The 140000-nt window shown below is 46.4% G+C and overlaps 3 protein-coding genes and 33 non-coding genes across 37 annotated transcripts; 34 read left to right on the top strand and 2 right to left on the bottom strand.

The window, feature by feature from the left end:
• Positions 1–7131: 7131 nt before the first annotated feature.
• Positions 7132–46928, top strand: LOC139402823 (rho GTPase-activating protein 7-like). The gene is made up of 14 exons (XM_071146750.1): positions 7132–7471; positions 17001–17072; positions 19646–19727; positions 25862–25925; positions 28911–30589; positions 32409–32588; positions 36589–36748; positions 38098–38305; positions 39050–39266; positions 39827–39941; positions 42042–42263; positions 42968–43185; positions 43739–43912; positions 44911–46928. The coding sequence occupies exons 1-14, from the start codon at positions 7252–7254 to the stop codon at positions 45008–45010; spliced, it is 3711 nt and encodes a 1236-aa protein (XP_071002851.1). The 5' UTR covers positions 7132–7251; the 3' UTR covers positions 45011–46928.
• A 6761-nt stretch (positions 46929–53689) lies between these two features.
• LOC139402825 (uncharacterized) lies at positions 53690–60285 on the top strand. Of its 2 annotated transcripts, none has more exons than XR_011633273.1 (5): positions 53690–53767; positions 54086–54167; positions 54358–54651; positions 56446–56940; positions 57299–59786. XR_011633273.1 is itself a non-coding variant. In XM_071146753.1 (5 exons), the coding sequence occupies exons 1-5, from the start codon at positions 53696–53698 to the stop codon at positions 57694–57696; spliced, it is 1167 nt and encodes a 388-aa protein (XP_071002854.1). In that variant the 5' UTR covers positions 53692–53695; the 3' UTR covers positions 57697–60285. The 2 variants fall into 2 exon arrangements, 1 of the variants encoding a protein (XP_071002854.1); XM_071146753.1 differs by having other exon boundaries at positions 53692–53767; positions 56620–56940; positions 57299–60285.
• A 1439-nt stretch (positions 60286–61724) lies between these two features.
• trnak-uuu (transfer RNA lysine (anticodon UUU)) lies at positions 61725–61797 on the bottom strand. The gene has a single exon. It is a non-coding gene; the product is annotated as a tRNA-Lys (tRNA).
• A 612-nt stretch (positions 61798–62409) lies between these two features.
• trnat-ugu (transfer RNA threonine (anticodon UGU)) lies at positions 62410–62482 on the bottom strand. Its single transcript has one exon. It is a non-coding gene; the product is annotated as a tRNA-Thr (tRNA).
• Positions 62483–63788: 1306 nt separating this feature from the next.
• Positions 63789–97932, top strand: LOC139402824 (E3 ubiquitin-protein ligase DTX4-like). The gene is made up of 7 exons (XM_071146751.1): positions 63789–64058; positions 65359–65573; positions 80544–81570; positions 93505–93728; positions 95136–95197; positions 95582–95968; positions 96974–97932. The coding sequence occupies exons 1-7, from the start codon at positions 63973–63975 to the stop codon at positions 97193–97195; spliced, it is 2223 nt and encodes a 740-aa protein (XP_071002852.1). The 5' UTR covers positions 63789–63972; the 3' UTR covers positions 97196–97932.
• Positions 97933–114245: 16313 nt separating this feature from the next.
• On the top strand, positions 114246–114317 carry trnae-cuc (transfer RNA glutamic acid (anticodon CUC)). Its single transcript has one exon. It is a non-coding gene; the product is annotated as a tRNA-Glu (tRNA).
• A 983-nt stretch (positions 114318–115300) lies between these two features.
• Positions 115301–115372, top strand: trnae-cuc (transfer RNA glutamic acid (anticodon CUC)). The gene has a single exon. It is a non-coding gene; the product is annotated as a tRNA-Glu (tRNA).
• Positions 115373–116537: 1165 nt separating this feature from the next.
• trnae-cuc (transfer RNA glutamic acid (anticodon CUC)) lies at positions 116538–116609 on the top strand. Its single transcript has one exon. It is a non-coding gene; the product is annotated as a tRNA-Glu (tRNA).
• Positions 116610–116718: 109 nt separating this feature from the next.
• Positions 116719–116790, top strand: trnae-cuc (transfer RNA glutamic acid (anticodon CUC)). The gene has a single exon. It is a non-coding gene; the product is annotated as a tRNA-Glu (tRNA).
• A 983-nt stretch (positions 116791–117773) lies between these two features.
• On the top strand, positions 117774–117845 carry trnae-cuc (transfer RNA glutamic acid (anticodon CUC)). The gene has a single exon. It is a non-coding gene; the product is annotated as a tRNA-Glu (tRNA).
• Positions 117846–118953: 1108 nt separating this feature from the next.
• On the top strand, positions 118954–119025 carry trnae-cuc (transfer RNA glutamic acid (anticodon CUC)). Its single transcript has one exon. It is a non-coding gene; the product is annotated as a tRNA-Glu (tRNA).
• A 109-nt stretch (positions 119026–119134) lies between these two features.
• On the top strand, positions 119135–119206 carry trnae-cuc (transfer RNA glutamic acid (anticodon CUC)). Its single transcript has one exon. It is a non-coding gene; the product is annotated as a tRNA-Glu (tRNA).
• A 996-nt stretch (positions 119207–120202) lies between these two features.
• Positions 120203–120274, top strand: trnae-cuc (transfer RNA glutamic acid (anticodon CUC)). The gene has a single exon. It is a non-coding gene; the product is annotated as a tRNA-Glu (tRNA).
• A 984-nt stretch (positions 120275–121258) lies between these two features.
• trnae-cuc (transfer RNA glutamic acid (anticodon CUC)) lies at positions 121259–121330 on the top strand. The gene has a single exon. It is a non-coding gene; the product is annotated as a tRNA-Glu (tRNA).
• A 109-nt stretch (positions 121331–121439) lies between these two features.
• trnae-cuc (transfer RNA glutamic acid (anticodon CUC)) lies at positions 121440–121511 on the top strand. Its single transcript has one exon. It is a non-coding gene; the product is annotated as a tRNA-Glu (tRNA).
• A 984-nt stretch (positions 121512–122495) lies between these two features.
• trnae-cuc (transfer RNA glutamic acid (anticodon CUC)) lies at positions 122496–122567 on the top strand. The gene has a single exon. It is a non-coding gene; the product is annotated as a tRNA-Glu (tRNA).
• A 186-nt stretch (positions 122568–122753) lies between these two features.
• trnae-cuc (transfer RNA glutamic acid (anticodon CUC)) lies at positions 122754–122825 on the top strand. Its single transcript has one exon. It is a non-coding gene; the product is annotated as a tRNA-Glu (tRNA).
• A 984-nt stretch (positions 122826–123809) lies between these two features.
• Positions 123810–123881, top strand: trnae-cuc (transfer RNA glutamic acid (anticodon CUC)). The gene has a single exon. It is a non-coding gene; the product is annotated as a tRNA-Glu (tRNA).
• A 122-nt stretch (positions 123882–124003) lies between these two features.
• Positions 124004–124075, top strand: trnae-cuc (transfer RNA glutamic acid (anticodon CUC)). Its single transcript has one exon. It is a non-coding gene; the product is annotated as a tRNA-Glu (tRNA).
• Positions 124076–125059: 984 nt separating this feature from the next.
• Positions 125060–125131, top strand: trnae-cuc (transfer RNA glutamic acid (anticodon CUC)). Its single transcript has one exon. It is a non-coding gene; the product is annotated as a tRNA-Glu (tRNA).
• Positions 125132–126356: 1225 nt separating this feature from the next.
• Positions 126357–126428, top strand: trnae-cuc (transfer RNA glutamic acid (anticodon CUC)). The gene has a single exon. It is a non-coding gene; the product is annotated as a tRNA-Glu (tRNA).
• Positions 126429–126537: 109 nt separating this feature from the next.
• trnae-cuc (transfer RNA glutamic acid (anticodon CUC)) lies at positions 126538–126609 on the top strand. The gene has a single exon. It is a non-coding gene; the product is annotated as a tRNA-Glu (tRNA).
• A 984-nt stretch (positions 126610–127593) lies between these two features.
• trnae-cuc (transfer RNA glutamic acid (anticodon CUC)) lies at positions 127594–127665 on the top strand. Its single transcript has one exon. It is a non-coding gene; the product is annotated as a tRNA-Glu (tRNA).
• Positions 127666–127774: 109 nt separating this feature from the next.
• On the top strand, positions 127775–127846 carry trnae-cuc (transfer RNA glutamic acid (anticodon CUC)). Its single transcript has one exon. It is a non-coding gene; the product is annotated as a tRNA-Glu (tRNA).
• A 984-nt stretch (positions 127847–128830) lies between these two features.
• trnae-cuc (transfer RNA glutamic acid (anticodon CUC)) lies at positions 128831–128902 on the top strand. Its single transcript has one exon. It is a non-coding gene; the product is annotated as a tRNA-Glu (tRNA).
• A 109-nt stretch (positions 128903–129011) lies between these two features.
• On the top strand, positions 129012–129083 carry trnae-cuc (transfer RNA glutamic acid (anticodon CUC)). Its single transcript has one exon. It is a non-coding gene; the product is annotated as a tRNA-Glu (tRNA).
• A 984-nt stretch (positions 129084–130067) lies between these two features.
• trnae-cuc (transfer RNA glutamic acid (anticodon CUC)) lies at positions 130068–130139 on the top strand. The gene has a single exon. It is a non-coding gene; the product is annotated as a tRNA-Glu (tRNA).
• A 109-nt stretch (positions 130140–130248) lies between these two features.
• trnae-cuc (transfer RNA glutamic acid (anticodon CUC)) lies at positions 130249–130320 on the top strand. Its single transcript has one exon. It is a non-coding gene; the product is annotated as a tRNA-Glu (tRNA).
• Positions 130321–131304: 984 nt separating this feature from the next.
• Positions 131305–131376, top strand: trnae-cuc (transfer RNA glutamic acid (anticodon CUC)). Its single transcript has one exon. It is a non-coding gene; the product is annotated as a tRNA-Glu (tRNA).
• Positions 131377–131485: 109 nt separating this feature from the next.
• trnae-cuc (transfer RNA glutamic acid (anticodon CUC)) lies at positions 131486–131557 on the top strand. Its single transcript has one exon. It is a non-coding gene; the product is annotated as a tRNA-Glu (tRNA).
• Positions 131558–132541: 984 nt separating this feature from the next.
• trnae-cuc (transfer RNA glutamic acid (anticodon CUC)) lies at positions 132542–132613 on the top strand. The gene has a single exon. It is a non-coding gene; the product is annotated as a tRNA-Glu (tRNA).
• A 109-nt stretch (positions 132614–132722) lies between these two features.
• On the top strand, positions 132723–132794 carry trnae-cuc (transfer RNA glutamic acid (anticodon CUC)). The gene has a single exon. It is a non-coding gene; the product is annotated as a tRNA-Glu (tRNA).
• A 2038-nt stretch (positions 132795–134832) lies between these two features.
• On the top strand, positions 134833–134904 carry trnae-cuc (transfer RNA glutamic acid (anticodon CUC)). Its single transcript has one exon. It is a non-coding gene; the product is annotated as a tRNA-Glu (tRNA).
• A 980-nt stretch (positions 134905–135884) lies between these two features.
• trnae-cuc (transfer RNA glutamic acid (anticodon CUC)) lies at positions 135885–135956 on the top strand. The gene has a single exon. It is a non-coding gene; the product is annotated as a tRNA-Glu (tRNA).
• Positions 135957–137121: 1165 nt separating this feature from the next.
• trnae-cuc (transfer RNA glutamic acid (anticodon CUC)) lies at positions 137122–137193 on the top strand. Its single transcript has one exon. It is a non-coding gene; the product is annotated as a tRNA-Glu (tRNA).
• Positions 137194–137650: 457 nt separating this feature from the next.
• trnae-cuc (transfer RNA glutamic acid (anticodon CUC)) lies at positions 137651–137722 on the top strand. Its single transcript has one exon. It is a non-coding gene; the product is annotated as a tRNA-Glu (tRNA).
• Positions 137723–140000: the final 2278 nt, after the last annotated feature.

Genomic DNA, 140000 nt, shown 5'->3' with positions numbered 1-140000 from the left:
CACCATCATTTTAATCTCCAAGGGCTGTTTTCCCGAACCTAGATTCTAGTCCTGTGTTTCTATAAACCTTCTCAGTAGAATCCCCATTAACAAAGTGTTTTGTTTAGTCCATGACTTGGTTTAAACTGTGACTGTCAAACGAGTCCTTTATGTCCATGTGGTATTTCACACAATACACAGTAGGAGTTTTCCCCTGGTTTCTTATCAGTTTTCTGAGTGTCAGTGATCCCTGAACAGTGAGCCGCACGGGTCTAAAGTTCACCGCTTGAACCTCCCCCGTCATCCACCACGACACTACGGACCTTTCTGTTTTCCTTTTCATCAGGAAGGAATGCGAGGGCAGAAAGAAAAGGACGGGGAGACGTGTGTGAGGCTGCGTGTCGATGCTGGGGAATGTGATGTCCGTGTTCTGAACCGCGAGAGGCCCATTTACCCCACGCCATCACTGCGCATAGCAACGTGACAAAACCTGGAGACATATATGATGTGTGTGTGTGTGTGTGTGTGTGTGTGTGTGTGTGTGTGTGTGTGTGTGTGTGTGTGTGTGTGTGTGTGTGTGTGTGTGTGTGTGTGTGTGTGTATGTGTGTGTGTGTGTGTGTGTGTGTGTGTGTGTGTGTGTTCGTACATGTGTATGTGTGTGTGCATGCTTGTGTGGGTGTATGGACTGTGTAACTAGCAGACTGTTTGCTTTAGCATTTACACATTAGCGCTGTCTAAGAATACCTCCTCTCACCGTTGGGCTGTGCCAGACCAGGGCCACACATGGTACTGCTTTGAGAGGAAAACAGTGTGATTATTTCACTCCTTTTAGATGTCAGTGGAGCACAGAAGAAACGATTTACAGTCAGCAGAACACAAACAGCAGGCGTACAACTGTCTCTAAGGTGCAGTGGAGTCGGCTCCAAATGGGTCATTTGTAACAGATTCAACAGTGAGTATGAAGCTGTAACTAAGTCTAGAACTCGGTGATAAAACATGCCATTGAAACACATAGGTTACGCCCCAAATGACACCCTAGTCCCTATTTAGTGCATTTCTTTTGACCAGAGCCTAAATGGCACCCCCAGGGCTGGTTAAACATAGTGTGCCGTACAGGGAATAGGGTGCCGTTTGGGACGAGGGCATATTTAGGTCAGAAGAGTCATAGGAAAGGGTGGAACTTCATTAGAACGCCATAACTCATGGAGTTCTTTAGTGACAAGTAAATCACGTCCATATTTGAGTGATCTGAACTGTCCTGAGTACAGCCTAAATACAGTCATTTATGCATTAAATAGTCCACAAGGTCACAAGGTGCCAAGAAACAAGCTGGTTCAGCACCTCTTCTGTCTCTGCTTATCCCAGTATATACAGGATAACACACACACGCACACACACACACACACACACACACACACACACACACACACACACACACACACACAGTCCTGGAGTGCCTCTTCAAATTCCCTGTTATATATCTTTTCTCAACAGTTCAGAGATGCTTATCTAGATGCAGGTGTGTGTGTGTGTGTGTGTGTGTGTGTGTGTGTGTGTGTGTGTGTGTGTGTGTGTGTGTGTGTGTGTGTGTGTGTGTGTGTGTGTGTGTGTGTGTGTGTGTGTGTGTGTGTGTGCTTGCGTGTGGTTTACAGTAATCTCTCTTGGACAGATCCATGTGTAAACGGGAAGTGAAATTCCCGAGAATTTTACCTCTGGGTAACCGAGATTATGTTTACAGTAACACAACAAGGTTAGAGCAGGAGGTATCATCACACGGCAACTCCCTAGAGCTCTCTCTGTCTCACACAAACTATTCTTTCACCCCTCTATCTCACAAACTGACTTCTGGTTAAACCTGGCTTTACAAAGGACTTTTAACCAGAGGACTGCTTCTGGTTAAACCTGGCCTTAGGAATGACTATTAACCAGATGATTACTGCTGGCTAAACCTGGCCTTAGGAATGACTATTAACCAGATGATAACTGCTGGCTAAACCTGGCCTTAGGAATGACTATTAACCAGATGATTACTGCTGGCTAAACCTGGCCTTAGGAATGACTATTAACCAGATGATTACTGCTGGCTAAACCTGGCCTTAGGAATGACTATTAACCAGATGATTACTGCTGGCTAAACCTGGCCTTAGGAATGACTATTAACCAGATGATTACTGCTGGCTAAACCTGGCCTTAGAAATTACTATTAACCAGATTATTACTGCTGGCTAAACCTGGCCTTAGGAATGACTATTAACCAGATTATTACTGCTGGCTAAACCTGGCCTTAGAAATGACTATTAACCAGATGATTACTGCTGGCTAAACCTGACATTAGAAATGTGTGTTCAGCAGCTAAGTAGTCAACCTCATCGCTCTCCCTGTGTTGTGATGAGGACAGAGAACAAAGACAGAGGCACTTCCTCACATTGTGTGTGTGTGTGTGTGTGTGTGTGTGTGTGTGTGTGTGTGTGTGTGTGTGTGTGTGTGTGTGTGTGTGTGTGTGTGTGTGTGTGTGTGTGTGTGTGTGTGTGTGTGTGTGTGTGTGTGTGTGTGTGTGTGTGTGTGTGTGTGTGTGTGTGTGTGTGTGTGTGTGTGTGTGCTCTTCTAATCTATGTCTCCAGAGCCAGGACCCTCGGCCCAGGGCCTGTCTATTTCTAGAGGTTCCTGTTTTCACTACAACTGTCAAATCCTCCTTCTGCTCCGATCCATCAGCAACCAGTAACTATCAGAGGGGACATCTGTCAGTGACACACACACACACACACACACAAAAACATCCCATCTGTCTGTATCTCTGAAACCCCTCAACACAAACACACAAACACACACACACAATCTGAAATATGACGTCATTTGAATCCTGGTCAGCATATCTGCATTGTGTGAATTTGGAATAAGGTTAAAGTCAGAAGTGTAAATACACTTAGGTTGGAGTCATTAAAACTCGTTTGTCAACCCCTCCACACATTTCTTGTTAACAAACTATAGTTTTGGCATGACACAAGTCATTTGTCCAACAATTGTTTACAGACAGATTATTTCACTTATAATTCACTGTATCACAATTACACTAAGTTGAATGTGCCTTTAAACAGTTTGGAAAATTCCAGAAAATGATGTCATGGCTTTAGACGCTTCTGATACATCCTTTGAGTCAATTGGAGGTGTACTTGTAGATGTATTTCAAGGCCTACCTTCAAACTCAGCCTCTTTGCTTGACTCCATGGGAAAATCAAAAGAAATCAGCCAAGACCTCCGCAAGTAGACCTCCACAAGTCTGGTTCAACCTTGGGAGCAATTTCCAAACGCCTGAAGGTACCTCGTTCATCTGTAGAAACAATAGTATGCAAGTATAAACACCATGGGACCACGCAGCCGTCATACCGCACAGGAAGGAGATGCGTTCTGTCTCCTAGAGATGAACGTACTTTGGTGCGACAAGTGCAAATCCATCCCAGAACAACAGCAAAGGACCTTGTGAAGATGCTGGAGGAGACAGGTAAAAAGTATCTATATCCACAGTAAAACGAGTCCTATATCGACATAACCTGAAAGGCCACTCAGCAAGGAAGAAGCCACTGCTTCAAAACCGCCATAAAAAGCCAGACTACGGTTTCCAACTGCACATGGGGACAAAGATTGTACTTTTTGAAGAAATGTCCTCTGGTCTGATGAAAGAAAAATAGAACTGTTTGGCCATAATGACCATTGTTATGTTTGGAGGAAAAAGGGGGAGGCTTGCAAGCCGAGGAACACCATCCCAACCGTGAAGCATGGGGGTGGCAGCATCATGTTGTGGGGGGGGTTTGCTGCAGGAGGAACTGATGCACTTCACAAAATAGATGGCATCATGAGGGGAAAAAATTATGTGGATATATTGAAGCAACATCTCAAGACATCAGTCAGGAAGTTAAAGCTTGGTCGCGAATGGGTCTTCCAAATGGACAATGACCCCAAGCATACTTCCAAAGTTGTGGCAAAAAGGCTTAAGGACAACCAAGTCAAGGTATTGGAGTGGCCATCACAAAGCCCTGACCTCATTCCTATAGAAAATATGTGGGCAGAACTGAAAAAGCGTGTGCGAGCAAGGAGGCCTACAAACCTGACTCAATTACACCAGCTCTGTCAGGGGGGATGGGCCAAAATTCACCCAACTTATTGTGGGAAGCATTTGACCCAAGTTAATCAATTTAAAGGCAATGCTACTAAATACTATTTGAGTGTATGAACATTTCTGACCCACTGGGCATGTGATGAAAAAAATTAAAGCTGAAATAAATCATTCTCTCTACAATTATTCTGACATTTCACCTTCGTAAAATGAAGTGGTGATCCTAATTTACCTAAAACAGGGAATATTTACTAGGATTAAATGTCAGGAATTGTGAAATACTGAGTTTAAATGTATCTGGCTAAGGTGTATGTAAACTTCTGACTTCAACTATATTTCTGTCTCTTAAAATGCAGTTAGCTGCTTTATCAGTTACTTCCTCCTTGTTGGTAGACTGATGAGGTGTGTGTGTTTGTGTGTGTGTGCGTGTGTGCGTGCAACTCAATGGAGCCAGCTTTATCAGCTTTATGGAGCCAGCTTTATGGAGCCAGCTTTATGGAGCCAGCTTTATGGAGCCAGCTTTATGGAGCCAGGTCACCCATGATACAAGTCAGTATTCAATGTCCATCCATGTCTGAGGACGCTGGCAACAGAGAGTGATATTAGCTTCAAGTAGGTTTGTGTTTTGGCAGGGCATTGTGGGCTGGGATGGCAGATGGGCATAACGATCTGCCTCTTGTGCCAAAGGTTTCCTATCCCAAACCTGAACCCTTAACTTGACCAATCAGAGTTAAAAACCTCTAAAAGTCTAAGCCATTAGGGATGGGGTACTAAGCTAACATATGGAATTGTTTTAAGATGGTGTTACCATGGATCATTTAGCTATTTGATTTTGAATTTCAGGGCCCCTTTAAGGTATACATTTTTTTAGTACAATTATTTGATAAAATAATGAATTTGGCCTTCACTACTATTGGTGTTCTCATCCCATTAGAGGTTAGAGTTATCTCAGTATTACCTCAGGGTGTTTGTTCTCTTCCCAGTAGAGGTTAGAGGGAGATCATGAGTCACTTATGACTGGCCATTTAGCAGCCCCAGCTATGGTAATCTAACCACACTTGGTTTAAACAGAGGATTTTCCTCGTCATCTCTTTCCCCCTCATTAAACTGGAACGTTACATGAACTCTCTTCCCACATAGAGTGTGATGGGGATGGAAGGCATTTGTCTCTTTCTGCTTTCTCAGGGGACCCACCAACGCCATGCTGGATGTGCGTTACCACGGCAATAACACAGTGTTGTCCGGAGCCAATGACGGAGCTGATGACATGATTTAGTGGGTGGGAGGGCTGAGGTGGTTGGAGAATGTTTTGAGGTCGAGAGAGAGGGGAAAAAAGAGAGAGAGAGAGAGAGAGAGAGAGAGAGAGAGAGAAAAAAATGTGGGTGGAAACTGAGCTGCACTTCCTAACCTCCTGCCAAATGTATGGTCATATTAGAGACACATTTCCCCCATATTACACAGACCCACAAAGAATTTGAAAACAAATCCAATTTTGATAAACTCCCATATCTATTGGGTATAACAACATAGTGTGCCATCACAGCAGCAAGATGTGTGACCTGTTGCCACAAGAAAATGGCAACCAGTGAAGAACAAACACCATTGTAAATACAACTCATATTTATGTTTATTTATTTTCCCTTTTGCACTTTAACAATTTGCACATTATTACAACACTGTATATATTAATATGACATTTCAAATATCTCTATTGTTTTGAAACTTTTGTGAGTTTAATGTTTATTATACATTTTTATTTACTGTTCATTTCACTTGTTTATTATCTACTTCACTTGCTTTGGTAATGTTAACATAATGCCAATAAAGCCCTTGAATTGAGAGAGAGCAAGAGAGCACTACAAAACCTGACGTGTGTTGTGCATGCATGCATGTAGAAATTAGTAGGTTAATGAGCAATGCCCTCCTACAAAAGCCTCTTAAAGTCTGGAAAATATCTGTGAGATGTGAACGTCAACACTCCCCGACGTGGAATGGTGTAGTAATCATAGAGCGACCCTGTCATTTTTGCAATATGCCAATTGTCATGGACCTTTTAGAAACATTCCCGGCTATTCCCTACCTATAAAATACACTATATGACAGAACCAATCCACAATAAGACAACATGTGGTACTTCATGTTAGCATACGATATATATGTCTAAGTAGGTTTGGAGGCGCACAGATTGGATATCCAGTTCGGTGTTACTTGTATTATTGAATGGGGTGGTAAAAGTGTTTGTTTGATCTTTGGAAAGGCCGGTCTCGTGACTTTTGATCATAAACGTGTCGTTGCGGTTCTAACCTGTGCGTGGTGTACGTGCACTGCTCGCCCGACCCCAGGGATGTGTTTGTAGGGGTTGGCCGAAGTAGGCTACCGTATTAGCATACCGCAACGGTTTCTTCTGAATTATTCAACGTTGCCGTCCACAATGGCGCGTCACGCAATTGTCCCGGTTCTGCCATGAATGTATTCTCTAATGATGTGCTAAAGGCCGCCTACTGAATTACAGCTTCTCTTCTGAGCGGCGGCGCAGTTGGGCTGCAGCAAGGCGGAGCGGGAGAGGTACTGAGCACTCTCGCGTTTGAAGCACAGAAAACAGTCAATTCCAACGTTATAAGCAAGCAATGTAACCAAATGTACTCGATTAAAAATAAACTTAAAGTTGGAAGTAAAGTATAGGTCACCAGCACGTGCAAGAGAAAATAGGTATATACGAATGTAAAAAAATGTGTACTTTGTAATATTGACTTCGTTCACACCTGCTGAACTGCGTTCGATTTATGCCACATTTTACGCACAACATGCAAGTGAGAGAAAAAATATACAACGTCCTTATGTGTCAAATCTCACAATATTTCGAGTTTTTTTATACGGTGTTTATACCACCGCTGCGGTACGGTATGTAGCGCTGTAGAGCGGGTCCTCTGTGCTCCGCTCGATAATCATCAGGTGGGCAGGCAGGGTAGCCTAGACCGGAGCGGAGAGGTGGAGCCACGTTTGTCCATTCCTAAAATCTTATTCACACACTAGTTCATTCACATTCGCGCTTGGGTCCCCATAGGAAGTTTCAGTAGGGAAGTCATTTCATAAGCTCGAGGAGGAATTTCATTGCGTCCTGTTCAGCCAAACGACAATATAACCATGGAATTACTGTATTATGTACTGTTCAGCGACCTTTTGGGGCTCATTGTGTCTAGAGTCTGAGTCTGTTTCGTGCGGAGGTTTTGGGTTGAACTACGCTGGAAAGCAGAAAATATGCGAGCTTCGCCCTAACATTGGAGTAAACCTGAGCGGACTCGCCAGCCTGGGCGCAGCGGGAGTATTTGGTTTTATCCCGAGGAAGTCTCCGTGTAGAGAAATAAACATGATTTTAACTCGTAAGTCAATGAATTTGTTTACTCCAATGTTTTACTATTCAGAATGTTTAAATAAATGGGGATTTCCATGCTTTTGAGCAGAGAAAACCTACTTGGAAAATAATGTTTTTGATTGTGATTGATCTGTTCTCACTTTTCCATGATTTGAATTAAATTTGTATTTAACCATTGTAGAAGGGTTTTTTTTTTCTCCTTTTGCAAAGAAAAGTTGTTTGACATTGGTCTCATCGGCTCTGTAAGGAACTCCCCTGTGCTGAAATGAGTGTTGCGCTTAGCTGCAGGCTGTCAGATAAGCAGTCTCTTCCAGTCTCCACTGCTCCTACGCCGACTTCCAAGATAAACGCGCACAGTTTATTCGACCATGGCCTGCGTTCTATTCGCAGGTTTAAACTAGGCAAGTGAGCCATAGTCTGTTGGCCTATATATGTCTGTTCAGACGTTTCAATAGCCTGGTATACGCACACACAGACAACACAGTTTGATTATTCACACTGTTGAATTATACATGTATTTGAGCATAAATTGTGTTGTTTGTTAAATTCGTTGCCGCCTTGGTCTTACAGTGCTTCCAATTTGTTTGCCATGACTACCAAACTCAAGTTCCCTTTGCTTGTCTGCTGACATTTTTTCTAGTGGCGCTTGGGAGAAGAAAGCCTTCTGTGTGATATAAAAAGCGAGCTTGGTGGTAGCGTATTTCGGCTGTGAATGTCTTTTATCTGATTCCTACTGGTCATACTGTATTTCGCGCGTGACTGCTTATCTGTTATACACAAGGGATAGTATGCAGCCCCCCGTGGTCAAATAGTGGCGCACACACAGACCAGCCTCTCAATCTACCCCTCAATTCATAAAAGAAAGATGATATAGTAGAAATTAGTAACAAACAGACCAAAAAGGGAAACTCTCCCACCCTCTATCTGTTCCCTCTCCTTTATATCTCTATCTATCTGTTCCCTCTCCTTTATATCTCTATCTATCTGTTCCCTCTCCTTTATATCTCTATCTATCTGTTCCCTCTCCTTTATATCACTATCTATCTGTTCCCTCTCCTTTATATCACTATCTATCTGTTCCCTCTCCTTTATATCTCTATCCATCTGTTCCCTCTCCTTTATATCTCTATCTATCTGTTCCCTCTCCTTTCTATCTCTATCTATCTGTTCCCTCTCCTTTATATCTCTATCTATCTGTTCCCTCTCCTTTATATCTCTATCTATCTGTTCCCTCTCCTTTATATCTCTATCTGTTCCCTCTCCTTTATATCTCTATCTATCTGTTCCCGCTCCTTTATATCTCTATCTATCTGTTCCCTCTCCTTTCTATCTCTATCTATCTGTTCCCTCTCCTTTCTATCTCTATCTATCTGTTCCCTCTCCTTTATATCTCTATCTATCTGTAATTGGCATGTTGTCAAGTGGGGGTGTTGTGTTTTTAAATGGAGGAATATGAAACAGGCTTAAATCAAACTATTTCTAAGGGCAGGAAGTATGGCAGAGTTTCTGAAGGATTCATTCATTTTATATTGTAAAGTTGCTATCAATTCTATGAAGGAACATAGATATGTCCATGTGTCTCTCTTCAGCCCGTCCTATTTCTGTTCCGACCTTGGTGTGCTTTGTTATTGACGTTCTCATCACAAACTGTTCTGAGATCTGTGTAATGGGTGGCTATGAGTGGGTGACGGGAACACAGGGTGTTATAATATCTGACCATGGGTCAGTTCTAAAGCATATCAGATGTGTTGTATGGGTTGTCTGGGTCTTGTCATCGGATCCTGGACCAGGGCCCTGAGCAAACATAAATCTGTCACCAGAGGTAGAGAGAGACCTCAGAGACCAGGCATTGTGATGATCCATCTGGCCCAGCTGTGTGTGTGTGTGTGTGTGTGTGTGTGTGTGTGTGTGTGTGTGTGTGTGTGTGTGTGTGTGTGTGTGTGTGTGTGTGTGTGTGTGTGTGTGTGTGTGTGTGTGTGTGTGTGTGTGTGTGTGTGTATGCTTGTGTGTGTGTGTGTGTGTGTGTATGCTTGTGTGTGTGTGTGTGTGTGTGTGTATATGCTTGTGTGTGTGTGTGTGTGTTTGTGCGTGTGTGTGTGCGTGTGTGTGTGCATGTTTGGTGTTGGATGACCGGAAAGAATCATGGGGCACCTCCATTAGTTGTGTGTGTGTGTGTCTGAGTTGGTGTGTGTCGTGTGGTATCCTATGGAGCCAGCCAGATGGTGGTACTCTCACTTACCTACCAGCCAGACCTTCTCCCAGATCACCAGATGTCTTCACGCAGGAATGTCAAAACTTGATATCCACAAAGATTCACCACTTTTCCTCTGACTGTAGTTTTTGCTGTAGTATAGTTGTATCAAGATCTGTTGAAATTCGTTATGAATCTGTAGTTCGCTGGCCAATTGAACCCTGTTTACATTCATCATGAACGTCTAACTCCGGCCAATAGCCTGTGAGTCAGAACTGAAACTGCCAGGACATGTATAAACTGCCCTTACAGATGATTCTGTCTGTAACATTGCAGAAGGCCCATTACAGATGATTCTGTCTGTAACATTGCAGGAGGCTCATTACAGATGATTCTGTCTGTAACATTGCAGGAGGCCCATTACAGAAGATTCTGTCTGTAACATTGCAGGAGGCCCATTACAGAGGATTCTGTCTGTAACATTGCAGGAGGCCCATTCAGATGCTTTAAGGTCGTGTTGAATGCACTTCACTAGCATCAGTTGCAGTTGTTCTCTCACTGCCTCTATGGATACAAATAATGACTATATAAAATATACACTGACTGTACAAAACATTTGGAACACCTTCCTAATATTGAGTTGAACCCCCCCTTTGCTCTTAGAAAAGTCTCAATTTGTCGGGCCATGGACTCTACAAGGTGTTGAAAGCGTTCAATAAGGATGCTGGCCCATGTTGACTCCAAGGCTTCCCACAGCTGTGTCAAGTTGTCTGAATGTCCTTTGGGTGGTGGACCATTCTTGGTACATACGAGAAAACTGTTGAGAGTGAACAACCCAGCAGCGCTGCAGTTCTTGACACAAACCGGTGAGCCTGGTACCTACTACCATACCCTGTTCAAAGGCACTTAAATCTTTTGTCTTTCCTATTCCCCCTCTGAATGGCACATGTACACAATCCATGTCTCAATTATCTCACTGGCTTAGAAATCCTTATTTAACCCGTCTCCTCCCCTTCATCTACACTGACTGAAGTGGATTTAATAAGTGACATCAATAAGGGATCATAGGTTTTCACCTGGATTCACCTGGTCAGTCCATGTTCATGGAAAGAGCAGGTGTTCCTGGTGTTTTGTAAACTCAGTGTAGTGAGCTTTTATAGGCCGCAAAGAGTGGAGTAAATACAGTACAAGGAAGTGTCATACTTCACTTGTACCCTCCTTCATAAGCTCTACATAACCCTGTCATAACAACGTCATCACGTCTCACTGTTTATGATGTCATTGTTGTGTCACTGTTATGTCAAGGTTATGACAGTGTTATGTAGCTCGTTTGACATTGGGTGACTGCTGCTTCAGGTTAACACTGCAATTACAAAGCAATTGAACCACTACCGAAGCCTTGATTATATCACCTGTCTCGACCTGCTACTGTGCAGATCCTTGTGAAAGACCCTACCGAAGCCTTGATTATATCACCTGTCTCGACCTGCTACTGTGCAGATCCTTGTGAAAGACCCTACCGAAGCCTTGATTATATCACCAGACCCTACCGAAGCCTTGCTTTGATAAGACTTCTGTAATGGATCACCTGTGGATTTGATTAAGATTCACAGTTGGCGGCCCCACTTAATCACTGATAATCACTGTTATCAGGCCACGGGCATCGACAGTAGCGTCTGCCGTCAACTCTTCCTCTTAACTGCCAGTTTAAATAGCAACCCCCCCAATAACAATTGAATGCCGTGTCTTGACTCTTGACACCACCCCTTTAAATTGTTTACATTGGTGATGAAGTTGTCCTTTGAAATTCATTGGCTAGATTCTAGGTGCTAGTTGACAGCGAATCCCCCTATAAGATCCCAGCTTGCAGGCTCAACCAAGCCTAACTACCTCCTGCTCTGCTCTGCTTTGAAGAGGGAATATTGGCCACCGATTGTGAGAACTTCCTGCTACAGGAAAGGAGGGAATAGGAGGGTGGCTAGCGGAGAGAGAGAGAGAGAGAGAGAGAGAGAGAGAGATAACAGGGCAGGAGGGAGTTGGGAGGGGAAAGGGGAAGAAGGCATGGGGGGGCTGGGTCATTTCAGTGGAGAGCTTGAACAGAGGGTCAAGCCCAGAAGAGTTTAACTTTGGCACATTTCACTGTTCCCTGCACAGAAAAACAACCTTGAAGCAGCAGCATCTGTAATCTCTGTTAGTGTTGGGTCGTCTTGGAGCAGTCTGACTGTCATGCATTTCTCTCTCTCTCTCTCTCTCTCTCTCTCTCTCTCTCTCTCTCTCTCTCTCTCTCTCTCTCTCTCTCTCTCTCTCTTTCTCTCTCTCAATGTAATTCTCTCTCTCTCCCCCCCTCTCTCCCTCTCCCTCTCCCTCTCTCTCTCTCTCTCAATGCAATTCTCTCTCTCTCTCTCCCTCTCTCTCTCTCTCTCTCTTTCTCTCTCTCAATGTAATTCTCTCTCTCCCCCCCTCTCTCCCTCTCCCTCTCCCTCTCTCTCTCTCTCTCTCTCCCTCTCTCTCTCTCTCTCTCTCTCTCTCTCTCTCTCTCTCAATTTAATTCTCTCTCTCTCCCCCTCTCTCCCTCTCCCTCTCTCTCTCTCTCTCTCTCTCTCTCTCTCTCTCTCTCTCTCTCTCTCTCTCTTTCTCTCTCTCTCAATGCAATTCTCTCTCTCTCAATGTAATTATCTCTCTCTCTCTCTCTCCCTCTCTCTCTCTCTCTCTCTCTCTCTCTCTCTCTCTCTCTCTCTCTCTCTCTCTCTCTCTGCCAGTCACAATGTAGGGCTCCATTTAGTGTTTGACATCTCATTCGACCTTTACACCACTCATTGGTTTCTGTGCCACACACACACAAATGATTTAGGCTTTGGCATTATAGCCTCAAGTTCCTGAGGAGGCAGCACTTTGTCTTGTGTCAGTTCCTCTGTTGATGCATGTAGACACAGTATTCTACCCAAAACCAAAGAACACACACACACGCACATCTCCGGCAGGACGGGTGTGTTCTGTCCTCTGTCGTCCACACACACCATCCACCCTGATTCTTTGCCAGGGAACTACATCACTTCCTCTTCCTGCTTGCCTCACAGGAAGTGAACCCAGAGGCGCGACGGTGACCGTAAGCTACCCTGCAACACGGCACGCCTCCTTTTGTTCCCGGCCAGATAACGTGTTCAACACAAACACCCGCTCCAAGTGATTGTGTCCGCCACCACACGGCTAAATATAGGGATAAAGCTATACCAGGGATAATTAAAGGGAAAGGTTGAAAACCAACAGTCCTTTAGGGCCTGTATTCATAAAGACTCTCAGAGTAGGAGTGCTGATCTAGGATCAGGTCGTCCCCCCCCTCGTCGATTTAATCATATTCACTAGGATTCAAAACCGATCCTAGATCAGCACCTACTCTGAGGTGCTTAATGAATATGTATGAGTATTGGCCCTGGGCTGATTAGAGTGGAAGGTTGAAAACCAACAGTACATCTGGGCTTTTAACATTTTACATGACATTTTCACCCAGGTCTTTCTGTACATTTGTTCATTTTATATGATTATTATTTTCCATTACAGTTGAGTCATTTAGCAGACGCCCTCATTCAGAGATACTTACAGGTGCAATTAGGGTTAAGTGCCTTGCTCAAGGGCACATCGGCATCATTTTCACCTCGTCGGCTAGGGGATTCAAACCTCTCGGTTACTGTCCCGACATTCTTAACCACTAGACTGCCTGCCGCCCTTTAGGTCTGTAATTAACAAAAGAGGTGCTGTACTGTACGTGTGAGGGACTTGACCTATGTTTAGCTAATGCTTGGCCGCGGACTTGTTTGGAATGTTGTTTGTTTCCGCTTCTCCTGGAACCCTGCTCCCTCTTACCCACCACAGCCCCTCTGGCCTCACTCTGCCCCAATCACACACCCTCTCCCTCCCCAGCTGGACGGGTGATATGTGATCCCCGGGCACCTGGCTGAATTTGGGCCGCGCCAAAGGGCCACACAGGATGTCTGAGGGACGTCCGTCAGGCTGGAGAGAGGCACAGGCAGACGGACGGATTGAGGGATGGCTGGCTAGGGCAGAGAGGGGAACCACCCGCCAGCTCTCAAATGTCTCTGTAGTGCTAACCACATGCAATGTGTGTGTCTGTCTGTCTGTCTGTCTGTCTGTCTGTCTGTCTCTGTAGCGCTAACCACATGCAATGTGTGTGTCTGTCTGTCTGTCTCTGTAGCACTAACCACATGCAATGTGTGTGTCTGTGTGTCTGTCTGTCTGTCTCTGTAGCACCAACCAATGTGTGTGTGCATGTGTGGGTGTGTATGCATGCGTGCGTGCTTGGGAGTGTTGCCTGAGTGGGAGTATTCTATTCTGTCTACAGGATGGGAGGATTTTATTATTGTGATGGAAGTAGTGTATGTTTGGGAGGAAGACATTGTTTCTATTGTTGCTGGTCACAGTGATGTGTTGGACTAGGCCTAATCACTAGTTACGGTGAAGATTTTAAGGTGTGTGTGTGCATGCGTGCGTACGTGTCTGTCTGTCTGTCTCTCTGTCTCTCTGTCTGTCTGTCTCTCTGTGTGTGTGTGTGTGTGTGTGTGTGTGTGTGTGTGTGTGTGTGTGTGTGTGTGTGTGTGTGTCTGTGTCTCTCCTCACATCCAAACACTGGAAAGGAGTGTAAATGACAAAAGGAAAAGCAGGATTAGAAATAAATAAAGATGTCGTAGTTTGTGTTGACGAACGGAGGTCCAGAACCTTGTTTATTTTTGTTTATGCCAACAGGCGTTGTTGTTTTTTGGACTGCGGTTATGTCACAAAGGCCAGGTGATGTCACTGTGCAAAAGGTCAAGGGTGAGGAAAGAGGGATGGCAGAGGTTAACTGCAATGCATTGTGGGGGTGTCTTTTGCATCTCCTAAAGCCTTTCAGCACAGAAATGCTGTCCCCTACTCCTCCCCTTCCCCTATTGGAGGGCTGGTTGGGTCGAGGCTTCCCAAAAGAAACCATTCAGAAGAGTTTGTGTGTGTATTATGTGTATTATGTGACGGCATTTTGTGACGTTTTTGTTCATTTTAGACTTCGGTGAGGGTTTGTTCAGTTGTTCAGGCGCACGCCATTGATTCTTGAGGCAAGCCGAAGTTAGTAGCCGAAGGCTACGCCCCTTCGTCGGTGATTGGTCTACAGTAGGGATTTTTCAGTGAAGCCGAGAGACGACTCGTTTTCATGCACATGTTTTCATTGAGAAATACTGCACGCCATTGATGCATGTTAGATGTAAAAGTGACTACGGCGTCTCAAAATGGACAGTACTAACACACACACACTCACACACACAGGAAGCCCTAACCTTATGTTTGTCTCTGTATCCAAGAATGCTGCTGTAATTACGCTGAGTTGCCTATGTTCCTTCGAGGTTCACAACCTTCTATAAATACCAGCCCAAATTACAAGCTTCCCAGCTTCGGCCATGTTGGAATTCACTGGGGAATCTAGACTAGTCTTCTGGAACCAAACAAGAGTTGTGAAACACAGTCATTAATGAGTTATTTGGTTATATGACACTCGGGTGGCGGTGCTGCTGTCGTCCCAGGGTGGTTGTAGAGGAGTTCCTGGCCTCTGGGGGGGGGGGGGTTGTTGGTCGTGTCACACCTTTTTACCGGCAGCCTGTCTAGTTATCTAGTGTCTGCCGTCTAGGCTTCTTGTTGGTATGTAAATGCCTCGTAAGACGGAGGGGCTATAGTGTCTCAGCCTGGTCTTAGTCAGCTGCGAGGGCCTCTCTCCCTCTCTCTCTGTCTGACCCACTCTCTTTTTCTCTCTCTTTTTGTTTCTCTCTCTCTCTCTCTCTCTCTCTCTCTCTCTCTCTCTCTCTCTCTGTTTCTCTCTATATCTCTGTTTCTCTCTCTCTTTGTCTCATTTGAGGATCCCCCATAACTCTCCTACCACAGCGGCCCTTTCTGCTGTATAAGTTGTTTCTTTCTACTGTATCTCTTCCTATCTTTCTGTTGGTTTCTCCCTCCAGACTAACTCTCCCCCCTTTGGAAGTAAATGGCCTGTTCCGTTCCAAAGTTAGAACACTAGATCCTGGTTGTAATCTGGGGCTAAATGAGGTGGAACCACCAGCACTACTACGACTCGCATTCTAAAGATGAAACCATCCGCTTTTCTCCAACGGCTGTAATTACTACTCCAATCCTGCTCCGAGACACAAAACACATCCATTAACCTGTAAGAAAAGAAAGGAAGAAAGGAACATTATTCTACAATTGTGATGACTGATTGCATAGATCGCCGATACGACAGCAGCAGATGTTTTGGGGGGGGGGGGTTGCGGTCGCGGGCATTTTACTGAAGGTGTTTTTTTAAAGGGCCGGGGGCCACTGATTCTGTTTCGTGTGTGAGGAACAGTGAGGGGTGTGGCTGCTGGAGACAACATGGTGGAGGGTGGGGCACGGTGACCATTTGGCACGTGGATTATAAAGGGGCTTATTACTGCTAATGGGGAAGTCTGCGTCCTCCAGACACACTATGTCTCCCACCCCGACATCCATCGACGTCACTTAGCGGCTCCCTAGGAAATGTAACATCACAACTCCAAAAACACTGAAGGGTTACAAGACAGGTCTTCTCAAGGAAACGCTGCGACTACGCTAAAGTGACGCGGAAGAAACGTTTCAGCGCGACCCGGTAACACGTACACACACACACACACACACACACTGCGCGTCAGCGGCTGACACGGTTGGTGTCAACTGTGGCTTTGGGGTCTTGGGGAGCATGTGAGAGGGTAGTGACCGGGACTAAGAGGGACAAGAGGTCTGTGTCAGACTGAACTGTGTGGATAGACTTCAGGTCCCATTTTGACCACTGAAAAAACACTTATATATATCAGCAGATACATTTTGACCACTTACAGCCAATCATGCGTCTACTCCAGGTGGTGTTATATATCAGCGGATACATTTTGACCACTTACAGCCAATCATGCGTCTACTCCAGGTGGTGTTATATATCAGCGGATACATTTTGACCACTTACAGCCAATCATGCGTCTACTCCAGGTGGTGTTATATATCAGCGGATACATTTTGACCACTTACAGCCAATCATGCGTCTACTCCAGGTGGTGTTATATATCAGCAGATACATTTTGAGCCGCTGTTAGGAGCTAGTAACACAATCATCTCTCTGCACCCGCGGCAACATCTGCTAAACTGTGTACGCAACCAATAAACTTTGATTTGATCTCTATGATTTGATTTGATTTATAGGACTGAAGTGATGGTTTTGAGTGTGTTTCTGTAGTAAGTGATTTTGACCCAATAAAGGGGATTTTATATCTCAAAGGTCGTCTTTCTGTTCCCTCCCTTGCAGAGATGGAGGCCAAAGAGGCGTGCACCTGGCTCCGGGCTGCCGGTTTCCCACAGTACGCCCAGCTGTACGAAGGTAAGGACCCCTGAGAACCCCTGCGACAGCCGTCCACAGCTGTGCCTGATCTGTCCCTGGCACAAGGGGGTCACAAGCGAATGACCGAGGCGAATGGGAAAAGCTAACATCATCGCTGGCCCGAGCTTTATGACTTGTTGCCAATGTCCCCTTTCCCACAGACCGTGTGAAAATGTCACAGTAACAGTGAAATCCTGGTGGTGGTAGATTTTCTTGGTCACGTGAACTTTAGGAGAGCTGTTTTCTCACCAAACATCTTAAAATTAACGTTACACAGTTCATATCTTGCCATCTGATGAAGTCATGGTTGATTTTAGAGAAGGAGAGAGAGAGAGAGAGAGAGAACCCACCCTTCATTTTCTTCCAGTCTGTCGACTCTTCCGTTTACAGGCTAACTCAATGTGACAGACTGGCATGACCTAAAATGTTAAACCTCAAATGTTAAATTGAGCAAATCTTCTCGCTATGCTAATTTTAATGGACAAACACAAGACAGGCTGTTCTGTTGACGTCCTCTCCAAAGTTGGTATTTTTATTGAGCTATAGCTGAAGTCCAGAACATTCTATAGACTGCAGAGTCCAATGACACGCAAGACTCCTCTCTTCCTGTCCTCGTTCCTTCGATCTCCATGGTCCTACAATCCTTTTATCATTTGAAGTGCTAATTCACCCCTCCCCGCCAAGTTGCCTTGCTTATGCAGAAACACACACACACACACACACACACACACAACCACACACACACACACACACACACACACACACACACACACACACACACACACACACACACACACACACACCACACACACACACAACCACACACACACACACACAACCACACACACAACCACACACACACACACAAAACCACACACACACACACACACACACACACACACACACACACACACACACACACACACACACACACACAAAACCACACACACACACACACACACACAAACACACACACACACACACACACATTCCTGAGGTGCCAGCGGTGTGTTTTTGTTTTGCCTCAGTGAACCTCGATGTTGCAGACACACAAGTGAAACAATTACCAAAACCCTGAAGCCATAAGGTGTCCTCATACGTAACCTAAAGACGTGCCCACACAGCCCACACCATTTGATGTAATCCGAGGGACCTTAAAGCATGATACAACTAGCTTTGTCAACAGTTCCTTAGTCGTTGCCATTGAACCGTGCTGGGTGTTCTATCTACCAAGACACTGGGACGTTCGCCATGTTTTTGGAGAGGTGATTAAGGTTGTGTGTGACAGCCGGCGCACGCACGCACGCACACACACACACACACACACACACACACACACACACACACACACACACACACACACACACAGAGAGAGAGAGAAGCACACACATACAGAGGCGCGCACACACACGATTACAAAGAGAGGTACACACACACCAAACCCTCCATCCGACAGCTTTGTGATGAGCTATGTTGACTCATACCAGGTCACTCTGATGAGGACAGAATACGTGCTGACACACGACACATTCCCCCCAGTCTTTATCCCGGCACATTCTCTGTTCTATTATCTCTGGCTGTAAGGGACTCCTGCCCCACAGCAGATAAGGCAGACAGATAGTACTGTCACAGTACAGCTTGTGGAAGGTGAATAGAAAAGCCGCCGTTTTCTTATCACCGTTGGCCCTTAGGCTTGCGTCCCCCAAAAAATGGCTCCCTACTTTTAACCAGGGCCCGTACGTTTCTGGTTAGAAGTAGTGCACTATAAATGGAATAGGGTGCCAATTGGGAGGCGGACTAGGTAGCTAGGAGGCTAGGAGCTGTAGGATACCCCGACTAGGGTCATCATTGCGTTCTTGCCTCCGTCCAATACATTCCTTTATAATTGATCTGTCTTCTTCTTTCACACGTTTTTACTCACATCTTCACCAGCAGACATCAGGTTCCGTCCCAATTGGCACCCTATTCTATTTATAGTGCACTACTTCTAACCAGAAACGTACGGGCCCTGGTTAAAAGTAGGGCGCCTTTTTCTTAGAGTGAGTTTGAATCCCAGATTTCCCCTTTAATAAAGTGAGTTTCATCAACTTGCCCCTTTAATAGAGTGATATAGAGAAAAGAGAGTGAGATAATCAGAGGACTCCTTTAATGCAGGAGTACCTATTGTCATTCTACTGTCGTCCCCCGCCCACACTCACCCCCCTGCTGCCCAGGTCTGAATGGTACAGCTGTGTTTGTTTGGCCGGCTAAGACACCACTTCCTCTTAGCTTTCATTGTGGTGTGTGTCGGATGTGTGTGGGTTGTGTGTGGGGGGAGGAAAGGATCAGGTGGACATTTGTGAAGACAGTAACCCAATGTCTGACAGAGAGCTACATAGTTTGCAATGGATTGTGTCTGCTTACTGGTGCAATTAAAGACATCAAAAAACTCTCTCTCTCTCTCTCTCTTTATCTCTCTCTCTCTCTCTCTCTCTCTCTCTCTCTCTCTCTCTCTCTCTCTCTCTCTCTCTCTCTCTCTCTCTCTCTCTCTCTCTCTCTCTCTCTCTCTCTTTATCTCTCTCTCTCGGTTTCAGATGGCTTGTTCCCCATTGAGATTGTGTCTGTGACCAGGGACCATGATTTCCTGGACCGTGATGCCATCGAGGCTCTGTGCAGGTGAGACTTCTCCTCCACTTCTCTTTTTCTTCATCTCTCACTTCTCCAGAAGTCAACAACTGAACCTGTAGAGCATTCTTGTAGGTCTCCTCTCTCTTCCCTCCTCTCCTCTCCTCTCTCTTCCCTCCTCTCCTCTCTCTTCCTTCCTCACCTCTCTTCCCTCCTCACCTCTCTATGTCCTCCTCACCTCTCTCTCCCCTCCTCACCTCTCTATGTCCTCCTCACCTCTCTATGTCCTCCTCACCTCTCTATGTCCTCCTCACCTCTCTATATCCTCCTCACCTCTCTATATCCTCCTCACCTCTATATGTCCTCCTCACCTCTCTATGTCCTCCTCACCTCTCTATATCCTCCTCACCTCTCTATGTCCTCCTCACCTCTCTATGTCCTCCTCACCTCTCTATATCCTCCTCACCTCTCTACGTCCTCCTCACCTCTCTATGTCCTCCTCACCTCTCTATATCCTCCTCACCTCTCTATATCCTCCTCACCTCTCTATATCCTCCTCACCTCTCTATGTCCTCCTCACCTCTCTATGTCCTCCTCACCTCTCTATATCCTCCTCACCTCTCTATGTCCTCCTCACCTCTCTATATCCTCCTCACCTCTCTATGTCCTCCTCACCTCTCTATGTCCTCCTCACCTCTCTATATCCTCCTCACCTCTCTATGTCCTCCTCACCTCTCTATATCCTCCTCACCTCTCTATGTCCTCCTCACCTCTCTCTCCCCTCCTCACCTCTCTCTCCCCTCCTCACCTCTCTATGTCCTCCTCACCTCTCTATGTCCTCCTCACCTCTCTATGTCCTCCTCACCTCTCTATGTCCTCCTCACCTCTCTATGTCCTCCTCACCTCTCTATATCCTCCTCATCTAGTCTCTTTCTCAACCTTCACCCACTTTTATGTTCCATTGTCTATTTATTTTTTCTTCTTCTCTAAATCTGTCTATCTGTTCATCTACTCTGCAATAGGGGAAGGCATAGTGAAGATAGCGAAGAAAGTATATCTTCAAAGATGGCATGCTCTGCAGGTTGGGTTTGAGATGAAAGAGGGACGCGATAAGCCTCTCTTTTCTCCCTCGGCCTCTTTCTCTCTATCTCTCTTCTGACTCCCACCTGCTTTCTCTTTCACTCTGCATCCATCGCTTTTGTCTCTCTCTGTACCTCCCTCTCTCCCTCTTTCTCTTTCATTATGCTTCTATCTCTTCAGCTTGTCCATACATCCTCCCTCTCTGTCCTCCCTCTCTGTCCTCCCTCTCTCACCTCCCTCCCTCTCTGTCCTCTCTCTCTGTCCTCCCTCTCTCACCTCCCTCCCTCTCTCTCTCTCTGTCTCTAAGTGATGAGGTATGATACATGTACCGTGGGGGCTGTAAATGTTTACTTCTCTCCAATTAGAGACGTTTTGTACCGTTGTCCTGTTCTCTCCATCTCTCTTGTCTTATCGCTCCACATTCCCTCCCTCGCTCCGTCTCCACGGTCACGCTATGTTCTTGTTGTTGTTTTTAAAGAAAATAAATCTATATCATTCCCTCCTTTCGCCACACCTGGGTGGCTTCTCGGCCCAAGGGGTTGTGGGTAACATTTAAAGGGCTATCTATCATGTTATGTAATGTCATGTCAGTGGTAAAGGTCCTATGGTGTCACTTTCAATAGCGGCGGTGCGTGAAGATGGTGGCCCACATGCACTTACCACAAATGAAACCTTTTCCTTAGTTTGCCCACTGTACACAGCTCTCCGTTCTTTATTGGTTCATTTTTATTTTGTTGTTTCCTTTATTATCATTTATTTGTTTATTTATTTATTATAGCTTTTCATTTTTTATGGTCACTGGCAGAGTATACATTATCCCAATTTGACCTTCAAGGCGCCTGCACTTTGGATAAACTGAAAGATTTGTGCTGATTTGGTGGCACATTGAACCATGTGGCGCGCCGTACTTTAGACAGTCAGTGGAAAGTGCTAAAACAATGACTTGGCCTGTGAATTCTGCCATCTTTATGTTCGCCATTGGAGGATGGGCTAAAAGTATACCATTCTATTGACTCCCTTCCAGCCATTATTATGAGCAGCCCTCCCCTCACCAGCCTCCTCTGTTACTGAACAGTTGACTCCTGGGACCGGGGAAGTAACTTCCATGCATTTAAATACAGTTGTTCAAAGTGCATCTATCAGATTTATCAGGAGTGAGTGGACTTTTCCAGTTGATCTAGGTTACATCCCAAATGGCACCCTATTCCCTGTATAGTGCACTACATTTGACCAGAGTTTGAGTCCTGGTCAAAAGCAGTGCACTAAATAGGGAATAGTGTATTGAAGCAAGGCTTCAGAAGTCATCTCTCCATTCGAGCCTCTCAACCCCTTCCTCAATCCCTCTCTTTCCATCCCTCCCTCTATCCTTCCCTTTCTCAACCCCTTCCTCAATCCCTCTCTCTCCATCCCTCCCTCTATCCTTCCCTTTCTCAACCCCTTCCTCAATCCCTCGCTCTCCATCTCTCCCTCTATCCTTCCCTTTCTCAACCCCTTCCTCAATCCCTCTCTCTCCATCCCTCCCTCTGTCCTTCCCTTTCTCAACCCCTTCCTCAATCCCTCTCTCTCCATCCCTCCCTCTATCCTTCCCTTTCTCAACCCCTTCCTCCCTCCATTGTCACATGATCTGCTTTCAAGGCTCTTCAGAGGGGAGAGCACACACACACACACACACGCACGCACGCACGCACACACACACACACTACGAATACTACTACACCCCACCCCCTCGCCAGGTGTCCAGCGGGATAAGCCCCCCCCCCCCCCCCCCTTTCCCCCTTTGTCGTCTTGTTGTCGCCAATCTAGCTGATTTCTCTCTCTTTTCATTCCTTCTCTTCTTCCCCTCTTATCCCGGCTTATCCTTCAGCGCCTCATTAGCTGCTCACCTCCTCTCTCTCTCTCTCTCTCTCTCTCTCTCACTCTCTCTCTCTTCCCCTCTCTCTCTCTTCCTCTCTCTCTCTCTCTCTCGTCTCTCTCTCTGTCACGTATGCCTCATGGCCAACGTGACATGGTGTGATGAAAGAAACATACAGGAACTCAAATCCTTCTGTTCACCTGATTTAGAATTCCTCACAATCAAATGTAGACCGCATTATCTACCAAGAGAATTCTCTTCGATTATAATCACAGCCGTATATATCCCCCCCCAAGCAGACACATCGATGGCTCTGAACGAACTTTATTTAACTCTTTGCAAACTGGAAACAATTTATCCGGAGGCTGCATTCATTGTAGCTGGGGATTTTAACAAGGCTAATCTGAAAACAAGACTCCCAAAATTTTATCAGCATATCGATTGCGCAACCAGGGGAGGAAAGACCTTGGATCATTGTTACTCTAACTTCCGCGACGCATATAAGGCCCTGCCCCGCCCCCCTTTCGGAAAAGCTGACCACGACTCCATTTTGTTGATCCCTGCCTACAGACAGAAACTAAAACAAGAGGCTCCCACGCTGAGGTCTGTCCAACGCTGGTCCGACCAAGCTGACTCCACACTCCAAGACTGCTTCCATCACGTGGACTGGGAGATGTTTCGTATTGCGTCAGATAACAACATTGACGAATACGCTGATTCGGTGTGCGAGTTCATTAGAACTTGCGTTGAAGATGTCGTTCCCATAGCAACGATTAAAACATTCCCTAACCAGAAACCGTGGATTGATGGCAGCATTCGTGTGAAACTGAAAGCGCGAACCACTGCTTTTAATCAGGGCAAGGTGTCTGGTAACATGACCGAATACAAACAGTGCAGCTATTCCCTCCGCAAGGCTATCAAACAAGCTAAGCGCCAGTACAGAGACAAAGTAGAATCTCAATTCAACGGCTCAGACACAAGAGGCATGTGGCAGGGTCTACAGTCAATCACGGACTACAGGAAGAAATCCAGCCCAGTCACGGACCAGGATGTCTTGCTCCCAGGCAGACTAAATAACTTTTTTGCCCGCTTTGAGGACAATACAGTGCCACTGACACGGCCTGCAACGAAAACATGCGGTCTCTCCTTCACTGCAGCCGAGGTGAGTAAGACATTTAAACGTGTTAACCCTCGCAAGGCTGCAGGCCCAGACGGCATCCCCAGCCGCGCCCTCAGAGCATGCGCAGACCAGCTGGCCGGTGTGTTTACGGACATATTCAATCAATCCCTATACCAGTCTGCTGTTCCCACATGCTTCAAGAGGGCCACCATTGTTCCTGTTCCCAAGAAAGCTAAGGTAACTGAGCTAAACGACTACCGCCCCGTAGCACTCACATCCGTCATCATGAAGTGCTTTGAGAGACTAGTCAAGGACCATATCACCTCCACCCTACCTGACACCCTAGACCCACTCCAATTTGCTTACCGCCCAAATAGGTCCACAGACGATGCAATCTCAACCACACTGCACACTGCCCTAACCCATCTGGACAAGAGGAATACCTATGTGAGAATGCTGTTCATCGACTACAGCTCGGCATTCAACACCATAGTACCCTCCAAGCTCGTCATCAAGCTCGAGACCCTGGGTCTCGACCCCGCCCTGTGCAACTGGGTACTGGACTTCCTGACGGGCCGCCCCCAGGTGGTGAGGGTAGGCAACAACATCTCCTCCCCGCTGATCCTCAACACTGGGGCCCCACAAGGGTGCGTTCTGAGCCCTCTCCTGTACTCCCTGTTCACCCACGACTGCGTGGCCACGCACGCCTCCAACTCAATCATCAAGTTTGCGGACGACACAACAGTGGTAGGCTTGATTACCAACAACGATGAGACGGCCTACAGGGAGGAGGTGAGGGCCCTCGGAGTGTGGTGTCAGGAAAATAACCTCACACTCAACGTCAACAAAACTAAGGAGATGATTGTGGACTTCAGGAAACAGCAGAGGGAACACCCCCCTATCCACATCGATGGAACAGTAGTGGAGAGGGTAGCAAGTTTTAAGTTCCTCGGCATACACATCACAGACAAACTGAATTGGTCCACTCACACAGACAGCATCGTGAAGAAGGCGCAGCAGCGCCTCTTCAACCTCAGGAGGCTGAAGAAATTCGGCTTGTCACCAAAAGCACTCACAAACATCTACAGATGCACAATCGAGAGCATCCTGGCGGGCTGTATCACCGCCTGGTATGGCAACTGCACCGCCCTCAACCGTAAGGCTCTCCAGAGGGTAGTGAGGTCTGCACAACGCATCACCGGGGGCAAACTACCTGCCCTCCAGGACACCTACACCACCCGATGTCACAGGAAGGCCATAAAGATCATCAAGGACATCAACCACCCGAGCCACTGCCTGTTCACCCCGCTATCATCCAGAAGGCGAGGTCAGTACAGGTGCATCAAAGCTGGGACCGAGAGACTGAAAAACAGCTTCTATCTCAAGGCCATCAGACTGTTAAACAGCCACCACTAACACTGACACTGACTCAACTCCAGCCACTTTAATAATGGGAATTGATGGGAAATTACGTAAATATATCACTAGCCACTTTAAACAATGCTACCTTATATAAATGTTACTTACCCTACATTATTCATCTCATATGCATACGTATATACTGTACTCTATATCATCGACGGTATCCTTATGTAATACATTTATCACTAGCCACTTTATACTATACTATGCCACTTTGTTTACATACTCATCTCATTTGTACATACTGTACTCGATACCATCTACTGTATCTTGCCTATGCTGCTCTGTACCATCACTCATTCATATATCCTTATGTACATATTCTTTATCCCCTTACACTGTGTACAAGACAGTAGTTTTGGAATTGTTAGTTAGATTACTTGTTATTACTGCATTGTCGGAACTAGAAGCACAAGCATTTCGCTACACTCGCACTAACATCTGCTAACCATGTGTATGTGACAAATAAAAGTTGATTTGATTTGATTTGATTTCTCTCGCTTCTCTCTCTCACTCTCTTCCTCTCTCTCTCTTCTTCTCTCTCTCTTCATCTCTCTCTCACTCTCTTCCTCTCTCTCTCTCTCTTCCTGTCTTTTCTCTCTCAGGAGTTTGTCTCTGTCAGAGGCTTGTTGTTGGGGCTTTTGCTAGGACTCCTCGAAGTGTGTGTGTGTGTGTTTATGTATCTGATTGTGTATCTGTATCTATTTACAGGAGACTGAACACCCTCAACAAGTGTGCCCTGATGAGACTGGAGATCTCCCCACAGAGAAAGAGAGTAAGTTCATCCCTCCTCTTCCTCTTCCACTCTTTCACACCCAAAAATCCCCTAATTCTTCAGAACTTTTCCAACCCCAGTTGAGTTTTTCCTACCTGTCCTCCAACTCCGACCTCCTTATAGCCTGGGGTGTGAAAGTCTCTCTCTCTCTTCTCTTCTAATGAAAAGGCACCTGTCTTTTTATCAAGCCCTTTATGAAGAGCCCAAAGCAAAAAAAGATAGCTTTTATGTCCAAATGAAGGGCTTGCTGTTCACGCGGCTGGCCCTTCTTCCTCAGCCCTGATCCTGAACACACGCACACACACGCACACACACACATACAGACATACACACACAAACATCACTTCCTCATATCATTGTCCATAAAAGGGAATAGTATGTCGCTGCTTTCTCATTTCTCTCCCCCTGGTTTCATTGGTTAAATTAAAAACAAGCCAGCTATTGGCCATGATCCCCAGAACCTACCGCAAACTAATCCAAACTATCCCAAACTATCCCAAACTAAACCAAATTACCCCAAACTACCCCAAACTAATCCAAACTATCCCAAACTATCCCAAACTAAACCAAATTACCCCAAACTACCCCAAACTAATCCAAACTAAACCAAACTACCCCAAACTACCCCAAACTAACCCAAACTACCCCAAACTAAGCCAAACTAATCTAAACTCATTCCAACTACCCAAAACTAAACCAAACTAATTCAAACTACCCCAAACTCAACCAAACTAATCCAAACTAACCAAAACCACCACAAACTAACCCAAACTAACCAAAACCACCACAAACTAACCCAAACTAACCAAAACCACCACAAACTAACCCAAACTAACCAAAACCACCACAAACTAATCCAAACTCAACCAAACTAACCAAAACCACCCCAAACTAATCCACCAGGACACTAAGAAGTTTTGTTGTTTGTCAAGATCTTCCTCCCATTAACCTCCATTCTGTAATTACCTAAAGTCTTAAACAAGCTAGTTCCTTGAGCCGTGTGTGTGTGTGTGTGTGTGTGTGTGTGTGTGTGTGTGTGTGTGAGTTGGTATCTCGCTGTGTCACCTTTCATCAAGGAGTCAACAGAGAAGGGCCAAAGGAGATACTGGCTCTCTGTTCAGACTGACAGTTGTTAACCTCCCTAGTCAGCATAGAAACGCATAGACTTCCAGCCCTACTCTGTCTATAGAGGGCGGCAGGTATCCTAGTGGTTAAGTCTGAAAGGTTGCTGGGTCAAATCCCCGAGCTGACTAGGTGAAAAATCTGTCCATGTGCCCGTGAGCAAGACCCATAACCCTAATTGCTGCTGTACGTCTCTCTGGATAAGACCGTCTGCTAAAATGTAAGTGTTTACCTCTCCCTCTATTGAAATGTGTTTTCCTCACGTCTCTTCCCCGTAGTTGTTGAAATCAGAGACGCAGCGTTGTTTAGGACGTATCAAAACACCCAACAGGAGTGGCTGAATGCAGGTGAAGATAAGACTGGCCATCTAGGTAGTTCTAGGTATTGACATGGGTGCTATTGAGCTCCAAAGTCAAACTCCCCCACAATGGTCTTCACGATGCCAGTCAGTATATCAGACAGACACAGGAGTGGCTGAATGCAGATGAAGATAAGACTGGCCATCTAGGTAGTTCTAGGTATTGACATGGTTGCTATTGAGCTCCAAAGTCAAACTCCCCCACAATGGTCTTCACGACGCCAGTCAGTATATCAGACAGAAAGAGTTTCTGGCCGCCGCGATCAAAGCTGAAGTAAGAAAGGCCAGTGTGTGTCGTGGTGAGTGGAGAGTGGGGTCATAAAATGAGGACCCGGGGTTTTATTTTATGGACTTTTGTCCCCATCGCTCTCAGCCACCGTGAAGGAGGCGCCTGTGAAGTCTGGAGACTCCCGCGCCCCTCCTCTGCCCCCCGGCTCCCTGGTCCCCTCGGCAGGCAGTTTCACTTTCCTGAATTAGGGGGACAGACTGGCCCTGTGGGGACGATAGGGTAGTTACACATCTGTGGGGGTGAGGGTGGGGGGGTTGCCCTAGCCTGGTCGGCTGGCGTGTGAACTTCTCGGATCGGGGTGGAATTTCCTGGACTCCCCTCGGGACGTATGTGTGTGTGTGTGTGTGTGTGTGTGTGTGTGTGTGTGTGTGTGTGTGTGTGTGTGTGTGTGTGTGTGTGTGTGTGTGTGTGAGAGAGAGAGAGAGAAAGATAGTGAGACTCTGTTGTCGTTTTCACGGTCAGGGATAAGTTCCAACACAATAACAACCATTAACCAGCTGTGTGTGAATCTTATCTCTGTGAAATGTTCCAGCGGTCTGGAGGGAGTTGAGGAATGTTCACAGATCTGCTGTCTGTGAATATCCCTGCTGCTCTCACACAAAGGCCGTGTCCCAAACGGCACCCGTTTCCATATATAGTGCACTACTTTTGACCAGAGTTCTATGGGCCCTGGTCTCAAGCAGTGCACTCTGAGGGAATGGAAGGTCATCTGGACAGAATACAGGGCGGCTCGTTTGACTTCATGGCCATTCACCTTTTAGAAACAGATTTCATGTTAAAACCTTGTTCATGAAACAGAGAAAGAAAATCTTGAAAATATGACGTCTTTTTGATTCAACTGTAATTTCTTTGTGCATTTTTCTTCTCTTCTTATAGTGATAATGTGTCACCAGTCGGCGTTTATTGTCAGGAATCTTAGAGGCAGAACTGGGAGATTTTCACTAGATGGGATATATTGCAAAAATTCATGTTTTCTTTATTTGCTCTTCGGATTAATTTAAGATTAGGGTTATCAGTGTGGTTAAGGTTAAGGTTAGGGTTAGGCATTAGGGTTATCAGTGTGGTTAAGGTTAAGGTTAGGGTTAAGTTTAGGTTTGAGATTTTATTACTTTCTGGCCGTGCCAGCTATTGACCACTCTGCAGAGCTGCCTCCAGAACAAGATTCATGACGAAAAACGCTAACCTGCCCCCTCTGTCTTCTCTCTCTCTACTCCAGAGTGAGGATTCAGACGAGGAAGAGCCATGCGCCATCAGTGGCCTTTGGACCTTCCAGCGGGACAGCAAGCGCTGGTCTCGCCTGGAGGAGCTGGATGTCTTCTTCCTCCCGGGTGGAAACCAACCGCCCTTCCCCCAGGTCCAGAGACCCTCGGCCGGTCAGGGGCAGCTCCGCGAGGGCCTGAGCTCTGAGAGTGTGCTGACGGATCTCAGCGAGCAGCCCGAGGTGGCCTCGCTTCACAGCAGCGGGAGTGTGGGAGAGGGAGGGACAGTCGATGGTGCCACATCTAGCGATGCCACCCCAGCGGCGGGCGCCACCCGCGCCAACTCGATGGCCAGCATGTGCTCCTCCTCGGGCACGGGCGGATCGTGTGGCGCCACCGAGGACTCGCTGTCTGACGGCCATCCGCACTCACCATTGGAGACGACCCAAGGTCACTTCTCCTTCGACGACAAGCCCAGTGGAATTGTGGGAACAGGAGGGATAGAAGGAGGAGGGAGCGAGACTAGAGGAGGGAAGAGCACGCGCTCACGGGCCAAGAGTTTCCTCAAGCGCATGGAGAGCATCAGACTGAGGAGCGCCACTTCCAATAGCAAGAAGAAGAACGGAGGCGGGGGAAGACCTTCCAAACTGGAGATCAGCGGGCCGGTCATCAAAGAAGGACTAGACGACGACAAGCTACGGCGCCTCAATTGCGTTGACATCTCCACCCTCAACCCGACCCAAACCATGACCCTGAACCGTAACAGGAGTGTATCCTACTCCACGCAGACCAGCAGTGGCAGCATGGGGAGCTCCGGAAGCACGGGCAGTAGCCAATCAGAAGCAAGCAGCGGAAGCACCGTTAGCACCCCGAGCCCGGTGACACGAACCCGAAGCCACAGCACCGCGGTGGGAGCCAGTAAGAGAGGTGGGATGTACCTGGAAGGTTTTGACCCGTTAAGCGTGTTCCTACAGCCGCCTGGAGAACAACAACCCTCAGGTTCAACTCAACCCAAAACCAGACAGAAACCACCTCAGCAACAGCCTAGTAACCGGATAGTGGCTGAGCAAAACCAAAGCAAGCGTGGTCGCCTCAACGGAGAGAGGGAGGAGGAAGAGGAGGAAGAAGGCGTGATTTTCTTCTACCTTCCCGAAGGACACAAACCGGGCACATTCCCCAAAGCTCTCGGCGACGGCAAACAACCACCGCAAAGTGGAAATGCCGATCCGCGCTATCTCGGTAGTCGATGCCAAACGCGTTGCGGCTCCACCGGCTCAGCGGACAGCCGCCTGAGTTTCTACGACAACGTGCCCAACGTGGCCTATCAAGGCGAGGAAGACGATGAAGACAATGAAGGGGAGGGGCCAAAGTTGGAGGATGTGCTGGAATGTGTCAACGGCCTGCAGCGATTCGTCAACGCCTGGACGGACAGGGTGGCAGCCGGAGAAGAGGATGACGAAGAGGAAGAAGAAGAGGGGGATTCGGATTCGGCATTGGATTCAGTGTCTCCTTGTCCGTCCTCACCTTTGCAGAACCGGCTGGAGGAGACGGACAACGGGAGCGACCAGGACAGCACGGGCAACCCTCTGGGAGAAGCAGAGAGGGAAGAAGGAGAGGGGGATGAAGGAGAAGGGGAAGAAGCCATGAGGGAGAGGAGGGACTCTGGAGTGGGAGCCTCTCTCACCAGATCTAACAGGTCAGTAATTAATTAATGAATCACCTCTCTGTTAATCAATCTATAGATATCACCAATATTGTTATTGTCCCCATTTGAGAAAATGTCCTGTGTGTTAAGATGAAGGACTGGCGAGCTCAATTCAACATTCTTAAGTGTTTTGGATGAAGGGTTGAGAGAGAGAAAGGGTGAGAGAGAGGGTGAGAAGGAGGGTGTGAGAGAGAGTGGTGGAATGGAGGTGCACAAACAAACATAGAAGAGAGGTACAGAAAGAGAGAGATGGGTAGAGGTACAGAATTAGAAAGAGAGAGATGGGTAGAGGTACAGAAAGAGAGAGATGGGTAGAGGTACAGAAAGAGAGAGATGGGTAGAGGTACAGAAATAGAAAGAGAGAGATGGGTAGAGGTACAGAAAGAGAAAGAGAGAGATGGGTAGAGGTACAGAAATAGAAAGAGAGATATGGGTAGAGGTGCAGAAAGAGAAAGAGAGAGATGGGTAGAGGTACAGAAAGAGAAAGAGAGAGATGGGTAGAGGTACATAAAGAGAAAGAGAGATATGGGTAGAGGTACAGAAATAGAAAGAGAGATATGGGTAGAGGTGCAGAAAGAGAAAGAGAGAGATGGGTAAAGGTACAGAAAGAGAAAGAGAGAGATGGGTAGAGGTACATAAAGAGAAAGGGAGATATGGGTTGGGGTACAGAAAGAGAAAGAGAGAGATGGGTAGAGGTACAGAAAGAGAAAGAGAGAGATGGGTAAAGGTACAGAAAGAGAAAGAGAGAGATGGGTAGAGGTACATAAAGAGAAAGGGAGATATGGGTTGGGGTACAGAAAGAGAAAGAGAGAGATGGGTAAAGGTACAGAAAGAGAAAGAGAGAGATGGGTAGAGGTACAGAAAGAGAAAGAAAGAGATGGGTAGAGGTACAGAAAGAGAAAGAGAGAGATGGGTAAAGGTACAGAAAGAGAAAGAGAGAGATGGGTAGAGGTACAGAAAGAGAAAGAGAGAGATGGGTAAAGGTACAGAAAGAGAAATAAATATGGGTAGAGGTACATACAGAGACAGAAATAAAGTCAGATGGAGGGAGAAACACACAGACAGAGTGGACAAGTTGAGACGACTCTCCCAGCCCTGACCCTTACGTAACCGGCTGTCACGGCGATGAGGTGCAGTGAATAGCTCGGATCTCGGGAATGCCGATCCGTCTCCGCGACGATGCAGCCATTCCCTCAGGAATCCACAGGCAGAATTCCAGAAGGTTTCCGGCGCTCCCATAGCCGCTGACAGCCAGGCGAGACCAGTGCTTCCCAACTCCAGTCCCTGAGTTCCCCCATAAGCACCTGGTTTTGTTGTAGCATCGGACAAACCTGGTTCAACTCATTGTGGGCCTGATGATTAGTTGACGAGATGAATCAGGTGTCTTTGTCCAGGGCCACAATAAAAATGTGTACTTCTACTGGAGGAACGGAGTTGAGATCCTCTGGGCTCGATCAATCCCTGTTATCCCAGTGAGCATCTCTTAACACAGGGGTCATAGGACTCGTCTGGATGGATGTCCTGCTAGTTACCTTGTCAGAGGAGAGGGCTTTATGACCTCTGGTCAAGTTCTGAAAATGATGAAGACGTATCTTCTCCTATATGTCTCTGTGTGTGAATACTTGTGTGTTTTGTTTATTTTTGACTTGTATATTTTACACACATATTTGATATATATTTATATGAAATTCTTTGCAAACATTTGTGCTTTTGTATTTTGAAGTTTGATTGTGCTTCTGATAGCCTGATAGTATTTTTCTGTTTGCTGTGCAATATATTAGGTTAACACATATATTTGTCTCTACCCAAGGCCTCAGAAACTGCGCTGGCCCAGTTTCCAGGCCTCCCACCGGCCCAGTCACTCCTGGGCCCAGCGGCAGATGGGCTGCCAGTCAGTACTGCAGATGAACCTGCTCCAGAAGCTCTGCCTGCTCCAGCTTACAGCCCTCCTGGAGAAACACACCCCCACCAACAAACACGGCTTCAGCTGGTGAGTCGGCGGCGGCCATTTTGATTAGTTAAGGTTCATAAGACTTGGAGTTTGTGGCAAACACATTGGAATTTTTTCTCACACGAGGTCTCACACGAAAACAGCTGAAAATGCAGGCCCCCAAAAATGATATAGAGTGTATGTATAAAAACCCTTGTTAGCCTATAACCTATAGCCTAGCATGCTGCTCCGATAGCGCTAGTTGAAGCCTAGGCCTACAAACAAATAGACAACCACAACAATCATAGGCTCTATTTTTCCTCTAGTTGGAATTCCTCCCACTCTTCTCCCAGAGATAGCAGCCTGTTGGGTCTGAACGTAAGGGGGGTTTCAACATTCTTTTCCCAGGCTAGCTAATTGCTGGTGCACTGGTATACGTTGTCATCTTTTGACGGGGGCAATCACAGAGTTCACACGCACAGGCTGTTAAAATGAAGACCTGGAGGCCGAGTCTGTAGGCCCAGTCCTCGACAATTACCGAAATGACCGAACACCCCCCCCCCCCCCCCCCCTCTCCATCATGCAATTATAGATTATGGCCACTGGTTCGAGATTGTCCAATGTCACTCAGTATCCGCTTTGGTGTCTCGTCCTTCTGGGGATGTCTGTGAGGACTGTTGAGACTGCAGACCAGGGGATGTATTCTTCTATCATTCTCTTACATGGAATTATATCTCTTTTCTCTCTGTCAATCTCCCTTTTCTATTTCTCTATCCCTCACCGTAAGTCTGTCTGTCTGTCTGTCTGTCTGTCTGTCTGTCTGTCTGTCTGTCTCTGTCTCTGTCTCTGTCTCTCTCTACCTCTCTCTCTCTCTCTCTACCTCTCTCTCTCTCTCTCTACCTCTCTCTCTCTCTCTCTACCTCTCTCTCTCTCTCTCTACCTCTCTCTCTCTCTCTCTACCTCTCTCTCTCTACTCTCTCTCTCTCTCTCTACCTCTCTCTCTCTCTCTCTCTACCTCTCTCTCTCTCTCTCTACCTCTCTCTCTCTCTCTCTCTACCTCTCTCTCTCTCTCTCTACCTCTCTCTATCTCTCTCTCTCTACCTCTCTCTCTCTCTCTCTACCTCTCTCTCTCTCTACCTCTCCCTCCTTCCATCTTCTTATCTAACCTAGCTTCATGATCTGGACAAAGCAAATAGCTCGAGCCTCACCTCAAATCTCTGTATAGTGCTGTGCTTGTCTTCACCCCACCCAGCTTCAATGAGTCAGAGAGGTTGGCAGGGGCAGAGAAAGGGTTATGACAGGCTTACGACAGGGTTATGGCAGGCTTATGTCAGGTCTTTTAATCACTGAGACCTTTTGATTTTTGAGCTGGAGGCTTGGCTGCACATACCCAGAATTCCCTTCTGGGATCGTAGCATGTTCCCTTCTCATTTACCAAGCTGTGGTCATTCTTCTGAGAAGCGAGTAGCACACACACACACACTTAAAAGCACACGATACATACACACCCATAAACATGTGTGCTCTTGTAAAAACCATTATACCATCCCGGAGAGCGGTAGAACACCTGACATTCAGACACACACACACACACACACACACAGTGGCATGGTCAGTGTTAGGGGCTTGAGGCACAAACACACAAACACACACACACACACACACACACACACACACACACACACACACACACACACACACACACACACACACACACACACACACACACACACAGTGACATGGTCAGTGTTAGGGGCTTGAGGCACACACACACACACACACACACACACACACACACACACACACACACACACACACACACACAGTGACATGGTCAGTGTTAGGGGCTTGAGGCACAAACACACACACACACACACACACACACACACACACACACAGTGACATGGTCAGTGTTAGGGGCTTGAGGCACAAACACACACACACACACACACAGTGACATGGTCAGTGTTAGGGGCTTGAGGCACAAACACACACACACACACGCACACACACACACACACACACACACACACACACAGTGACATGGTCAGTGTTAGGGGCTTGAGGCACACACACACACACACACACACACACACACACACACACACACACACACACACACACACACACACACACAGTGACATGGTCAGTGTTAGGGGCTTGAGGCACAAACACACACACACACACACACACACACACACACAGTGACATGGTCAGTGTTAGGGGCTTGAGGCACAAACACACACACACACACACACAGTGACATGGTCAGTGTTAGGGGCTTGAGGCACAAACACACACACACACACACACACGCACACACACACACACACACACACACACACACAGTGACATGGTCAGTGTTAGGGGCTTGAGGCACAAACACACACACACACACACACACACACACACACAGTGACATGGTCAGTGTTAGGGGCTTGAGGCACAAACACACACACACACACACACACACACACAGTGACATGGTCAGTGTTAGGGGCTTGAGGCACAAACACACACACACACACACACACACACACAGTGACATGGTCAGTGTTAGGGGCTTGAGGCACAAACACACACACACACACACACACACACACAGTGACATGGTCAGTGTTAGGGGCTTGAGGCACAAACACACACACACACACACACAGTGACATGGTCAGTGTTAGGGGCTTGAGGCACAAACACACACACACACACACACACACAGTGACATGGTCAGTGTTAGGGGCTTGAGGCACAAACACACACACACACACACACACACACACACACACACAGTGACATGGTCAGTGTTAGGGGCTTGAGGCACAAACACAAAGTGCGGATGCGGATGTTTACACCATTACGAACCCCCCCCCCCCCCCCCTTACCCTCTCCTCCCTTCTCCTCCTCCCTCCCGGTTTCTATTGTCTTTGTGTTTATCCTCCCTGTCATAAACTGGGAGAAAGCTAGGCTTCTGCAGAACCCACACAAACCCCCACCGTAGCTAGGTGGTAGCGTGACATGTGCTAATGCTAATGTTAGCGTTGGTGATTCAGCGTAGCAGTAAACTACTGCTCTTTCCATTTGTTTAGTCTTCAACCTTTATTTATTAGGTTTGTCAGTTGGGAACCAATTCTCATTAACAATATCCTGTGGCCTTGTAGGTGCAGGTCTGAAGGACCCTATACTGTCAAATCCTGTCTGATTAAACAGTACAGGCTTATCTAGCTCCAGTCCTGGAGAGCTGTTGTTCCTGCCTCCACAACACTGCAGGTGTATTACTGTTGGGCTGGAATGAAACCCTGCACACACGGCAGGTGTATTACTGTTGGGATGGAATGAAACCCTGCACACACGGCAGGTGTATTACTGTTGGGCTGGAATGAAACCCTGCACACACGGCAGGTGTATTGCTGTTGGGCTGGAATGAAACCCTGCACACATGGCAGGTGTATTACTGTTGGGCTGGAATGAAACCCTGCACACACGGCAGGTGTATTATTGCTGGGTTGGAATGAAACCCTGCACACATGGCAGGTGTATTATTGCTGGGTTGGAATGAAACCCTGCACACATGGCAGGTGTATTACTGTTGGGCTGGAATGAAACCCTGCACACATGGCAGGTGTATTACTGTTGGGCTGGAATGAAACCCTGCACACACGGCAGGTGTATTACTGTTGGGTTGGAATGAAACCCTGCACACAGACACATACACCGAGTAGCCGTCCGTCCAGGACCAGAGTAGCAGAAGCGGTTGGATTGAGTGTTGTAGTTTGCTGTGTGTGGTAGTCATCATGTTGGCTGCTTTCTGTAGTGGACATGCACAATGTTACCGCTGCTTTGTTAGTACAGTGACAGAGGACAGGGACAGAGGTCAAAGTCCAACACCTACTTTACTCCTGTTGCAAAACCATGTGTGTGTGTGTGTGAGTACACTCGTTTGTGTGAGCGTGCGTACGTGTGTCTGTTCTGTGTGCGTGTGTGTAAATGTTCTGTGTGTGTGTGTTGTTATTGGCTATTTTAACCTGTCCCTCTATGTGTGTGTGTTGTGTGTGGGTTGCAGGGCTGTGCCGAAGTTTATGAAGCGGATCAAGGTGCGGGACTACAAAGACCGGAATGTGTTTGGCGTGCCTCTGCTGCTGAACGTCCAGCGTACGGGTCAACCCCTGCCCCAGAGCATTCAACAGGCCATGCGCTATCTACGCAGCCAATGTCTAGACCAGGTACGGTCTGTCTACCTGCCTGCCTGCCTGCCTGTCTGTCTGTCTGTCTGTCTGTCTGTCTGTCTGTCTGTCTGTCTGTCTGTCTGTCTGTCTGTCTCCCCAAGCCCCATTACACAACAAACACACAGACATACACCCCCCCCCCCCCCCCCCCTATCTCATAACACACACACACACACACACACACACACACACACACACACACACACACACACACACACACACACACACACACACACACACACACACACACACACACACACACACACACACACACACACACACACACACACACACACACACACACACACACACACACACACACACACACACACACACACACACACACACACACACCTTTAGTCTCCTGGTTGCATAGTTGTATATTTCCCTGGAAGAATCAGTATTTTTGTCGGAGTTGGAATTTGGGAAAAATGGGCAGTTAAATATTCACAGTGTGTTACACACACACACTCTCTGTGTCAGTTTTGAGGCCTCACATACTGTGTTTGGGAGACAAGAAGGTCCTGAAACACACACACACACACACAGGGAGGCCCTGAAACACACACACAGGGAGGCCTGGGGAGAGTCAAACGTTTCCAGCTGTTTAGTCACCTTTGTCAGTCTGTTTAAGAGAGAGAGAGACAGAGCCAAGGGATTGCTATGGCGACAGAGAGCGCGAGAGAGAGAGGGAGGGATGGAGGAATGGAAGAGAGAATGAGGGATGGCATGCTCTCCTAAACTGGACAACAGGCCTCTGTTTGAAATGGTGAAAGCTCACGGAAAGTATTTAGTCTCCTCAAGCCAGAGCTCTTTTTCCTCCCAGATGGCAGCCATTTTGTAAAACCATTAACTTTAAAAGAACATTGATTAAGTCCAACAGAAAGAACCCTCTCCTCAAGAATTCTAATGGATTTCATGGGCTGTGTCCCAAACCAAATGGCACCCTATTCCCTTTCTAGTCCACTACTTCTGACCAGGGCCTATAGGGAATCAGGTGCCATTTGGGACGTACATCGTCTTAAAAATACACTGAATACCGTTGTGATGTAACCACCGAGCTACACACTGACAATGGGCCCCTTATTCAATCAAAATAGCAAACGATGAGAATGTGGGTTTGAATTGATAACTCATTAGATCTTGATCCAGGTAATAAAAAATGACATCAACAATCTCTCTTTCCCCCTTTTCTCTCCCTCCCCCTCTCTGTCTCCCCCTCTCTGTCTCCCCCTCTCCCCTCCCCCTCTCTGTCTCTATCTCTCTCTCTCTCCCTCCCCCTCTCTGTCTCTATCTCTCTCTCTCTCTCCCTCCCCCTCTCTGTCTCTCTCTCTTTACCCTTCCAGGTGGGTCTCTTCAGGAAGTCGGGGGTTAAATCACGTATTCAGGCGCTCCGTCAGATGAATGAAACGTGCGGTGCCGATGGAGGCGGAGTCAGTTACGAGGGCCAATCAGCTTACGACGTGGCCGACATGCTGAAGCAGTATTTCCGGGACCTTCCAGAGCCGCTACTTACCAGCAAACTGTCTGAGACCTTCCTGCAGATCTACCAATGTAAGAACAGAGAGAGAGACACACACACACACTTAACATTGACAGGTATTAACGCCCATAATAAAGACACACATTCATCTAAGATAATGTGGAGATGGAAGGGGAACACACACAGCCTCACAAAAAGCTGTAGGTGCATGTCTGTCAGCCCGGGAGGGAGGGAGAGAGAGAGAGAGAGGGAGGGAGGGAGGGAGGGAGGGAGGGAGAGAGAGAGAGAGAGAGAGAGGGAGAGAGAGAGAGAGAGATATTGTGGAAAGAGAACAAACAGGAAATATCAGATGCTGTGGTGGTACACACTCTCTCTCTCCTCTGCCACAGCGCTCCATGACTCACTATACATTTTTTTTTTTTTTTTTAGCTAGTTAAAGTTAATTATTGAATATAAATCAATATCATTGACAGTCTGCTGGCATGAAAACTGTACAATGTAATTACAGTAAAACAATGTCAAATGCCCTCTTGGAATCCACCAATCAAGTTTATTAGTTCATTAAAACAAAATATAATTTACTGGTACAATATAGTCATCATACAGCACTACAATAAGAAAAGCAGAAATACAGGAAGTACCTTGCAACCAGCTGTCTGGAATTCATGATAAACCTTGTATGTGAGGCCATTTTCCATTTGGTCAAAATTCAACAAAATAATGTTTTTAAATTGAGCTGAATTGAACTTAATTGAACTGAACCAAACTGAATTGAACTGAACAGAACTGAGTTGAACTGAATGTGATTCCCTCAGACATGCCCAAGGAACTGCGTCTTCAGGCTACGCGAGCGGCCGTGCTGCTGCTGCCAGATGAGAGCCGCGAGGCGCTGCAGACCCTCCTGTGCCTGCTGAGTGACGTCACCGCCGCCGTGGCAGAGAACCAGATGACCTGCGCCAACCTGGCCGTCTGCCTGGCGCCTTCGCTCTTCCACCTTAACACGCTGAGACGCAAGGAGAGCTCCTCGCCACGGTGGGCAGGGTTGGGGTGTTGTGGGGAACTAGGAGAGGGTGTATGTGTGTGTGTGTGCGCATGTGCCGCCGTGTGTGTACCTACTTGTGTTGTGCACCTTTACCAAGCCTATCTCCTTTCTGTGTGTGTGTGTGTGTGTGTGTGTGTGTGTGTGTGTGAGAGAGAGAGTATGAAAGAGTGTGAGTGTGTGTGAGTGACCAACCCTATCTCCTTTTTTTGTCTTGACTCAGTATATATGACCATGTATTTTAATACGCTGCCCAGCCTCACACCAACATGAGAGGAGGAGAGGCTGACAAACTCTAGCTATAGAGCAGGATGTTACTGTATGTAGGGGAAGGAGAGAGGGGGGAGGAAGAGAGGAAGCGAAAGAGAGAACTGAGGGAAAGAGAGTCTGTATAGGTGGTTACATTAAACCTTATGGCAGATTGTCTTCTTCTCCTCTGTCCTCTCTCTTTCTTTCCTCTCCTCTTTCTGTCTCACTAGTGGACATGACTAACTGTCCTAAGTGGACATGACTAACTGTCCTGTGTGTTTGTCTTCCTGGTGTGTTGTGATAGGGGGATGAACAGGAAGCAGCCGCTGGGTAAACCTGACCAGAGGGACCTCAACGAGAACCTGGCCGCCACCACCGGCCTGGCACACATGATCCAGGAGTGCAGGAAGCTCTTCAGGGTACGTGTCTGAACCTAGAACCTCACCAGAACCTTAGTAGAACCTTAACTTTCGCCTCCTCTCTCTTTCTACATTGTGTGACTAGAACCTGACTAGAACCTCACCTCTCTTTCTACATTGTCTGTCTGACTAGAACCTGACTAAAACCAGACTAGAACCTCACCTCTCTTTCTACATTGTCTGCCTAGAACCTGACTAGAACCTGGGGCGGCAGGGTAGCCTAGTGGTTAGAGCGTTGGACTAGTAACCGGAAGGTTGCGAGTTCAAACCCCCGAGCTGACAAGGTACAAATCTGTCGTTCTGCCCCTGAACAGGCAGTTAACCCACTGTTCCCAGGCCGTCATTGAAAATAAGAATTTGTTCTTAACTGACTTGCCTGGTTAAATAAAGGTAAAATAAAATAAAATAGAACCTCACCTCTCTTTCTACATTGTCTGACTATAACCTAAATAGAACCTAAATACAACCTCAGATCACCTCCCCACCTTTCTACAGTCTCTGACGAGAGCCTCACATTCTGTTCAGCTATATGCACACAGCACATGAACACGACTGTGCTCTGACGGCCGACGTTAAAGTCAGAGTGTTGGATTGGTGTTGGTACAACGTTGCTCTCGTAAACATGTTAATCTCAGTCCTGAAAGTCCCTCTGGTCCGGATCCGAGGTTGTTGTTCCTGTGTGTGTTTTTGGATTGTAGTTATCGTTACATAAAAACAAATCGTCTCAGCCAAGTAGCCCTCTCCGCCCCACGTCTTACCTGACTGGGTCTAACGCCACGTTTGTGTTGACCCGTCCCACTCGCTGAGCCCTATGGAATGTTGGGTACTGTAGTTACATAAGACTAATAGTCTGGTTGATGGAATACAGTAAGCTGTTTTGTAGCGCCACAGAACCCACAATCCCATTGACCTACTGTATCTCCATGCTTCTGTTGACCCGTCGCACACTGACTGAGCCCTATGGAATGTTCGGTATTGTAGTTACGTAAGAAGGAAAAATACAGTATGCCGTATTGTGTAGCACCGCAAAACCCACAATCCCCTTGACCAATCTCGGCTAATCAGGGGGCTCGATGTCCAAAGGCAGGAAGCACTTGACTGGTTAAGAGAGAAATAATGAATGTCGGCAGGTGGACTACAATTTTGGTACCAGTCCGGCCCGAATCAATCCACTCAAAAAGCTGTTGTGAAAGAAATCTGTTATGGCATGAGGGGTTACACACGGCCTAACATTATATTACCCTGATCTGGATTCTGGAGTCCATGTATTTTAACTTACAGAGTAAACATTTTTTATTAGATTCATTCATAAAGCTCCTCTGGCGGATGCTAGCAATTAGCGTTGAACATGACCGGTAAATAGCATTAACCCTCCCTACACACAAACACACCCACGTCAGTTCTTTTCTTGTAATTGAATATTAGTCTGTGAGTGGTCTGGGTGAGCTGATGACTGATGCAATAAGGCTGATACAGTAAGAGAGAGAGAGAGAGGGAGAGAGAGAGAGACAGAGAGAGAGAGAGAGAGAGACACAGAGAGAGAGAGAGAGAGAGAGAGAGAGACAGAGAGAGAGACAGAGAGAGAGAGAGAGAGAGACAGGAAGTGTTATTAGAAGAACAGGATGCTCTAAGCCTCTCTTCCATAGCAGGACTTCTTTATCTTTGTCCCACGCTGATTTCTTGTGGAGTTTCCCATCCTTAATACTGCGTGATTAAACTCAGGATGGGGTTGGCAGGTAAAGGACAGGTTGATAAGGGATTGGATGATATATCCTTGTTTATGACAGATCTGATTGTCTGATCATGATTTGGTGGTTATTTTAGAATTCCTTTCTTTATCTGTAGGTCTGTTTGTCCATCAGTGTATTAATGTTCAAAGCTGTACATGTACGTTCATCATGACCACGAACAAGTTGGATCTTGAACACTGGTATCCCACACATCTTGTACATCAACACGCTGGTATTAGTGCTCATCTTTAGTGTCTGAAACAGTCCTGACAGCCTCTCTCCTCCCATTCATTTTATGTCATTGTAAAATTGTATACGTATTGTAATTGTATGATAAACTAACAAACTATTCCCTCCTCTTCCACCGTAGATCCCAGAAGAGATGAGTCGCTGCAGAAACTCATACCAGGAGCAGGCCCTGACCCCCCTGAGGCTGGAGGAGCTAGGGGCTTCCTCTGGGGGGGACGGACCCATGGGATGCAGGACCTACCTCCAGGACAGCCTGGACGCCCTCCTCAAAGAGGCCAAGGACAAGTTCAAAGGTTATGACAGCTGCTCCACGCCTGAACTCGCCGAGCTGGCGTACAAGAAGGTATGGACAGAGGGATAGATAGTATCTGTTTTATTCTCTTTTATTCCAGTCTACGGAGGCTGGATCCTGTCTTCTAAATTCTAAGTTCATGTTCACTTTATTGTCCTTATATAGAAGTTCAATTAGTATGAAGGGCTACATACAGTACATTACTTGTGTTTGTTGTTTAGAAAAGGCTGGCATAAAGCCTTGTGTATTCCACGTCTCTCTTTCTCTCTCTCGCTCTCTATCTCTCTCTCGTTGTGTAATGGAAAAAGACCAGTTAGTATTTCCTGTGTAGAAACAGGTCAGTGTGAAACTAGCCCCCCCCTCGCTCAATGCACACACACACACACACACACACACTGCTCCCAAGCCAACATCCTGTCCGGTCGTTATCTCTTTGCCAATAATCTTCCAGTCACAAGGCCTCTTGAAGGAAGGCAGCTGACTAGTGTAACAGATAAGGAGAGAGGCTTTGGGTTGTTGTGATTACAACACTGCCCTTACAGTTATGTTCCCAATCATGGTGCAAGACCTGGGCCTTCTTCCCCAGAGCCTGAGTAGCGCTAGTTTCAACATTGCATCATTACAGTTACCGTTAGCAATTGCATCCAAGCTGTTTCCCCAAAAAACATTGTTGCCCTTAAACCTGTCAATAAAACATACAGATATGTTTTTACAAAAGTATTAAAAGATAATCTCTTTTGTTCTCCGACTCTTAGGTCCACGATGGCTCGCCACTGCGCCTGTGGAAGGCGTCCGTGGAGGTGCCTGCGGGTCCTGAGGAGGTGTTGACGCGGGTCCTCCGGGAGCAGGGCCGCTGGGACGAGGACCTGATGGAGAGCCGTGTGGTGGAGACGCTAGGCGATCGCACAGAGGTGTACCAGTACACCAGGAACACCATGGCCCCCCACCCCACCAGAGACCACCTCGTGCTCAGGTAGACGATCTCCCTACACTCCAGAATGGTTCTTCAGCTGTCCCCATAGGAGAACCCTTTTTGGTCCAGAGTAAAAACCTTTTTTGGAAAGGTTTCTACATGGAACCCAAAACGGTTCTACTTGGAACCAAAATTGTTCTACCTTGAACCAACAATATTTCTTCAAAGGGTTCTCCTATAGGGACAGTGTAAAACCCTTTTCGGTTCTAGATAGTACTTTTTTCCTGGAGACTGTACCAACCTTCCCACGCCTTGTATATCCCCTCCTTGTGTTGTTTGTCTACTTCATCCATTATTTCTTTCCTTCTTTCATTATTCTCTTCCTAAATGGTATAAAACATCTCTGTCTCTCTTTCTCTCAATGATATAAAACAACTCTCTCTCTGTCTCTCTTTCTCTCAATGATATAAAACAACTCTCTCTCTGTCTCTCTTTCTCTCAATGATATAAAATAACTGTCTCTCTGTCTCTCTTTCTCTCAATGATATAAAACAACTGTCTCTCTTTCTCTCAATGGTATAAAACAAGTCAAAATGTCTTCTCTCTGCTTCAGGACGTGGGTGACAGACCTACCTAAGGGAGCGTGTGCGTTGGTGTGTACCTCAGTGGACCATGACGGGGCAGCGTTACTGGGCGTGCGGGCCAATGTGCTCACCTCACGCTACTTCATCGAGCCATGCAGCAGCAACAAGTCTCGCCTCACACACATCTCCAGGGTCGACTGCAGGTGAGTCAGCTGGAACGGAAGCAGTAGAAACAGTAGGATAGAAACAGTAGAATAGAACCGGTAGAATAGAACCAGTAGAATAGAAACAGTAGGATAGAAACAGTAGAATAGAACCAGTAGAATAGAAACAGTAGGATAGAAACAGTAGAATAGAACCAGTAGAATAGAACCAGTAGAATAGAAACAGCAGAATAAAGGCTAGACATGCTCAACTCTGAACTAAAATGTTCAAGGGAACTAGAGGAGAGCTTTAAATCAAAGTAACTCTGGTCTGATGCTAAAACATCTCCTCTCTAATTTAAAGTAACTCTGGTCTGATACTAAAACATCTCCTCTCTAAATCAAAGTAACTCTGGTCTGATACTAAAACATCTCCTCTCTAAATCAAAGTAACTCTGGTCTGATACTAAAACATCTCCTCTCTAAATCAAAGTAACTCTGGTCTGATACTAAAACATCTCCTCTCTAAATCAAAGTAACTCTGGTCTGATACTAAAACATCTCCTCTCTAAATCAAAGTAACTCTGGTCTGATACTAAAACATCTCCTCTCTAAATCAAAGTAACTCTGGTCTGATACTAAAACATCTCCTCTCTAAATCAAAGTAACTCTGGTCTGATACTAAAACATCTCCTCTCTAAATCAAAGTAACTCTGGTCTGATACTAAAACATCTCCTCTCTAAATCAAAGTAACTCTGGTCTGATGCTAAAACATCTCCTCTCTAAATCAAAGTAACTCTGGTCTGATACTAAAACATCTCCTCTCTAAATCAAAGTAACTCTGGTCTGATACTAAAACATCTCCTCTCTAAATCAAAGTAACTCTGGTCTGATACTAAAACATCTCCTCTCTAAATCAAAGTAACTCTGGTCTGATACTAAAACATCTCCTCTCTAAATCAAAGTAACTCTGGTCTGATACTAAAACATCTCCTCTCTAAATCAAAGTAACTCTGGTCTGATCTAAAACATCTCCTCTCTGTCTCTCTGTTTCCAGGGGTCGGTTCCCAGAGTGGTACAATAAACTGTATGGACACCTGTGTGCCAGTGAGGTGGTGCGGATACGCCAGTCCTTCACCACCCAGATGGATAAGTGAGGGCCAGGCAGCTCCACTTGACTTGGAGACCAAAGTCACAAGAAGGGGCGACACCCTGGAACCCGAAATACTCTCTATCCACCCCCACCTCTGCCCCTAATTCCCTACAGCCCTGATGCTGGTTGGGGTTGACTGGGGGAGGACTACCCATTGACTCATTGACATGATTCAAGCTCTTGACAGACATACCCTTGTGTCCTGGACAGAGAGACTTTGAACAGACTTTGTCGTCATCCGTAGAATGTCATCAACGACCAGGTGGGGTTACTGCCTCCGAGGGGTCCTGCAAGGCCATGGACCCTCACAGTTCTTTCAGAGTTGTGTTATGGTTCTTGTGCTAGGTGGTGCGTTGCGGGCGGCACAACCAAAGTAAATGTGTCTGAAATGGAAGTATGGTGTCACTCATCCAACAAGCATAATACCTTTACAGAGAGGATGTGACATCACCGTCACAGGATGTGATGTCACGGATTAGTAAAAATATCATCTATAGGGGAGGGGGAGCTTCTGAGAAGAGAGAAGGTTAGTGTGTGGGTGTGTGTGTGTGATGAATGGTTGATTAATTAGACATATTTCATGCACTGGCTCCCAGCTGCAATATAGTGTGTATATACTATATCCTGCATCTGTTCATGTTGCTTTTTCCTGTTTCCTCTCTCTTTCTCTGTGTTTGTGTGTGTGTGTGTGTGTGTGTGTGTGTGTGTGTGTGTGTGTGTGTGTGTGTGTGTGTGTGTGTGTGTGTGTGTGTGTGTGTGCGCGTGTGCGTGTGCGTGCGTGTACTCATGCACAAGTGTTTTTATCCTGTTACAGCGGAGGCAATGTCCACAACATTGTTTTCAGGAAGATACTGTATTTTTCGACGGATAGATGGATAATATGGGCTAACAGTTGTGTGAATGTATTGAAAATATGCCATATCTGAGTTTGTATGACTAAGTGGGGTATGTTGAGTTGATAGTTGGTTAAATGGCATTAGGGAAAGCTAGTATCGAGTGGGTTTAAAGGATGGAACAGAAGCAAAATGGTGGCTGGAACACCAATTGGTTGAGAGGGTTGAAGTCGCCCCCGAAACTAAAATGGAGACTTAGATTCTGATGGACCAAGCTTAAAGAAAGCAGACAGTCACAGAACATTTTTGATTGATTCCACTGCTTAAAAGAGCACAGAGAATACACAACAATCAACAGGGCTAGGATTCCAAAATGGCCGCCATTTGTAGGCTAAACGTTGATGAAAGGAACACTTCAGGTTGTTACTTTTGTAGTACGATGTACAAGAGCAGTCAAGGTAGTCTTCTGCTTCACAGAAGAAAAACCTGGGGGGAAAGAAATAGAAAAGAAGAGAAGAAATGAATAGAAAAGAAAGAAAAGAGAAGGTCCTTTTATAAAGGTGTGGGATTTTACAGGTTTTACTGTAAATAGAGGAGGAGAAAGTGCAGGGAATGTTTGTCTGGTTTAAAGAAGGAAAAATAATCTATATGCGCAGGTTTATTTTCTGTCTGTCTGTCTGTCTGTCTGTCTGTCTGTCTGTCTGTCTGTCTGTCTGTGTGTGTGTGTTACCTTAAATGAAGTATAAGACTAATAGTAACCAAGTACACCTTCATCCGGGCCAGATTTGGGCCCCGTGTTAAAAACCTATACGTTCTCTGTTCAGTGTGTGACCCATTTGCTAAGTGTTGTGTTGTATTGTTAAACGTGTGTGTACATTATGTGTATGCCGTCAGATATCAGTAACGCATGACAAGGACATTTAATTTAAAAATATATTTATACCTCAGAATGTTTTTTTTTGTACCATGTTTATTTTATTGTAAATGTTACGCTTAAGTTACAGAAATGTGTTTTATATTTTGTATTATTAATATTATTTCTGTACAGATTAATCACAGTCACGTGCACTATTAAATGTATCAAACAAAGAGTGTTGTCTTAGTTGGGTCATTGGCTGCTCTTTTGAAATGTTCAGTGTTCAGGTGGATTGGAGTTGTTGACTTGGTTTCTGATGTCATTTAATATGCTAATGCACTTCACAATGGTCTCATGTAGGCTGCCCCCCAAAAGTTCCCCTTTAAGGTTTTTCGGGCCAAAGGAGTGCCATAAGCAGTACACCATTACCCAAACATTGGTTTTGTCGTTACTCTGAACTACCTTATCATGGCTCTGAGAGTTTGTTTCTACATTCTCTCTCAGACAGGCAGCTTAGCCTGGGGTCATACTGTACCCTGCCCCTGGATTACCTCTCTCTCTCCCTTCTTCTCCCTCTCTCTCTCACTCTCTCTCTCCCTTCCTCTCACTCCCTCGCTCTCTCTCCCTTCCTCTCACTCCCTCGCTCTCTCTCACTCTCTCTCCCTTCCTCTCACTTCCTCTCTCTCCCTTCCTCTCACTCCCTCTCTCTCTCTCTCTCTCTCCCTTCCTCTCTCTCTCTCCCTTCCTCTCACTCACTCCCTCCCTCTCTCTCTCTCTCTCCCTTCCTCTCACTCCCTCCCTCTCTCTCTCACTCTCTCTCTCCCTTCCTCTCACTCCCTCTCTCTCTCTCTCTCTCACCCTTCCTCTCACTCCCTCTCTCTCTCTCCCTTCCTCTCACTCCCTCTCTCTCTCCCTTCCTCTCATTCCCTCCATCTCTCTCCCTTCCTCTCACTCACTCCCTCCCCTCTCTCTGCCTTTCTCTCTCTCTCTCTCTTCCTCTCACTCCCTCCCTCCCTCTCTCACTCTCTCTACCTCCCTCCCTCTCTCTCTCTCTCTCGGCCTCTCTCTCTCCCTCTCTCTCTCATTCTCTCCTCACAAACAACATTTACAGTAGAGCGAGGGAGAGAGGTCCAGAGAGAGGTCCGGAGAGAGGTGGACAGGCAGCAGGCGGTGGCTTGCTTGGTACATAGATGGTGATCTCACTCACAGTCCGTCTTACATAACTGGTTCATATGGCAGGGGTGGACAAAGGGGCTGTTGTGGCCACAGCTGGAGGGGGTGGACTGTCACAGGGTCTGAGGCTGGGCAGAGGGGGGACTTTGACCCCCCAAGTGTTCCTCTCACATGCCGTTCAAGCCAGCAGGGGCCATCTGTGGGCTTGAGGTGGGTGGGGTTGGCGCTTTTTCCCACACACACACACACACACACACACTGGGCTCTCACTGGGCAGCTCACACACACACGTACTGTATGTGTTTAATGCACACATTCCCAGAGACACACATCCTCAAATGCTGTATGAACATGTTGATTCTACACACATTTGATACACGTGTGTTAGATCAATGCCGTGTAAAAAAAAGTGTTTTAATTTATGATGAGGCAACAGGAGTGGAAGAAATGTTACATACACATAGGGTGCATCCTTTATGGCACCCCTATGGGTCCTGGTCAAAAGTAGCACACTAAATAGGGAATAGGATGCCATTTGAGATTCTGGCACACACTATGCCTTCACAGGGATTAGCCACACATACAGTACATGAACAGAAGTGACATGCACAAACCTGCGTGAACACCCACATACGCTGTACTCTACATCTAGATAATGTGCAGATATTATACAGTACACAGCAGCACATTCATTCCCTCTCAACGACAACCCTCAGTCACGTGGACAACAAGAGCTTTCCACATTCTCTTCTGAAGGGTTTCTGTGAAACCAGAGATCAAATAGAGCTTCCAACTCACACACACGTGTTACCCTGTGTGTGTGTGTGTGTGTGTGTGTGTACATGGGTGCGTGCGTGCGTGCATCAGTATCTACAGTATGTGAGTGTGTGTTTGTGTGTGCGTTTGTGCATCTATCTGGGTGAGCATGCATGTGTCTACGTGTATGTGCGTGTATCTATGCGTCCAAGTATGTGTGTCTCTTCTTGGAAACCAAACATCTCTGAGCCCGTAAGCGCTGACCTAGAGTCAGCACCAGGGACATGTTCCAGACAAATCCTTTGAGAACGGTGTGGAGGAGGGTTCCCAAATTGATAAACGGGTGGAGAGAGGGAGAAAGAAGAGAGGATGAGAGAGTAAAAGTGTGTGGGAGAGACATCATAATACAGCAACACTGGAATTCCTCTAGTTGTAACGTTACCTCATGCCGTGTTGTGAAACCTGAGGTGCAGTGTTGGGGTCCTTTCCATTATAATTCCAGGCAATTCTGGGAGTAAGCTGAAATTCAAATTCTCTTTAATGCTTATCAGTGAGCAAAACGTGAAATTGAAATTTGGTTTATTTTCAGAATGGACTGGAATTGAAATGGAATTGACCCCAACCCTGCTGAGGTGTGTTCAGTGAGATAAAATGTTCATAAATTATTGCATATTCTCGTGTCTTTTCTACACAATTTGGATCTGATTGTTCTGTACTGTTGAACCATCCTGAACAGGTTCCCCCTCTCCAGGGGAGCGTTCAGCCAGACAAAGCGTTTTGGTAAGTTCAGATAGAAATATGTAATGTAAAACAAACATGCCTCTCCGACATGTCGCCCAAGGAAACACTTTGACTCCGTTAATGGAATTTCTATCTGCAACGTTCGACAACGTTAGGCAACTGAACGTGGCTCAGTCATTGCAGTTACAGATTTCTCTCCTGATTAAGTAAAATCCCTATCTCCATCCATGGCTAATTTAGGAAAGGGACCATTTTAGCTAGTAAACCACCAGAGGACAACAACCCTACGAGGAGCAACCATTCAAATTGTTTCTGTCAATGACGTATATTGATATGATGGGAGTGAAGCCAAATCCAAACTAGCTTTCCTTTACACTTTTTCTGGTGCACCAGGACCATTCACAGCTGAGCTCAGTTTAGCTCAACGCTGATTCGCTATTATTTTATACTTTTTTTTATCAAAGGAGGCCAAATGCTCATTGGCTTCCCTTGCCTTCAAGGATACAGGTGGCAACAATGTCATGCTCTTTATGACCAGACAGCATCAGATAGAGAAGCGCTGTTTTGCTTGCTCAGATGCATTCTCCTGTGATATTTTTTTTTTTACCTTTATTTAACTAGGAAAGTCAGCTAAGAACAAAGTCGTACTTACAATGACAGCCTACCCCAGCCAAAACCTAACCCAGACTTCGCTGGGCCAATTGTGTGCCGCCCTATGGGACTCCCAATCACAGCCGGTTGTGAAAAAGCCTGGATTCGAACCAGTGTCTGTAGTGACACCTCTAGCACTGAGATGCAGTGCCTTAGACTGCCGTGCCACTCTGGAGATACAGTCAGCCTCTTGCGAATCGAAGGAAAATTATGAAACAGAGACGAAAGATAAATTATATTATGTTTTTTTCTTGGTCAATTTTTGGATGCTTCCCTTGGCAGCCATGAATACACACCACTGCCTTGACCCAGGGTTTAACATGATCACTGAAGCTTTAACCTTGACCCAGGGTTTAACATGATCACTAAAGCTTTAACCTTGACCCAGGGTTTAACATGATCACTGAAGCTTTAACCTGGACCCAGGGTTTAACATGATCACTGAAGATTTAACCTTGACCCAGGGTTTAACATGATCACTGAAGCTTTAACCTGGACCCAGGGTTTAACATGATCACTGAAGCTTTAACCTTGACCCAGGGTTTAACATGATCACTGAAGCTTTAACCTGGACCCAGGGTTTAACATGATCACTGAAGCTTTAACCTTGACCCAGGGTTTAACATGATCACTGAAGCTTTAACCTGGACCCAGGGTTTAACATGATCACTGAAGCTTTAACCTGGACCACCGTGTGGTTTCCCTTGATGGTTAAGGATCACACATACAGTATGTTCCTGGCACATGGTTGAGAGGACCTGGGAGTCATGGGCTGCGTCTTAAATGGAACCCTATTCCCTACATAGTGCACTACTTTTGACCAGGACCCATAGGGAATAGGGTGCCATTTGGGACGTAACCATGGTAGCTCTGTCTGTGTAGATGGCCTGATTACAAATGCATGACAAGCGCATGAGACGTTTATTGTTGTGACAACAGGAATTATCAGTGATGAAGACATGGTATGTGTCAACATGAAGAAAAACATGGCTTGCATGAAGGTTGTCTTAAAGTTGACATAATAATATTATTATAAGACATTCTATGGCTCTAACGCACATACACAGATACACACATAAGCACACACACAAGCACACACACACACACACACACACACACACACACACACACACACACACACACACACACACACACACCTCCCAGTGACTTCACATCCCAAATGTGGCCCATCTGGCCCTGATCCCTCTCCCCCAGACAGTTCTATGCTGGGCGGCCACACAGACTGGTGGTTTTACAGTCAGTCTGTCTGGACATGACATCCGAATGGCTTCTCTGTGGGCAGAGACTTGAGTCATAGAGAGACGGAAATTCAACCTTAGTAAAACATTAGTTCAACATTGACTCATTCTCTTTGAACCACCGTTTGACTATTTCAGGCCCTTAAGCATAGAGTCAGACCAACGTACAGTATCATCAACATGGAAAGACACGTCCCAGATTCAAAGGCAACCACATAGCCCAGAGGTTATTCCATCCTCAAACACGGTTGTCGAGGTACACAGTCAGCACAAGTAGTCATAGCCTTCCACCAAGACTGTAATTGGTTGAATGAGGTGAGTGATTGCCTGGCGGTAACAAAAGTTCCCCAGCAGGTCCTCTGCGGATAAGAGTTACCACCACTGGGGTCAGATTGATTTCTAACTGAGCAAGGGTTTAAGGAATGAGGCTACACTACCATCTAGTGGTCGTTGTAAGCCACTACAAGACCCTGACACCGGGATGATCCAACAAAATGTGCTGAACAAATTCAGAACATGACGTCTGTTTCAAAAGGTAATCGTACTTGCGAAATATAAATAATTGCGTTATCACTATCACCATTAACGGTGATATTGATGATTAAACTGATTTGGAGGACTCAGGTGTACAAATGGTTATTTTTCAAGGAAATTATAAAATAAAAATCCTATATCGTATCATCTCTATCCCTTATTATCGCAGCAAATGGATCAATGCAACAATGTATTCATTTTTTATAAATGTTTTATGTATTTATTTATTTGTATGTATCCAAAGAGTACATGGGGTACGCTGACAACCAAGAAGGGTGCAATTGCGGCCGCATTTCTGGGCGTTCCTACGATCAGGATTCCCGAGTCCTGAAACACTGGATCTCAGTGCAAGAGGTTCGAATCCAGGCTGCATTACATCCGACCGTGGTTAGGAGTCCCATGGGGCGGCGCACAATTGACCCAGCAGCGTCCGGGGTAGGCCGTCATTGTAAATAAGAATTTGTTCTTAACTGACTTGCCTAGTTAAATAACATGTGGGCACTGCATCTGCAGGAACCCCTCTTTATAATTGTACTGTACATTTTTAAACTACGACATGAAGGAGGCGGGGGGGGGGGGGGGCGCTCCAGTACAGTAGGTGATGCACAATAACGTTTGATGCCAATCACCGACAAACCCCACAGAAGAATGGGCGGTGGCGACAACCGTAGCTAGCTAGCCGTACACCGATAGACAGTGTCCTTCGACCCCAGCAATGTTTTCATGCAGTTCTGTTAACGGTGGGGGCAGGTGTTGGGCAAGCGGGAGCAAAGGACACTGTTTACCGGTGTCGCCGTCGTGGTTTTCCTGCTATCCCACCTTGGTTGTTCCCTCAGCTAGTGGAATATCTAGGGTTGCTTGAGATGCTAATAGATGTTGAGGAAGGAGTAGATTCAGTTGTGAAAGTTAACATTTAATAACACAGTACTATGCTTTCTTTAATATATTCACAGATGGATCTAATGACCCTAAAAAAGGCAGGACAGGAACAGCTTTTGGAGTTTAAGGTGGCAGTGACGAAAAGAGCAACAGGTCATTTATCTGTTTACACAATGGAGATATCCATACTCTTGGCTGCAGAGTGGGCGGAGGAGGTGAGGATGACAGGGCAGTCATCTAGTCTGACTCCTGTGCAGCGCTGATGAGCTTAAATTCATGTGTGTCTCAGAGAATACAGGGTGTATTGTATGAGGTCTTATAGTGCTTGTACAGGGTGAAGCAGACGGGGGTGTTTGTGATGTTCCTCTGGGTACCAGCTCATGTGGGAGTAGAGTGGAATGAGGAGGTGGATGCTATCGCCAAACAGCCTCTCAAACATCCTAATGTTGAAATGGATTTGTCCATCAGTAAAGCAGAAGCCAAGGGTTTATGAGAATAGTGGTTAAAAACTTAAAAACAAATGTCAAGAGTTGTGGAACAGGAAGGGAAAGGGATGACACCTGTATAATATCTAGGAAAATGTGGGGGGCAGGGAGGTCCACAGGCAGAGAGAGAAGGGAGGAAAGTGTAATCACAAGGCTGAGACTGGGAAACACAAGGCTGAAACTGGGAAACACAAGGCTCACCAGGACATTGAAATTGGTAGGAAAACATCCGACTGGGTGGTGTCATCACTGTCAGGAGGAGATGGAGACAGTGGAACATGTTCCATTTCATTGCAGGCAATATGGGAGGGAAAGGGGGAGATTAATTGTTAGATTTAAGGAGTAATGGGGTTGAAGAGCCAATATTAAGTGAACTGCTGGGGAAATCTTCAGGGGCTGTAGTATTTAATGATGTATTTCGCTTCCTTAGGGAGATGAGAATCACGGGTAGGATTTAGACCTTCCTGTCTCTGGTTAACACTCCAGTCCAGTTGGTGGCGGTAATGCACCTTAAATAGTCCAATGAAGAAGAAGAAAACGAAAGTAGTTATTTCTCAGAAGAACCAACGCTCATGGAGAAAAATCTATAGTTTGGTAAATTAAGTATATTCTATTGAAAATCTGTTTGTTTGGGGGTCGGGGGTGGAATAGGATACTTGTTTCTTAGTTTGTAAAGTGTATGTGATGAATGAATGTTGTTTTAATGGACGGCAATGGTCTGTGAAGAGAAAGTTTTTTCTATAGGGGTGTATAGTGCACACCCAAGCAGTAGTGCACACCGTAGCAAACCACAGCAAAACGTTATGCAACAAAGACGAGAGTTTCTTAGTAGGCTACTATTTTAGTGTAGGCTAAATAGTTTAGTTATAACAACAATAATCCACATCTTAAAATGCTTTTTCAATTTCACAGATGTTGAATCCTGGGGCAGTAGAGCACAGGATGGGTTGGAAACTCTTCTACTGTGTTTTTACATTGATGGTTGGCCTTCTTGGTACGATTTTCCTAAATGAATCATTTTAGATACACTATGTTCTTTTTGTGTGAACTGGCCTCTTGATCAACATCATTGAGTGTGTTCACTGTATTAGTCTAATGTTAAATATGTCGAGGATTTAGTTTGGCTACAAATATGTAAACATTATAATCCTTGTATTTATTTTCCTTCCCGACCGTTTCCACAGAATGCCCCTCGATTGGTAATGGTATCATTATTAAAACTGTGAATTTGAAGGACTCTGTCACTCTCCCTTGCAATGCAACCTGTGACATTGGCATCGTTTGGAGGATTGTGGATGGCCAGGTCGTTGCCAAAACTGATCAAGGAAAATTAATTGAAGGAAAGCGCTTTGAGAAGAGGGTGGAAATCAACAAAGACCTCTCTCTCACAATCAGCTCTGCGGTGTACAATGACAAGGGCTCATATGAGTGTATCTGTGATAATCAGATTGTTGCAGATGTGAAGCTAGATGTTCTGGGTAAGCTGAACAGACATGACACAACTTTACATATTGAATGTTGACTGGGAACAAGAACTATGACTACTTTAATCAGGGATAGATTTGAAGAGTTTACTTCCAAAATGCTATATCCACCATTTTTTTATAAGAAATGATTGGTTATGGGTACCTTCATGTGTGTGTAAAATATTACTGTTCTCAGATTTTGTTTTTTTCATATGTTTTTATTTGCAAAATCCGATATATTTTTTTTTTTGGAATGGAATGTTCGTATCCTGTATATTTGACAGTGATATGTGATCGTCTCACCTACACCTAGGTATCTTAAAGGGATACTTCAGGATTTGGGCAATGAGGGCCTTTATCTATCCCCACGGAGTCAGGTGAACTTGTGGATTCCATTTGTATGTCTCTGTATCCAGTGTGAAGGAAGTTAGAGGTAGTCTCGTGAGCTAACTAGCGTTAGCACAATGACTGGAAGTCTATGGGTATCTGCTAGCAGTTTTTTTGTTACATTTGACTGTAAAACATAGTAGTACTACTTATTTCTCTAAGAGGCGTTTTGAAAAAAAACGTGGTTATTTGTCTCTGAAATGAAACCATCCAGTGATAGATTTTAAACAAATACATTGAACAAACCCATACCATGATTAGAGAGTGAAAAAACATACCAATCTCTTTCATAATATCTAATTACAATAAAAGACCAACATCTCTGAAAATGGATATACAGCGTTTTGGAATGAAACTCTTCATTTATGCATTTGCAATTGTTGCAATATTGTAATATTGGCCAGACCACTGTTTTTCTGAAGTCAGTGTGTAATTCAAATTCTACATACTGTTGATTTGTGTTTTAGAGTTGTGATCAATGATAATAGTGTAATATCATTCTGTTCTTTACTTGCGTCTATTCAACTCATGTCCATTTATCCTTCATTCCCTGATCCTCCACTCCTCTCCTTTTGGCTTTCACACTACGCTAACTTTAACCCCCCAGCACCTTCCCCCTTCACTTTAACCCCCAAGCACCTTCTCTCTAACCTTAACCCCCCAGCACCTTCTCTCTAACCTTAACCCCCCAGTACCTTCTCTCTAACTTTAACCCCCCAGCACCTTCTCTCTAACTTTAACCCCCCAGCACCTTCTCTCTGACCTTAACCCCCCAGCACCTTCTCTCTGACCTTAACCCCCCAGCACCTTCTCTCTGACCTTAACCCCCCAGCACCTTCTCTCTAACCTTAACCCCCCAGCACCTTCTCTCTAACCTTAACCCCCAGCACCTTCCCCCTTCACTTTAACCCCCAAGCACATTCTCTCTAACCTTAACCCCCCAGCACCTTCTCTCTGACCTTAACCCCCCAGCACCTTCTCTCTAACCTTAACCCCCCAGCACCTTCTCTCTAACCTTAACCCCCCAGCATCTTCCCCCTTCACTTTAACCCCCAAGCACATTCTCTCTAACCTTAACCCCCCAGCACCTTCTCTCTGACCTTAACCCCCAGCACCTTCTCTCTAACCTTAACCCCCCAGCACCTTCTCTCTAACCTTAACCCCCCAGCACCTTCTCTCTAACCTTAACCCCCCAGCACCTTCTCTCTAACCTTAACCCCCCAGCACCTTCTCTCTAACCTTAACCCCCCAGCACCTTCTCTCTAACCTTAACCCCCCAGCACCTTCTCTCTAACCTTAACCCCCCAGCACCTTCTCTCTAACCTTAACCTCCCAGCACCTTCTCTCTGACCTTAACCACCCAGCACCTTCTCTCTGACCTTAACCCCCCAGCACCTTCTCTCTGACCTTAACCCCCAGCACCTTCTCTCTAACCTTAACCCCCCAGTACCTTCTCTCTAACCTTAACCCCCCAGCACCTTTCCCATTCACTTTAATTGTCATACATTCCATGTAGACCTATATCTAATTAAATTACTTTCATAATTGCACACCATTCAAGGCCCACCCCTCTTCTCCCTCCTCATCTAACAGTCCCGACAGAAATATCAGCTCACGTCGGAGATAATGTCACACTTCACTGCTATGGCTCAACCAATAAGCAGGCAACCGATGGTGAGATTTATGTCCAGTGGGAGAAAGATGGACAGACTGTGCTGAAGATTGACCCGACCAATACTACCTTTGGCCCTGGATTCATTGACAGGACATCAGTGACCAGGGATGGTTACAGAGAGGGTGACCTGTCCCTCACCTTCACCGGTGTACGCTCGTCTGACCAGGGGACCTACCTGTGCTTCTTCAACCGGGATAGTGACTCAGGATATCCACATGGAGTCACTCTCACTGTTAAAGGTGGGTTGTCTATTGAATGCATTGCTCACTTAAGTATTGTATTTAATATTCACTTTTTAACGTATAGACATTGTTCTTTGTCTTATTATTATCATAGTAGTAGATGTAGTGTTAGTGTAATATTTCAAGAGAATAGTATTTAGTCATGGCGGTCTTGCTGTTTTGTATTGTTGTCTGCGCTAGTTGAGATTATAAACTGGGTGGTTCGAGCCCTGAATGCTGATTGGCTGACAGCCGTGGTATATCAGCCTAAGACCACACCCCCTTAGGCCTTATTGCTTCGGTATAATATTGTTGTAATTTCCTTTATCTTTGCTGCACTAACACTACTATTTTCTATCTTTCTGTCTTTCTCTAGAAAAGCAATTGGAGCCTGCAATGACTGATAGTGAAAGGAGTAGGGTGCCATTGATAGTAATAATTATTCTACATCTGTTTATCATTTGTGTGCTCGGGTTAATGGTGATTCCCAAGAGAAACAGGAGACAGCCAACAGTGGACTTCACAGTCACTGGAAAAGAGGACAACACAGCATCACCAGCACATCTCTCCATCGAGGATCTTCCTGTTCCAGTTCAGGACAGCCAACCGTTGCCAGAAGTCCGAAGAATCCAGAGTTGTTCTGATGATCATCTTGATGAGACCACGTGTCCTGAGGGGATGGATGAACACACAGAGGAAGAGGAGGAGCTCCATCTCCCAGTAGCTGAAAGTGGGACACTGCTAGACCAGGAGAAGAGTAGCACAGGGAGTTGAGTTATGTATGAAGGTAGTATGTTCTGGTTGCCAACTTCTTTGTTGTCGTGAAATGTTGGATGAAATGTGCTATGTTCACTGAAGTGGATATGGATGTCTTCCTCTCATAGTTTACTGTATGAATCGGTAGCCAATGACTGTAGCTTGATGGGCTTGAATCAAATGATAGAGGGTTTATTTTATCTAGGGCCCAGTCTTTGCTGATGTCCTGTCTAGTCTTCCAGCCTCACTGGTGGCTTAAATTGTTTAAAGCTAGAGATTCTACACCAGCATAAGCATTTTATTGGGGGGTGAGAGGTATAAAGAAGGATCCTTTGAGTGTGTGAATATGAAAGGGAAGCTGGTAGGGTATAAAGGAGGAATCATTCATCTCTCTGGTGGTGGTGCTACTGATATTGTAACGGGAAGGTTTACTAGTCAAGATCAATGTCACATTTAATCTGGCCTTGCTTGATATCAAAGGGGATATCACAGTACGTGTAATAAACAATATCCTCACCAGAGGGCAGACGTACACCATCATTTTAAAGTAAACTATGATTATTTTGGGGTCAGTGATACACTTGGGACGTCCCTACCCTAAATCCTAACCTTAATCCACAAGCAATACTTTAATCCTTACATTAACTATTTTACATTTCAACTTCTGTGGGGTAGGCACGTCCCAAGGATCCTCGATAACAGATTCATGTATTATTATAACCTATTACATGATGCGTAATAAATATATGTATTTGCTAAATGATTATAAAGAATGTTTGCTATATTTACGTTTATTTTATCAAATGTAAGAAATATTATTGTTCACAAAGTGTAAACCTGTGTCGAAACTGTTTTGAGAAACTGGCGCAAGCACCTGTAACTTTTGTAATGATTGTCATTTTCGGTGAGTCTTTTCAGTGAGCCGGCTCATTTGGCTCCGAGCCGGTCCATATGTCAGATCTGGCCAAATTATTAGATGTCCTGCAAAAACAATGTAGTATTTTTTTTTCCGCACTTAAAAAAAATCTGTATGCACCAGATTGCCGTGACCTCCTCACTATTTATTGTGTCTGCAGTGAGGACTCACCCTCTTTACAATTAGTTTATAATGTATCTGCAAAAAAAATAAATAGCTCAAAAAGGAGTAGTAGCCGTATGCAAATCAGGGAGCCAAATGAACAATTCTTTCACCAATGTGATTCGGTTCCGTTAATTCGCTTACTACCCAAAGCTAAGAGCCAATTGGTGCTTGATCCGAAAATGTGGTCTGAGGTGCCCTATGGATGGTGTGACAGAATTGCGGGCCACCGGAGCCATGCAGAGACCAACTTGAGCTCCATCCCGTATCGCCATGGCCTCTCAAATGTTGTAATAATGCAGAGGGCATGATTGGTTGAAGGTAGGCGAGGTCGGGAGGTCTTGTATAAACATAAACTCCCTTCCTTGACAGCTGCACCATCGAGAGCATCCTGACCGGTTGCATCACCGCCTGGTATGGCAACTGCTCGGCATCTGACCGTAAGGCTACAGAGGGTAGTGCATACGGCCCAGTACATCACTGGGGCCAAGCTTCCTTTCCATCCAAGCCCAAAAAAGTGTCAGAGACTCCAGTCACCCAAGTCATGGACTGTTTTCTCTGCTACCGCATGGCAAGCGGTACCAGAGCATCAAGTCTAGGACCAAAAGGCTCCTTAACAGCTTCTACCCCCAAGCCCCCATAACTGCTGAACAATTAACCAAATGGCCACCCGGACTATTTACATTATTTTATTGTGTTACTTTTTATTATGTTTTACTTTCGTTTATTTGGTACATATTTTCTTAACTCTTCTTGAACTGCACTGTTGGTTAAACCTCTTTGGGCTGAGATCCCACTAACGGGATCGATATAACAACAGCCAGTGAAAGTGCATGGAGCCAAATTCAAACAACAGAAATCTCATAAGTATTTTAGACCATTTTAAAGATACAATTCTTGTTAATCCCACCACAGTGTCCGATTTCAAAAATACTTTACGACGAAAGCACACCAAGCGATTATGTTAGGTGAGTGCCTAGTCACAGAAAAACACAGCCATTTTTCCAGCCAAAGAGAGGAGTCACAAAAAGCAGAAAAAGAGAGAAATGAATCACTAACCTTTGATGATCTTCATCGGATGATACTCATAGGACTTCATGTTACACAATACATGTATGTTTTGTTTGATAAAGTTCATATTTATATCAAAAAATCTCAGTGTACATTGGCGCGTTATTTTCAGTAGTTCCTAAACATCTGGTGATTTTGCAGAGAGCCACATCAATTTACAGAAATACTCATAATAAACATTGCTAAAACATACAACTGTTATACATGGAACTTTAGATAAACTTCTCCTTAATGCAACCGCTGTGTCAGATTTCAAAAAAGCTTTACCGAAAAAGCACACCATGCAATAATCTGAGTACAGCGCTCAGAGACCAAAACAACCCAAACAGATTTCCACCATGTTGTGTAGTCAACAGAAGTCAGAAATAGCATTATAAATATTCACTTACCTTTGATGATCTTCATCAGAATGCACTCCCAGGAATCCCAGTTCCACAATAAATGTTTGATAAAATCCATCATTTATGTCCAAATACCTCCTTTTTGTTCACGCGTTTAGCCCAGTAATCCAAAATCATGACGCACCTGCAGACGAAAAGTCAAAAAGTTCCGTTACAGTCCGTAGAAAAGTGTCAAACGATGTATAGAATCAATCTTTAGAATGTTTTTATCATAGATCTTCAATAATGTTCCAACCGGAGAATTCCTTTGTCTGTAGAAATGCAATGAAAAGCAAGCCTACTCTTATGTGAACGCACGTGCTCAGCTCATGCATCTCTGACAGACCTCTGACTCAATCCCCTCTCATTTGCCACCCACTTCACAGTAGAAGCATCAAACAAGGTTCTAAAGACTGTTGACATCTAGTGGAAGCCTTAGGAAGAGCAATATGACCCCATGTGTATTAAATAGGCAATGAGTTGAAAAACTACAAACCTCAGATTTCCCACTTCCTGGTTGGATTTTTTCTCACGTTTTTGCCTGCCATATGAGTTCTGTTATACTCACAGACATCATTCAAACAGTTTTAGGAACTTCAGAGTGTTTGCTATCCAAATATACAATATTTTACAATATTATATATATATAATATGCATATCTTAGCTTCTGGGACTGAGTAGCAGACAGTTTACTCTGGGCACCTTATTCATCCAAGCTACTCAATACTGCCCCCAGCCATAACAAGTTTTAAGGTCTACACGTGTTGTATTTGACCCATGTGACAAATAAAGTGTGATTTGATTTGATCTTCCATCACAACAGCCCTGCGCTGCTCCGCATAGTATAAGAAGTATACATGCCCTGACTTCTGTAGAGGCCATATCACGGTAAATGCTTGACAGCCAAGGCAGACATCAGATTGAACATGTAGCGCCTTTGATGGTTTGGCATTGCGGTTGTGGCGGAGGGATTTCATGACCTGGCGGTGGTTATGTGCCTGCTAGCTAAATAATGTGAGGCAAGAACACACCAACTAAAACACTGTCCCTCGTGTAAGTTATAAGAGAAGTCGACGCTTTAGGTGTAATTATTGCGTTAATGTACTGTTACTATAATGTCACACAACGTATCAGACTTGTTTGCAGCTATCCAATACAACTAGATAACGTTAGCTAACTAGAGAGCACGGGCGAGCCCAGTCCGTGTTCGCTAGCTCGATCGGAAAATATGGTTGGCTTTCTTAATTTCAGTTCACTTATTTGAAAAAATGTTAAATATCACACATTGTATTGTGTATTAAAAAGAGTCCTCTACTTGAAAATATGTTTTTGATGGGTTTGTCGAGCTAGCTAAAGTTAACAAGCCTAACACCAGATGTAACGTATTTCCCAACATGATTCCAACTAACCTCAGTCACAGAAGCTATCGAGGCCGATAATAATATTCGTTAACATTCGTTCTGTCTGTGCAGATGAGGAAGGCGCTAGCAACTGAGAGCATTAAAAAAAAAAGATACCGCCCGAACAGGGACTTGAACCCTGGACCCTCAGATTAAAAGTCTGATGCTCTACCGACTGAGCTATCCGGGCTCTGACTGGCAGAGAAAGTGGAAAGATTTTGATTTTAAAAACTCGTAGGGTAGATCACGTCTCGACTTGCTTGGAAAGTGACTATTCCCTGCTACAGCGCATTGTTTCTGTGTTGCTCAGCTCAAGAGCTAGGGGGCACTTTTCAACCCCATAGCTAACTTTACTGTAAGTGTATTGCAGGCAGCATCGTAACGTTTATACCACAGATTAATAGAGTTTTGGTTTTACCCACAGGGACAGTTATCGTATCTTTGGTTATACTAACGTTAATTTAGCTAGTTACTGTAGCTACATCATAGCTCGCTAGTGTTCCATTTCATTCTGTGGTCGGCTAACCTAGTACCGGCGCAAAGATACACTATTGGCCATGTGTATGTGTCAATATGCACGGAAAAGCTATTGTCAGCCTCTGTGTTGTTCCTTTAATCTTCATTTATTGGCAATTCATTGTTTTCCTCTGATCAACATACGTCATTTATTAACGTCATTAACGTGAGCAACAAAAAAACTGAGATTAATGCATCGTGGCAGTTTTTTTTTTGTCCTGTCCAAGTTTAGGACGTGAAAGACCGACGTGTTGATCCGATTAAAGGAAAAAAAATAAAAGTGTACAGGCCCCAGCGAGATTTGAACTCGCGACCCCTGGTTTACAAGACCAGTGCTCTAACCCCTGAGCTATGGAGCCCTGTTCTGTTGAGGCTGAAACGCAGACTGTTTTTGACTGTGACATAGTTTTTCGTTAGAATTCTATAAGCATTCTGAAAACATATATGGTTGCTTGCAAAGACCTCAATTGATCGATTTAATTTTATTGTTAAAACATCCTTATATCAGTATTTTAAATCAACACGATAAAGACAACAACAATATCCTGCATTCTGACTTGCAATGTGTTTTCAACTGCAACCACTAGATGGCGTCAAAGAACGACATTTGTCAACAAGAAATTCAGAAGTTGTTTGTAGCCTGTCATTTGTTGCCCTCAAGTGGATAATTAAGCAATAAGGCTTAATTGTGGTATATGACCAACATCCGCTGTCCCTGTACAACGCAACGCGGGGTGCCTGGATGCAGCCCTTAGCCGTGGTATATTGGCCATATACCACAAACCCCAGATGTGCCTTATTATAAACTGGTTACCAACATAATTGCAAATTAGTCTTCCAAATGGACAATGACACCAAGCATACTTACAAAGTTGTGGCAAAATGGCTAAAGGACAACAAAGTCAAGGTATTGGAGTGGCCATAACAAAGCCCTGACCTCAATCCTATAGAAAATTTGTGGGCAGAACTGAAAAAGCGTGTGCGAGCAAGGAGGCCTACAAACCTGACTCAGTTACACCAGCTCTGTCAGGAGGAATGGGCCAAAATTCACCCAACTTATTGTGGGAAGCTTGTAGAAGGCTATCCTAAACGCTTGACCCAAGTTTTAAACAATTTAGAGGCAATGCTACCAAATACTAATTGAGTGTATGTAAACTTCTGGCCCACTGGGAATGTGATGAAGGAAATAAAATATGAAATAAATCATTATCTCTACTATTATTCTGACATTTTCACATTCTTAAAATAAAGTGGTCATACTAACTGACATGAAACAGGGGATTTTTACTAGGATTAAATGTCAGGGAATTGTGAAAATGTATTTGGCTAAGGTGTATGTAAACTTCAGACTTCAACTGTATATACAAGTAAAATAACACTGCAACTAACACAGAATGGGCACACAAATAAATACACCTGCAGTTGGCACAGCCTGTAAGGCAACACTATACACCTTGCTATGTTTGTGTTTGCCAATGCATTTACAATTTGGGATAACTTCAGGGCAGATCTGCACCAGTGGCGTACTACTACTTTGGGAATTCAATGCACATGACTGGCTTGCTATAGGCAGCCTCCTATGGCTTTGGGCGTGGTATAGAAATAGAACGGAGGTACCAGCCTCCGGGATGGAACATATTCAGTATCGGAATACAGAGACGGATACGTATGGTTAGCCAGAGGACATCAAATATGTCCAATATTTGCTTTGGAATACTGAATCAATTCCACCATGGAACTCGAATTCGATATCCAATAAATACGCGCAGGAATTGAATTGAATTGTATTTTATGGATTTATGAAAAGGCGTATTTTTTTTCCATCACTAAAGCCACTTGAGGATTGTAAATGAGAAACATGCGTGTGGAAGACGGGCGGATAGTTAGTCTTGGTTTTGAACCCATTTCTAAAACCAAGCCTCCAACGCAACGAACGTAAGTAACTAGTGAATAGGCCAATATATGTGATTTTCAAATACCAATAAAATGCTGCGTTTGTTGTTTGCGTTTTGATTGTGTTTATAAAAAAAGGACTAGCCCGTGCGTAAACATGCGTTCCAAATGCTCCATGATCACAATACATCATAATAACTTCTATCATAACAAGTCGCCTTTCTCTGAACTTGGACAAGTCAATAGAGGCTATAAAAAACCTATATAGATACCGGAAAGTTTTCTTCTTGAATGGTTTCTTTCTTGTGCTTAGCCTAGGTAGTTGTGTACAGTAATTTACACAATTTGTTTACTTGAAGCCTAATGTAGCCCATCTCCCACCCGTGGGACGATACAGTTACAGTAATGATATGTAATAAACATGTTCAATAGGCCGACTGTACTGTTTCTAGGCAAAATGACGCGATGATTAGCCAATGATCACAAAGAGCTGAGTAATCGCCCACAAACATGTTGTGCCAGGCTTCATCCCAAAAAAATGGTAGTGAATGAAATGGGATTGTCCTGAATGAAACTGTACACCCAATCCGTTCTCTCTGCGTAGCATATACCTGTCCAGCCGGTTTCAAAGATTTGTGAAAGCTAGATCCGGGAGTTACGGGTATTGGTAGGTAGGTCTATTACGAGAGGGGTGTTGGATGTCAGTTTGGAACAGTTCAACACACGACGCCCCAACGACTGGAACGGAGCTCCTTTCTCTCGCCACTCCAGAAGTGTAGCTTGGTCTCGCCACTTGCGCAACAAGTGACTCTGGCAAAGGGATTTCTAAGATTCAGTCGGACACATTTTGTTTCTTTATGCTAGAACGTGACTGAAAATCAAGGCTTTCAACGAGAATAACAGGAGCACTCTCTCCGTTTCTTTGCCTGTCCACGGTTTATGAAGGCATCACAACCGGCTATAAAATCCGATTTCTCCGTGTTCGACCATGAAAGTGACACGGATGTTTGTGCCCAGATGCTGCGCTCCTTCACATTACTGACTAAATGTAAGATCCTCTTTGTTCATTTAGGGAGACCTGTATTTGTGTGTAGATATCACCTAGCTACAAGCCCATATAACTTAGAAACTACGGGACTTCGTGATGGCTAGATTGAGCCAAGTGATGTTGGAATCAGTGATGAGACATCGATCCTCGTTTCAATAAACAGCGATAGGCTACTTTGTAGCCAAATCCAAATGAACAAAGTCTAGCCTGGTTCCGGATGTAAACACAACGTCGCGCCTTCCTTTTTAAACCATGGTTGCTAACAGAGGAGTATTTTCTCACTTCTCTTTCCAGGGCCACCATGCTCCATGCGTCCGCTGTGGTCGTGTGGGAATGGCTCAACGAACACGGGCGGTGGCGGCCCTACAGCCCGACCGTCTCCCACCACATCGAGGCGGTGATACGAAGCGATCCCCGTGGTGGGAGCGTCGTGCTAGGCCAAGTCGACAACCGCCTCTCGCCCTACATCCTAGACCTGCAGTCGATGCACCAGTTCAGGCAGGACACAGGTAAGAAGACGAGAGCTGAGAGGTGGGAATGGCTGTTGTTGTTGTGGGGATGCCGATGTGGTGTTGTTACGCGCCTGGTGTTGTTTGAGTTGTTTTGAGTTGAGTTGTTTAAGGCACGTGGATGTATATAGGTGGAGAACTTTTGTCAAACAGCACAGTTTAAAATATATGGCAAATAGAAATCAAAACTGGATGGTTTTAAGAGAGAGACGGGAAACCACGTGTTTGATGTATTTGATACCATTCCACGTATTCTGCTCCAGTCATTACCACCAGCCAGTTCTCCCCAATTAAGGTCCCGCCAACCTCCTGTGATGTCCAGTGAGTGTCTCTGTGTCTCGGTCTGTCCAGAGTGGATATATTGTTGTAGACAAAAGTCCTATCAGAATTCTTACTTCTACATAGGCCTTTTTAAACATCTTAGGCTCAGTTGTCAGTCTGTTCTGGTTTTTACTTCACGTTACTGCACGACTGTGTTAAATTCCGTTCGTTTTGCATGTGGTTCAACTAATAGACTGCTTCACCACTGGGGTGGAGCTTAGAGCTCACAGCTTGGTTCCATTCCGTCATAGAATGAGAATTAAGAATGAATTACAATCAGTTCCATATTCCTAGGGCCTGACTGGGTCCCTGAGTTAAACCCTCCGCTTGCCTGTCAGACAGAATGGGGTGAAAGTGGGATGACCTACGACAGCTGTACCTCACAGAGCCTTGGCCTCTCTTACGAGAGAAATTCTTCCCCCGTAGTCCCCGAATCTAACGCACGCAGCTGCTGTGTGGGGACGGACACTGGGTGGGATAAGCAGAGGGAACGAGAGAGAAAGGGCACCCTATTTCCTACATAATGCGCTAGTTTTAGTCAAAAGTAGTGCACTACATAGGGAATGGGGTGCTCTTTGTGACAGATCCAGAGTGTAAGGGGAAAGCAGAGAGAATGTGATATTTCAAGGCTTAAACAGCAGAGAATCTGAGAATCCGCCTCCGGTAGCCCCCCCTCCTCCCCCTCCTCTATAGTCTCAGCCACACTGTCTCCTGTTAATTTCTTTAGTCTTGTCTTTAGTTTTGTCAATAGGCCAGATCTGTAGGGGCCAGCGGTGTCAGAGGCTCGGGACGTGGGAGAGGGAGATGGAAGGAGGGATAGAAAGAGAGGGAATCGGAGGGAGGTAATAGGGAAGCCCATCTATCTCTCTCTCTTTGTTGAAGTTGAGAGAACAGATGTTTGTTCCTCTATTGTGGCCTAGACATTCACGCAGGCGCGCACACACACACACACACACACACAGGGAAGAGTGTGGGAGAGAGTTGTAGGAGTAGAACTCGGGCGCATCGAGTCGGGAGACGGGGTAGAGGGCGTACCGGCAACTCTAAGTTCACCGAAGTGGAAGATGAAGACAAAAGAGAGGACGAGAAAGAAAGAGAGCAGTAACAACAGAAACATCTCTCTTTACCTTGTAGCTCCACTCTGCTATTTCACCACAGCTGATGATTGTATGACACTGTGACACCTCTCCCTCCCACATCCTCTCACAACGTTGGTGCTAGAGACAGACCGCATGAGAATACAGAAGCTCGCAGCTCACCGCTAGCCAAGCAGTTTCTAAACGAGCTTCGCGCCCCGTGGCGATGGTTTTAAGCCTCACCATGTTTCTCCTCTCTCCGTGTCCTGTCTTTTCCCACCACTGTGTGATGCAGTGTTTCTATGATGCCGTCAAAGACTCCCATTACTTTGTTGCTTCAACAACTTTTTTAGAAATATTATTAGACTTTAAATCCCCTTCCTGTAATTCCCCGTAGCTACTGGATGTGGAAACGCAGCTTCCCAACTGTTCACAGGGCTAATAGTCAATCAGGGAAGCCAGACTGAAGGGTTTCCAGCTGTCACTGACGGCTGAGGTTTCCCTTTTTCTAGAGGAGCCCTGTGGAAGATAAAACCCATCTAGCATTAGCGTCTCGCTGTCATTTCAGGGAGCCGTTAGCCTTCAGGCTAGCTGCCGTCAACCAACTCAACATCTAGCATTAGCGTCTGTCATTTCAGGGAGCCGTTAGCCTTCAGGCTAGCTGCCGTCAACCAACTCAACATCTAGCATTAGCGTCTGTCATTTCAGGGAGCCGTTAGCCTTCAGGCTAGCTGCCGTCAACCAACTCAACATCTAGCATTAGCGTCTGTCATTTCAGGGAGCCGTTAGCCTTCAGGCTAGCTGCCGTCAACCAACTCAACATCTAGTGTTAGCATCTGGCTGTCATTTCAGGGAGCCGTTAGCCTCCAGGCTAGCTGCCGTCAACCAACTCAACATCTAGCGTTAGCGTCTGGCTGTCATTTCAGGGAGCCATTAGCCTTCAGGCAAGCTGCTGTCAAACGCCGTTTGGGGAGTCTTTTCTCAAACATAGGCAAATATTTTTCTACCTGAAGTGGATGAATAGAAAGTAGATTCCCTTTGTAATTCTGAGATGCACTTGCCGACTGAGCCATTGCTGTTACCGTCTGTCAGACAACAGGCAGACTGTTGTGAAAGGACACACCCTTTTGACCACCGATTGAGTCACTGACTCCTTCTCTAACACATTGTCAATATGTCTTTCTCGCTCTTCTCTGTCTCTCCCTTCTCTGTCTCTCCCTTCTCTGTCTCTCCCTTCTCTGTCTCCCTTCTCTCTCTCCCTTCTCTGTCTCCCTTCTCTCTCTCCCTCCTCTGTCTCTCCCTCCTCTGTCTCTTTCCTCTCTCTTTTCTCTCTGACTCCTGTCTCTCTCCCTCCTCTCTCTCCTGTCTCTCTCCCTCCTCTCTCTCTCCTGTCCCCCCTTTTGTCTCTCTGGTCTCTCTCCATCCTGTCTCTCTCCCCCCTTTTGTCTCTCTGGTCTCTCTCCCTCCCCGTCTCTCTGGTCTCTCTCCCTCCCCCGTCTCTCTGGTCTCTCTCCCTCCCCCGTCTCTCTGGTCTCTCTCCCTCCCCCGTCTCTCTGGTCTCTCTCCCTCCTCTGTCTCTCCCTTCTGTCTGACTCCTCTGTCTCTCCCTCCTCTGTCTCTCCTGTCTCTCTTTTCTGTCTGACTCTCCTGTCTCTCCCTCCTGTCTCTCCCTTCTGTCTGACTCCTGTCTCTCTCCCTCCTCTGTCTCTCCCTCCTCTGTCTCCTCTCCCACGCCTGTCTCTCTCCCTCTCATAGACATAAAACCCAAACTCAAACGAATTGTCACATTGGTAAACACACCAACACAACCTTGTGGCATAGGGTGTTGTGGTGGGAGAGTTAGAGAATAATGGTTGAAATGACATGTTGGCTGATATAGTCCGAGACTGACAACAGGCAGCTAGACAGACAGACTGACAACAGGCAGCTAGACAGAGAGACTGACAACAGGCAGCTAGACAGAGAGACTGACAAATGGCAGCTAGACAGAGAGACTGACAACAGGCAGCTAGACAGAGAGACTGACAACAGGCAGCTAGACAGAGAGACTGACAACAGGCAGCTAGACAGAGAGACTGACAACAGGCAGCTAGACAGAGAGACTGACAACAGGCAGCTAGACAGAGAGGCTGACAACAGGCAGCTAGACAGAGAGGCTGACAACAGGCAGCTAGGCAGAGAAGATGACAACAGGTAGAGAGGCTGACAACACGCAGTGAGGCTGACAACAGGCAGCTAGTCAGAGAGGCTGACAACAGGCAGCTAGGCAGAGAAGATGACAACAGGTAGAGAGGCTGACAACAGGCAGCTAGGCAGAGTGGCTGACAACAGGCAGAGAGGCTGACAACAAGCAGAGAGGCTGACAACAGGCAGCTAGGCAGAGAAGCTGACAACAGGCAGCTAGGCAGAGAAGCTGACAACAGGTAGAGAGCCTGACAACAGGCAGCTAGGCAGAGAGGCTGACAACAGGCAGAGAGGCTGACAACAGGCAGCTAGGCAGAGAGGCTGACAACAGATAGATAGACAGAGAGGCTGACAACATGCAGATAGACAGAGAGGCTGACAACATGCAGATAGACAGAGAGGCTGACAAAATGCAGATAGACAGAGAGGCTGACAACATGCAGAGAGGCTGACAACAGATAGATAGACAGAGAGGCTGAGAACATGCAGATAGACAGAGAGGCTGAGAACATGCAGATAGACAGAGAGGCTGAGAACATGCAGATAGACAGAGAGGCTGACAACATGCAGATAGACAGAGAGGCTGACAACATGCAGATAGACAGAGAGGCTGACAGCATACAGATGGGCAGAGAGGCTGACAACAGGCAGATAGACAGAGAGGCTGACAACATACAGATAGGCAGAGAGGCTGACAACAGGCAGAGAGGCTGACAACAGGCAGAGAGGCTGACAACAGGCAGAGAGGCTGACAACAGGCAGAGAGGCTGACAACAGGCAGAGAGGCTGACAACAGGCAGATAGACAGAGAGGCTGACAACATACAGATAGGCAGAGAGGCTGACAACAGACAGAGAGGCTGACAACAGACAGAGAGGCTGACAACAGGCAGATAGACAGAGAGGCTGACAACATGCAGATAGACAGAGAGGCTGACAACAGGCAAATAGACATAGATAGACAGAGAGTGAATGATCGGCTAAACACACAGATGAGACCTACAGGGAGGCATAGGTGCTATGGATAGGAAAGCACAGAGGGGGGGCTGGGGGGGTCTGGTCTTAGAACACACACACACACACACACACACACTGGTCTTGGAAGAAGCAGCCAGCTGCCGTCTGAGGCTCGGAGGCCCTGTTGCTGCTCCAGCTGGTCCAGCCGAAGGGGACACGTTTCCCAGACACCCACAAAGCCTGGGGTCGGGGTGCAGGGGTCACGCGGTCACCCTAGGGGAGAAAGGGTGGAGGCAAACTAAACATAAGCCAAACCTGACAAGACAGGCCACTTCTAAGTAGAACCAGGCTGGACAAAGAGGCAGGGAGAAAGAGAGGAATAGCGAGGGGAGGAGAGAGAGAAGATATTGAGAGAGAGAGAAAGATGGGGAGAGGGAAGAGAGAGAAAGAGTGGAGGTGAAGTACAGATAGAGGGGGAATGGTGGAGAGAAGAGACTGGAGAGGGAGGAGGGGAGAGAGAGAGAGATGGAGGGGGGAGTAGAACAGTGAGGTTTCCCCCAGCCCAATAGGTTGTTGGAGGAGGAGAGAGAGAGAGAGAGAGAGAGAGAGATGGAGGGGGGGAGTAGAACAGAACAAATGTTTCCCCCAGCCCAATAGGTTGTTGGAGGAGAGAGAGAGAGATGGAAGGGGGAGTAGAACAGAACGTTCCCCCCAGTACAACTCAGTAGGTTGTTGTGCAACAGTCTGTGTCAGGTTACTTCAGGGCCCCAGGGCCTCCCAAGTGCCGTCAGTCACTGCGTGTTTCACAACGTAGGCCTTGGATTAGGAGCAGAGAGGACACACACACACACACACACACACACACACACACGGGGTCATGCATGAAGAGTGCACAGACACACATACATACACACATGCTCAAACGCTCTACACACACACACGCACCCATATGCAATGACGCACACACACTGGATTGTGTTTCATTCTATCTGATGGCTCTCGTGTTTGGGCTAAGAGGGTCGGAGGGCTACAAAGAGAAGGGAGTCCCGAGGGGCGCAGTGGTCTAAGACACGGCATCTCAGTGCAAGAGACGTCCAGGCTGCATCACATCTGGCTGTGATTGGGAGTCCCATAGGGCGGCGCACAATTGGCCCACATTGTCTGTGTTTGGCCGGGGTAGGCCGTCACTGTAAATAAGAATTTGTTCTTAACTAACTTGCCTAGTTAAATGAAGGTTAAATTAGATAGAATCAATCGATGTGAGTGGTGTTTTTGTGCTTCTAGGTTGTGCCGGCCATATTGTGAAGTCCTTTTTAACTGTTTTGGTAGTTTATAATCTCTCTCTCTCTCTCTCTCTCTCTCTCTCTCTCTCTATTTCTCTCTCTCTCTCTCTCTCTTTCTCTCTCTCTCTATTTCTCTCTCTATTTCTCTCTCTCTCTCTATTTCTCTCTCTCTCTCTTTATCTCAACTTAAGGGGCTTTATTGACATGGGAAACATATGTTTACATTGCCAAAGCAAGTGAAATAGATAATAAACAGAAGTGACATGAACAGTGAACATTACACTCACAGAGGTTCCAAAAGAATAAAGACATTTCAAATGTTATATTATGTCTATGTACAGTGTTGTAATGATGTGTAAATAGTTAAAGTCCAAAATAAATCAACATAAATATATCAGCAGGATGGAGAGAGGGAGAAAAGAGCCAGTATAGGAAGAGGGGAGGGGAGGAGAGGAAGATCATCTGAGGTCAGTCAGACTAGAACACAGAGAAATGAGGGACGAGGGAAAAGAGAGATGGAGAGAGGGGGAGGGGCATTAGAAACCACAGCTCTTATTTTAGAAGGGATCTAGCAGACACCTATATGTCTCTTCTTCCCCTTCCCCTGCTCTGTCTCTGTCTCTTCTTCCCCTTCCCCTGCTCTGTCTCTGTCTCTTCTTCCCCTTCCCCTGCTCTGTCTCTGCTTCCCCTTCCCCTGCTCTGTCTCTGTCTCTTCTTCCCCTTCCCCTGCTCTGTCTCTGCTTCCCCTTCCCCTGCTCTGTCTCTGTCTCTTCTTCCCCTTCCCCTGCTCTGTCTCTGCTTCCCCTTCCCCTGCTCTGTCTCTTCTTCCCCTTCCCCTGCTCTCTCTTCTTCTCCTTCCCCTGCTCTGTCTCTTCTTCCCCTTCCCCTGCTCTGTCTCTGCTTCTCGTTCTCCTTCCCCTGCTCTGTCTCTGCTTGTGACATCAGAGTGCTGCTACAGTGCAACTTAGATTCTGTTCCATTAGCGGCGTTTTCTCTCTGTTTTGAGAAAGCGACAGTCTGGCACAAGGCTGGCTTTCCCATTGACGCTAAAGGACAAAGGAAGGAGAGACGGGGCCTGGGGTCGGGCCGGGTCTGGTCTGTCAACCGAAAAGATTCTGTCGGAGTTAGTCAACATTTTCCTGCTCTCTTTTTCTCTCTTTCCTTTCGCAATTGTGTGTGTGTGTGTGTGTTGTTTCTGTCTGTGTGTGTGTGTGTGTTGTTTCTGTGTCTGCTTGTGTGTGTTGTTCCTGTGTGTGTTGTTTTGTGTGTGTGTGTGTTTGCTTCAGTGAGCAGAGCAGGAATTCACCTCTGAGTGAGGGGCAACAGGTAGTGGACCGCTTGACTGGCCAGGTTTGAGAATGGCTGGAAGGCATGTTTCTCACAGTCATGTAGTGACATGGAGACTGTCTCCCAGGTCCGTGAGAGAAATTCGACTCAATATGGCATGAGGGTCTGCTATACAAATTGATGGAAAGCAGTGTTGAGGGAGAAACATACAACATTATTAAATCCATGTACACAAACAACAAGTGTGCTGTTACAATTGGTCCAAAAAACACACACATTTCTTTCCACATTGCCGTGGGGTGAGACCGGGATGCAGCTTAAGCCCCACCATCTTCAACATATATATCAACGAATTGACAAGGGCACTAGAACAGTCTGCAGCACCCGGCCTCACCCTGCTAGAATCTGAAGTAGGACTAGGTGACATGGCCTGAAACTAATTTCTCAAGTCTTTTCAAACTTATGGGCTATTCACGATACACATCTCAATTTACAACAACAAATACATCTCTAAATAAGCTGTGTTCTACAATTAAAGGTCAAATACACTGCATTTAATCATCTCTAAATAAGCTGTGTTCTACAATTAAAGGTCAAATACACTGCATTTAATCATCTCTAAATAAGCTGTGTTCTACAATTAAAGGTCAAATACACTGCATTTAATCATCTCTAAATAAGCTGTGTTCTACAATTAAAGGTCAAATACACTGCATTTAATCAAATTAATTCACACACTAAATTCTGCGATACAGGCATTTGGAATATTGAGCAAAAACATACATTCAAATTAATCAAATTAATTTGATATATCGCCCAGCCCTAATCTGAAGTCAAATGTCTACTGTTTGCTGATGATCTAGTGCTTCTGTCCCCAACCAAGGAGGGCCTACAGCAGCACTGAGATCATCTCCACAGATTCAGATTCTGTCTGGTTGACCTGGGCCCTGACAGTAAATCTCAGTAAGACAAAAATAATGGTGTTCCAAAAAAGGTTGTGAGGTCTGGGTTCCGGTCTGAGTTCCGCTCACCAACCAAAATTTCACAAAATGGGACAAACACCAAATTGAGACTCTGCGTGCAGAATTCTGCAATCAGCAGTGTACAATGTAAACCACGAAATAATGCATGAAGAGCAGAATTAAGCCGATACCCACTAATGACCAACATCCAGAGAAGAGACATTCTACAACCACCTAAAAGGAAGCGATTCCCAAACCTTCCATAACAAAGCTCTTCTCTAAGCCAGTTGTTCCCAAACATTTTATAGTCCCGTACCCCTTCAAACATTTAACCTCCAGCCGCGTACCCCCTCTAGCACTAGGGTCAGCACACTCTCAAATGTTGTTTTTTGCCATCATTGTAAGCCTGCCACACACACACTATATGATACACTCATTCTTATGTTTAATAAATGTGAGTTGTCACAACCCGGCTCGTGGGAAGTGACAAAGAGCTCTTATAGGACCAGGCCACAAATAATAATAATCATTTTTCTCTTTCTTTAGCCATCTTACATATAAAACCTTATTTGTTCATCAAAAATGGTGAATAACTCACCACAGTGTTCAGCGGTCGACGTCACCGGCTTTCTAGCCATCGCCACTTCATTTCTCATCTTTCCATTTGTTTTGTCTTGTTCAATACACACCTGGTTTTCATTCCCTAATCAACCTACATGTATTTAGTCCTCTGTTCCCCTCCATGTCTTTGTGTGTAATTGTTATGTGGATTTTGTCAGGCGCTATACTTTTCCTGTGTTCCGTGTGTTTGGCACGTTATTGTTCTTATGTGCTGTCATTTTGGACCGGAATTAAAGTGCGCCTCCCGTACACACCCCTGACAACAGGTTAATGAAGGGTCTGCTTGAAAGGATGCACATCACTCTGTAATGTAGGGTTGTATTGGAGAGAGTCTCAGTATCTGTTGCTTTTATACGTCTAGCTACTCGAAAGTCGTCTTTATTCTCACTCCAAAAACTCCTGTGGCTTATTTTTCAAATGGTCATGTTTTGTTTCTAAATGCCTGCTCAAAGGGGAAGGTTTCCCGTGAGAGAGTAACAGTTAATGTGATTGGATGTTAATTATTTGACTAGGCTACCTGTATTTGACATTGTGTTGTTATTTCACTGAACCCAAATGTATAGCTCCGTTAGAAAATATAAATGTACTGTTTGAATTGTCTTTTTTTTAAAATGTGAATCACATTTTTATTTGGCGTACCCCCGATGGCATTGCGCGTACCCCTGATGGCATTGCGCGTACCCCCGATGGCATTGCGCGTACCCCCGATGGCATTGCGCGTACACCCGATGGCATTGCGCGTACACCCAGTTTAGGAATACCTGCCCTAAGCAGGCTGGTCCTGGGGCTTTGTTCACAAACAGACCCCACAGAGACACAGGACAGCAACACAATTAGACCCAAACAAATCATGAGAAAACAAAAAGATAATTACTTGACACATTGGAAAGAATCAACAAAAAAACAGAGCAAACTAGAATGCTATTTGGCCCTAAACAGAGAGTACACAGCGGCAGAATACCTGACCACTGTGACTGACCCAAAATTAAGGAAAGCTTTGACTATGTACAGATTCAGTGAGCATAGCCTTGCTATTGAGAAAGGCCGCCGTAGGCAGACATGGCTCTCAAGCGAAGACAAGCTATGTGCACACTGCCCACAAAATGAGGGCGAAACTGAGCTGCACTTCCTAACCTCCTGCCAAATGTATGACCATATTAGAGACATATATTTCCCTTAGATTACACAAACTCCCATATATATTGGGTGAAATACCAGCAAGATGTGTGACATGTTGCCACAAGAAAAGGGCAACCAGTGAAGAACACCAATGTAAATACAACCCACATGTATGTTTATCTATCTTCCCCTTTGCACTTTAACTATTTGCATATTGTTACAACACTGTAACAACACTGTATATAGACATAATATGACATTTTAAATGCTTGTCCGTGTAATGTTTACTGTTCATGATCTATTTCACTTGCTTTTTAGAGAGAGAGAGAGAGAGACCCCTGAGACAGGTGGATAGACTGTCCATCTGGAACCTATTGTTCCCCTCTGCTTCACCCCTCCTGTCAACACACACACTCCGGTTCTCACACACACACTAACTGACCAGTACAGACTGTTGATTGAGTAACGGTGGGAGGAAGAGGAACAGCCATCTGTTGAAAGAGTAACGGTGGGAGGAAGAGGAACAGCCATCTGTTGAAAGAGTAATGTTGGGCGGAAGAGGCCAACCACAGTGACGTTGTCTGATCAACAGTTTCCATATCACCCTCATGGGAAAGCGACTTCCTCATAAATCAGGTGTTTTATTCCAATAGGATCTTACTGTACTCCTCTGTCTCATCTGCCATTCAGTCAGTTTACCACGTCCACCATGTAGTAGTTGAAGAGCAGGTTAATGAACAGCCATGGTCATTATCACCAGCGAGCTTCCCCTACCTCTAGGAGACTCATCAGAGACACCTCTCCTCCTCTACCCCTAGGAGGCTCATCAGAGACACCTCTCCTCCCCTACCCCTAGGGGACTCACCAGAGACACCTCTCCTCCCCTACCCCTAGGAGACTCATCAGAGACACCTCTCCTCCCCTTCCCCTACCTCAAGGAGACTCATCAGAGACACCTCTCCTCCCCTACCCCTAGGGGACTCATCAGAGACACCTCTCCTCCCCTACCCCTAGGGGACTCATCAGAGACACCTCTCCTCCCCTACCCCTAGGGGACTCACCAGAGACACCTCTCCTCCCCTACCCCTAGGGGACTCACCAGAGACACCTCTCCTCCCCTACCCCTAGGGGACTCATCAGAGACACCTATCCTCCCCTAACCCTAGGGGACTCACCAGAGACACCTCTCCTCCCCTACCCCTAGGGGACTCATCAGAGACACCTCTCCTCCCCTACCCCTAGGGGACTCATCAGAGACACCTCTCCTCCCCTAACCCTAGGGGACTCACCAGAGACACCTCTCCTCCCCTACCCCTAGGGGACTCATCAGAGACACCTCTCCTCCCCTACCCCTAGGGGACTCATCAGAGACACCTCTCCTCCCCTACCCCTAGGGGACTCATCAGAGACAGCTCTCTTCCCCTACCCCTAGGGGACTCATCAGAGACACCTCTCCTCCCCTACCCCTAGGGGACTCATCAGAGACACCTCTCCTCCCCTACCCCTAGGGGACTCATCAGAGACACCTCTCCTCCCCTACCCCTAGGGGACTCATCAGAGACACCTCTCCTCCTCTACCCCTAGGAGACTCATCAGAGACACCTCTCCTCCCCTACCCCTAGGGGACTCATCAGAGACAGCTCTCTTCCCCTACCCCTAGGGGACTCATCAGAGACCCCTAGGGGACTCATCAGAGACACCTCTCCTCCCCTACCCCTAGGGGACTCATCAGAGACACCTCTCCTCCCTTTCCCCTACCCCTAGGAGACTCATCAGAGACACCTCTCCTCCCCTACCCCTAGGAGACTCATCAGAGACACCTCTCCTCCTCTACCCCTAGGAGACTCATCAGAGACACCTCTCCTTCTCTACCCCTAGGGGACTCATCAGAGACACCTCTCCTCCCCTTCCCCTACCCCTAGGGGACTCATCAGAGACACCTCTCCTCCCCTACCCCTAGGAGACTCATCAGAGACAGCTCCCCTCCCCTACCACCCCTAGGAGACTCATCAGAGACAGGCTCCAGATTACAATACTAACACCTGGGATTATAGTTAACTAGGTGTTGAAGAGGTGGAGATGGGTGTAATGTGTATATTGATGTTGTATATACAGGACACCTTTGTAAAAGAGGCCGAGGTCTCAGTGTGTCTTCCCTGTAAATAAAAAGACAGAAGGGAAAACAAACAGAACGAGTTGGGAGGGTTTTACGATCCACTGTTAAAATGAGTCCATATTCCTTTGGGAACTTTGGGTAACCTGAGCCTAGTGGATGTGGAGGGTAACGTAATCTGTGGCGACATGTTCTCAGAACCGGTTCTCAACAAGGAACCTTTGTGGAACTAGAAGGCTCAGGGGGCGAGCTGGAACAGTCCCTCAGTAGTGATGGAGGCTGCTGAGGGGAGGACGGCTCATAATAATGTCCAGAACGGAGCAAACGGAATGGCATCAAACACCTGGAAACCATGGAAACCATGTGTTAGATGTATTTGATACCATTCCACTGATTCTGTTCCAGTCATTACCACGAGTCTGTCCTCCCCAATTAAGGTGCAACCAGCCTCCTGTGCTCAGTAGGTGGTACCCCAGCTGACCACTGTTTTACCTTCACAGCAACCTGTTATTAAGTCACCTTCAACCCCCTGTAGACACACACACACACCTGACTTGCTCACCCACCCACCCAAACCAAAACACACACACACACACCTGACATTCCATGAGCCACTATACCCCCACTCACTCACTCAAACACACACACACACCCCCAACAGCCCCCTCAGCCTGCCCTCTCCCCAGTGGCCTTGGTGAAAGACAGTGAAGGGGTCAGAGAGGTGGATATTATCCCTCAGATCAAAGGAGAACAGTGTTTTCCTTCCCTTCAAAGAGAGGAGCGTCCGCAGACACACTGACAGGGTGGATAGTTGTTCTCCCTCTGGCTGCACCCCTGTGATGAGCCTCGGCCCTGTTCATCCGGGCACACCCGTTCAGGTAGTCCCTCCCTGTTTCAGTCCCTTATCGTCCGGTTGGTGCCTAATGAACACAGCCCTCTCTGTCTTCAGTAGAGACTATAGAAGGTGATTGAAGGACATTGACGTGGCCGGGGTCTATCACAGGACGGAAACTCGAGGGAGGGGGGGGGGGGCACGGCTGTCTTGTCTCGGCACCATAATCCATTCAGCTAATCAGAACCATTGATTGTGTCGACGGCGATGCTATTCTCTGTCTTTTCTTACGTGCACGTTGTGAACGGCGCTGTGCAAACGGTAGCGAGAGTGAAATATTAAGACGAGGGGCCCGGAGTTTATTCTTCTGGCCAGGAAAGAGGTGGGCTGAAGTACGACCTCTATGTTTCTCTTCAAAGGTCATCCACCACTAGAGGTTTCTATCAGAATCCAGTCCACCCGTGACTGTCCTCATCCCAGCTAGTGGTTTGTCTTTGTGAGAGCTGGCCTTTGTTTCTGTGGAACTGAAAGAGGCCTGTTTCCTCTACAGTCTACTGAATCTCACATGCTGCTCCTGGGGTCAAGTGCTCATTTCTCTTTTAGAACCATTGTATCGTTTTATAGAGTGAAGAAGACCTCCCGGCTCAGCCTTTAGTCCCCCCCCCCCCCCCCCCATACACACACACACACACACACACACACACTTTTTCTCTCTTTCTCCCTCACTTTCTCTCTCAATCCAATTCAAAGGGTCTCTCTCCCTCTCTCTCTCTCTCTCTCTCTCTCTCTCTCTCTCTCTCTCTCCCCCTCTCAATTCAATTCAAAGGGTCTCTCTCTCAATGCAATGGGTCTCTCTCTCTCGTTCAATTCAAAGGGTCTCTCTCTCTCTCAATTCAAAGGGTCTCTCTCTCTCACACACACAATACCCTTGACTGTGTGCCTCTAACAAACATCGCTAGGCCTGCTGCATTCAGGCACCTCTTTTGATGTCTGTGTGTCCCAGTCTGTCTCGGCCAGGCCTCAGTGTGGGTCCCTCTTCTCTCTACCTTGGCATTGGCTGAATGGTCGTGCCACACGTTGCCCCTGGTTACCAAGCTCGTCTCTGATTGGACGGTTCTTGATCCTCCTCGGTTTGGCACCGATGTGTGCTGCCATACTAGGCCTGCTGGTTTGGTTGATTTTAAACCCATTAAACATCTCTATGGTTATCACTATCGATTCATCATGAATCAATATGCATTTCAAATGGAATTTTGACAACTATTCGCTTCCCTAAACAACTGTATTACTGTTGGTCATTAAGAGTGTCTTTGTAGCTGTTTGGCTGACTGCATTTGGAAATACTTTCATTTGAGTTCAGGTCATTTGAGTTGGGGTTGAGTTCATGTCATTTGAGTTAGATGAGTTCAGGTCATTTGAGTTGAGGTTGAGTTCAGGTCATTTGAGTTGGGGTTGAGTTCATGTCATTTGAGTTAGATGAGTTCAGGTCATTTGAGTTGGGGTTGAGTTCAGGTCATTTGAGTTGGGGTTGAGTTCATGTCATTTGAGTTGGGGTTGAGTTCAGGTCATTTGAGTTCAGGTCATTTGAGTTGGGGTTGAGTTCATGTCATTTGAGTTGGGGTTGAGTTCATGTCATTTGAGTTGGGGTTGAGTTCAGGTCATTTGAGTTGGGGTTGAGTTCAGGTCATTTGAGTTGGGGTTGAGTTCAGGTCATTTGAGTTAGATGAGTTCAGGTCATTTGAGTTAGATGAGTTCAGGTCATTTGAGTTAGATGAGTTCAGGTCATTTGAGTTAGATGAGTTCAGGTCATTTGAGTTGGGGATGAGTTCAGGTCATTTGAGTTAGATGAGTTCAGGTCAAAGGATGTGTGAATGTGTGTAAGAGCTCATATTAACTTTCACTTCTGTGGGGAGAATCTAGCTTGTCAATTAAAACCATACGAAAGTGTTCCCACATGCATTTCTGTTCCTGTTTCAACCTCTCCACACTGAAACGACAATGTTAGTACCATTTCCTACTCTTTTCATGATCTAGTCATGCATTCCTGGTTCCTCTCAAGGTTTCTTCCATCCAGGGCCTTCGTCCTGTCCACCGTGCTTCTGCTTGCTCTTCAGTGTCTAGACTAGTTTACTGTGAAGCCCTTTGTGACAACTGCCATTGGAAAAATACATTTGATTGATTGATAGTCGTACTAACCCCAGCATCTCCCCCTGCAGGTATGATCCGGCCGGTGCGCCGTAGCTTCTACGATCCCACGTCGGCGCCGGGCCAGGGTTGGCTGTGGGAGTGGGAGAACGACACGGGCTCCTGGACCCAGTACGACATGGAGGTCGGCATCGCCATCCAGACGGCCCGGGACCGCCAACAGCCCTGGCTGGACCTGGCGCCGCTGGGATTCTGCTACCTGGTGGACCTGCAGGGCATGACCCAGATCAACAGGCAGACCCAGAGACAACGCAGGATACAGCGGAGGTCCGACGTGGCCTACCCACTAGTGTCAGGACCGGTACCCAGGAACGGAGGTGGAGGATCGGGTCCAACGGGAGCGTTACTGGGTGTTGGGGTATCGGGCGTCAACGGGCGCGCTGTGTACCCAAGCGGCGGGCTGGCGACCATGCAGTCCCTCGCCGGGCAGCCGTGCTCCTGCCAGCAGTGCATGCTGGTCTTTAGTGTGAAGCAGAGCACAGTGAGGTCATCGACGCACAAGTTGGGCCACCGGCCGAGTAAACCTCAGAGTAAACCACCCAGCCCCAAATCTGCCACCCTGGGGCGGGGCCAACTCAGGAGCTCCCCCGCTAGATCTGCCTACTCCAAAACCTTACCTCACGGACTCTCCATATCCCGGAACCAGTCCTCACCGCGACGGAATGCTGCCCTCTTCGCACGCTCCCTCTCCCTCCTCAGCGCCCAAACAGGCACCCTCTCCATCTCCAACCGACCCCCTCCTCCCTCCCTCCCGCCCCCTCAGCCGCCCTCTTCCAATCAGGGCCGCCGTCCGTCCGTGCCGCCCCCCTCTCCCTCCTCCACGAGTCAACCGGTGCCCACCGCCACGCTCGTCACCCCGGCGACCGCCGTGACGTCTCCGCCCTCTCCCGTGCCGTCCCCGTCGCCGCGGCCCATGGCTCCCCAGCGCTCGGCGACGTGCTCTGCCCCCCTGCCCCAGCGGTCCAGTCTGGCTGGGCTCAGCCGGCCCGCCCTGCAACGCATAGCCATGGCCCAGTCACGAGCCCTCATTGCCTCTGGGTGAGTGACACACATACACACAATAACATACACTCACAAACACACACACACTGATGTAACTGATACACACAAACACTCAGTGGTTGCCACGGTGAGTGAGATGGTTTTGGTTGAGTTGTTGTTATGACTGAATGATTCTGGATGATCTCATCTGGTTCTACTTGGTCTTCCATTATGGAAACACTGTGTTGTTGAGATGGCTACATTCTTCTCCTCTTTGGATGTGAGTCTTTACGGGTCAGTGGATGTGGGACTGTGTCTACTTGTGAGAGGGAGGACGCATCTAACTCTCCCAGCAGCCCCTCTGACAGATGAAAATCTGGGGTCCAGAAAGAAAGGAGCGGTTGTGGAGGAATGAGGGGATGGAGGGAGGGGGGGAATGAGGGGATGGAATGGGGGAATGAGGGGATGGAATGAGGGGAGGGGAGGAATGAGGGGATGGAGGGAGGGGAGGAATGAGGGGATGGAGGGAGGGGAGGAATGAGGGGATGGAGGGAGGGATGGAATGAGGGAATGAGGGGATGGAGGGAGGGGAGGAATGAGGGGATGGAGGGAGGGGAGGAATGAGGGGATGGAGGGAGGGGAGGAGGCCTCCCACCGTCACTCTCTTCCCCCTCTACCCTGCACTCGCCCACCCCCTCCGACTCTTCCTTCGCTCTGTCTCTCTCTCTCTCTTTGGGTTTCCCAGGACTCCTGTGTTCTGGGGGCCCATCCCGGGCTCTATTGTGTGCGCCCAAGCGTTTCCACGGCAACCTTTGTGGCTGCATTGAGGCCTAGTCGGCATTCGCAACACAATGCCCGCCTCTGCAGTGGCCAGCCCGGAACAACAGGGTCTGGGCTGGGGGAGCAGTGAGGCAGGTAGGGGGGTTGTTTTTGGGGAGTAGAAGGTTAGGGGCGGAGGAGGGGAGGTCGAGGGATATATGCATGGGGGTGAAGGGATTTCTGGATAGTAGGGAGTGCGGGGGTAGAAGGAAGACAAAAGCAGAAGCCACAGTCATCATTGTAATGCTCCGTCTCGGTCTGTCTTGAGGCTTTTGTCAAGGAGGATCTTGGGGGGTTGGGGAGCAAGAGAGACCTACATTTAGGGAGTTTGGGGGGGTAGACATAGCCAGCTAGACACAGACACTGTCAGAGGGAAGGAGGGGAGGGACGGACAAAGGAACAACTCAGCAACTAGCAGAGATTGATCACAATCAGGCCACAGCCGGAGGGAGGGAGGGAGGGAGGGAGGGAGGGAGGGAGGGAGGGAGGGAGGGAGGGAGCAAACCTAGATTGTTGATTGTAATATGCAGAGCAGTGTTACGTTGTCAGTCAGTTGTCGCACACACACGGAGTTGTGAAATTGTTTCAAACCAAGGGGGACACACACACAGAGAAAGTCAATATTGACGCCCTCACAAAGCTGCAGGAATGTGTCTCTCTTTCTTCTAGTGGGGGAGTGTGAGAAAGAGACGACAGAGTGAAAACAGAAAGGGGGAGGAAGGGTTTCAGAGGGCTGAGAAAAGAGGAGCGAGAGGGAGACAGTATGGTAACACCATTACACTGTATATAGACATAATGACATGTTAAATGTCTCTATTATTTGGGAAGTTGTGTGAGTAATATTTACTCCTCACTTTTGTTTATTTCACTTTTGTTTATCATTTCACTTGCTTTGGCGATGTAAACTGTTTCCCATGCCAATAAAACCCTTAAATAGAATTGAATTTAATTGAAGAGAGAGAGAGAGAGAGAGAGCAAGGTTAATAGAATCTCTGGAAACCGAGCCAAAAGTAAAAAAATGGCAACAGGTACAGTATTTTGTAACGCAACAGGGTTATGTTGCATTGACTGTGTCTGGCCAATAGGGGAGCTCTCTGCCACTTTAATAGTCCACCAATCTACTGCTTTGTCTGGCTGTGATGCCGTTTTCATACAGCATATTGGTTAGCAATTTTCAAATGTACCAAAGTTATGGAATAACAAACTGGTGTTTTAAGTGTGTGTGTGTACTTACACACGAGAGTATGAGAATGCTTGGGAGTTTGAATGATTTAGCCTTGGGAGCAACAATCTTCATGACCATCTGGGGACACAGGGAGGAGAGGAGGGGGAGGAGAGGAAGAGAGATAACAAAGAAGGGGAGGAGTGTGTGATGGAGTGGGGGTTAGGGTCACTAGGGGTCAAGAGGCTCTCCCACCCCACCCTCCTCTCTCTTCTCCCACACCCAACCCTCCTCTCCCCCACCCTCCTCTCTTTCTTCTCCCCACCCGCCTCTCCCCCACCCTCCTCTCCCTCTTCTCCCCCACCCTCCTCTCCCCCAGCCACCCTCCTTTCTCCTCTCCCCCACCCCACCCTCCTCTCCCCCACCCCACCCTCCTCTCCTCCACCACCCTCCCCAGTCTCACTGTCTGTCTGCCCCTCTCCCACTAAGACACTAGATACACAAACAAACAACCCCAAAGAGAAATAAACTGTGCACTGCAATGTCCACATTCCATTGTCTTCCTAAGCTAACTAGTAAAGTATGTACACTGAGTGCACTAGGTTGACTAGTACAGTAGTCTTAGTAGATCTAGGATCAGCCTTCCTAATCCTAACCTTAACCAAACTGATCTTAGATCAGGATTCAGGAGAAACTGCATCCTATTCAGAAGCAGGAAGTGTGATTATCTAGGAACCAGAGTTTCTCACCCGGCTGAGATGCAGAGATGCTAATTCAAGTCTATAATAATGTCATTATTAACTAATTAGCACAGGAGGTGTGAGAGTGAGTGAGTGAGGGAGAGTGAGAGAGGGAGAGAGAGAGAGATGGTAGGATATAAAGAAGGGAGAGGAATATACAGATAAAACAACAGACTCAGAGGGGAAGGGCCTTGGAAAAAGTAAGACCTCATCTGACCCTGAGAAAAGAGGAACAGATGAATGGAAGAGAAAGAAACAAATAGAGATCTGGGTGAAGGACGTCGATGAAGAGGAGCGTGGGAAAGACATTCAGTTCATTTGTTTCATCTGCATTCTGGATAATGGGCTCCATGTAGTAAAGGCCCAATGCAGATGTTTTTATCTCAATATCAAATCATTACTGGCTAACAATTAGGTACCTGACTGCGATGGTTTTCAATTCAAATGGTCAAAAAGAAACAAAAATAGCTTCTTAGCAAAGAGTCATTTCTCAAACAAGAATTCTGCTCGGGCTGTCTGGGAGGGGTCTGAGTGGGGAGGGGACAACTGAAAACAAGTTATTATTGGCAGAGAGGTTTGGAACTCTCTTTCTTATTGGTCTGTTAACTAATTTCCCGCCTGGTGATGTCACCAGGGAGGCCAAAACTCCATCCCCCGCAAAACAGCTCTTACACTAAAAGGACATTATCATCACTTTCACAATCTCTCAGTATTATTCCAACCTCGAAGCGTGGAAATATACACTGAGTGTACAAAACATTAAGGACAACTTCCTGATATGGAGTCGCACCCCCCCCCCCCCCTTGCCCCCAGAACAGCCTCAACTCGTCAGGCATGGACTCTGCAAGGGTGTCAAAAGCGTTCCACAGGGATGCTGGCCCATGTTGACTTCAATGCTTCCCACAGTTGTGTTAAGTTGGCTGAATGTCCTTTGGGTGGTGGACCATTCATGACACGCATGGGAAACTGTTGAGCGTGAAAAACCCAGCAACGTTGCAGTTCTTGACACAAACTGGTGCACCAACAATACCCCGTTCAAAGGCACTAAAATATTTTGTCTTGCCTCTTCACCCTCTGAATGGTACACATACACAATCCATGTCTCAATTCTCTCAAGACTTAAAAATCCTTTTTTAACCTGACTCCTCCCCTTCATCTATGCTGATTTGAAGTGGATGTAACATGTGACATCAATAAGGAATCACAGCTTTCATCTGGATTCACCTTATCAGTCTGTCATTAAAAGAACAGGTGTACTCAATGTTTTGTACACTCGGTGTATATAAAGAAATATGGAAATCACGTTTTTGACTGCACTGAGCCTTTAAGGTCAAATGTGTTAGTGCCTATGTACTATAGGTGAAGCAGGCCATGTGTTAGTGCCTATGTACTGTAGGTGAAGCAGGCCATGTGGTAGTGCCTATGTACTGTAGGTGAAGCAGGCCATGTGGTAGTGCCTATGTACTGTAGGTGAAGCAGGCCATGTGTTAGTGCCTATGTACTGTAGGTGAAGCAGGCCATGTGTTAGTGCCTATGTACAGTAGGTAAAGCAGGCCATGTGTTAGTGCCTATGTACTGTAGGTGAAGCAGGCCATGTGTTAGTGCCTATGTACTGTAGGTGAAGCAGGCCATGTGTTAGTGCCTATGTACTGTAGGTGAAGCAGGCCGTGTGTTAGTGCCTATGTACTATAGGTGACACACAAGTGGCTCAGGTAGTGCAGCTCATCCAGGATGGCACATCAATGCGAGATGTGGCAAGAAGGTTTGCTGTGTCTGTCAGCGTAGTGTCCAGAGCATGGAGGCGCTACCAGGAGACAGGCCAGTACATCAGGAGATGTTGTGGAGGCCGTAGGGGGGCAACAACCGCTACCTCCGCCTTTGTGCAAGGAGGAGCAGGAGGAGCACTGCCAGAGCCCTGCAAAATTACCTCCAGCAGGCCACAAATGTGCATGTGTCTGCTCAAACGGTCAGAAACAGACTCCATGAGGGTGGTATGAGGGCCCGACGTCCACAGGTGGGGGTTGTGCTTACAGCCCAAAACCGTGCAGTGCAGGACGTTTGGCATTTGCCAGAGAACACCAAGACTGTGCTCTTCACAGATGAAAGCAGGTTCACACTGAGCACATGTGACAGACGTGACAGAGTCTGGAGACACCGTGGAGAACGTTCTGCTGCCTGCAACATCCTCCAGCATGACCGGTTTGGCTGTGGGTCATTCATGGTGTGGGGTGGCATTTCTTTGGGGGGCCGCACAGCCCTCCATGTGCTCGCCCGAGGTAGCCTGATTAGGTACCGAGATGAGATCCTCAGACCCCTTGTGAGACCATATGCTGGTGTGGTTGGCCCTGGGTTCCTCCTAATGCAAGACAATGCTAGACCTCATGTGGCTGGAGTGTGTCAGCAGTTCCTGCAAGAGGAAGGCATTGATGCTATGGACTGGCCCGCCCGTTCCCCAGACCTGAATCCAATTGAGCACATCTGGGACATCATGTCTCGCTCCATCCACCAACGTCACGTTGCACCACAGACTGTCCAGGAGTTGGCGGATGCTTTAGTCCAGGTCTGGGAGGAGATCCCTCAGGAGACCATCCGCCACCTCATCAGGAGCATGCCCAGGCATTGTAGGGAGGTCATACAGGCACGTGGAGGCCACACACACTACTGAGCCTCATTTTTACTTGTTTTAAGGACATTACATCAAAGTTGGGTCAGCCTGTAGTGTGGTTTTCCACTTTAATTTTGAGTGTGACTCCAAATCCAGACCTCCATGGGTTGATAAATTTGATTTCCATTGATAATTTTTGTGTGATTTTGTTGTCAGCACATTCAACTATGTAAAGAAAAAAGTATTTAATAAGAATATTTCATTCATTCAGATCTAGGATGTGTTATTTTAGTGTTCCCTTTATTTTTTTGAGCAGTGTGTGTGTATATATATATATATATATATATATATATATATATATATATATATATATATATATTATGGTGGATTACACCTATGGTCTCTAGTTGCTGTGTGTGTAATGATGAGTGGTTGTCTCTGTCTTTCTGTCTCTCTGTCTCTTGCTTTTCTTTCATTCATGGTTTAGGGTTGTACACTGGTCATTCACTCTCTGACTCACTCATTGTTCCAGGTGTGTGTGTGTGTGTGTGTGTGTCAGTAGGACAGCTGGGAATTGTGTTAATGCATTGTAGATAAGCTGGGGCTCAAACGAGACTAAACCTTCTCCACAGTGCATTTCTACCTCACAATAACCGTCACGCTGCACGGTCAGCGGTCTCGTACGGCTTACTGTAGTATTAATAACCTCACTGACTGGTTACTGTCTCCATCTTCATTCAGCTCAGGTCTGGTCATAGGTCTAATAGGCCATTCAGCACTTAACATGACCCCTGTGTGTGTGTCAAGTTGTCAACAACACTGACTTGAGGTCAGACTGGATCTACTGTAAACTCTTAGAGAAGAAGTAGCTACCTAGAACCATAAGGGTTGTTCAACTGTCCCCATAGGAGAACGCTGTGAAAACCATTTTTGGGGGTTCCAAGTGGAACTTTTTTCACCACCAAAGGGTTCTTTCTGAAAAAATCTATACAGTAACATATGGGGATATATCATTTTTGACGATATATCGTGTCTTGTTGTTTTGACAATATCGCAAGATTGAACACATGTATTTTACCCCCAGTTCTGATCTTGTCTCATCGCTGTAACTCCCCAACAGGCTCGGGTGGCGAAGGTGGAGTCATGTGTGCTCTGAAGCATGACCCGCCTAACCACCCTTCTTAACACCCACAGTCCCTGTGGGACCTCCCGATCACGGTCGCTTGTAATACAGCCTGGGATCAAACCCGGGTCTGTAGAGACGCCACAACAAGCCACTACCTAACGGGTCAACAAGCCACTACCTAACGGGTCAACAAGCCACTACCTAACAGGTCAACAAGCCCGTTGCGATACATGCGATGCAGTGCCGTAGACTGCTGCCCCACTCAGGAAGCCCTCGTAGTATTATTTTAGCGCCAGCTGCCTCAACTCCAGTGTCCTTCCTTCAGAGCTTGTTCTCCATCTGTTTCAATACGGAGACATTTGGTTTTCATCACTTTCATTTCCATGACTGATTAAAAGTCATGTTCTCATGGCTCCCTCTTGTCCCTCTGCAGCAGACATGAGGTCTGAAATGAAATCACAGTAGCGAATCGAAATACATTTAGAATCGTGAGAATTGTAATACATATGGTATCAGGATAATACTGTATCGTGAGGTCCCTGGCGATTCCCAGCCCTACACACACACACACACACACACACACACACAGTGAGTCACTCACTCACTCAGTGACTGTGACACCTGCAGGGAGGGTTAACCAAAAGCCTCTTAGCTCCAACTCAAAGCTTGTTAAGGCAGAACCCTGAACCGGAAGCAACAGATGATGATGACAGTCACCTGCCACCAGTCCCTTTCACTGTCCTCCTGTCTGTCTGTCCTCCTGTCTTCCTGTCTGTCTTCCTGTCTGTCTGTATGTCCTCCTGGACCTGTTAGGTAGTGGCTGGTGGACCCGTTAGGTAGAGGCTGGTGGACCCGTTAGGTAGTGGCTTGTTGACCTGTTAGGTAGTGGCTTGTGGACCTGTTAGGTAGTGGCTTGTGGACCTGTTAGGTAGTGGCTTGTTGACCTGTTAGGTAGTGGCTGGTGGACCCGTTAGGTAGTGGCTTGTTGACCTGTTAGGTAGTGGCTTGTTGACCTGTTAGGTAGTGGCTGGTGGACCCGTTAGGTAGTGGCTTGTGGACCTGTTAGGTAGTGGCTTGTTGACCTGTTAGGTAGTGGCTTGTTGACCTGTTAGGTAGTGGCTTGTTGACCTGTTAGGTAGTGGCTTGTTGACCTGTTAGGTAGTGGCTTGTTGACCTGTTAGGTAGTGGCTTGTTGACCTGTTAGGTAGTGGCTTGTTGACCTGTTAGGTAGTGGCTTGTTGACCTGTTAGGTAGTGGCTTGTTGACCTGTTAGGTAGTGGCTGGTGGACCCGTTAGGTAGTGGCTTGTGGACCTGTTAGGTAGTGGCTTGTTGACCTGTTAGGTAGTGGCTTGTTGACCTGTTAGGTAGTGGCTTGTTGACCTGTTAGGTAGTGGCTTGTTGACCTGTTAGGTAGTGGCTTGTTGACTGTTAGGTAGTGGCTTGTTGACCTGTTAGGTAGTGGCTTGTTGACCTGTTAGGTAGTGGCTTGTTGACCTGTTAGGTAGTGGCTTGTTGACCTGTTAGGTAGTGGCTTGTTGACCTGTTAGGTAGTGGCTTGTTGACCTGTTAGGTAGTGGCTGGTGGACCCGTTAGGTAGTGGCTTGTGGACCTGTTAGGTAGTGGCTTGTTGACCTGTTAGGTAGTGGCTTGTTGACCTGTTAAGTAGTGGCTTGTTGACCTGTTAGGTAGTGGCTTGTTGACCCGTTAGGTAGTGGCTTGTTGACCTGTTAGGTAGTGGCTTGTTGACCTGTTAGGTAGTGGCTTGTTGACCTGTTAGGTAGTGGCTTGTTGACCTGTTAGGTAGTGGCTGGTGGACCCGTTAGGTAGTGGCTTGTTGACCCGTTAGGTAGTGGCTGGTGGACCCGTTAGGTAGTGGCTGGTGGACCCGTCAGGTAGTGGCTGGTGGACCCGTCAGGTAGTGGCTGGTGGACCCGTCAGGTAGTGGCTGGTGGACCCGTCAGGTAGTGGCTGGTGGACCCGTCAGGTAGTGGCTGGTGGACCCGTCAGGTAGTGGCTGGTGGACCCGTCAGGTAGTGGCTGGTGGACCCGTCAGGTAGTGGCTGGTGGACCCGTCAGGTAGTGGCTGGTGGACCCGTCAGGTAGTGGCTGGTTGACCCGTTAGGTAGTGGCTGGTGGACCCGTGAGGTAGTGGCTGGTGGACCCGTCAGGTAGTGGCTGGTGGACCCGTTAGGTAGTGCTTGTGGAGTTTCTTTAAACTGGGTTAAGGATAGAGATATAATAGCATGTTATCATAGTGTTTAATAGCCGACTGACTGGTTAATAGAGGACATTATTAAACTGCGGTGTGTGGTGACCATGAACTGAGCTGTGGTGTAGTCACAACATACCATCTATAACTATTATTACTATACTACCATCACTACATACCATCTATAACTATTATTACTATACTACCATCACTACATACCATCTATAACTATTATTACTATACTACCATCACTACATACCATCTATAACTATTATTACTATACTACCATCACTACATACCATCTATAACTATTATTTCTATACTACCATCACTATATATCATCTATAACTAGTATTACTATACTACCATCACTACATACCATCTATAACTATTATTACTATACTACCATCACTACATACCATCTATAACTATTATTACTATATATCATCTATAACTATTATTACTATACCACCATCACTACATACCATCTATAACTATTATTACTATACTACCATCACTACATACCATCTATAACTATTATTACTATACTACCATCACTACATACCATCTATAACTATTATTACTATACTACCATCACTACATACCATCTATAACTATTATTACTATACTACCATCACTACATACCATCTATAACTATTATTACTATACCACCATCACTACATACCATCTATAACTATTATTACTATACTACCATCACTACATACCATCTATAACTATTATTACTATACTACCATCACTACATACCATCTATAACTATTATTACTATACTACCATCACTACATACCATCTATAACTATTATTACTATACTACCATCACTACATAGTATGCACAGTATGTAAACATGCAGTGTAATTGTCTATTTGAAAGGTCACACAAAAGCAATGATATCCTCACTTTGGTGGGTCACAACACGAGGAACAAAGCTCCCAGGCTCAGCCCTCCTGCCGTGTCTGTGTGGTTGCTACCAGCGACAGTAACTCACAGCTCTCAGAGCGACTGACTAATTTCATGTCGGGAAGCAACAAAACGAACAGCAAACCCTGTTTGTGATGCGTGGCAGCGCAGGAGGAACAGCGCAGGAGGAACAGCGCGGGGGAAAAACTATTGTTTTTGATAATATTTGCCCATTCTAAATGACACCCCCCCGTCGAGGGGAGATGTAGCATGGTTAGTTAGACTCCACAACTCTGCTGTGGTGTAGCCTGTACAGTACCGTTTACACATGGGAAGCTCTGTGGTTATTATATTACTAGTCATTTAAAAGACCAGGCCAAGTCGTGTCAAGACTGGGTTGTGTTGTGGTGTAGCCTGTACAGTACCGTTTACACATGGGAAGCTCTGTGGTGTAGCCTGTACAGTACCGTTTACACATGGGAAGCTCTGTGGTGTAGCCTGTACAGTACCGTTTACACATGGGAAGCTCTGTGGTTATTATATTACTAGTCATTTAAAAGACCAGGCCAAGTCGTGTCAAGACTGGGTTGTGTTGTGGTCAAGTTTGTTGTTCATTATTGGGGATTTCCCAGTTCCGTGTGTGTGTGTGTGTGTGTGTGTGTTGTTTCCGTAAGTGGTTAGTCAGGGTGGTATTAGTCAATAGAGCCGGTGACGTGGTGAAGGTAATCCATGATCCTGGGTGTGTGATGTGATGCTCACTGTCAGTTCTGTGACGTCTCCTCTCTCTGAGGTCACTGGCCAGCAGATGGAAACTCACGGATTACATATATAAGACAGGACGCACACACACTTGGTCCGATTCACACACTGCTTCTAGGACAGAGGGAGAGGAGGAGGTCTGTAGAGAGAAAGAACAGAAACTGAGTCCAGCTCAGAGACAGAATAAAGGTTTGCGTAGCAGCCAATTCAAGCTGTGAGAGAGAGAGAGAGAAAGAAATAGAGAGCGAGAGAGAGAGAAAGAAATAGAGAGAGGGGTAAAGAGGAGTGGAACCTCTTCTTCAACTTCTCATTGACACATCCCTAGTGGTTCTCTGTTCCCCTGGTGAAGAGAAAGGAAATCGATTCCTCCGTGACTCGTTTTCTTGTAGTTTATTACTTAATTGATTGTGCCGGGACTGACCTCTGTGGGAGAATGACAATCCTCACGTCCTTAATGTGAGTATCCATCCCTAGGAAGAAGTGTGTGTGTGTGTGTGTGTGTGTGTGTGTGTGTGTGTGTGTGTGTGTGTGTGTGTGTGTGTGTGTGTGTGTGTGTGTGTGTGTGTGTGTGTGTGTGTGTGTGTGTGTGTGTGTTTGTGTGTGCTGCTGCTGCTGATTTTATCGACAATGTAGGATACCCAAGGACAACACAAATCGTCATATCTTATCTATCTGCTCCAATATCGTTGACACTCAAAAGCTGTGTTGTCTGTGGTAAAAGTAGATGATCTGGGGAACTAGAGTTTAGTACAATATCTTTGGTGTGAATGACACAGACGTTCTACCTGGACTCTAGAATGGTAGAGTCGCTATTGGCGCGTTCTAGAATCATCCAGAAATATGTCAAAGGACAAACAATAGGGGATTGTTTGACTGACACCGTCAGAGCCGTATATAGCTGGAGGCATCCTACGTGGGCTCTGGTCAGGCGTAGCTCGCTGTGTAGGGAATAGGGCGCCACTTAGACCCAACCCGTGTTCTCTGAAACGTACAGGCTAGACAGAGGATATCTGGCAGTACCATCTATGGTATGAGTCTTTGACCCAGATCAGGAGACTGGCCGGTGGGCCACACACACACACACAGCCACACATAGAAATAGATTATTCTAATTTTATGGGCACACACAGCCACACACAGCCACACATAGAAATAGATTATTCTAATTTTATGGGCACACACATACAGGTCATTGGCTCCTGGACATTTTTTGAATTGGTGACATGCAGCAGCTGGTCGTAGTAGGTGAGGTGTTGTTGCCAATAGAGATTACAGCTGGCCCGTGTACACCTGAACGACTGCTTCCCAAATGGCACCCTATTCCCTACATAGTGCACTACTTTGGACCAGAGCCCTATACGTAGTGCGCTATCTATGGTGGGGTGCCATTTGGGACAGACTTCTCTACCTGTCTATACTGTAGGTGGCTTGGTTAACGTCTTGTAATCACACGGACTAGGCTCGTCCCAACCCTGTGTGGGGGTCAGCAGTGGGCCTGCTGTATTTCTGTCTGTTAGTGTCAGGGAGGGTTTGTTTAGTGCAAGTCCTGTAACAGCTGATCCCAGGTCAGCGCTGCAACTCCCAGAGTCTTCCCAGGCGTATGTTTGGTGAGATGCCAGTGTGTAACCAGCATGTGGTTCCCGTTGTGTTTCAGCGTGCCCACTGTCCCAGTGAAGAACCTCAGTGGGAACAGCCCGGTCCACCCAGCGCTGGCCGGTATCACGGGGATCCTGATGAGCGCTGCGGGGTTCCCTGTGTGTCTCACCCGCCCACCCAAACTGGTGCTGCACCCCCCGCCCGTCAGCAAGAGGGACATCAAGCCCGTCCCCGGCCTGGGTCACTGCTGCCGCAAGACCACCAAGAAACAGGCCCGCAAAGGTACAATAGGACACACTATAAAACCAGCACTAATATATAGGCCTATACACACACACACACACACACAGTCACACACACAGACACCCCTATACACAAATTCATTACATTGTGTGGAAGATTTTTGCTCTACACACTCATATGTTCTCTCTCCTTCTCTCTCTCCTCCTGTCTCTCCTTATGTTTTCTCTCTCCTTTCTCTCTTCTCTCTCTCCTCCTTTCTCTCCTTATGTTTTCTCTCTCCTTTCTCTCTTCTCTCTCTCCTCCCCTTATGTTTTCTCTCCTCATCTCTCTCCTTATGTTTTCTCTCTCCTTTCTCTCCTTCTCTCTCTCCTCCTCTCTCTCCTTATGTTTTCTCTCTCCTTTCTCTCCTTCTCTCTCTCCTTATGTTTTCTCTCTCCTTTCTCTCCTTCTCTCTCTCCTCCCCTTATGTTTTCTCTCTCCTTTCTCCCCTTCTCTCTCTCCTTATGTTTTCTCTCTCCTTTCTCTCCTTATGTTTTCTCTCTCCTTCTCTCTCTCCTCCTTTCTCTCCTTATGTTTTCTTTCTCCTTCTCTCTCTCCTCCTCTCTCTCCTTATGTTTTCTCTCTCCTTCTCTCTCTCCTCCTTTCTCTCCTTATGTTTTCTCTCCTTCTCTCTCTCCTCCTCTCTCTCCTTATGTTTCCTCTCTTCTCTCTCTCCTCCTTTCTCTCCTTATGTTTTCTCTCCTTCTCTCTCTCCTCCTCTCTCTCCTTATGTTTTCTCTCTCCTTCTCTCTCTCCTCCTTTCTCTCCTTATGTTTTCTCTCTCCTTCTCTCTCTCCTCCTTTCTCTCCTTATGTTTTCTCTCTCCTTCTCTCTCTCCTCCTTTCTCCCCTTATGTTTTCTCTCTCCTCCTCTCTCTCCTCCTTTCTCTCCTTATGTTTTCTCTCTCCTTCTCTCTCTCCTCCTTTCTCCCCTTATGTTTTCTCTCTCCTCCTCTCTCTCCTCCTTTCTCTCCTTATGTTTTCTCTCTCCTTCTCTCTCCTTATGTTTTCTCTCTCCTTATGTTTTCTCTCTCCTTCTCTCTCTCCTCCCCTTATGTTTTCTCTCTCCTTATGTTTTCTCTCTCCTTCTCTCTCTCCTCCTTTCTCTCCTTATGTTTTCTCTCTCCTTATGTTTTCTCTCTCCTTCTCTCTCTCCTCCTTTCTCTCATTATGTTTTCTCTCTCCTTATGTTTTCTCTCTCCTTATGTTTTCTCTCTCCTTCTCTCTCTCCTCCTTTCTCCCCTTATGTTTTCTCTCTCCTTATGTTTTCTCTCTCCTTATGTTTTCTCTCTTCTCTCTCTCCTCCCCTTATGCTTTCTCTCTCCTTTCTCTCCTTCTCTCTCTCCTCCTCTTTCTCCTTATGTTTTCTCTCTCCTTCTCTTTCTCCTCCTGTCTCTCCTCTCTCCAGGTAAGACAACAGAGGAGGTGGTGAAGCAGTATCTTCAGAAAGTCAGGATAGCACCAGAGGAGGTGAGACCTGTTCTCTCCAGTCATTGGTTAAGTCTGAAATGACACCCTATGCCCTATAAAGTGCCATACGTTTCACCAGGGCCCATAGGGTGTCATTTGGGACGGGTCTATTATCATCACAACACATTATCTGTTGAAGGAAATGTGGATAGCCAAGTACATATTTAAAGAAAGACCTGCACGCTGCTCTGGCCTGTAACACTTTCATTGATTAACGTTACCTATTGGCCAGCTAGCCTTCGTCAGCGCTTTCAAGAATTTTATTGAATGATTCCCACTCACCTGCAACAAGCTGATTCAGCTGTGTGGGTGCTTTTCCTATTTTGGATAGCTAAGTACTTACAGGTTGGCTAAAGGATCCCTCCTATCCTCTCCTCTCCTCAGAACTGTACCATCTGTATGGAGGCCCTCGGGGGGGTGTCAGGCTACAAGGGTGGTGACTTCATAGGTCGCCTGGCCCAGTGTGGGCACCAGTACCACCTCCAGTGCCTGGTGGCCATGTACAACAACGGCAACAAAGATGGCAGCCTGCAGTGCCCCACCTGCAAAACCATCTACGGCGTGAAGACGGGCAACCAGCCGCCCGGGAAGATGGAGTACCACGTCATCCCCCACTCGCTGCCTGGCCACCACGACTGCAAGACCATCCGCATCATCTACAACGTCCTACCTGGCATCCAGGGCCCAGAGCACCCCAACCCAGGCAAGCCCTTTACAGCCAGAGGGTTCCCGCGTCACTGCTACCTCCCAGACAGCGAGAAGGGACGCAAGGTAAGAACCTACGCTTTGACATATTCCATTGTAGCAGATACTGTTGTCCAGTACAACTCAAAGCTTTCTGGATTTTAGCCCAATCTTTGTCCTTTATAAACCCGGGACGTTTTCCCTTGAAGTTGTATCGAGGAAACTCTGAAAGTTGAAATTATGAATCCGTCTCTAACCATCTCACCTCCTTTTCCCTCCACCTCCTCTCCCTCCACCTCCTCTCCCTCCACCTCCTCTCCCTCCACGTCCTCTCCCTCTCTCCCTCCACCTTCTCTCCCTCCACCTTCTCTCCCTCCACCTTCTCTCCCTCCACCTTCTCTCCCTCCACCTCCTCTCCCTCTCTCCCTCCACCTCCTCTCCCTCCACCTCCTCTCCCTCCACCTCCTCTCCCTCCACCTCCTCTCCCTCCACCTCCTCTCCCTCTCTCCCTCCACCTTCTCTCCCTCCACCTTCTCTCCCTCCACCTCCTCGCCCTCTCTCCCTCCACCTTCTCTCCCTCCACCTTCTCTCCCTCCACCTTCTCTCACTCCACCTTCTCTCCCTCTCTCCCTCCACCTTTTCTCCCTCTACCTCCTCTCCCTCTACCTCCTCTCCCTCCACCTTCTCTCCCTCCACCTTCTCTCCCTCCACCTTCTCTCCCTCCACCTTCTCTCCCTCCACCTTCTCTCCCTCCACCTTCTCTCTCTCTCCCTCTCTCCCTCCACCTTCTCTCCCTCCACCTTCTCTCTCCACGTCCTCTCTCTCCACGTCCTCTCTCTCCACGTCCTCTCTCTCCACGTCCTCTCTCTCCACGTCCTCTTCCTCCACGTCCTCTCCCTCCACGTCCTCTCCCTCCACGTCCTCTCCCTCCACGTCCTCTCCCTCCACGTCCTCTCCCTCCACCTTCTTTCCCTCTAACTTCTCTCCCTCTACCTTCTCTCCCTCTACCTTCTCTCCCTCTACCTTCTCTCCCTCTACCTTCTCTCCCTCCACGTCCTCTCCCTCCACATCCTCGCTCTCTCTCTCCCCCAGGTACTCAGACTCCTGCTGACCGCGTGGGACCGGCGCCTGGTCTTCTCAGTGGGCACGTCCAGCACCACAGGCGAGTTGGAAACGGTCATCTGGAACGAGGTGCACCACAAGACGGAATTTGGCTCCAACCTCACGGGCCACGGATACCCCGACCCTAGCCATCTAGACAACGTCCTGGATGAACTGAAAGCACAGGGCATCACCGAGGAAGAGGAGCAATGATAGGAGGAGGAGACAGGACGATTAATTAATTCAGACTCTACCAGCACTTAAATGGGGTGGCGGTTTGGTGTAGAGGGGAAAGGTCCAATTACACTTTGGAAGATTCTCTGAAGATGCTGATTGATTGGAGGGTCCTAGAGGTTTGGGAAATCACACAAGCACACAGTGGAGTGTTAGGGTGTTTGTTTGAGTGATGGCACAGGAGCGAGGGAACGAGAGAGAGAAATAGGCTCAGGCTTTGTTTAGATTTGACTGTGGTCAAAATGATGACTACACTGGTATAGTTAGGTACTAGCTAAATAAATTACAAAGAGTTGAGAGACGGTACCAAGTTATTTACTAACTAATTTACACTACTAAAAGAGAGCGAGAGAGGGAGAGAGAGAGAAAAGGATAGAAGAGATCAAGAGACTGAGGGAGAGAAAGGACAAAGATTGAGAGATGTGAAAGGGAGGGGGAAGGGTATTAAGAAAGGAGGAAGAGAATAGAGCGAGCAAACGAGAGAGAAGATGGCAAGAGAATGTAGCTAGTATTAAATAGGAGTAGGGTAAATTAACTTAGAAATGGTACTACTTTAGCAGAGACACAGGAAGAGAGTGAGAAAGAAAAGAGGGAGAGAGAGAGAGGGGAGGGAGAGAGAGACAGACAGACAGACGTGCCTATAGTAACCACCTGCTTGAGTTTGATTATCAAGTGGCTTGTGCCCGTTGTGACTGTTTATGTGTAGTCAGACACCACCTAGTGGCAACTCTACTGAAAATACATTCAAAACACTGAATGTGACGAACAAAACAAACAAATCACACATTTCTTTTTATAATGATACTCCGCTTATATTTGTATAATGAATGCATTGTCGTTATTGTCTTCATGTAACATCGTCATGCGTCATACCTCTTTACATATATTTCAAAATGTTATTTTATACTCTGAATGATTTGAAGTCGTGGATGTTGTATGTTATGATACGATGACAGTTAGCCCAGAAGATATATATGGTACTACCCATAAAACAACCTTGATGGGTACTGGGAATGACTTCTTTCCCTTCCTTTCCAATTCAGATAGTTGTTGATTCTGAACCGATGTCTTGCTGTTTGTACTGTATGTACCCGTTGTATGTATGGAAAAGGGGGACATGTCAATAAATCGAGTGCTGCTTACTTTTATAAAGGAGACGAGCATTTGAGATTCCCTGGGAAGACGCACTTGAGAAATGGGCCATGATATGAGCCACCAGTGTTTGAAAGCAGGTGAGAAGACACCAGGAACCCAGAACTTAAAGATTGGACAGGTTGTGGTGTGTTGGTGGGTGAGGAGGGAGTCCGATAAGGAACATAATAGCCTGTGAAGAAGAACTGAGTTTTATCATTGCATTAATGACCAGACTAAAACCAATAAATACCTCACTATTAAACAAACAACATCCGTAGCATATCCACACTGTAACGGATATACAAAATGTCTGCCTCCATTTCATTGGCTGGATTGGCTTCAATGCAACTGATTGGGTGGGCAGTGTAATGCCATTCTTGTGTAGAATGTCGTTAGAAGGCGTCTACCTCCTGCCGGCAAACAGTGTCTTTGGTCTTGTTCCTTATGGAGACCCTGTGCATCACCGGCCACTACGCCTGTCCGGTCTCAGAGTTGGGTCTATGAAGGACCTATTTATAAGGATGTTGTGTGTGTGTGTGTGTGTGTGTGAGCTCATGCATATAACGTATGCATGCCTTTATACATGACATGCGTTTTAATGTGTACTGTTTGTACATCAACGTGTTTTGAGGTATGATTCTGTTACTAAACAGCTGGTCGTTTTTACCCCATTAATATCATGATCCGCTTTTCTGTTCTTTCTTTCTTTCTTTTAAATTGTCTGTTAACACATTATTATTATTATTTAAATTAAACAAGTTAACAGTTGTCTTGATCAAATGGTATATCCAGCTCTTTCTCATTTTGTACGTAAGTGTTGTTGGTGTCTGTCATTTTTTTTGTCATCTTTCTTACGGTTGAGTTGACAACAGACTTTTCTTTTATCCACGGTGTACAGAAGGTCTGTATACTACGTGTATTTTCATTGTGAAAAGGAATTTGAAGGTAGACTTTTTCTGACTGTAATGTAATGTACTTTCACACCAAGCCACTAAGGGTGGCCTTCCCTCCTCCTGGAGACCTACTGCAGGTGGAGGCTTTTGTTCCAGCTCTGCTTTACCGTTGCCTGACGACTCATCCTGAATTTAATTCTGCTTCTCTATCAATCACTCCACAGGGCAGGGATGGGCAACTCCAGTCCTCTGGGGCCATCCCTGGCAAACACAGCTGATTAAGCTAATTGCGATGTAAACTGAAGATGGATTATTTGCGGCTTATTGGACTGTGTTAGCTGGGGCTAGGGAGAAAACCAAAACGTGCACCCCTTGGGGTCTCGAGTTTGGGAAATGCTGGTCTAGGCCCAACCCATCTCAATCTACTAACATTCTGCTCATCGGGGAACCTTGATTCGCGGAATCAGGTGTGGTATAGCAGGGCTGGAACAAAAGCCTGCACCCCCAGCCTTTCAGGGGGAGGGTTTGCCACCCCTTCCCTATGTCCCCTTTCCCCATTCAGATGACCCAGTTGTTCATCCTCGACTACAACCTCAAGTGTCTTTTGATGTGTACAGTCTTCACACAGCATCCCTTCATCGTTGTCCAATTGTTCATTTGAGGGGAACATGAGAGGTGTTTTACCTCATTCTTGGTGAAGAGGTTGGGAAGGGTGCTGGGTGTAGTGAATAAAAAGTGATGCATTAAAAAAATATGTAGGTACACCAAAAACAATTGCTGGAATACGAATGATTAATACAAATAAAGAATCGAATGAAGAGTTGTTTGTTTTTTATTTGATTTCCTGTTCTGAAATATAAGCTGACTGACCACTGGTTTGATCAGACAGAGAACCCCTCTATTTGCCACAGTAGGTTATGAACTGGCTGCAGCCCAAAACTGAAAGTGGATTGTTCTTCTACTTCCCTCCATGTCTGAACTCCCGCTCAAAGCCTTGCGTTCAACTGACGAATGTCTTTTAAACCTAGAAGTTGACCTCTTTACTTTCACGGTATGACGCTCAAAATAGATCTAATATATTTACTGTGTATTGCAATGTAGTTGTCGCCATATCAAGCCCGGGTACTTTATTGCGAAATAGTGGAGTTAACGTGGTTGATCGCTACAGTATCTAGCTAACAGCAGGCCGGCGGTCAGATGTCAAAGCTGTGGCTAGCTAAAGTAGCTGACATTAGTTCCAGAGAGCCTAATTTTGCAAATAGCTGCCAAAAACAACTGACTGGTTATATATGAGCTACAACAATTATGTAGATACAAAATACTTTTGTCTACTACATTTTGTGGTAACATGCTCTACCACAATAATCCAATGTGCACGCGCGTCCCCTATTACCTATTGCTGGATTTACACTCCCATTCCACCAGGAACAGTCTATCGAGCATTACATATAGTGAAGTTTAAAAAAACGAACGATATGTTGGTGTTTTTTTCTATTTTATTAAGATCCCCAATATGAATTGATTTTAAATTTAGATCAGATCAGGGAAAAGCCTGGCTAGCTCAGTCGGTAGAGCATGAGACTCTAGTTTTGCTGCTGGCATTATTACCAGTGTTCTTTGCGTTAGATATACTAAGGATAAAGAATGACTTACTAATGTACACTAATCTGGATATTGATAGTGCTTCTTCAAACAGTGAGTTCTGCATATCAATGATGATATTGATGACTCATAAAATAGCAGTACTTTTGTGCCCTATAGCAACACTTTGTTTGTACTAGTCAATATGCCCAGCCAGTCCAGAAACAACCCATAGCACCATATCAACCCATTAAAATAGTGGTAGTCAAAGTTGGGGTCGTGACCCCAGTGGGGTGGGATGGGGCCGCAATAAATTATTGGGGAAAAAATTGGGGTTCCAAGAAATTCTAGCAGCAGAAATGGGTCGGTCCCCCCTGAAAACTTTTGAATAAAACTGATTTAAAATAACTCCTAGCGCCAGAACTATCCTTTAAGATCTACTCAAATGTGTTGGCTACGGAGTAAGGGCTAGGGCTTGTTTTTGGGATGGGGCCCATAGGTTCCATGTAGCTTTGAAAATGATTTCTGCAGGACATTAAACATACAGTAACTTTACCATTTCATATTGTGAAGCGATTCATAAACTTTATCCTTCCCTGGTGGTCTAGTGGTTAGGCATTGTCAGTCTCACCACTGTAGCCAGGGTTTGATTCCCGATCAGGAAACTAGTATTTTGCTCCTTGTTTACTGATGCAACCTGTCACAATGAATTTAGTCGGTTATCACACATACTGTATGTACCACTTCAAATTGCAAACCGATTTGCCCTGCAGTGTCCTTCCCTGGTGTTCTAGTGGTTCACCAGTCCCTCCTGCAGAAAAGCACCAACACAACATGATATTGCCACCCCCGTCCTTCACGGTTGGGATGGTGTTCCTTGGCTTGCAAACCTCCCCCTTTTTCCTCCAAACATAGCAGTGGTCATTATGGCCAAACAGTTCTGTTTTTCTTTCATCAGACCAGAGGACATTTCTCCAAAAACTAGGGTCTTTGTCCCCAAACTGTAGTCTGGCTTCTTTTCTGGCGGTTTTGCAGCAGTAGCTTTTTCCTTGCTAATCAGCCTTTCAGGTTATGTCGATATAGGACTAATTTACCTGTGGATATACAGTGCCTTGCGAAAGTATTCGGCCCCCTTGAACTTTGCGACCTTTTGCCACATTTCAGGCTTCAAACATAAAGATATAAAACTGTATTTTTTTGTGAAGAATCAACAACAAGTGGGACACAATCATGAAGTGGAACGACATTTATTGGATATTTCAAACTTTTTTAACAAATCAAAAACTGAAAAATTGGGCGTGCAAAATTATTCAGCCCCTTTACTTTCAGTGCAGCAAACTCTCTTCAGAAGTTCAGTGAGGATCTCTGAATGATCCAATGTTGACCTAAATGACTAATGATGATAAATACAATCCACCTGTGTGTAATCAAGTCTCCGTATAAATGCACCTGCACTGTGATAGTCTCAGAGGTCCGTTAAAAGCGCAGAGAGCATCATGAAGAACAAGGAACACACCAGGCAGGTCCGAGATACTGCTGTGAAGAAGTTTAAAGCCGGATTTGGATACAAAAAGATTTCCCAAGCTTTAAACATCCCAAGGAGCACTGTGCAAGCGATAATATTGAAATGGAAGGAGTATCAGACCACTGCAAATCTACCAAGACCTGGCCGTCCCTCTAAACTTTCAGCTCATACAAGGAGAAGACTGATCAGAGATGCAGCCAAGAGGCCCATGATCACTCTGGATGAACTGCAGAGATCTACAGCTGAGGTGGGAGACTCTGTCCATAGGACAACAATTAGTCGTATATTGCACAAATCTGGCCTTTATGGAAGAGTGGCAAGAAGAAAGCCATTTCTTAAAGATATCCATAAAAAGTGTTGTTTAAAGTTTGCCACAAGCCACCTGGGAGACACACCAAACATGTGGAAGAAGGTGCTCTGGTCAGATGAAACCAAAATTGAACTTTTTGGCAACAATGCAAAACGTTATGTTTGGCGTAAAAGCAACACAGCTCATCACCCTGAACACACCATCCCCACTGTCAAACATGGTGGTGGCAGCATCATGGTTTGGGCCTGCTTTTCTTCAGCAGGGACAGGGAAGATGGTTAAAATTGATGGGAAGATGGATGGAGCCAAATACAGGACCATTCTGGAAGAAAACCTGATGGAGTCTGCAAAAGACCTGAGACTGGGACGGAGATTTGTCTTCCAACAAGACAATGATCCAAAACATAAAGCAAAATCTACAATGGAATGGTTCAAAAATAAACATATCCAGGTGTTAGAATGGCCAAGTCAAAGTCCAGACCTGAATCCAATCGAGAATCTGTGGGAAAAACTGAAAGCTGCTGTTCACAAATGCTCTCCATCCAACCTCACTGAGCTCGAGCTGTTTTGCAAGGAGGAATGGGAAAACATTTCAATCTCTCGATGTGCAAAACTGATAGAGACATACCCCAAGCGACTTACAGCTGTAATCGCAGCAAAAGGTGGTGCTACAAAGTATTAACTTAAGGGGGCTGAATCATTTTGCACTCCCAATTTTTCAGTTTTTGATTTGTTAAAAAAGTTTGAAATATCCAATAAATGTCGTTCCACTTCATGATTGTGTCCCACTTCTTGTTGATTATTCACAAAAACATACAGTTTTATATCTTTATGTTTGAAGCCTGAAATGTGGCAAAAGGTCGCAAAGTTCAAGGGGGCCGAATACTTTCGCAAGGCACTGTAGATACTTTTGTGACTGTTTCCTCCAGGATCTTCGCAAGGTCCTTTGCTGTTGTTCTGGGATTGATTTGCACTTTTCGACCCAAAGTACGTTCATCTCTAGGAGACAGAGCGCGTCTCCTTCCTGAGCGGAATGACGCCTGCCTGGTCCCATTCTGTTTCTACTTGCGTACTATTGTTTGTACAGATGAACGTGGGAACTTCGGGGGTTTGGAAATTGCTTTGGAGCAGTAGCTTCTTCCTCGCTGAGCGGCCTTTCAGGTTATGTCGATATAGGACTCGTTTGCCTGTGGATATAGATACTTTTGTGCCTGTTTCCTCCAGCATCTTCACAAGGTCCTTTGCTTTTGTTCTGGGATTGATTTGCACTTTTCGACCCAAAGTACGTTCATCTCTAGGAGACAGAACGAGTCTCCTTCCTGAGCGGTATGACTCCTGCGTGGTCCCATGGTGTTTATACTTGCGTACTATTGTTTCTACAGATGAACAAGGTACCTTCAGGCGTTTGGAAATTGCTCCCAAGGATGAACCATACTTGTGGAGGTCCACATTTTTTTCTGAGGTCTTGGTTGATTTCCTTTGGTTTTCCCATGGAGTCAAGCAAAGAGGCACTGTAATTGAAGGTAGGCCTTGAAATACATCTACAGGTACACCTCCAATTGACTCAAATGATGTCAATTAGCCTATCAGAAGCTTCTAAAGCCATGACATACCTTAAGGGAACATTTTGACATTCGCCATATGGTTAGTGAGAAAGTCCACATTGCAAATGTACGGTCCCTTACTAGACGTCCGACAACGTTTCTAAAATTCGTGGACGGCGTCGGGCCGTGCAGCAGGGCTGGATCTTCTGGGAAGTCATCAAACGAAATCTCTCAGACATTCGGTTTCCTCTTGCACTTAGCCATCCCGGATCCGGGATCGTGAATACAGCCTCAAGCTCATTACCATAACATTTTTTACCACAACATTTTCACAAAAAACAGAAAAGCATTCAAATAAAATAATTTACCTTTGAAGAACTTCAGATGTTTTCAATGAGGAGACTCTGTTAGATAGCAAATGTTCAGTTTTTCCTGAAAGATTATTTGTTTAGGAGAAATCGCTCCGTTTGGTGCGTCACGTTTGGCTACCAAACTTAACTCCATAATATCGACTGAAACATGGCAAACGTTGTTTAGAACCAATCCTCAAGGTGTTTTTCACAGATCTCTTCGATGATATATCGTTCGTGGAAGTGTGCCTGCTGTTCTGAATCCCAGGAGAAAATGCCTGCAGCTGAAGATTACGCACCAATTTAGACAAAGGACACGGGACGGACCCCTGGAAAATGTAGTCTCTTATGGCCAATCTTCCAATGATATGCCTACAAATACGTCACAATGCTGCAGACATCTTGAAGAAACGACAGAAAGGGCAGGCTCGTTCCTGGTGCATTCACAGCCATATAAGAAGACAATGGAAAACAGAGCCTCAGAAATTCTGCTCATTTCCTGTTTGAAGTTTCATCTTGGTTTCGCCTGTAGCATGAGTTCTGTGGCACTCACAGATAATATCTTTGCAGTTTTGGAAACGTCAAACTGTTTTCTTTCCAAAGCTGTCAATTATATGCATAGTCGAGCATCTTTTCGTGACAAAATATTGCGCTTAAAACGGGCACGTTTTTTTATCCAATAATGAAATAGCGCCCCCATAGATTCAACAGGTTAATACAATTTTCAAATGTTGGTCATTTTTCCGCTGTCCCGGTAAATCCCACAAGAGGGCAGATGGAATCATATTGCAAATGTACAAAACATCACCAATCACGACGGAGCCTTTTCCCCTAAACGGAAAAAAGTTGTTTTTTTAAGTTACAGATCCAGTTGCAACATGTTCATACGAATATTTTTAAAGTGTGCTTCGAAGCTCTGCGAGATTTCTGTGATTTTTTGTGATTTTCTGAAATAACACACACTCACTAAACCCTCCGTAAATAAGTCCGTTCTTAACGTAAAGACTTAAAACTCAATATTCTATAAGTGCCTACCCAAAGGAGGATATGTGTTCACTTTCAGCTACCTGTGTCAACCGGAAGTGCCTTAAAATGGTGTCATAGGTTCTGTTTCAAAGGGTCTGAGCTCATAATGAAGCCTGGCCCTAAATTGCAAGTGCTTTTGGGTGACAGCGAGAGAACAGTTAGGGTTAGAAGCACAATTCGACCTCAGGAACATTCCTGAGGTCCTCCCGATCTGTGCAAGCCCAACCTTGACCGTGTGGCATTAACCCTTAAAAGTTAAAATAAGGTGTTTACATCAAACCGTTTTCAATGACTTCTCTCCTCGTAGGAATACATTGCCTGCTCCCCTAATTCAACCTGAAGCCTATGTGGGATATAAATGTCTTATGAACCTGTCTTCGATGACAATCAATCAGGCCACTATGAGGTCTACCTTTGTTGATTCTAAGCTTCCTGGAGCAGCCGGAAGTGGTTAAATTCACCCAAAAGTTATTTTGATGTACAAAACCTGCAAATGTGAAAATGACTGCATTCAACCCTGTGTAGATCAGTCAATTCTTAACATAAAGACTTTAAACTTGTCAGGACCAGGTTACGAACTCAGGTCTCCAGTGTGAGAAACAGTCACTTAGCAAACTGAGCCACTAATAGTCGGCAAAACCCAGAAGATGAGGCAGACACAGCAGTACTTGAGACGGTGTTTTAATAAAGTAAAAAGTAAGGTTCTTCAGGCAAAAATATAAATCCACAACGTCAAAAGTAATAGCAAGAGAAAAAGGTAATCCTCTAAGTCAAAATGTAAATCCACAAGGTGGTAGGTACAGCAGGGAAAAAGCCTCAAAAGATAATCAAAAATAAATAAACGAGAACAAAAACAGAATACCACAAGAGAGTCCAACTGGAGTAACAAATGTTCACAGCATCGCTGTGGCTGGGTGCTAACATTCAAACACAGAGCAAAGAACTGAGGAAAACTAAGGGTTTAAATACATTCAAGTGAAACGAGGCACAGGTGCAAATAATAACTGGAAACAAGGGAAAACAAAAGGGTCAAAAAAGCACAATGCGGGCATCTACTGGCCAAAACCGGAACAATCCTGGCCAAATCCTGACAGAATCCCCCCCCCCCCCCCCCCCCCCCCCCCCCTAGGAACGGCTCCTGACGTTCCTACCAGCTTTCTCGGGGTGGAGGGCCCTGAACTGTCGAATGAGGTCAGGGTCCAGTATGTCTTTGGCAGGAACCCAGGAGCGCTCCTTGGGACCGTAGCCTTCCCAGTCCACCAGATACTGCCAGGACCGCTGCACCCGGCGGGAATCCATTATCCGATGGATGGTATAAGCCGGCTGGCCTCCGATAACACGGGGCGGAGGGGGAGGTCTGCCTGCCGGGACAAGGGGAGAAAAAATAACAGGTTTTAATAAGGAAATGTGAAACGTGGGATTAATCTTAAGGGATCTGGTTAAGTGCAGGCGATATGTAACGGGGTTTACTCTCCTGGCAACCTTAATGGGACCAATGTATTTCTGTGACAGCTTGCGAGACTCCACCCGTAGCGGTACATTTTTTGTGGAGAGCCAGACTCTCTGGCTGGGGCGCAGGGTAGGCCCGGGACAGCAATGTCTGTTGGCTTGTCGTTGGTACCGCTGTGAGGCACGCAGAAGATTAAGACGGGTCTTCCTCCACGTAAGCCGACAGCGTCTGATGAACTTCAAGGCTGAAGGCACTCCGACTTCTGCCTCCTGGTCCGGGAACAATGGAGGGGTATAGCCAAACTGACTCTCGTGCGGGGACATACCAGTGGAGGAGGAGCGCAAGGTGTTGTGCGCGTACTCGGCCCAAACAATGAAGGACGACCATGTGGACGGGTTGTTGGAGGCCATACATCTGAGGGCGGTTTCCAGCTCTTGATTCATCCTCTCGGTTTGGCCGCTGGACTCCGGGTGGTACCCTGAAGATAGACTGGCAGTGGCCCCTATGAGTTGGCAGAAGGCCTTCCAAAACCTTGAGGCGAACTGGGGACCTCTGTCGGAAACCATATCTTGAGGAATGCCGAAGACTCGGAACACATGGTTAATTACCAACTCAGCCGTTTCCTTGGCAGAAGGTAACTTAGTCAAGGGGGCGAACCTGGCCACCTTAGAAAACCTGTCAATGATGACTAGGATAGTAGTATTACCATGGGACGGAGGAAGGCCAGTAATAAAGTCCAACGAGATATGGGACCAGGAACGGTGGGGAATAGATAAAGGGTGAAGGAGTCCTTGAGGGCGGAGGAGAGAAGATTTGCCCTGGCAGCACACGGGACAGGCCTTGACGAAAGTGGCAATGTCTTCTTTTATGGTGGGCCACCAGAACATTCGCTGGATGAACTCCAAGGTGCGACCTACGCCCGGGTGGCAGGTGAGGCGAGAGGAGTGCCCCCACAGAAGGACCTGGGTCCTCGCTGCCTTGGGGACAAACAACCGATTGGCAGGACCTCCTTTCAGACCCAGTTCGATAGCTTGAGTTCATCTCACGGTATCCACAACTTGCCACGAGATCGGGGCCACGATCTTAGCGGCAGGAAGGACAGGCATGTCAGTATCTTCTCGAATGGCAGGAGCGTAGACTTGGGACAAGGCGTCCGGTTTGAGATTCTTTGACCGGGCCGATAGGTAAGGATAAACTGGAGTCGATTGAAGAAAAGAGACCATTGAGCTTGTCTGGAGTTCAACCGCTTCGACTGCTGGATATACTCCAGATTTTTGTGGTCCGTAAGCACTTGAAACAGTTGAGAAGCCCCCTCGAGCCAGTGTCTCCATTCCTTCAATGCCATTTTAACCGCTAGGAGTTCACGATCCGCCACATCGTAGTTCCTCTCGGCCGGGGTAAGCCGGTATGAGAAGAAGGCGCAACGGTGGAGCTTCTTGTCTTTACCCCTCTGCGACAGAACAGCTCCAACACCAACCTCTGATGCGTCTACCTCCACCACAAATGGTTAATCCGCAGTCGGTAGTATCAGGATGGGAGCAGAGAGGATGCACTGCTTGAGTCCTTGGAAGGCCGTCTCAGCTTCTTTTCCCCAAAGAAACCTTGCGTTGCCACCCTTGGTTAAAGCTGAGAGAGGGGCTGCCACCAAGCTGAAGTTCTTGATGAACTTGCGGTAAAAGTTTGTGAAGCCCAGGAAACGCTGAACTTCCTTAACGGACTTGGGGGTGGGTCAATCCGCTACCGCCACTACCTTCCAGGAGTCCATTTGGACTTGACCGGGTTCCACTACAAATCCCAGGAATTATACTCGGGAGGAATGGAATTCACATTTTTTTCGGCTTAAAGTACAAATGGCTGTCTAGGAGGCGTTTGAGTACTTGTCTGACATGCTATGTGTGTTCTTGAAGGGAGCTCGAAAAGATGAGGATGTCATCCAAGTAAACGAAAACAAAGATGTTAAGCATATCCCTAAGCACATCGTTTATGAGCGCTTGGAACACAGCCGGGGCGTTGGTCAGGTTCTTCGGCTTCCCAGGCATCCCCCTTTTTGATATAGGACTCGTTTGCCTGTGGATATAGACCATTTTGTACCTGTTTCCTCCAGCATCTTCACAAGGTCCTTTGCTGTTGTTCTGGGATGGATTTGCACTTTTCGACCCAAAGTACGTTCATCTCTAGGAGACAGAACGCGTCTCCTTCCTGAGCGGTATGACTCCTGCGTGGTCCCATGGTGTTTATACTTGCGTACTATTGTTTCTACAGATGAGCGAGGTACCTTCAGAGGTTTGGAAATTGCTCCCAAGGATGAACCAGATTTGTGGAGGTCTACATTTTTTTTCTGAGGTCTTGGCTGATTTCCTTTGGTTTTCCCATGGAGTCAAGCAAAGAGGCACTGAGTTTGAAGGTAGGCCTTGAAATACATCTACAGGTACACCTCCAATTGACTCAAAGGATGTCAATTAGCCTATCAGAAGCTTCTAAGCTTCTAAGCCATGACATCATTTTCGGGAATTTTCCAAACTGTTTAAAGGCACAGCCAACTTAGTGTATGTAAACTTCTGACCCACTGGATTTGTGATACACTGAATTATAAGTGAAATAATCGGTCTGTAAACAATTGTTGGAAAAATTACTTGTGTCATGCACAAAGTAGATGTCCTATCCGACTGCCAAAACTATAGTTTGTTAACAAGAAATGTGTGGAGGGGTTGACAAACAGGTTTTAATGACTCCAGCCTAAGTGGCTGGAAACTTACGACTTCAACTGTATGTACCAGCTCACACTGGGAACCGATTTTCACTCTAGTACCCTTCCCTGGTGGTCTAGTGGTTAGGATTCGGCGCTCTCACCGCCGCGGCCCGGGTTTGATTCCCGGTCAGGGAACTACTCTTTTGCTACATGTTTACTTGTGCAACCTGTCACTATGAATATGGAAGGTTATCGCACATATGTACCAGCTCACACTGGGAACCAATTTGCACTGTAGGACCCTTCCCTGGTGGTCTAGTGGTTAGGATTCGGCGCTCTCACCGCCGCGGCCAGGGTTCGATTCCCGGTCAGGGAAATAGTCTATGCTCCTTGTTTACTTGTGCAACCTGTCACTATGAATTTAGTAGGTTGTCGCACATATGTACCACTTCAAATTGCAAACTGATTTGCCCTGCAGTGTCCTTCCCAGGTGTTCTAGTGGTGCACCAGACCCTCCTGCAGCAAAGCACCCCCACAACATGATGCTGTGCTTCACGGTTGGGATGTGTTCTTCGGCTTGGGAGCCTCCCCCTGTTCGATATAGGACTCGTTTGCCTGTGGATATAGACCATTTTGTACCTGTTTCCTCCAGCATCTTCACAAGGTCCTTTGCTGTTGTTCTGGGATGGATTTGCACTTTTCGACCCAAAGTACGTTCATCTCTAGGAGGCAGAACGAGTCTCCTTCCTGAGCGGTATGACTCCTGCGTGGTCCCATGATGTGGAGGGGTTGACAAACAGGTTTTAATGACTCCAGCCTAAGTGGATGGAAACTTACGACTTCAACTGTATGTACCAGCTCACACTGGGAACCGATTTTCACTCTAAATCAAATCAAATCAAATTTTATTTGTCACATACACATGGTTAGCAGATGTTAATGCGAGTGTAGCGAAATGCTTGTGCTTCTAGTTCCGACAATGCAGTAATAACCAACAAGTAATCTAACTAACAATTCCAAAACTACTGTCTTGTACACAGTGTGAGGGGATAAAGAATATGTACATAAGGATATATGAATGAGTGATGGTACAGAGCAGCATAGGCAGATACAGTAGATTGTATCGAGTACAGTATATACATATGAGATGAGTATGTAAACAAAGTGGCATAGTTAAAGTGGCTAGTGATACATGTATTACATAAGGATACAGTCGATGATATAGAGTACAGTATATACGTATGCCTATGAGATGAATAATGTAGGGTAAGTAACATTATATAAGGTAGCATTGTTTAAAGTGGCTAGTGATATATTTACATCATTTCCCATCTATTCCCATTATTAAAGTGGCTGGAGTTGAGTCAGTGTCAGTGTGTTGGCAGCAGCCACTCAATGTTAGTGGTGGCTGTTTAACAGTCTGATAGCCTTGAGATAGAAGCTGTTTTTCAGTCTCTCGGTCCCAGCTTTGATGCACCTGTACTGACCTCGCCTTCTGGATGATAGCGGGGTGAACAGGCAGTGGCTCGGGTGGTTGATGTCCTTGATGATCTTTATGGCCTTCCTGTGACATCGGGTGGTGTAGGTGTCCTGGAGGGCAGGTAGTTTGCCCCCGGTGATGCGTTGTGCAGACCTCACTACCCTCTGGAGAGCCTTACGGTTGAGGGCGGAGCAGTTGCCGTACCAGGCGGTGATACAGCCCACCAGGATGCTCTCGATTGTGCATCTGTAGAAGTTTGTGAGTGCTTTTGGTGACAAGCCGAATTTCTTCAGCCTCCTGAGGTTGAAGAGGCGCTGCTGCGCCTTCTTCACAATGCTGTCTGTGTGAGTGGACCAATTCAGTTTGTCTGTGATGTGTATGCCGAGGAACTTAAAACTTGCTACCCTCTCCACTACTGTTCCATCGATGTGGATAGGGGGGTGTTCCCTCTGCTGTTTCCTGAAGTCCACAATCATCTCCTTAGTTTTGTTGACGTTGAGTGTGAGGTTATTTTCCTGACACCACACTCCGAGGGCCCTCACCTCCTCCCTGTAGGCCGTCTCGTCGTTGTTGGTAATCAAGCCTACCACTGTTGTGTCGTCCGCAAACTTGATGATTGAGTTGGAGGCGTGCGTGGCCACGCAGTCGTGGGTGAACAGGGAGTACAGGAGAGGGCTCAGAACGCACCCTTGTGGGGCCCCAGTGTTGAGGATCAGCGGGGAGGAGATGTTGTTGCCTACCCTCACCACCTGGGGGCGGCCCGTCAGGAAGTCCAGTACCCAGTTGCACAGGGCGGGGTCGAGACCCAGGGTCTCGAGCTTGATGACGAGTTTGGAGGGTACTATGGTGTTGAATGCCGAGCTGTAGTCAATGAACAGCATTCTCACATAGGTATTCCTCTTGTCCAGATGGGTTAGGGCAGTGTGCAGTGTGGTTGAGATTGCATCGTCTGTGGACCTATTTGGGCGGTAAGCAAATTGGAGTGGGTCTAGGGTGTCAGGTAGGGTGGAGGTGATATGGTCCTTGACTAGTCTCTCAAAGCACTTCATGATGACGGAAGTGAGTGCTACGGGGCGGTAGTCGTTTAGCTCAGTTACCTTAGCTTTCTTGGGAACAGGAACAATGGTGGCCCTCTTGAAGCATGTGGGAACAGCAGACTGGTATAGGGATTGATTGAATATGTCCGTAAACACACCGGCCAGCTGGTCTGCGCATGCTCTGAGGGCGCGGCTGGGGATGCCGTCTGGGCCTGCAGCCTTGCGAGGGTTAACACGTTTAAATGTCTTACTCACCTCGGCTGCAGTGAAGGAGAGACCGCAAGTTTTCGTTGCAGGCCGTGTCAGTGGCACTGTATTGTCCTCAAAGCGGGCAAAAAAGTTATTTAGTCTGCCTGGGAGCAGGACATCCTGGTCCGTGACTGGGCTGGATTTCTTCCTGTAGTCCGTGATTGACTGTAGACCCTGCCACATGCCTCTTGTGTCTGAGCCGTTGAATTGAGATTCTACTTTGTCTCTGTACTGACGCTTAGCTTGTTTGATAGCCTTGCGGAGGGAATAGCTGCACTGTTTGTATTCGGTCATGTTACCAGACACCTTGCCCTGATTAAAAGCAGTGGTTCGCGCTTTCAGTTTCACACGAATGCTGCCATCAATCCACGGTTTCTGGTTAGGGAATGTTTTAATCGTTGCTATGGGAACGACATCTTCAACGCACGTTCTAATGAACTCGCACACCAAATCAGCGTAATCGTCAATGTTGTTGTCTGACGCAATACGAAACATGTCCCAGTCCACGTGATGGAAGCAGTCTTGGAGTGTGGAGTCAGCTTGGTCGGACCAGCGTTGGACAGACCTCAGCGTGGGAGCCTCTTGTTTTAGTTTCTGTCTGTAGGCAGGGATCAACAAAATGGAGTCGTGGTCAGCTTTTCCGAAAGGGGGGCGGGGCAGGGCCTTATATGCGTCGCGGAAGTTAGAGTAACAATGATCCAAGGTCTTTCCACCCCTGGTTGCGCAATCGATATGCTGATAAAATTTGGGGAGTCTTGTCTTCAGATTAGCCTTGTTAAAATCCCCAGCTACAATGAATGCAGCCTCCGGATAAATGGTTTCCAGTTTGCAAAGAGTCAAATAAAGTTCATTCAGAGCCAACGATGTGTCTGCTTGGGGGGGGATATATACGGCTGTGATTATAATCGAAGAGAATTCTCTTGGTAGATAATGCGGTCTACATTTGATTGTGAGGAATTCTAAATCAGGTGAACAGAAGGATTTGAGTTCCTGTATGTTTCTTTCATCACACCATGTCACGTTAGTCATAAGGCATACGCCCCCGCCCCTCTTTTTACCAGAAAGATGTTTTTTCCTGTCTGCGCGATGCGTGGAGAAACCTGTTGGCTGCACCGCTTCGGATAGCGTCTCTCCAGTAAGCCACGTTTCCGTGAAGCAAAGAACGTTACAGTCTCTGATGTCCCTCTGGAATGCTACCCTTGCTCGGATTTCATCAACCTTGTTGTCAAGAGACTGGACATTGGCAAGAAGAATGCTAGGGAATGGTGCACGATGTGCCCGTCTCCGGAGTCTGACCAGAAGACCGCCTCGTTTCCCTCTTTTTCGGAGTCGTTTTTTTGGGTCGCTGCATGGGATCCACTCCGTTGTCCTGTTTGTAAGGCAGAGCACAGGATCCGCGTCGCGAAAAGCGTATTCTTGGTCGTACTGATGGTGAGTTGACGCTGATCTTATATTCAGTAGTTCTTCTCGACTGTATGTGATGAAACCTAAGATGACCTGGGGTACTAATGTAAGAAATAACACGTAAAAAAACAAAAAACTGCATAGTTTCCTAGGAACGCGAAGCGAGGCGGCCATCTCTGTCGGCGCCTGGTGGTCTAGTGGTTAGGATTCGGCGCTCTCACCGCCCGGGTTCGATTCCCGGTCAGGGAACTACTCTTTTGCTACATGTTTACTTGTGCAACCTGTCACTATGAATATGGAAGGTTATCGCACATATGTACCAGCTCACACTGGGAACCAATTTGCACTGTAGGACCCTTCCCTGGTGGTCTAGTGGTTAGGATTCGGCGCTCTCACCGCCGCGGCCCGGGTTCGATTCCCGGTCAGGGAAATAATCTATGCTCCTTGTTTACTTGTGCAACCTGTCACTATGAATTTAGTAGGTTGTCGCACATATGTACCACTTCAAATTGCAAACTGATTTGCCCTGCAGTGTCCTTCCAGGTGTTCTAGTGGTGCACCAGACCCTCCTGCAGCAAAGCACCCCCACAACATGATGCTGTGCTTCACGGTTGGGATGTGTTCTTCGGCTTGGGAGCCTCCCCCTGTTCGATATAGGACTCGTTTGCCTGTGGATATAGACCATTTTGTACCTGTTTCCTCCAGCATCTTCACAAGGTCCTTTGCTGTTGTTCTGGGATGGATTTGCACTTTTCGACCCAAAGTACATTCATCTCTAGGAGACAGAACGAGTCTCCTTCCTGAGCGGTATGACTCCTGCGTGGTCCCATGGTGTTTATACTTGCGTACTATTGTTTCTACAGATGAGCGAGGTACCTTCAGGCGTTTGGAAATTGCTCCCAAGGATGAACCAGATTTGTGGAGGTCTACATTTTTTTTCTGAGGTCTTGGCTGATTTCCTTTGGTTTTCCCATGGAGTCAAGCAAAGAGGCACTGAGTTTGAAGGTAGGCCTTGAAATACATCTACAGGTACACCTCCAATTGACTCAAAGGATGTCAATTAACCTATCAGAAGCTTCTAAGCTTCTAAGCCATGACATCATTTTCGGGAATTTTCCAAACTGTTTAAAGGCACAGCCAACTTAGTGTATGTAAACTTCTGACCCACTGGATTTGTGATACACTGAATTATAAGTGAAATAATCGGTCTGTAAACAATTGTTGGAAAAATTACTTGTGTCATGCACAAAGTAGATGTCCTAACCGACTGCCAAAACTATAGTTTGTTAACAAGAAATGTGTGGAGGGGTTGACAAACAGGTTTTAATGACTCCAGCCTAAGTGGATGGAAACTTACGACTTCAACTGTATGTACCAGCTCACACTGGGAACCGATTTTCACTCTAGTACCCTTCCCTGGTGGTCTAGTGGTTAGGATTCGGCGCTCTCACCGCCGCGGCCCGGGTTCGATTCCCGGTCAGGGAACTACTCTTTTGCTACATGTTTACTTGTGCAACCTGTCACTATGAATATGGAAGGTTATCGCACATATGTACCAGCTCACACTGGGAACCAATTTGCACTGTAGGACCCTTCCCTGGTGGTCTAGTGGTTAGGATTCGGCGCTCTCACCGCCGCGGCCCGGGTTTGATTCCCGGTCAGGGAAATGGTCTATGCTCCTTGTTTACTTGTGCAACCTGTCACTATGAATTTAGTAGGTTGTCGCACATATGTACCACTTCAAATTGCAAACTGATTTGCCCTGCAGTGTCCTTCCCAGGTGTTCTAGTGGTGCACCAGACCCTCCTGCAGCAAAGCACCCCCACAACATGATGCTGTGCTTCACGGTTGGGATGTGTTCTTCGTCTTGCGAGCCTCCCCCTGTTCGATATAGGACTCGTTTGCCTGTGGATATAGACCATTTTGTACCTGTTTCCTCCAACATCTTCACAAGGTCCTTTGCTGTTGTTCTGGGATGGATTTGCACTTTTCGACCCAAAGTACGTTCATCTCTAGGAGACAGAACGAGTCTCCTTCCTGAGCGGTATGACTCCTGCGTGGTCCCATGGTGTTTATACTTGCGTACTATTGTTTCTACAGATGAGCGAGGTACCTTCAGGCGTTTGGAAATTGCTCCCAAGGATGAACCAGATTTGTGGAGGTCTACATTTTTTTTCTGAGGTCTTGGCTGATTTCCTTTGGTTTTCCCATGGAGTCAAGCAAAGAGGCACTGAGTTTGAAGGTAGGCCTTGAAATACATCTACAGGTACACCTCCAATTGACTCAAAGGATGTCAATTAACCTATCAGAAGCTTCTAAGCTTCTAAGCCATGACATCATTTTCGGGAATTTTCCAAACTGTTTAAAGGCACAGCCAACTTAGTGTATGTAAACTTCTGACCCACTGGATTTGTGATACACTGAATTATAAGTGAAATAATCGGTCTGTAAACAATTGTTGGAAAAATTACTTGTGTCATGCACAAAGTAGATGTCCTAACCGACTGCCAAAACTATAGTTTGTTAACAAGAAATGTGTGGAGGGGTTGACAAACAGGTTTTAATGACTCCAGCCTAAGTGGATGGAAACTTACGACTTCAACTGTATGTACCAGCTCACACTGGGAACCGATTTTCACTCTAGTACCCTTCCCTGGTGGTCTAGTGGTTAGGATTCGGCGCTCTCACCGCCGCGGCCCGGGTTCGATTCCCGGTCAGGGAACTACTCTTTTGCTACATGTTTACTTGTGCAACCTGTCACTATGAATATGGAAGGTTATCGCACATATGTACCAGCTCACACTGGGAACCAATTTGCACTGTAGGACCCTTCCCTGGTGGTCTAGTGGTTAGGATTCGGCGCTCTCACCGCCGCGGCCCGGGTTCGATTCCCGGTCAGGGAAATAGTCTATGCTCCTTGTTTACTTGTGCAACCTGTCACTATGAATTTAGTAGGTTGTCGCACATATGTACCACTTCAAATTGCAAACTGATTTGCCCTGCAGTGTCCTTCCCAGGTGTTCTAGTGGTGCACCAGACCCTCCTGCAGCAAAGCACCCCCACAACATGATGCTGTGCTTCACGGTTGGGATGTGTTCTTCGGCTTGGGAGCCTCCCCCTGTTCGATATAGGACTCGTTTGCCTGTGGATATAGACCATTTTGTACCTGTTTCCTCCAGCATCTTCACAAGGTCCTTTGCTGTTGTTCTGGGATGGATTTGCACTTTTCGACCCAAAGTACGTTCATCTCTAGGAGACAGAACGAGTCTCCTTCCTGAGCGGTATGACTCCTGCGTGGTCCCATGGTGTTTATACTTGCGTACTATTGTTTCTACAGATGAGCGAGGTACCTTCAGGCGTTTGGAAATTGCTCCCAAGGATGAACCAGATTTGTGGAGGTCTACATTTTTTTTCTGAGGTCTTGGCTGATTTCCTTTGGTTTTCCCATGGAGTCAAGCAAAGAGGCACTGAGTTTGAAGGTAGGCCTTGAAATACATCTACAGGTACACCTCCAATTGACTCAAAGGATGTCAATTAACCTATCAGAAGCTTCTAAGCTTCTAAGCCATGACATCATTTTCGGGAATTTTCCAAACTGTTTAAAGGCACAGCCAACTTAGTGTATGTAAACTTCTGACCCACTGGATTTGTGATACACTGAATTATAAGTGAAATAATCGGTCTGTAAACAATTGTTGGAAAATTACTTGTGTCATGCACAAAGTAGATGTCCTAACCGACTGCCAAAACTATAGTTTGTTAACAAGAAATGTGTGGAGGGGTTGACAAACAGGTTTTAATGACTCCAGCCTAAGTGGATGGAAACTTACGACTTCAACTGTATGTACCAGCTCACACTGGGAACCGATTTTCACTCTAGTACCCTTCCCTGGTGGTCTAGTGGTTAGGATTCGGCGCTCTCACCGCCGCGGCCCGGGTTCGATTCCCGGTCAGGGAACTGCTCTTTTGCTACATGTTTACTTGTGCAACCTGTCACTATGAATATGGAAGGTTATCGCACATCCAGCTCACACTGGGAACCAATTTGCACTGTAGGACCCTTCCCTGGTGGTCTAGTGGTTACCTGTCACCCGGTCATAGAACTTGTGCAACCTGTCACTATGAATTTAGTAGGTTGTCGCACATATGTACCACTTCAAATTGCAAACTGATTTGCCCTGCAGTGTCCTTCCCAGGTGTTCTAGTGGTGCACCAGACCCTCCTGCAGCAAAGCACCCCCACAACATGATGCTGTGCTTCACGGTTGGGATGTGTTCTTCGGCTTGGGAGCCTCCCCCTGTTCGATATAGGACTCGTTTGCCTGTGGATATAGACCATTTTGTACCTGTTTCCTCCAGCATCTTCACAAGGTCCTTTGCTGTTGTTCTGGGATGGATTTGCACTTTTCGACCCAAAGTACGTTCATCTCTAGGAGACAGAACGAGTCTCCTTCCTGAGCGGTATGACTCCTGCGTGGTCCCATGGTGTTTATACTTGCGTACTATTGTTTCTACAGATGAGCGAGGTACCTTCAGGCGTTTGGAAATTGCTCCCAAGGATGAACCAGATTTGTGGAGGTCTACATTTTTTTTCTGAGGTCTTGGCTGATTTCCTTTGGTTTTCCCATGGAGTCAAGCAAAGAGGCACTGAGTTTGAAGGTAGGCCTTGAAATACATCTACAGGTACACCTCCAATTGACTCAAAGGATGTCAATTAACCTATCAGAAGCTTCTAAGCTTCTAAGCCATGACATCATTTTCGGGAATTTTCCAAACTGTTTAAAGGCACAGCCAACTTAGTGTATGTAAACTTCTGACCCACTGGATTTGTGATACACTGAATTATAAGTGAAATAATCGGTCTGTAAACAATTGTTGGAAAAATTACTTGTGTCATGCACAAAGTAGATGTCCTAACCGACTGCCAAAACTATAGTTTGTTAACAAGAAATGTGTGGAGGGGTTGACAAACAGGTTTTAATGACTCCAGCCTAAGTGGATGGAAACTTACGACTTCAACTGTATGTACCAGCTCACACTGGGAACCGATTTTCACTCTAGTACCCTTCCCTGGTGGTCTAGTGGTTAGGATTCGGCGCTCTCACCGCCGCGGCCCGGGTTCGATTCCCGGTCAGGGAACTACTCTTTTGCTACATGTTTACTTGTGCAACCTGTCACTATGAATATGGAAGGTTATCGCACATATGTACCAGCTCACACTGGGAACCAATTTGCACTGTAGGACCCTTCCCTGGTGGTCTAGTGGTTAGGATTCGGCGCTCTCACCGCCGCGGCCCGGGTTCGATTCCCGGTCAGGGAAATAGTCTATGCTCCTTGTTTACTTGTGCAACCTGTCACTATGAATTTAGTAGGTTGTCGCACATATGTACCACTTCAAATTGCAAACTGATTTGCCCTGCAGTGTCCTTCCCAGGTGTTCTAGTGGTGCACCAGACCCTCCTGCAGCTGGTGCTGCAGCAAAGCACCCCCACAACATGATGCTGTGCTTCACGGTTGGGATGTGTTCTTCGGCTTGGGAGCCTCCCCCTGTTCGATATAGGACTCGTTTGCCTGTGGATATAGACCATTTTGTACCTGTTTCCTCCAGCATCTTCACAAGGTCCTTTGCTGTTGTTCTGGGATGGATTTGCACTTTTCGACCCAAAGTACGTTCATCTCTAGGAGACAGAACGAGTCTCCTTCCTGAGCGGTATGACTCCTGCGTGGTCCCATGGTGTTTATACTTGCGTACTATTGTTTCTACAGATGAGCGAGGTACCTTCAGGCGTTTGGAAATTGCTCCCAAGGATGAACCAGATTTGTGGAGGTCTACATTTTTTTTCTGAGGTCTTGGCTGATTTCCTTTGGTTTTCCCATGGAGTCAAGCAAAGAGGCACTGAGTTTGAAGGTAGGCCTTGAAATACATCTACAGGTACACCTCCAATTGACTCAAAGGATGTCAATTAACCTATCAGAAGCTTCTAAGCTTCTAAGCCATGACATCATTTTCGGGAATTTTCCAAACTGTTTAAAGGCACAGCCAACTTAGTGTATGTAAACTTCTGACCCACTGGATTTGTGATACACTGAATTATAAGTGAAATAATCGGTCTGTAAACAATTGTTGGAAAAATTACTTGTGTCATGCACAAAGTAGATGTCCTAACCGACTGCCAAAACTATAGTTTGTTAACAAGAAATGTGTGGAGGGGTTGACAAACAGGTTTTAATGACTCCAGCCTAAGTGGATGGAAACTTACGACTTCAACTGTATGTACCAGCTCACACTGGGAACCGATTTTCACTCTAGTACCCTTCCCTGGTGGTCTAGTGGTTAGGATTCGGCGCTCTCACCGCCGCGGCCCGGGTTCGATTCCCGGTCAGGGAAATAGTCTATGCTCCTTGTTTACTTGTGCAACCTGTCACTATGAATTTAGTAGGTTGTCGCACATATGTACCACTTCAAATTGCAAACTGATTTGCCCTGCAGTGTCCTTCCCAGGTGTTCTAGTGGTGCACCAGACCCTCCTGCAGCAAAGCACCCCCACAACATGATGCTGTGCTTCACGGTTGGGATGTGTTCTTCGGCTTGGGAGCCTCCCCCTGTTCGATATAGGACTCGTTTGCCTGTGGATATAGACCATTTTGTACCTGTTTCCTCCAGCATCTTCACAAGGTCCTTTGCTGTTGTTCTGGGATGGATTTGCACTTTTCGACCCAAAGTACGTTCATCTCTAGGAGACAGAACGAGTCTCCTTCCTGAGCGGTATGACTCCTGCGTGGTCCCATGGTGTTTATACTTGCGTACTATTGTTTCTACAGATGAGCGAGGTACCTTCAGGCGTTTGGAAATTGCTCCCAAGGATGAACCAGATTTGTGGAGGTCTACATTTTTTTTCTGAGGTCTTGGCTGATTTCCTTTGGTTTTCCCATGGAGTCAAGCAAAGAGGCACTGAGTTTGAAGGTAGGCCTTGAAATACATCTACAGGTACACCTCCAATTGACTCAAAGGATGTCAATTAACCTATCAGAAGCTTCTAAGCTTCTAAGCCATGACATCATTTTCGGGAATTTTCCAAACTGTTTAAAGGCACAGCCAACTTAGTGTATGTAAACTTCTGACCCACTGGATTTGTGATACACTGAATTATAAGTGAAATAATCGGTCTGTAAACAATTGTTGGAAAAATTACTTGTGTCATGCACAAAGTAGATGTCCTAACCGACTGCCAAAACTATAGTTTGTTAACAAGAAATGTGTGGAGGGGTTGACAAACAGGTTTTAATGACTCCAGCCTAAGTGGATGGAAACTTACGACTTCAACTGTATGTACCAGCTCACACTGGGAACCGATTTTCACTCTAGTACCCTTCCCTGGTGGTCTAGTGGTTAGGATTCGGCGCTCTCACCGCCGCGGCCCGGGTTCGATTCCCGGTCAGGGAACTACTCTTTTGCTACATGTTTACTTGTGCAACCTGTCACTATGAATATGGAAGGTTATCGCACATATGTACCAGCTCACACTGGGAACCAATTTGCACTGTAGGACCCTTCCCTGGTGGTCTAGTGGTTAGGATTCGGCGCTCTCACCGCCGCGGCCCGGGTTCGATTCCCGGTCAGGGAAATAGTCTATGCTCCTTGTTTACTTGTGCAACCTGTCACTATGAATTTAGTAGGTTGTCGCACATATGTACCACTTCAAATTGCAAACTGATTTGCCCTGCAGTGTCCTTCCCAGGTGTTCTAGTGGTGCACCAGACCCTCCTGCAGCAAAGCACCCCCACAACATGATGCTGTGCTTCACGGTTGGGATGTGTTCTTCGGCTTGGGAGCCTCCCCCTGTTCGATATAGGACTCGTTTGCCTGTGGATATAGACCATTTTGTACCTGTTTCCTCCAGCATCTTCACAAGGTCCTTTGCTGTTGTTCTGGGATGGATTTGCACTTTTCGACCCAAAGTACGTTCATCTCTAGGAGACAGAACGAGTCTCCTTCCTGAGCGGTATGACTCCTGCGTGGTCCCATGGTGTTTATACTTGCGTACTATTGTTTCTACAGATGAGCGAGGTACCTTCAGGCGTTTGGAAATTGCTCCCAAGGATGAACCAGATTTGTGGAGGTCTACATTTTTTTTCTGAGGTCTTGGCTGATTTCCTTTGGTTTTCCCATGGAGTCAAGCAAAGAGGCACTGAGTTTGAAGGTAGGCCTTGAAATACATCTACAGGTACACCTCCAATTGACTCAAAGGATGTCAATTAACCTATCAGAAGCTTCTAAGCTTCTAAGCCATGACATCATTTTCGGGAATTTTCCAAACTGTTTAAAGGCACAGCCAACTTAGTGTATGTAAACTTCTGACCCACTGGATTTGTGATACACTGAATTATAAGTGAAATAATCGGTCTGTAAACAATTGTTGGAAAAATTACTTGTGTCATGCACAAAGTAGATGTCCTAACCGACTGCCAAAACTATAGTTTGTTAACAAGAAATGTGTGGAGGGGTTGACAAACAGGTTTTAATGACTCCAGCCTAAGTGGATGGAAACTTACGACTTCAACTGTATGTACCAGCTCACACTGGGAACCGATTTTCACTCTAGTACCCTTCCCTGGTGGTCTAGTGGTTAGGATTCGGCGCTCTCACCGCCGCGGCCCGGGTTCGATTCCCGGTCAGGGAACTACTCTTTTGCTACATGTTTACTTGTGCAACCTGTCACTATGAATATGGAAGGTTATCGCACATATGTACCAGCTCACACTGGGAACCAATTTGCACTAGGACCCTTCCCTGTACCAGCTCACACTGGGAACCAATTTGCACTGTACCAGCTCACACTGGGAACCAATTTGCACTGTAGGACCCTTCCCTGGTGGTCTAGTGGTTAGGATTCGGCGCTCTCACCGCCGCGGCCCGGGTTCGATTCCCGGTCAGGGAAATAGTCTATGCTCCTTGTTTACTTGTGCAACCTGTCACTATGAATTTAGTAGGTTGTCGCACATATGTACCACTTCAAATTGCAAACTGATTTGCCCTGCAGTGTCCTTCCCAGGTGTTCTAGTGGTGCACCAGACCCTCCTGCAGCAAAGCACCCCCACAACATGATGCTGTGCTTCACGGTTGGGATGTGTTCTTCGGCTTGGGAGCCTCCCCCTGTTCGATATAGGACTCGTTTGCCTGTGGATATAGACCATTTTGTACCTGTTTCCTCCAGCATCTTCACAAGGTCCTTTGCTGTTGTTCTGGGATGGATTTGCACTTTTCGACCCAAAGTACGTTCATCTCTAGGAGACAGAACGAGTCTCCTTCCTGAGCGGTATGACTCCTGCGTGGTCCCATGGTGTTTATACTTGCGTACTATTGTTTCTACAGATGAGCGAGGTACCTTCAGGCGTTTGGAAATTGCTCCCAAGGATGAACCAGATTTGTGGAGGTCTACATTTTTTTTCTGAGGTCTTGGCTGATTTCCTTTGGTTTTCCCATGGAGTCAAGCAAAGAGGCACTGAGTTTGAAGGTAGGCCTTGAAATACATCTACAGGTACACCTCCAATTGACTCAAAGGATGTCAATTAACCTATCAGAAGCTTCTAAGCTTCTAAGCCATGACATCATTTTCGGGAATTTTCCAAACTGTTTAAAGGCACAGCCAACTTAGTGTATGTAAACTTCTGACCCACTGGATTTGTGATACACTGAATTATAAGTGAAATAATCGGTCTGTAAACAATTGTTGGAAAAATTACTTGTGTCATGCACAAAGTAGATGTCCTAACCGACTGCCAAAACTATAGTTTGTTAACAAGAAATGTGTGGAGGGGTTGACAAACAGGTTTTAATGACTCCAGCCTAAGTGGATGGAAACTTACGACTTCAACTGTATGTACCAGCTCACACTGGGAACCGATTTTCACTCTAGTACCCTTCCCTGGTGGTCTAGTGGTTAGGATTCGGCGCTCTCACCGCCGCGGCCCGGGTTCGATTCCCGGTCAGGGAACTACTCTTTTGCTACATGTTTACTTGTGCAACCTGTCACTATGAATATGGAAGGTTATCGCACATATGTACCAGCTCACACTGGGAACCAATTTGCACTGTACCAGGACCCTGTAGGACCCTTCCCTGGTGGTCTAGTGGTTAGGATTCGGCGCTCTCACCGCCGCGGCCCGGGTTCGATTCCCGGTCAGGGAAATAGTCTATGCTCCTTGTTTACTTGTGCAACCTGTCACTATGAATTTAGTAGGTTGTCGCACATATGTACCACTTCAAATTGCAAACTGATTTGCCCTGCAGTGTCCTTCCCAGGTGTTCTAGTGGTGCACCAGACCCTCCTGCAGCAAAGCACCCCCACAACATGATGCTGTGCTTCACGGTTGGGATGTGTTCTTCGGCTTGGGAGCCTCCCCCTGTTCGATATAGGACTCGTTTGCCTGTGGATATAGACCATTTTGTACCTGTTTCCTCCAGCATCTTCACAAGGTCCTTTGCTGTTGTTCTGGGATGGATTTGCACTTTTCGACCCAAAGTACGTTCATCTCTAGGAGACAGAACGAGTCTCCTTCCTGAGCGGTATGACTCCTGCGTGGTCCCATGGTGTTTATACTTGCGTACTATTGTTTCTACAGATGAGCGAGGTACCTTCAGGCGTTTGGAAATTGCTCCCAAGGATGAACCAGATTTGTGGAGGTCTACATTTTTTTTCTGAGGTCTTGGCTGATTTCCTTTGGTTTTCCCATGGAGTCAAGCAAAGAGGCACTGAGTTTGAAGGTAGGCCTTGAAATACATCTACAGGTACACCTCCAATTGACTCAAAGGATGTCAATTAACCTATCAGAAGCTTCTAAGCTTCTAAGCCATGACATCATTTTCGGGAATTTTCCAAACTGTTTAAAGGCACAGCCAACTTAGTGTATGTAAACTTCTGACCCACTGGATTTGTGATACACTGAATTATAAGTGAAATAATCGGTCTGTAAACAATTGTTGGAAAAATTACTTGTGTCATGCACAAAGTAGATGTCCTAACCGACTGCCAAAACTATAGTTTGTTAACAAGAAATGTGTGGAGGGGTTGACAAACAGGTTTTAATGACTCCAGCCTAAGTGGATGGAAACTTACGACTTCAACTGTATGTACCAGCTCACACTGGGAACCGATTTTCACTCTAGTACCCTTCCCTGGTGGTCTAGTGGTTAGGATTCGGCGCTCTCACCGCCGCGGCCCGGGTTCGATTCCCGGTCAGGGAACTACTCTTTTGCTACATGTTTACTTGTGCAACCTGTCACTATGAATATGGAAGGTTATCGCACATATGTACCAGCTCACACTGGGAACCAATTTGCACTGTAGGACCCTTCCCTGGTGGTCTAGTGGTTAGGATTCGGCGCTCTCACCGCCGCGGCCCGGGTTCGCGGCCTCTTTTGGGTTGTCGATTCCCGGTCACACTGGGAACCAATTTGCACTGTAGGACCCTTCCCTGGTGGTCTAGTGCTCCTTGTTTACTATGTGCTTGTGCAACCTGTCACTATGAATTTAGTAGGTTGTCGCACATATGTACCACTTCAAATTGCAAACTGATTTGCCCTGCAGTGTCCTTCCCAGGTGTTCTAGTGGTGCACCAGACCCTCCTGCAGCAAAGCACCCCCACAACATGATGCTGTGCTTCACGGTTGGGATGTGTTCTTCGGCTTGGGAGCCTCCCCCTGTTCGATATAGGACTCGTTTGCCTGTGGATATAGACCATTTTGTACCTGTTTCCTCCAGCATCTTCACAAGGTCCTTTGCTGTTGTTCTGGGATGGATTTGCACTTTTCGACCCAAAGTACGTTCATCTCTAGGAGACAGAACGAGTCTCCTTCCTGAGCGGTATGACTCCTGCGTGGTCCCATGGTGTTTATACTTGCGTACTATTGTTTCTACAGATGAGCGAGGTACCTTCAGGCGTTTGGAAATTGCTCCCAAGGATGAACCAGATTTGTGGAGGTCTACATTTTTTTTCTGAGGTCTTGGCTGATTTCCTTTGGTTTTCCCATGGAGTCAAGCAAAGAGGCACTGAGTTTGAAGGTAGGCCTTGAAATACATCTACAGGTACACCTCCAATTGACTCAAAGGATGTCAATTAACCTATCAGAAGCTTCTAAGCTTCTAAGCCATGACATCATTTTCGGGAATTTTCCAAACTGTTTAAAGGCACAGCCAACTTAGTGTATGTAAACTTCTGACCCACTGGATTTGTGATACACTGAATTATAAGTGAAATAATCGGTCTGTAAACAATTGTTGGAAAAATTACTTGTGTCATGCACAAAGTAGATGTCCTAACCGACTGCCAAAACTATAGTTTGTTAACAAGAAATGTGTGGAGGGGTTGACAAACAGGTTTTAATGACTCCAGCCTAAGTGGATGGAAACTTACGACTTCAACTGTATGTACCAGCTCACACTGGGAACCGATTTTCACTCTAGTACCCTTCCCTGGTGGTCTAGTGGTTAGGATTCGGCGCTCTCACCGCCGCGGCCCGGGTTCGATTCCCGGTCAGGGAACTACTCTTTTGCTACATGTTTACTTGTGCAACCTGTCACTATGAATATGGAAGGTTATCGCACATATGTACCAGCTCACACTGGGAACCAATTTGCACTGTAGGACCCTTCCCTGGTGGTCTAGTGGTTAGGATTCGGCGCTCTCACCGCCGCGGCCCGGGTTCGATTCCCGGTCAGGGAAATAGTCTATGCTCCTTGTTTACTTGTGCAACCTGTCACTATGAATTTAGTAGGTTGTCGCACATATGTACCACTTCAAATTGCAAACTGATTTGCCCTGCAGTGTCCTTCCCAGGTGTTCTAGTGGTGCACCAGACCCTCCTGCAGCAAAGCACCCCCACAACATGATGCTGTGCTTCACGGTTGGGATGTGTTCTTCGGCTTGGGAGCCTCCCCCTGTTCGATATAGGACTCGTTTGCCTGTGGATATAGACCATTTTGTACCTGTTTCCTCCAGCATCTTCACAAGGTCCTTTGCTGTTGTTCTGGGATGGATTTGCACTTTTCGACCCAAAGTACGTTCATCTCTAGGAGACAGAACGAGTCTCCTTCCTGAGCGGTATGACTCCTGCGTGGTCCCATGGTGTTTATACTTGCGTACTATTGTTTCTACAGATGAGCGAGGTACCTTCAGGCGTTTGGAAATTGCTCCCAAGGATGAACCAGATTTGTGGAGGTCTACATTTTTTTTCTGAGGTCTTGGCTGATTTCCTTTGGTTTTCCCATGGAGTCAAGCAAAGAGGCACTGAGTTTGAAGGTAGGCCTTGAAATACATCTACAGGTACACCTCCAATTGACTCAAAGGATGTCAATTAACCTATCAGAAGCTTCTAAGCTTCTAAGCCATGACATCATTTTCGGGAATTTTCCAAACTGTTTAAAGGCACAGCCAACTTAGTGTATGTAAACTTCTGACCCACTGGATTTGTGATACACTGAATTATAAGTGAAATAATCGGTCTGTAAACAATTGTTGGAAAAATTACTTGTGTCATGCACAAAGTAGATGTCCTAACCGACTGCCAAAACTATAGTTTGTTAACAAGAAATGTGTGGAGGGGTTGACAAACAGGTTTTAATGACTCCAGCCTAAGTGGATGGAAACTTACGACTTCAACTGTATGTACCAGCTCACACTGGGAACCGATTTTCACTCTAGTACCCTTCCCTGGTGGTCTAGTGGTTAGGATTCGGCGCTCTCACCGCCGCGGCCCGGGTTCGATTCCCGGTCAGGGAACTACTCTTTTGCTACATGTTTACTTGTGCAACCTGTCACTATGAATATGGAAAGTTATCGCACATATGTACCAGCTCACACTGGGAACCAATTTGCACTGTAGGACCCTTCCCTGGTGGTCTAGTGGTTAGGATTCGGCGCTCTCACCGCCGCGGCCCGGGTTCGATTCCCGGTCAGGGAAATAGTCTATGCTCCTTGTTTACTTGTGCAACCTGTCACTATGAATTTAGTAGGTTGTCGCACATATGTACCACTTCAAATTGCAAACTGATTTGCCCTGCAGTGTCCTTCCCAGGTGTTCTAGTGGTGCACCAGACCCTCCTGCAGCAAAGCACCCCCACAACATGATGCTGTGCTTCACGGTTGGGATGTGTTCTTCGGCTTGGGAGCCTCCCCCTGTTCGATATAGGACTCGTTTGCCTGTGGATATAGACCATTTTGTACCTGTTTCCTCCAGCATCTTCACAAGGTCCTTTGCTGTTGTTCTGGGATGGATTTGCACTTTTCGACCCAAAGTACGTTCATCTCTAGGAGACAGAACGAGTCTCCTTCCTGAGCGGTATGACTCCTGCGTGGTCCCATGGTGTTTATACTTGCGTACTATTGTTTCTACAGATGAGCGAGGTACCTTCAGGCGTTTGGAAATTGCTCCCAAGGATGAACCAGATTTGTGGAGGTCTACATTTTTTTTCTGAGGTCTTGGCTGATTTCCTTTGGTTTTCCCATGGAGTCAAGCAAAGAGGCACTGAGTTTGAAGGTAGGCCTTGAAATACATCTACAGGTACACCTCCAATTGACTCAAAGGATGTCAATTAACCTATCAGAAGCTTCTAAGCTTCTAAGCCATGACATCATTTTCGGGAATTTTCCAAACTGTTTAAAGGCACAGCCAACTTAGTGTATGTAAACTTCTGACCCACTGGATTTGTGATACACTGAATTATAAGTGAAATAATCGGTCTGTAAACAATTGTTGGAAAAATTACTTGTGTCATGCACAAAGTAGATGTCCTAACCGACTGCCAAAACTATAGTTTGTTAACAAGAAATGTGTGGAGGGGTTGACAAACAGGTTTTAATGACTCCAGCCTAAGTGGATGGAAACTTACGACTTCAACTGTATGTACCAGCTCACACTGGGAACCGATTTTCACTCTAGTACCCTTCCCTGGTGGTCTAGTGGTTAGGATTCGGCGCTCTCACCGCCGCGGCCCGGGTTCGATTCCCGGTCAGGGAACTACTCTTTTGCTACATGTTTACTTGTGCAACCTGTCACTATGAATATGGAAGGTTATCGCACATATGTACCAGCTCACACTGGGAACCAATTTGCACTGTAGGACCCTTCCCTGGTGGTCTAGTGGTTAGGATTCGGCGCTCTCACCGCCGCGGCCCGGGTTCGATTCCCGGTCAGGGAAATAGTCTATGCTCCTTGTTTACTTGTGCAACCTGTCACTATGAATTTAGTAGGTTGTCGCACATATGTACCACTTCAAATTGCAAACTGATTTGCCCTGCAGTGTCCTTCCCAGGTGTTCTAGTGGTGCACCAGACCCTCCTGCAGCAAAGCACCCCCACAACATGATGCTGTGCTTCACGGTTGGGATGTGTTCTTCGGCTTGGGAGCCTCCCCCTGTTCGATATAGGACTCGTTTGCCTGTGGATATAGACCATTTTGTACCTGTTTCCTCCAGCATCTTCACAAGGTCCTTTGCTGTTGTTCTGGGATGGATTTGCACTTTTCGACCCAAAGTACGTTCATCTCTAGGAGACAGAACGAGTCTCCTTCCTGAGCGGTATGACTCCTGCGTGGTCCCATGGTGTTTATACTTGCGTACTATTGTTTCTACAGATGAGCGAGGTACCTTCAGGCGTTTGGAAATTGCTCCCAAGGATGAACCAGATTTGTGGAGGTCTACATTTTTTTTCTGAGGTCTTGGCTGATTTCCTTTGGTTTTCCCATGGAGTCAAGCAAAGAGGCACTGAGTTTGAAGGTAGGCCTTGAAATACATCTACAGGTACACCTCCAATTGACTCAAAGGATGTCAATTAACCTATCAGAAGCTTCTAAGCTTCTAAGCCATGACATCATTTTCGGGAATTTTCCAAACTGTTTAAAGGCACAGCCAACTTAGTGTATGTAAACTTCTGACCCACTGGATTTGTGATACACTGAATTATAAGTGAAATAATCGGTCTGTAAACAATTGTTGGAAAAATTACTTGTGTCATGCACAAAGTAGATGTCCTAACCGACTGCCAAAACTATAGTTTGTTAACAAGAAATGTGTGGAGGGGTTGACAAACAGGTTTTAATGACTCCAGCCTAAGTGGATGGAAACTTACGACTTCAACTGTATGTACCAGCTCACACTGGGAACCGATTTTCACTCTAGTACCCTTCCCTGGTGGTCTAGTGGTTAGGATTCGGCGCTCTCACCGCCGCGGCCCGGGTTCGATTCCCGGTCAGGGAACTACTCTTTTGCTACATGTTTACTTGTGCAACCTGTCACTATGAATATGGAAAGTTATCGCACATATGTACCAGCTCACACTGGGAACCAATTTGCACTGTAGGACCCTTCCCTGGTGGTCTAGTGGTTAGGATTCGGCGCTCTCACCGCCGCGGCCCGGGTTCGATTCCCGGTCAGGGAAATAGTCTATGCTCCTTGTTTACTTGTGCAACCTGTCACTATGAATTTAGTAGGTTGTCGCACATATGTACCACTTCAAATTGCAAACTGATTTGCCCTGCAGTGTCCTTCCCAGGTGTTCTAGTGGTGCACCAGACCCTCCTGCAGCAAAGCACCCCCACAACATGATGCTGTGCTTCACGGTTGGGATGTGTTCTTCGGCTTGGGAGCCTCCCCCTGTTCGATATAGGACTCGTTTGCCTGTGGATATAGACCATTTTGTACCTGTTTCCTCCAGCATCTTCACAAGGTCCTTTGCTGTTGTTCTGGGATGGATTTGCACTTTTCGACCCAAAGTACGTTCATCTCTAGGAGACAGAACGAGTCTCCTTCCTGAGCGGTATGACTCCTGCGTGGTCCCATGGTGTTTATACTTGCGTACTATTGTTTCTACAGATGAGCGAGGTACCTTCAGGCGTTTGGAAATTGCTCCCAAGGATGAACCAGATTTGTGGAGGTCTACATTTTTTTTCTGAGGTCTTGGCTGATTTCCTTTGGTTTTCCCATGGAGTCAAGCAAAGAGGCACTGAGTTTGAAGGTAGGCCTTGAAATACATCTACAGGTACACCTCCAATTGACTCAAAGGATGTCAATTAACCTATCAGAAGCTTCTAAGCTTCTAAGCCATGACATCATTTTCGGGAATTTTCCAAACTGTTTAAAGGCACAGCCAACTTAGTGTATGTAAACTTCTGACCCACTGGATTTGTGATACACTGAATTATAAGTGAAATAATCGGTCTGTAAACAATTGTTGGAAAAATTACTTGTGTCATGCACAAAGTAGATGTCCTAACCGACTGCCAAAACTATAGTTTGTTAACAAGAAATGTGTGGAGGGGTTGACAAACAGGTTTTAATGACTCCAGCCTAAGTGGATGGAAACTTACGACTTCAACTGTATGTACCAGCTCACACTGGGAACCGATTTTCACTCTAGTACCCTTCCCTGGTGGTCTAGTGGTTAGGATTCGGCGCTCTCACCGCCGCGGCCCGGGTTCGATTCCCGGTCAGGGAACTACTCTTTTGCTACATGTTTACTTGTGCAACCTGTCACTATGAATATGGAAGGTTATCGCACATATGTACCAGCTCACACTGGGAACCAATTTGCACTGTAGGACCCTTCCCTGGTGGTCTAGTGGTTAGGATTCGGCGCTCTCACCGCCGCGGCCCGGGTTCGATTCCCGGTCAGGGAAATAGTCTATGCTCCTTGTTTACTTGTGCAACCTGTCACTATGAATTTAGTAGGTTGTCGCACATATGTACCACTTCAAATTGCAAACTGATTTGCCCTGCAGTGTCCTTCCCAGGTGTTCTAGTGGTGCACCAGACCCTCCTGCAGCAAAGCACCCCCACAACATGATGCTGTGCTTCACGGTTGGGATGTGTTCTTCGGCTTGGGAGCCTCCCCCTGTTCGATATAGGACTCGTTTGCCTGTGGATATAGACCATTTTGTACCTGTTTCCTCCAGCATCTTCACAAGGTCCTTTGCTGTTGTTCTGGGATGGATTTGCACTTTTCGACCCAAAGTACGTTCATCTCTAGGAGACAGAACGAGTCTCCTTCCTGAGCGGTATGACTCCTGCGTGGTCCCATGGTGTTTATACTTGCGTACTATTGTTTCTACAGATGAGCGAGGTACCTTCAGGCGTTTGGAAATTGCTCCCAAGGATGAACCAGATTTGTGGAGGTCTACATTTTTTTTCTGAGGTCTTGGCTGATTTCCTTTGGTTTTCCCATGGAGTCAAGCAAAGAGGCACTGAGTTTGAAGGTAGGCCTTGAAATACATCTACAGGTACACCTCCAATTGACTCAAAGGATGTCAATTAACCTATCAGAAGCTTCTAAGCTTCTAAGCCATGACATCATTTTCGGGAATTTTCCAAACTGTTTAAAGGCACAGCCAACTTAGTGTATGTAAACTTCTGACCCACTGGATTTGTGATACACTGAATTATAAGTGAAATAATCGGTCTGTAAACAATTGTTGGAAAAATTACTTGTGTCATGCACAAAGTAGATGTCCTAACCGACTGCCAAAACTATAGTTTGTTAACAAGAAATGTGTGGAGGGGTTGACAAACAGGTTTTAATGACTCCAGCCTAAGTGGATGGAAACTTACGACTTCAACTGTATGTACCAGCTCACACTGGGAACCGATTTTCACTCTAGTACCCTTCCCTGGTGGTCTAGTGGTTAGGATTCGGCGCTCTCACCGCCGCGGCCCGGGTTCGATTCCCGGTCAGGGAACTACTCTTTTGCTACATGTTTACTTGTGCAACCTGTCACTATGAATATGGAAAGTTATCGCACATATGTACCAGCTCACACTGGGAACCAATTTGCACTGTAGGACCCTTCCCTGGTGGTCTAGTGGTTAGGATTCGGCGCTCTCACCGCCGCGGCCCGGGTTCGATTCCCGGTCAGGGAAATAGTCTATGCTCCTTGTTTACTTGTGCAACCTGTCACTATGAATTTAGTAGGTTGTCGCACATATGTACCACTTCAAATTGCAAACTGATTTGCCCTGCAGTGTCCTTCCCAGGTGTTCTAGTGGTGCACCAGACCCTCCTGCAGCAAAGCACCCCCACAACATGATGCTGTGCTTCACGGTTGGGATGTGTTCTTCGGCTTGGGAGCCTCCCCCTGTTCGATATAGGACTCGTTTGCCTGTGGATATAGACCATTTTGTACCTGTTTCCTCCAGCATCTTCACAAGGTCCTTTGCTGTTGTTCTGGGATGGATTTGCACTTTTCGACCCAAAGTACGTTCATCTCTAGGAGACAGAACGAGTCTCCTTCCTGAGCGGTATGACTCCTGCGTGGTCCCATGGTGTTTATACTTGCGTACTATTGTTTCTACAGATGAGCGAGGTACCTTCAGGCGTTTGGAAATTGCTCCCAAGGATGAACCAGATTTGTGGAGGTCTACATTTTTTTTCTGAGGTCTTGGCTGATTTCCTTTGGTTTTCCCATGGAGTCAAGCAAAGAGGCACTGAGTTTGAAGGTAGGCCTTGAAATACATCTACAGGTACACCTCCAATTGACTCAAAGGATGTCAATTAACCTATCAGAAGCTTCTAAGCTTCTAAGCCATGACATCATTTTCGGGAATTTTCCAAACTGTTTAAAGGCACAGCCAACTTAGTGTATGTAAACTTCTGACCCACTGGATTTGTGATACACTGAATTATAAGTGAAATAATCGGTCTGTAAACAATTGTTGGAAAAATTACTTGTGTCATGCACAAAGTAGATGTCCTAACCGACTGCCAAAACTATAGTTTGTTAACAAGAAATGTGTGGAGGGGTTGACAAACAGGTTTTAATGACTCCAGCCTAAGTGGATGGAAACTTACGACTTCAACTGTATGTACCAGCTCACACTGGGAACCAATTTGCTAGTGTAGGACCCTTCCCTGGTGGTCTAGTGGTTAGGATTCGGCGCTCTCACCGCCGCGGCCTGGGTTCGATTCCCGGTCAGGGAAATAGTCTATGCTCCTTGTTTACTTGTGCAACCTGTCACTATGAATTTAGTAGGTTGTCGCACATATGTACCACTTCAAATTGCAAACTGATTTGCCCTGCAGTGTCCTTCCCAGGTGTTCTAGTGGTGCACCAGACCCTCCTGCAGCAAAGCACCCCCACAACATGATGCTGTGCTTCACGGTTGGGATGTGTTCTTCGGCTTGCTGCCTCCCCCTTCGATATAGGACTCGTTTGCCTGTGGATATAGACCATTTTGTACCTGTTTCCTCCAGCATCTTCACAAGGTCCTTTGCTGTTGTTCTGGGATGGATTTGCACTTTTCGACCCAAAGTACGTTCATCTCTAGGAGACAGAACGAGTCTCCTTCCTGAGCGGTATGACTCCTGCGTGGTCCCATGGTGTTTATACTTGCGTACTATTGTTTCTACAGATGAGCGAGGTACCTTCAGGCGTTTGGAAATTGCTCCCAAGGATGAACCAGATTTGTGGAGGTCTACATTTTTTTTCTGAGGTCTTGGCTGATTTCCTTTGGTTTTCCCATGGAGTCAAGCAAAGAGGCACTGAGTTTGAAGGTAGGCCTTGAAATACATCTACAGGTACACCTCCAATTGACTCAAAGGATGTCAATTAACCTATCAGAAGCTTCTAAGCTTCTAAGCCATGACATCATTTTCGGGAATTTTCCAAACTGTTTAAAGGCACAGCCAACTTAGTGTATGTAAACTTCTGACCCACTGGATTTGTGATACACTGAATTATAAGTGAAATAATCGGTCTGTAAACAATTGTTGGAAAAATTACTTGTGTCATGCACAAAGTAGATGTCCTAACCGACTGCCAAAACTATAGTTTGTTAACAAGAAATGTGTGGAGGGGTTGACAAACAGGTTTTAATGACTCCAGCCTAAGTGGATGGAAACTTACGACTTCAACTGTATGTACCAGCTCACACTGGGAACCGATTTTCACTCTAGTACCCTTCCCTGGTGGTCTAGTGGTTAGGATTCGGCGCTCTCACCGCCGCGGCCCGGGTTCGATTCCCGGTCAGGGAAATAGTCTATGCTCCTTGTTTACTTGTGCAACCTGTCACTATGAATTTAGTAGGTTGTCGCACATATGTACCACTTCAAATTGCAAACTGATTTGCCCTGCAGTGTCCTTCCCAGGTGTTCTAGTGGTGCACCAGACCCTCCTGCAGCAAAGCACCCCCACAACATGATGCTGTGCTTCACGGTTGGGATGTGTTCTTCGGCTTGCCTCCCCCTGTTCGATATAGGACTCGTTTGCCTGTGGATATAGACCATTTTGTACCTGTTTCCTCCAGCATCTTCACAAGGTCCTTTGCTGTTGTTCTGGGATGGATTTGCACTTTTCGACCCAAAGTACGTTCATCTCTAGGAGACAGAACGAGTCTCCTTCCTGAGCGGTATGACTCCTGCGTGGTCCCATGGTGTTTATACTTGCGTACTATTGTTTCTACAGATGAGCGAGGTACCTTCAGGCGTTTGGAAATTGCTCCCAAGGATGAACCAGATTTGTGGAGGTCTACATTTTTTTTCTGAGGTCTTGGCTGATTTCCTTTGGTTTTCCCATGGAGTCAAGCAAAGAGGCACTGAGTTTGAAGGTAGGCCTTGAAATACATCTACAGGTACACCTCCAATTGACTCAAAGGATGTCAATTAACCTATCAGAAGCTTCTAAGCTTCTAAGCCATGACATCATTTTCGGGAATTTTCCAAACTGTTTAAAGGCACAGCCAACTTAGTGTATGTAAACTTCTGACCCACTGGATTTGTGATACACTGAATTATAAGTGAAATAATCGGTCTGTAAACAATTGTTGGAAAAATTACTTGTGTCATGCACAAAGTAGATGTCCTAACCGACTGCCAAAACTATAGTTTGTTAACAAGAAATGTGTGGAGGGGTTGACAAACAGGTTTTAATGACTCCAGCCTAAGTGGATGGAAACTTACGACTTCAACTGTATGTACCAGCTCACACTGGGAACCGATTTTCACTCTAGTACCCTTCCCTGGTGGTCTAGTGGTTAGGATTCGGCGCTCTCACCGCCGCGGCCCGGGTTCGATTCCCGGTCAGGGAACTACTCTTTTGCTACATGTTTACTTGTGCAACCTGTCACTATGAATATGGAAGGTTATCGCACATATGTACCAGCTCACACTGGGAACCAATTTGCACTGTAGGACCCTTCCCTGGTGGTCTAGTGGTTAGGATTCGGCGCTCTCACCGCTGCGGCCCGGGTTCGATTCCCGGTCAGGGAAATAGTCTATGCTCCTTGTTTACTTGTGCAACCTGTCACTATGAATTTAGTAGGTTGTCGCACATATGTACCACTTCAAATTGCAAACTGATTTGCCCTGCAGTGTCCTTCCCAGGTGTTCTAGTGGTGCACCAGACCCTCCTGCAGCAAAGCACCCCCACAACATGATGCTGTGCTTCACGGTTGGGATGTGTTCTTCGGCTTGGGAGCCTCCCCCTGTTCGATATAGGACTCGTTTGCCTGTGGATATAGACCATTTTGTACCTGTTTCCTCCAGCATCTTCACAAGGTCCTTTGCTGTTGTTCTGGGATGGATTTGCACTTTTCGACCCAAAGTACGTTCATCTCTAGGAGACAGAACGAGTCTCCTTCCTGAGCGGTATGACTCCTGCGTGGTCCCATGGTGTTTATACTTGCGTACTATTGTTTCTACAGATGAGCGAGGTACCTTCAGGCGTTTGGAAATTGCTCCCAAGGATGAACCAGATTTGTGGAGGTCTACATTTTTTTTCTGAGGTCTTGGCTGATTTCCTTTGGTTTTCCCATGGAGTCAAGCAAAGAGGCACTGAGTTTGAAGGTAGGCCTTGAAATACATCTACAGGTACACCTCCAATTGACTCAAAGGATGTCAATTAACCTATCAGAAGCTTCTAAGCTTCTAAGCCATGACATCATTTTCGGGAATTTTCCAAACTGTTTAAAGGCACAGCCAACTTAGTGTATGTAAACTTCTGACCCACTGGATTTGTGATACACTGAATTATAAGTGAAATAATCGGTCTGTAAACAATTGTTGGAAAAATTACTTGTGTCATGCACAAAGTAGATGTCCTAACCGACTGCCAAAACTATAGTTTGTTAACAAGAAATGTGTGGAGGGGTTGACAAACAGGTTTTAATGACTCCAGCCTAAGTGGATGGAAACTTACGACTTCAACTGTATGTACCAGCTCACACTGGGAACCGATTTTCACTCTAGTACCCTTCCCTGGTGGTCTAGTGGTTAGGATTCGGCGCTCTCACCGCCGCGGCCCGGGTTCGATTCCCGGTCAGGGAACTACTCTTTTGCTACATGTTTACTTGTGCAACCTGTCACTATGAATATGGAAAGTTATCGCACATATGTACCAGCTCACACTGGGAACCAATTTGCACTGTAGGACCCTTCCCTGGTGGTCTAGTGGTTAGGATTCGGCGCTCTCACCGCCGCGGCCGAGTTCGATTCCCGGTCAGGGAAATAGTCTATGCTCCTTGTTTACTTGTGCAACCTGTCGCTATGAATTTAGTAGGTTGTCGCACATATGTACCACTTCAAATTGCAAACTGATTTGCCCTGCAGTGTCCTTCCCAGGTGTTCTAGTGGTGCACCAGACCCTCCTGCAGCAAAGCACCCCCACAACATGATGCTGTGCTTCACGGTTGGGATGTGTTCTTCGGCTTGCTGTGTTCGATATAGGACTTGTTTGCCTGTGGATATAGACCATTTTGTACCTGTTTCCTCCAGCATCTACCCTTCCCTGGTGGTCTAGTGGTTAGGATTCGGCGCTCTCACCGCCGCGGCCCGGGTTCGATTCCCGGTCAGGGAACTACTCTTTTGCTACATGTTTACTTGTGCAACCTGTCACTATGAATATGGAAGGTTATCGCACATATGTACCAGCTCACACTGGGAACCAATTTGCACTGTAGGACCCTTCCCTGGTGGTCTAGTGGTTAGGATTCGGCGCTCTCACCGCTGCGGCCCGGGTTCGATTCCCGGTCAGGGAAATAGTCTATGCTCCTTGTGCAACCTGTCACTATGAATTTAGTAGGTTGTCGCACATATGTACCACTTCAAATTGCAAACTGATTTGCCCTGCAGTGTCCTTCCCAGGTGTTCTAGTGGTGCACCAGACCCTCCTGCAGCAAAGCACCCCCACAACATGATGCTGTGCTTCACGGTTGGGATGTGTTCTTCGGCTTGCGAGCCTCCCCCTCTTCGATATAGGACTCGTTTGCCTGTGGATATAGACCATTTTGTACCTGTTTCCTCCAGCATCTTCACAAGGTCCTTTGCTGTTGTTCTGGGATGGATTTGCACTTTTCGACCCAAAGTACGTTCATCTCTAGGAGACAGAACGAGTCTCCTTCCTGAGCGGTATGACTCCTGCGTGGTCCCATGGTGTTTATACTTGCGTACTATTGTTTCTACAGATGAGCGAGGTACCTTCAGGCGTTTGGAAATTGCTCCCAAGGATGAACCAGATTTGTGGAGGTCTACATTTTTTTTCTGAGGTCTTGGCTGATTTCCTTTGGTTTTCCCATGGATTCAAGCAAAGAGGCACTGAGTTTGAAGGTAGGCCTTGAAATACATCTACAGGTACACCTCCAATTGACTCAAAGGATGTCAATTAACCTATCAGAAGCTTCTAAGCTTCTAAGCCATGACATCATTTTCGGGAATTTTCCAAACTGTTTAAAGGCACAGCCAACTTAGTGTATGTAAACTTCTGACCCACTGGATTTGTGATACACTGAATTATAAGTGAAATAATCGGTCTGTAAACAATTGTTGGAACTTGTGTCATGCACAAAGTAGATGTCCTAAACTGCCAAAACTATAGTTTGTTAACAAGAAATGTGTGGAGGGGTTGACAAACAGGTTTTAATGACTCCAGCCTAAGTGGATGGAAACTTACGACTTCAACTGTATGTACCAGCTCACACTGGGAACCAATTTGCGCTGTAGGACCCTTCCCTGGTGGTCTAGTGGTTAGGATTCGGCGCTCTCACCGCCGCGGCCTGGGTTCGATTCCCGGTCAGGGAAATAGTCTATGCTCCTTGTTTACTTGTGCAACCTGTCACTATGAATTTAGTAGGTTGTCGCACATATGTACCACTTCAAATTGCAAACTGATTTGCCCTGCAGTGTCCTTCCCAGGTGTTCTAGTGGTGCACCAGACCCTCCTGCAGCAAAGCACCCCCACAACATGATGCTGTGCTTCACGGTTGGGATGTGTTCTTCGGCTTGCTGTGTTCGATATAGGACTTGTTTGCCTGTGGATATAGACCATTTTGTACCTGTTTCCTCCAGCATCTTCACAAGGTCCTTTGCTGTTGTTCTGGGATGGATTTGCACTTTTCGACCCAAAGTACGTTCATCTCTAGGAGACAGAACGAGTCTCCTTCCTGAGCGGTATGACTCCTGCGTGGTCCCATGGTGTTTATACTTGCGTACTATTGTTTCTACAGATGAGCGAGGTACCTTCAGGCGTTTGGAAATTGCTCCCAAGGATGAACCAGATTTGTGGAGGTCTACATTTTTTTTCTGAGGTCTTGGCTGATTTCCTTTGGTTTTCCCATGGAGTCAAGCAAAGAGGCACTGAGTTTGAAGGTAGGCCTTGAAATACATCTACAGGTACACCTCCAATTGACTCAAAGGATGTCAATTAACCTATCAGAAGCTTCTAAGCTTCTAAGCCATGACATCATTTTCGGGAATTTTCCAAACTGTTTAAAGGCACAGCCAACTTAGTGTATGTAAACTTCTGACCCACTGGATTTGTGATACACTGAATTATAAGTGAAATAATCGGTCTGTAAACAATTGTTGGAAAAATTACTTGTGTCATGCACAAAGTAGATGTCCTAACCGACTGCCAAAACTATAGTTTGTTAACAAGAAATGTGTGGAGGGGTTGACAAACAGGTTTTAATGACTCCAGCCTAAGTGGATGGAAACTTACGACTTCAACTGTATGTACCAGCTCACACTGGGAACCGATTTTCACTCTAGTACCCTTCCCTGGTGGTCTAGTGGTTAGGATTTGGCGCTCTCACCGCCGCGGCCCGGGTTCGATTCCCGGTCAGGGAACAACTCTTTTG

Source organism: Oncorhynchus clarkii, unplaced genomic scaffold (genome assembly GCF_045791955.1).
Source record: "Oncorhynchus clarkii lewisi isolate Uvic-CL-2024 unplaced genomic scaffold, UVic_Ocla_1.0 unplaced_contig_2101_pilon_pilon, whole genome shotgun sequence".
In the NCBI taxonomy this organism is placed as follows: domain Eukaryota; kingdom Metazoa; phylum Chordata; class Actinopteri; order Salmoniformes; family Salmonidae; genus Oncorhynchus; species Oncorhynchus clarkii.
The sequence above is the reverse complement of the archived record's forward strand: the minus strand, read 5'-3'. Positions and strand labels throughout refer to the sequence as shown.

Bases quoted from the DNA above. Each gene is read 5' to 3' on its own strand.
- LOC139402823 (XM_071146750.1), top strand. From the start codon at position 7,252: ATGTACTGTTCAGCGACCTTTTGGGGCTCATTGTGTCTAGAGTCTGAG. The intron at 36,749-38,097 runs GTACGGTCTGTC...TTACCCTTCCAG, and splicing joins GCAGCCAATGTCTAGACCAG to GTGGGTCTCTTCAGGAAGTC. The intron at 39,942-42,041 runs GTACGTGTCTGA...CTTCCACCGTAG, and splicing joins AGTGCAGGAAGCTCTTCAGG to ATCCCAGAAGAGATGAGTCG.
- LOC139402825 (XM_071146753.1), top strand. From the start codon at position 53,696: ATGAAGAAGAAGAAAACGAAAGTAGTTATTTCTCAGAAGAACCAACGC. The intron at 54,652-56,619 runs GTAAGCTGAACA...CTCATCTAACAG, and splicing joins TGTGAAGCTAGATGTTCTGG to TCCCGACAGAAATATCAGCT. The intron at 56,941-57,298 runs GTGGGTTGTCTA...GTCTTTCTCTAG, and splicing joins AGTCACTCTCACTGTTAAAG to AAAAGCAATTGGAGCCTGCA.
- LOC139402824 (XM_071146751.1), top strand. From the start codon at position 63,973: ATGAGAAACATGCGTGTGGAAGACGGGCGGATAGTTAGTCTTGGTTTT. The intron at 64,059-65,358 runs GTAAGTAACTAG...TTCTCTTTCCAG, and splicing joins AAGCCTCCAACGCAACGAAC to GGCCACCATGCTCCATGCGT. The intron at 95,198-95,581 runs GTGAGACCTGTT...TCCTCTCCTCAG, and splicing joins TCAGGATAGCACCAGAGGAG to AACTGTACCATCTGTATGGA.